This window comes from Mesoplodon mirus, assembly GCF_964341445.2.
Source record: "Mesoplodon mirus genome assembly, chromosome: 15".
NCBI classification, from domain to species: domain Eukaryota; kingdom Metazoa; phylum Chordata; class Mammalia; order Artiodactyla; family Ziphiidae; genus Mesoplodon; species Mesoplodon mirus.
In genome coordinates, this window is record NC_138991.1 from 27094673 (window position 1) to 27238851 (window position 144179).

Here is a 144179-nt window from a genome sequence, read left to right on the forward strand (position 1 = left end):
TAAAAATGATAGTACCTACCTCACAGGGCTGTTACATCGATTACATAAATATTTCTAAAATACATAGCATAATGCTAGACACATGTGAAATACAAATGAAATAATGTACTGGAGCTCTCAGCAGGGCTGGCCTTCTCCCTTCCCCTACATTAGACCCCTCCCACCTACCATAGTCAAGGGAGACTGAGGCCACACAGAGGGACACCTAACAAATCAGGGGCAGAATATGGGGGCTTTGGAGCAGTTTCCCAAGAATCCACTCCCACTCCAGGGTGAGGCTGGCACTAGGCCCACCCAGGGCCCTGCCCACCCCCACCTCTCCGGCGTGCAGACCCAATCCGTGCCCGGCCTGGTGCCATTTTTCCATGGGACTCTGGCTGTGGCGGTTCACATCTGGAGTCTAGACTCGGAGGCTCTGCGGGCCGGGCCTACCGCCCGGGCTGGGCCACCACTGCCCGCTGTTTGCTCAGCTGAAGCTGGTTAATTGGAATTAGAGTGGCCTCTGCGGTGCCGGCTGGCCGGCGGGCCCTGGCCGGCCGCTGCCGAGGTCTGTGGAACATCTGGCCGGGCCAGGACGGTCATTAGGTGGCAGGCGCCCGGCGCCACTGCCACCTCAGCCTCCGCCGGGGGCCGGCGGTGACTCAATGAGGCCTTTGTGGGCTCCGGGCTGCAGAACCAACCGTGCTGTGTGCCTGGGCTGCCTGCCCCATCTTCCGCCCTCAGAGTGGCCTTGTTCCAGGACCACACGGCCTCCCCTCTGGAGGCGGCTGGAGGTGGCAGAGATACGAGAAGTCCCTGAAAGGGACCCCCTGGACTGGGAGAAGCTTTTGAGATTTCCTACCCCTCCTTTCCAGAAGGCCCAGAGAAGTTGGTAGGGACTCAGGCCCAGGGGTCTGCAGAGGAGTTGCAAAGTCCTTAGGAACTCTGGAATTTGATTCAGATTGCTCAAGGTCAAATCCATGTCTATGATTAAGTAATCTGCCTCAACTCTCTCACTTGTGCAATGGGGCTTATACTAGCACCCACAGCCTGAGAGTACGAGAATTAAGTGAAATCCTGTATTGAGGTGCTCGGTACACGTAACAGCTCCCCTTCTCTGCTCCTACCTGTGCTTTAGCTCCAAACTGTCTGGAAGCCCCTGTCATTTTCAGCCTTTAAACCTGAAGCTCAGGCAAGAGAGATCTCTGGGTGGGGTGTTGAAGGTCTGAGTCTCGGGCCAGTGGCCACCCTCCCCCACATCAGTTTCTCCACCCAGTGACCCCACCCCAGGCAGACAGATGAGGGCTGTGCCCACCCCTGGCTTGGTCCACTGGGGGTTCTCCTACAGGACAGAGCTGCTGTCTTCAGCAAACCTTGGAGAAACCCTAGCTATGGGATCTCCAGCTCTCGGGCCTGGATGGCCTCTCGGAAGCACTGGGCCCAGTCCTTCCACCCCCGCCCCCCAGCTTCTCCAGGGGCCCTGGGGGCAGCTCCTAGAATCAGGATCTTTCTGGCCTTATAGTAGTCATTTTGGGAAGAATCTCAGGAATGGGCAGAATGGGAGCAGTGGGGCCTTCATCTCTAGGGCAACCTAGAGTCCAAGTGCTCTCCAGCTGAAGCCATGGGGACATCAGGATCACAGATGACTTCTGCCAGCCTGGGAATAAAATCCAAACTCTTTCCTGGGGCTCACGTGGCCCTGCCCATTTCCTTGGCTTTGCAGATAATGATCCCCTTGCTGAGTCAGGCCAGCCTTCTGGTACCATGGCCTCCTCCCTGCAAACCTTTCTGCCAGTAGGTAATGCATCCAGCACCTGTCCAACACCCTCACTGCCCCCAAGTATTGGGAGCACCATGGCAGGAAAACTGGATGGCAGGGGAGAGGGCTCAAGGGCCCCCTCTTCTGGCCAGAGGGTATCCTGGGGGTGCTGAGCTGGCATACTGGCCAGGCACTGGGTGGGCATACAGGAAGGAGGGGCCCAGAGGTCAGGGCCTCAACACAGGTTGCGACGGTCCACAGTCCCCTTCCTTACAGGAAAGTCCCTGGGTGGGAAGGTGAGACCTAGTATACCCACTGTAAGATAGGGTAAGAACCTTCCAGAAGCACAGTGGACTGCCCGGGCAATGGGATGAGTTTTTAATGCGAGGCAAAGTCAGTCCACAATACAAAAGTCTAAAAATCAGACCCACTTTTCCCACCTGGCACCTGGGGGGGTGGGGGCAGTTGGGGGCTTCCTTTGCGGGCAGGGATGGGGAGGTGCACAGCGAGGCCAGAGACGGGGGAGAGGGAACCAGGCCCCGGAGGCCCCGCTGGAGGGAGCCTGCTGCCCCTGCCCCTCTCCCGGAGCCGCCGGTCCCCTTCAGCAGGACTGCGGTCGTGCGGGCCCGTGTGCGGGGGACCACCCCACCCATGTGTCTGGCCCTCAGAGAGGGTCAGGCACCAGCCGCATCATTTCTCCTTCTTCTCCAGCCCCTTCGATGTCGAGGCCTCTGTTCCCTCTTTGGATTCTGTCACTGCTGCTGGATCCTTAGGATTTGACTCCTCATAACTGACCAAAAGAACAAAACAACAACGGCGACACACTTAGAGGAGGGAAGAGCAGAATCTTTGTGCCCCACCTCCCACCATCGCGGGGAAACCCCTGGGCGCACACATCCTCGGCCCAGCACCTTCCAGGACTTGGCCCGGCCCCGCTGTGTGCCCTCCTCAGACAGGCTGCCTGCTCCGCTTTCTCTGTGCCTGGTGGTGCCAAGAGGTGGCAAGGGCAGCGGCAAACGGGAGAGGTTGGACTTGGGCTTGTGAAGACCAATTTTAAGCTTCTTGAACCTTCCACTGGAGAGAATGGGGGGAGAAAAGGGGCAGCCAGGATGAGGCTACGGGAGATGCGCTGCCTCCCAGGGCACACGGCAGGAGTCAAAAAGCTCAGCCCCAGGGGTGCGGGCAGGCAGGGGGCTGCTCTACTGGCAAGTGGCAGGGTGCCACTCTCCCAGGCGGACACCCTGCTTAACTCTTACTATGGGCTCCACTTATTGAGCAAGTGAGCTCATGCCAAGGACAATACTCACATTTCCTTACCAGATCAACCACACAAGGCAGGCATGTGCCCACTTACAGATGAACAGAGAGGTTTCCGAGAGAGGAAAGTGACTTGCCCAAGGCTATACGTATACGGTATACGGAGAGTGGTAACAGTGTCTACTGCTGTATGACAAGGGCTGCTGACACCCACTCTCACATGAGTCCCACCGTACTGGTGAGGACACCAGGGTTCTGAGGCCCTGCTCCCCCACCCTGTGGCTGGGCACCGTGACTGCCTGGTGGTGGTGGAGGAGCTGCCTCTTGCCACCTGTCCCTGGCAAACCTCCCTGCCCTGTACACTGGAGCTGGGGTGTCTGCCCTACCTTGGGCCCCAGGGCAGTGGGGGGAAGTGGGCAGGTGGGCACCCGCTGGGCATTACATGGCGCTGGGATTCTGCGGGCGCCGGCGGCGAGGGCCAGCTAGCTTCTGCTGCATGGAGTCCGCCAGGCTGGCTGGGGAGCCCGAGACTGTGGGGAAGTGGGTGAGCCTCGGGGTATGAGGCAGGATTTCCGCTGAGGACTCGTAGCTGTGTGAGAGACAGACAGAGAGACAGAAAAAAGAGATGGAGAGGAAGAGACTAAGGGAGGACAGGGAGCAGGAGCAGGACTGGGTCTTACGTTTACCTATCTCTGCACTTTCAGGCTCTGTGGAAAGAAGCCAGTGTTACTTGGAGAACAAAGGAAAAAAGATGCACCTACATAGGGGGACACTCTGCAAAAGAACTAGGATGCCCTAGATGTATACGTGCTGCTGCGAAAACATCTCTCAGATACACCCTTGTGTGAAAAATCAAGACGCAGAATGCTCCAAGAATGCCATCATCTGCACAAGAATGTGTACACACATACGTGCTTTTAGGTGCAGAGATGTCTCTGAATGTCCAGGGACAGAGCTGGCCTCTGGGGGTGGCTGAGGTCTGAGGGGTTGTCCCTCTCATGCTATGGAATTTTTTTTTTTCATGATGTGGAATTTTGACCGATGTGCATGTGTTACCTATTTAAAAAGTAAATGAATTAAAAAAAAAGGAGAGTGCCAATAAAAAGAAAAGTAAAACCAAAGATAAGGTGGAGAATTAGGGAGAGAGATGGGCAGAAAGAGAAGAGAGAGACCATTTGCTTTATCACCTCAATCTAAGAACCTCCTGGGGAGTGGGGGACAGAAAGGTGGGGCGCCCATGTGGGTGAACATTTAGAGAAACAAAGCACCAAGTGGTTAAAGGCAGGCACTCTCTGTCCTGGCTGGGGAGGTGACCCCAAGTGGGGGCTGGGAGCCGAGGGTGAGGGTAGGGACTGAGCTCAGGGCTCAGGTCCCACCCCTGCCCCCAGAGCTCCCCCAGATCTGCCCCCAAGTTTACCACCAGCCTTGCCTCAGAGTCCACAGGGCTTTGCCAGGCCAGGAGCCACGAGCAGGCAGGTTGGGAGCCTGGGGCTCCTAGGAAGGGCAGAGGCAGGTACGGGGGAGGGGTGAGTCACAGGTTCCCCTGCAGGCAGCCAGGTGCACAGAAGGCTCTGGCAGCTGCTCGAGGGACAACCGGGAGGCCAGGCAGGTGGAGCTGGGTGGAAGGCCCCTGAGTGGGCAGCTTCAGTTGCAGCTGGCAGCTATTTCTGGGTCCCTGGCGGGCGGGATCAGTGCTGCTGGGGAGCAGACACCTGTCGGAGTCATGCAAGCCTCGGGGTCAGGGTGGGGCTGATCATCGGTGTGGCACGCGTGCGGACGGCCATGGGGAAGGGGTATATGTGCGACTGAGAGAGAGAAAGCAGCTAGCTGTGGGTTACGGCCACAGAGGTGACTGGATGGGGATTGACACTTGACTTCTAACAGCGCATTTCCATCACACTAGGGTCCCCTCTATTACTCATGTGTAGAAACTGAGGCCGGAGGAGGGGAAGGACATGCCTGAAGTCACATGGCAGCAGAGTCAGGAATGGGAACGCAGGGCTCCCAACAGTGGGGCAGTCTGGGGGGGAATCTACACCAGCCAGTTCCTTCTCAAGACTCAGCTGGCATCTGGGTGTGGGGGCTGCCTCGAGAGCCCCAAGGCCTTGCCCTCCCCTGGCTCCTGGCCCCCAGGAGGGTTCCACTGGTGCCCACGGGCCTGGTACCCACGTGCTGGTGGAAAGGGCAAGGGGTAAGGCCGGTGGTGGGAACAGTGCTCCCCTGGAGACATGTACCAACCGCCCTGGCAGGCTCCACTAGCTGCCTGCAGCTGCACCTGTGCCATGCAGACTTCTGCCCCCTGCCGCCTCTTACCTGAACATCTCTGTCACTTCTCCCTTGGCCAGTGCCACCAGGACAGGAAAGCCGATACAGGCGGGGACCAGGTACAGGAGTGCAGGCTGAGAGAGAACACAGGCTGGTGAGGCAATGATGGGCAGGGCACATGCTCAGGGCTGTGCCCATCACCCAACCCTCTCCCGGGTGTGACTGAGGGACACTGACTGCCCAGGTTCACAGAGCAAGTCAGTGGCTGGGCCCAAACCCAGGGCTCCTGACTCCAGACCAGGGCTGTTCTTCTCTGGGAGGGAACACAAGAAACCCAAAGAAACTCGAGTATGCAGGGCTTTAAGGGCGCCCATTAGTCTGGACGGCAGCATCCCAACTGCCCAGGACATCAGGTTCAAACTTGCAACCTCCTGAGTTGGTCCTATTCCCAGAGACCCTGCTTGTCTAGGTCTGGGGCTGGAAGTCTGCACTTTTAGCAATGCTCCAGGAGATGCTGTTAGAATGACAATGATTACGACATAGCTGCTATGGATGGAGTACTTTCTGTGGCCTGGATTGAGGTCACCCAACTGGTCATTGGCTCCACCGGGATTCATGCCCAGGTGGTCTGGGCCCACAGCCTGTGAGGAAACTCCTGGTGAAGCTGGGTCTGGAGGACGGGACAATGACACTAAGAGGTCCTGCTCCCAGAGTACCTACTGGGTGCACCGAGCTCAGCCTCTGGGGAGCGCTTCAGTCCATCTCCACACCCGCTGTGACCATCCTCCTTGTGTACGGAAGGAAGGCTGATGCTTCCGGAGGAGAGGGGGTAGCCCAGGCCTTGGAGGCCTAAATGGCAAACTGGAGGTTGAACTTGGGCACCCCCCAGACTCCAAAGCCATTCTTCTCCTTGCAGCATCTGAAAGCTGGACCTCATGCTACTGATCAACCCTCCGTGGCCCCCAATGCTCCCAGCAGCCTGAAGTCCCCATGAGATGTGACCCCTGCTTCCTTCTCCAACCTCCCCTGCCCTGCCCTACTCTGGCCACACTGGTCTCACTGTGGTCCTCCTTGTCACCTGAAGCTACAGGACCTCTGCATGTACCGTTTCTGGGATGTTCTTCCCACCTGTGCCTAGGTTCCTCCTCCATCAGACCTCGGCTCAGCTGTCACTTCCGTGGGGCAGCCTGTGCTTGCGTGGGGTCAGGCCCTCTTGCTGCACGCTCTCAGCTCCCCCACTCCCCCCGCAATTCTTCACAACATTCTCTGGCAACTTGGACTGAAACATTCCTGTGCCATTATAGGCTGGCGTTTCTCTCCTGTTACGCTGTCAACTCCATGAGGGCAGGCCCCACAGCTGTCTTGTTCACTGCTGTAATCCTGGTACTCAGAAGAGGGCCTGGTAAATACGAAGCCAATGGCTTCCTCACAGATGCTCACAAAATTAAGGGGGTGTCCTGGAGATAACTAGGGTGAGGGTGAAGGAGACATCACTCCAAAGGCAAAGCCAGCACCTGACTAGAGAACAGGGCTCCACAGTCTCCTGAGGCTGACCATCAGACCATTTCCTGGCTCCTGCCATGGGTGAGCTGTGAACTACCCCACTTCCTATATATTATCCTTGAAACTAGTAACACCCTATTCATTTGGATCTGAGTTTTACAGATGATGCTATTGAGGTTCAGAAGGAAATGACTTGCCTGAGGTCACACAGGGTGTTAAGTGGCTGAGTTGGGATTTGAACTTGGGCAGCTGAGCTTCTTCTCCTGCATCAGGTATTTGCTATGAGATAGGCTTTGGGCCAAGAATGATAGAAATCACAACAACAAGACTTGTGAGAGGCAGCCAAAGCAGTACTCCGGGGAAAATTTGTAACCCTAAGTATATTTACTAGAAAGACTGGAAATAAACAATCTCAGTTTTCAAATCAGGAAGCCAGAAAAAGAATAAAATAAACACCCCCAAAGTAGGAAGAAAGTAATAAAGGCAAAGCAAAAATTAATGAAGTAAAAATAAAACAAATATAAACTGATTAAAATTTAATTTCTGAAAAGTAGATCACTTTTATAGATGAAGAGACTGAAGATCAGAGGAGAAAAAAGGATCTGCTCTAAATCACACAGTTGGTCAGGATACAGACCCCACTTCCTCTGTCTCTAAGTCCAGTATATTTTCTTCACCAAGGCCAGGCTGGGCAAAACAGAAGGCTTCCCAGGAGGAGGGTGCGTAGAAGTCTGGCCCCACCATAGCCTGCCGCACTTAAGAGCTGGCAGCAACTGAGGGGCTCCTTTGGGAAGAACTGAGTTTGCTTAGTATCACAGGGATACAAACCTATTCTTTTTTTTCCTCTCAAGGCACCAGGGAACCTCTCCAAAGAAAGTCAGTGCTAAGGAGAGGATGGGATGTACAGCTTGGGGCAGTGTGGGGGTCAGGACTCCTGCCTCTCCATCTTGCCTTGGCTTTGCTGTGTGACCACAGATAAACCACGTTCCTTTCTGGGCTTCCCTCTCCGTCCGTATGATGAGGACACCTGATCATCATTAAAGGCCTTTCTAGGAGGCTGCTAGTCCTGGCTTGGAGTGTTGTTTTTTTTTTTTTTTTTTTTTTTGCGATACATGGGCCTCTCACCGTTGTGGCCTCTCCCGTTACGGAGCACAGGCTCCGGACACGCAGGCTCAGCGGCCATGGCTCACGGGCCCAGCCGCTCCGCAGCATGTGGGATCTTCCCGGACCGGGGCACGAACCTGTGTCCCCTGCATCGGCAAGCGGACTCTCAACCACTGCGCCACCAGGGAAGCCCTGGAGTGCATTTTTGATAGAAGCCAAATGGGAACACAGAGGCAGAGGTGACCCCTACCTAGGGAACTGCTCGCACTGGGACTGCCTATGTCTTGGAGAGGGAGAAGGAGCTCAAAGAACAGGTTTCCCTTGTGTCCCAATCCCCATCCCAAAAAAGATTTTCAGAGAGATGCCCGTGTGGATGACTGGGGAGAACAGTTGGGCTGCTGCTGGGGAGTAGCAGAGGCCTGAGACCAGGAGTCTAGGGCTCTAGCCAGGTCTCAGCTTGACTTGCTGTGTCACCCAGGGAAGGCTCCTTTTCTCTCTCCCACAGAGAGGACCACCTCTCCCACCTCTGCCCTGAGCCTGTGTGAGAGCTCCCAATGGAGCCTTCTCTGAGTCTAGCCCAGGCAGAAGGCAAGCCTGCCACCTGGTGGCCCTCTGTGGAATAGCTCTGGGCTTGGACTCTCACGGGACTGACAGCTGGAGAACAGACCTCCAAGGAGGCCCAAGCACTCTCTGCGCCCTCCTTGCCAAGTGCAAGTCCCTCTCAGCTTGCGGAGCTTCCAAGGCCATTTGGGGCAGAAGTGAATGAGAGGTGCTTCCCCACTGGTTCTTGGTTTCTCTACAGGCCAGGGGACCTTGGACCTTCTGTAAAGCATCAGTATCAATTTCACAAACACTGTAGATATGAAAATATTGTAAGGACTAAATGAGTTAATGAGCGAGAGGGTTTAGCACAGTGCCTGGCACAGAGTAACTGGCCAGCAGCTCTTGTGATTAACTTAAATGTGGCTCCCCTGTGGCCGGTGCCCTGGGGAAGCGGGAAGGGAGGAGGAGGAGGAGGGGAGGGTGGAGGGGGTACAGTAATACTAACTGGGCCAGGCATGGTTCTGAGCACTTTACTTATATTAACTCATTTCACCCTCAGACGACCCCAAGGTGGCTACTATTATTTATCCTCATTTTCTGTTTTCACGAATCAATGAGGAATCCTGACTATAACTTCAGCAACTTGCCCAGAGTCCTGCAGAAGCAGACGGTGGAGCCTGGATTCACACCAGGGCTCCCTTAGCCTCCACTCCACACTGCCTCTCCCATGGCCGGGGGTTCAGAGCCTGGGCTTGGTCTTCACGTGACACAGGTTTGAATCCTGGCTCCACCACACACCTGCCACGTAGCACCTGAACTCCAGTTCCCTCATCTGTTCACAGGATCCTCCTGAAGTACTGAGCAGAGCCTGACCCATGGGGAGTCCTCTTATTTCCAGAAGAAAGCAACCTTGCCTGCCGGCTTTCCCCTCGCCAGCTCTTCTCCAGGCCACACTGACAGCTTTCAGCCCCAGCCCAGCCTGGTTCACTCTGTGGCAGCTCAGTACCCATCTAGGTGGGAGAAGGGGGCAGAGCCTGGCCTGCTTGGGGAGTGATGGAAGGGGGGCCCTGACATCCTATCACTTACCTGGTGGGTGGACAATGGGCTGAGACGCCCAACACCCACCTGATCCCGTTCTTCTGTCTGCTCCCACTACCGAGGCTGAGAAGCCATGGCCACATTACAGCTGGGGCCCAGGGACACTGATCTGTCCCAGGAGATGTGGGCAAAGATCTGCTGAGAGGACTCGGAGAAAGGTGTCGCCTTCCTGATGAAGGTGACAGGCAGGCTGGCGTCCTTCCTCCTTCTCCTCGCCACCAGTGTGCGTGTGCTGCCTGAAGTAGGGCAGTCACCTTGCAACGACCACAGGTGGAAAGGCCAAGAGAATCACAGACACGCTTGCTCTACACCACTGGACTGCTTGCATGTGGGACAAGTAAGTGCCCATCACTTGCAGTGAAAGCACTCCCGATACACCGAGGAGTCATGCTCACCTGGGCGTGTTTGAAGATGTGCATGATGAAGATGGTCAGGCCCAGGCCGAAGATGTAGGCTGCAAAGCTGGTGTAGAAGTAGGTGTGGGTGTTCTTCTTCAAGCTTCAGTGATGGTGTGGGGAGAGAGGAGGGTGAGATTGAGGCACTGCAGAGCAACAGTGAGGAGGAGGGGAGCTGGGGAAGACCCTGGAGGCTGTGTGGGGTGGCTGAGAGCTCTGGGCCGGGGGCTTGGAGGTGGGCATGCACTCTGATTCTGCCCCAGCTAAGTGTCTCTGGACCAGTCACTTTCCTTCTTTCAGCCTCAGTTTACTCATCTGCAAAATGGGAAAACCATGAGCCATCTCCCTAGTGGTTGTTGAGTATCAAATGCTATAACCTAGAACAGTGGCTAGGAAGCTCAGGCCAGCATAAAAATCACCTGGACAGCACGTTAAAAAAATAGAGCTGTATGGGAGTTCTCTGGTGGTCTAGCGGGTAGGATTCTGGGCTTTCAATGCCGTGGCCGGGTTCAATCCCTGGTCGGGGAACTGAGATTCCGCAAGCCACGCAGCACGGCCAAAAAAACAAAACAAAAACAAAACAAAAGAAACACCCAGAGTTCTAGGTCCAATTCCCAGGGAGTCAGATCTAATAGGTCTGGGGATCTGCATTTTTTAAAAAAATTTTGTAATAACTTTATTTATTTTTGGCTTTTTTTTTTTTTTTTTGGTATGTGGGCCTCTCACTGTTGTGGCCTCTCCTGTTGTGGAGCACAGGCTCTGGACGCGCAGGCTCAGCGACCGTGGCTCATGGGCCCAGCCGCTCCGTGGCATGTGGGATCCTCCCGGACCGGGGCACGAACCCGTGTCCCCTGCATCGGCAGGTGGACTCTCAACCACTGCGCCACCAGGGAAGCCCGGCTTTTTTTTTTTAATTGAAGTATAGTTGATTTATACTATCATGTTACTTTCAGGTGGAAAGCACAGTGATTCAGATATATATATACAAATATATATATATATTCTTCAGATTCTCTTCCCTTACAGGTTATTACAAAATATTAAGTATAGTTCCCTGTGCTATACAGTTAGGTCCTTGTTGGTTTGGGGATCTGCATTTTGAATCTGATACAGGTGGATCATGCTTTGAGGAACACTGATACAGAAACTGTACAGCTAAGTTCTTTTAAGCGCAGTGGAGCGAATAGTTCAGCAACCCGCTGTGAATACTGAATGGATGTTGATTACATGGATAGGACGCCACTGGCTTTCTGGGCGATTCACCCAAGATCAGCTTCAGAAGAGCTGACCCGTGCAACCTGGCACTGCCATCACCTGATGCCCTTTCACAGTGCCAGCTCAGGACCTGTGCCTGTGTCCAGCAACATCTGTGGAATGAATGAGTGCTTCTGATGCCCTTCCCTCCTTACCCTGGCGGCTTCTGAGCCTGGAGCTGCAAGTACACTGAGACCTGTCCTGTTGTGCAGCCTGGAGGGTAACTGATTCCCTGTGGGAATGTCACGCAGATTCTGGAACCATCTTGGAAGGACCTGCTTATCCTGCAAGTCCAGGCCCGGAAGGAGATCCTTCCTCCGAGGGTGCTGCCAGCTGAATCTGTATCTCTAGCAAATGGCCGGGAGGCTCTCGTGGGTTGCTCTTTGTACTACCTCTGAACATCTAGGGGCACAGCAGCTGGCACAGATGTGCTTCTACTTACAGACTGGCCAGGTCCCTTCCAAAGGCTCCACAGTGGCACTACCCAAATAACCCAGATCTACGTCAGTGAGGAAAAGTTAAAGTTTCACATGCAACTTGGATTTCCATGACACTGGCACTGAGTTTCTCACTACCACTTTCAACACTATTACTGTTTTGGCAACTACTGGGCACAAGGAGATTAAGAAAAGTTCATAAACCACCTCAAAATTAAGCGCACACACAGCAAGCCCTCCACTGGGAAGACTGAGCACCACTTACTGGTGGCAGGCCCAGCTGACCAGGTGCATTAACTCGGTGTGACCTTTTCTGAGTTTTAAGGGGTGGCTCAACTTGGCCCCCTTCCCTCGCCCTTGTGCTCACTTTCTACAATGGACTGAAAATGTCTGAGCAAGGAGAGGGTGCGGAACAGCCAGTGCAGCTGGGACACGGTGACCTGACCCCGGGCTGATAAAAAGCGATAATGATGACGACGGTGCCTGCAGCTGGACTTCCCTGGGAGCCGCTGGGGTCAGCCTGTGCTCAGCACTCCCTCCACATCTTCTCGGTCAGCCCCAGGCAGGAGCTCCTGTTTACTACTAACTTAAGGATGAGAAACCTTCCCTCAGAAAGGTCAGTTCACTTGCCAAGATCACACGGTGAGAAAGCTCTATGGGTACCACCAGGACCCTCTGGGTTTAAATCTCACTCTGTGATTCATACCTCCCCCAACCTCTCCAGGCTCTTTGAACACTTAGAACCTCAAGATGCAAAATGCAGATAAAATCGGAATTGCCCTGGCTGCTGTGGGGGTGGAAGGTGTGGTCCCGAGTTACCTCCTTTGGGCTCCTGGAAGCTGCAGAACCCCAGAGAACCTCCCTGCCCAGGGGAGGCCCCTCACTTGTGGAACCTGAGCATTAGGGTGCCTAAGCGGCTTACCTGATGTCAAAACGCAGCAGCAAGGCGATGAAGATTCCTGCAGGGAGAAAGCCAGGTTAGACAGTGGTAGAGGAGGAGCAGGGTAGTCAGCTAATATGCAACTGGGTGCCCACTTGTTCTCAGCCACGGAGCAATCATCAGGGGCCAAGGGTGTGGCTGACACTGCTAACTGCCAGCAGAACTCCCGTTTCTCCACCTTCAGGCCACCTGGAACAATGAGACGGTGCCAGGATTTTGCTTTGGTCTGGGACCACGTTGACCTGGCACCTCATAGCACCACAGTGTGGCACACTGGGCCCACCCTCCCAAACATTTACAGGGTGCCTAAGCACTAGGCACTGTACGCAATACAGGGGGAAGCAAAACCACTGCTCTCAGAGCCCAGCCGAGGGGGCAGGGCATGCTGATCGAATATTAACAAAAATCAATGTAAGTAATCGGAAAAGAAGTAGTAAAGCTGTCATTGTTTGCAGATGACATGATACTATACATAGAGAATTCTAAAGATGCTACCAGAAAACTACTAACCAATGAATTTGGTAAAGTAGCAGGATACAAAATTGATGCACAGAAATCTCTTGCATTCCTATACACTAATGATGAAAAATCTGAAAGAGAAATTAAGGAAACACTCCCATTTACCACTGCAACAAAAAGAATAAAATACCTAGTAATAAACCTACCTAAGGAGACAAAAGACCTGTATGCAGAAAACTATAAGACACCGAGGAAAGAAATTAAAGATGATACAAAAAGATGGAGAGATATACAATGTTCTTGGATTGGAAGAAGCAACATTGTGAAAATGACTATACTACCCAAAGCAATCTACAGAGTCAATGCAATCCCTAACAAACTACCAATGGCATTTTTCGCAGAACTAGAACAAAAAATTTCACAATTTGTATGGAAACACAAAAGACCCCGAATAGCCAAAGCAATCTTGAGAAAGAAAAATGGAGCTGGAGGAATCAGGCTCCCGGACTTCAGACTATACTACAAAGCTACAGTAATCAAGACAGTATGGTACTGGCACAAAAACAGAAATATAGATCAATGGAACAGGATAGAAAGCCCAGAGATAAACCCATGCCCATATGGTCACCTTACCTTTGATAAAGGAGGCAAGAATATACAATGGAGAAAAGACAGCCTCTTCCGTAAGTGGTGCTGGGAAAACTGGACAGCTACATGTAAAAGAATGAAATCAGAACACTCCCGAACACCATACACAAAAATAAACTCAAAATGGATTAAAGACCTACACGTAAGACCAGACACTACAAAACCCTTAGAGGAAAACATAGGCAGAACACTCTATGATATAAATCACAGCAAGATCCTTTTTGACCCACCTCCTAGAGAAATGGAAATAAAAACAAAAATAAACAAATGGGACCTAATGAAACTTCAAAGCTTTTGCACAGCAAAGGAAAACATAAACAAGATGAAAAGACAACTCTCAGAATGGCAGAAAATATTTGCAAACCAAGCAACTGACAAAGGATTAATCTCCAAAATTTACAAGCAGCTCATGCAGCTCAATATCAAAAAAAACAAACAACCCAGTCCAAAAATGGCCAGAAGACCTAAATAGACATCTCTCCAAAGAAGATATACAGATTGCCAACAAACACATGAAAGGATGATCAACATCACTAATCATCAGAGAAATGCAAATCAAAACTACAATGAGGCATCACCTCACACCAGTCAGAATGGCCATCATCAAAAAAATCTAGAAACAATAAATGCTGGAGAGGGTGTGGAGAAAAGGGAACCCTCTTGCACTGTTGGTGGGAATGTAAATTGATACAGCCACTATGGAGAACAGTATGGAGGTTCCTTAAAAAACTAAAAACAGAACTACCATACGACCCAGCAATCCCACTACTGGGCATATACCCTAAGAAAACCAAAATTCAAAAAGAGTCATGTACCACAATGTTCGCAGCTCTATTTACAATAGCCAGGACATGGAAGCAACCTAAATGTCCATCAACAGATGAATGGATAAAGAAGATGTGGCACATATATATGATGGAATATTACTCAGCCATAAAAAGAAACGAAATTGAGTTATTTATAGTGAGGTGGATGGACCTAGAGTCTGTCATATAGAGTGAAGTAAGTCAGAAAGAGAAAAACAAATACCGTATGCTAACACATATATATGGAATCTAGGGGGAAAAAAAGGCTCTGAAGAACGCAGGGGCAGGACAAGAATAAAGATGCAGATGTAGAGAATGGACTTGAGGACACGGGGAGGGGGAAGGGTAAGCTGGGACAAAGTGAGAGAGTGGCATGGACATATATACACTACCAAATGTAAAACAGATAGCTAGTGGGAAGCAGCCATATAGCACAGGGAGATCAGCTCGGTGCTTTGTGATCACCTAGAGGTATGGGATAGGGAGGGTGGGAGGGAGATGCAAGAGGGAGGAGATATGGGGATATATGTATATGTATAGCTGATTCACTTCGTTATACAACAGAAACTAACACACCATTGTAAAGCAATTATACTCCAATAAAGATGTTAAAAAAAAATCAATGTAAGACTGTGCCTGTGAAAGGGTGCTTCCTCTGTCATGGGAAGGTCTATCAGGGGATGAGACTCAGGCTGGGGGGAGGTGGGGAGGAAGGAGGGCTTCTTTGAGGAAGTGACACTTGCCAGGGAAAGGGAACAGCATGTGCAAAGAGGAAAGAGGGCTCAGGAGGTGTGGCAGGGCTCTAGGAGCCAGTAAGGCTGCAGCCCAGAGCAGGAGATGCTGGGGATGGACCAGCCATGCAGGGCCCCATGGGTACGAGGAGTGGGAGTAATGGGACACACTGGAAGAATTCTAAGTGGGAGGATAACCTAAAAAGATTTTGAGAAAGACCCTCATGGCAGTTGCTTGGCTGGAGGGAGAAGGAGTAGGAGCAAGCAGACCACCGGGAGGTCCTGCAGGAGCTGAGACAAGGACAGTGAACTCTGTCCACCCACTGCACTATTTGCACTTCAAAACCAAGCCCAGTCACGCTGGAAACTTGAGTCCCTGAGACACAGCCAGCCAGTCCAGCCTCTGCATGTTGCACACAGGTCCATCTGGGTGTCTGTCTCCCTGACTTATCTTTGGGCTCAGACAGAGCAGGGCTGAACCTCATTCAGTTGAGAGCAGGTTCTCAGGAGCCAAAACATTCCGTGCTCATCAGAAGCGCTGACTGGCAACATGTGATTAACTTCAAAGAGGAAAATGAATTAGTCCTCACTGAAGACTGCGAGTAGGGAGCTGGTGGGTGGTGCGAACAGACAAATGCTGCCGTTCTGGAAACAAAACTGGGAACCCAGTGGCCCCTGGCAGCTGAATTCTACAACTGTTCTTCAACTAATGCACGGGCCAGAGCTCCCAAGAGCTTTTACTCATAATAATGCATCTGATCCTCAGAGCAACACCCCACAACCCATTCTTCCTTCAAGGTCATCCCCGAGGCTCTGTGAGGGTACAGTAACTCACACTGATTGTGACTGCTGAAAAGACTCAGATACACAGGAATATGAGGATATGCAGAGATGTCCCATGCAGGCCTCAAGCCCAGAACCGCCCAACAAGGACAGTGGGGAAGTCTGCGGGTGCCTGTGACAGACCACCCCGCTGCAGGGCGAGACGAATGCTTTATGGGACTCGGTTTCTTCAGTCGGATGGAGCTGCTTCCCTCCTCCCAGAACCACCAGGTATGGGAACACCTGGCTTCAAGACCATGGCCCCACGGCCTTAGGCAAGTCTCTTTGAACCTCAGTTTCCTCATCAGTAACATGGAAATACCCTCTACCTCATCGGGCTGCTAGAAGTAGCAAAGATAACGTATTAAAAAACACCCAGCATAGTGCTTGGCCAACAACAGGTGCTTGACAAATGATAGTTCTGGGACTATCTTATTATTGTCATTACTGTCATAGAAGCAGCTCTGGTAACGTTTTTTGCAGTCAGATAGACCTGGTCTGAGTCTTGGCCCTTTTGCTTCTTAGTGTGTGAATTTACCTTAAGTCCCTTCATTTCTGAGCCTCAGTTTCCTCATTGGTACGAGAGAGAAAGCCTTTGCGTCATCATCATACGTATCACAAAAGGAAGGTGTCGCAACGCAAGTGTCTGTACCATCCCTGCTCACTAGCAGAACTGTTATTATGTCCTACGCTGGAAAATAAACTGGCTTTTAACTCGTTCCAAACTTTCTTCTTTCAAGCAAGCACCAGGGGTGCTTCTAACCCTCTGACTCGGAGCCTCTGGGACTAGGGGAGTAAGAATGTTCTTTGGATGTTCTGTGCCCGTCACCAGGCCTGGATCTCGCAGACACACAGAATCCAAGCCTCAGCCATTTCAGCTGCCCTCAGAGAGGCAGCTCAGCTTTGCCCCCAGGTAGTTCGGGCTGCAGGCCGCCAGGGATGTATGTCCAGGCTCAGACCTTCACACGGGGCACCTGTCTCTGTATCCACAGGTACGCTGACTAGCACCCACACATAGATGATGGGTTCAAAGGCCAGCTCGTGCAGTCGAGCAGGTGCGTGCCACCGGTCCCTCTGCTAAGACTGCAGACAAAGGAGCCCACAGCCATGGTGCCCCGTGTCCACACATGGCGCATGTTCTCCCTGGAGCCCTCCCAGTACTGGGGAGAGGAGGACCAAGGGGACTGTGGCAGTTCTAGCACATTTGTGTTACCTGAAAACACTGGGAAGGGGTGTGTACACGTGCAAGTGTGTGAGGGGATCAGATTCCTTTAACACTGCCACAGAATGTGCTTTTGTAGAGTGTATTTCGGTCTGTCATATACATTTACCTCTGTAGTTCTTGAGTAATGTCTGCTCACCCAGTCAGAAGCTCCGTGAGAGGCAGTCTTGCTCAGCACTGTCCCTCCAGCGTGCAGCCCATGGCCTGGCCCAGGACCGGCACTCCACAATGTATGCCGAGGTGGACCCCTTCACCAGACCCCCGGGCAGGGGGCGGAGGGATCTCCCAGCCTAATCCTTTCTCCTTCCCTCTCCTGGTGGGTAAGGCTGTGTTTCACAGGACTCCTCCTTCTCCAGGGAAGCCCCCTCCACCCTTTGCACTGTGGCCCCCACCTCAGCCTGGTCACCTGGAATGACGATGTCTCCGAGTCCCAGCATGGCAAAATTGTCCGCTTCCAGGCCCTTCTCCAGCAGATCCTGGGGAAACACCACTGCAGGGGGAGGCAGGGATGCGAGGAGGTGGTGAGAGCCCAGCGCACTCTGACTCCTACCCCTCCACCTCTGGTGTATGGAACTTACACACTTGCATTTCTGGGTGGGGGGATGGGAGTGGGGAGCTGAGAGGATGTCGAAGGGCTGAAGGGCAATGTCTCCATCTGGAATCACAGCTGGTTGGAGCAGGGAAGAATCTAGGATCATCTAGGCTAAAGGTTTAATGCCTTTATTCAGCTGTAACTCACATGTCATACAACTTCAGTGCCCTTTTATAGCTAGAACTCTGGTTAAATGGGATTGACCCTAAAGCCTAGTATATAAAAGATGAAACAGCCCACACGGTGCTGGCATCTAACAGGCTTTGTATCTCACTGCAGCTGGGGTGTGGACAGACCCTTGTTCTGAAGCAGGGAGAGCTTGGGCTACAGGCTGTTTCTGTATCTGCTGAGGGTGAAGAGGTCACATACCTATAAATTCCTTGCTTAGAGCCCCTTACTCAGAAATCCTGCTGGCCAGCTTGTTTGGATAAATACAGATTGAGAGAAATGCCTCCCTGTCTGTCCAGTTATGGCAAGAGGCAGTTGTAGCTGGATTTCATCCATAGCAGCCTGGAGCAGAGAGCAGTTACCTGTGGGCTTCAGGGTCAGACTGTGTGGGTCTGAATCCTGGCTCTGCTGTGGGACTGCACAGTTTACTTAACTGCTCTGGGTCTTGGTTGTCTCACCTATAAAATGGGTATAACAGCTGAACTGACCCCATAGGGCTGTGGTGAGGATTAGGTGATTTGCACACATTGTTAACTGCTACGTCATGCTTTCTTTACTAACCCAGTCCTGCTTTTGTGTGGGGCCGCCCTCCCAGGGGATGAATCAAGTGTGGCATTCAAGGCTAAGACAATCAGGACAATCTGGTCCCCAAATTCCTGACTTCCCTTGCAGCTAGGAGTGGTCATGTGACCCAGCTCTGGCCAATGGTACGTAAGCAGAGGTAAGCTGGGGGTTCTGGGCAAGCTTGTGCCTCCCTCATGAATTGTACAGAGGCCCTTCCCTGCCTGCTTCTTCCTGCCTTGAATGCACAATCACAGTGACTTACAGCTCTCCTCGTTTGATCCTCCCAAACCTGGTACCATTCAATTCTGAGTGGCAGATGTGGAAAGCAGGGCCCAGGGAGGTGAAGTCTCTTCCCTCAGGCCACGTAGCCAGCGAATGTCACATCTGGGATGCAAGCCCAGGCCTCCTGACTTCCGCATCTGTCCGCTTAACCACTCTGCTAGGCTGCCTCTGACCTCTACTCCTAGCAGGGGCAGGCAACGGACTTTCTCCTCAAGCCAGAAAACCAAATTTCAAGCACCAGAAACCAGAGATGCATGTCATTTCCCTGTTCAGAGTCTTCCAATGGCTCATCCACTGCCTACTGGGCAGTGTCCAGGCTCCTTGACACGCCATCCTTGGCTTCCCCCTATCTGGCCTCTTTTCTGCTGCTCCCCTAAACTCAGCCACATTCCCTCCCCGATTCTCTGCTCCCTCCATGCGTTTTCCTAATTGTAGCCTTTGGCTGAAGCTGTACTCTCTCTTTCAAATGCCCCTACTGCCCCTGCATGCTTGGTAAACACATATTTATCCTTCGTGACCCAGGAAAGCTTTCCTGACACCTTGGCTGGGTTCATCCATCACAGCACGTAGGGCACAGCTGCTCTTCTTTCTGGCTTGCCCAGCATCTGTTCTGTTGCTCTGAAGAACTGCCTTCACCTTACACCCTTGGTTCTGGGAGGCTGCTGATTCAAATACTCTGCCCTCAGGCACTGGAGAGGGCAGTGACCCTGGCCTTTCCACCACTCCCAGCTGGAATGCCTAGCTTACGGGCCAGGCCAGGCTCCATGGGTTCATCCAAGCCAAAGCTGGGAGAAACTTGTTTTCCTCTAGGGTCGCTGAGCTGCGACTGCAGCAGCTAGGAACGAGTGGCCACCAACCTCTCCCCAGCTCACAGAGAGGACCTGTGTGCATCAGGGGAGAGTCAGACCGTGAGGAGGACAGCCATTTCCTGACTCCTGGGGCTGACTCCACCCCATCTGCCTGCTGCCCAAGCAGCACTCCTCGTGGAGCTGTGAGGTCTTCCTGACAGGATCCCCCTGCTTCCTTCCATCACGTCTTACTGATTCCGTTCCTCCTCTTTGGGTCTTGTGATGCCAGGAGGTGATTCTTGATTAGTCTAAGGCTTAAACTCCAAGCTCATCATGATTTTCCCATCCCCCTTGATGATGAATGACAGAATTGGGCCTGTGACCCAATTCTGGCCAGTGAAATATGAGAGAGGCTACAGGGGGGATTTGGGGAAAAACATCCCTCTCTGATGAAAGAGAGACATAAAGTTCCCCCTTTCTGCCCGTGAACATGTTGAGAATGGTGGGGTGGAGGGCTGAGGTGACCTTGGCTCTTGGCAACGCCACTGAGGGTCAGAAATCCAACTCTAGATGCTCTGCCACTGGGCTTGCTGCAGTGTGAAAGAACAACATTTCCACTTTTTTTTTTTTTTGCCACGCAGCATGGCATGCAGGATCTTAGTTCCCTGACCAGGGATTGAACCCGCTCCCCCTGCAGTGGAAGCGCAGAGTCTTAACCATTGGACCGCCAAGGAAGTCTCCACATTCTTTACAGATGCTTGTAGGTGGGCTTTCTAATATTTATAACAATGGATACACTGAAGAACAAAATCAGGGCAGTGTGAGAGGCATGGGGCAGACAGCACCTGATATTTATGTACCAAAGGGATCCAGGGAGAGGGCTCCAGGTCTTGGCGTGGGGGATATCCTCATCTGGAGGCCCCTGCCTATCCTGCACAGGCTGCATCAGACACCCATCTCTGCGCTCGCCCCCATTCCAGCTCGTCCCACAGAGCCATGCACTGTGACCAGACGGCTGGAGGCCAGGGTCTGGGATGGCTGTGCAGGAACGTAGTGGACGAATCAAAGGGGAGAAGGAAACCAGGCTGGAGACACAGGGGAGCTTGGAGGAGGAAGAGCTAAGGGAGGGTACGGACCAAAACAGGGACCACGAGGGGATGGGCCACCAGGGTGGGGGCAGACGGGCTCCCCGTGGTGGGGTGGTCACTTACATTTTATTGGTGCCTCAAAGGACTTGGCCACTGTCACCATCACATTGGTGCCAAATACCTAGAAGGAGGAGAGAGGAGTCTGGAGGGAGGTGAGGGCTGGGTGGGAAGGAATGGCTGTGCTTGGGCTTCTCAATGTGCTGCTGCCTGGGACGGGCGGGAAAGGGGCAGGGAGCCAGGAAGGGCTCCAGAGCAGATGTGAAGTTGAGATGAGGTGGCCACCGACACTGGCCATGTGGACACTTCACGGGGCTCCTTGTTCTAGGTAGCAACGAGGGGCAATTCCAAGGAGTTGGTAAAGGGCCTCTGATGGCCCTGGCCAGGCATCCTATGTTAGTTCAGGAGTCTGCCCCTCCCAAGAGAGAAAGTCCTCCAGCACCACGTACTTAAGGGGAGAAGAGGCTGCCTGAGGCCACGGAAAGGGTGCCTGAGTCAGGCTGCCCTCGATCCCTCAGCGGGGCCCCTCAGAGTGAGTGTGGCAGGTCTCTTAGCCCAGGGCTGGCATGCGGCCTACGTCCTCACAGTCGGTGCCTTGCTCACCAGCCTCCACTCATCTGCTTTAACCACACCTGCCTCAACGTCTCTGAGCCTCAGCTCGCTTGCTGGAGAGACACAGGATAAGCAATACCCCTGCTGGGGCCACCACGAGGAAGAGAGGGCGGCTGGAAGGCACTGGGCATAGGGTGTGCTCTCAGCAAGTGAGGACTCTGTTCTCTCATCCACTCCACAGCTGAGGGCACTGGGCCCAGAAAGGACCTGCTCTGGGGTCTTACTTCCAGGTCAGGGCAGCTTCCCTCCATCAGACGACCGCAGCTTGGGCCGGAGACGGGGGAGGAGGAGGCGAGGGGGCCCGGTAGCCAGACATCCTTTGCGTCCCTGCCCAACTCACCCAGAAGACATCGTAGACGAAGAGCCCGCCCAGCAGGATGCAGCCGGTGCTGACGTTGTTCAGGTGCAGGAGCTCTACCCCGTTAAGGGAGAAGGCCAGGCCGAAGAGGTTGTTGGCGACCCAGTGCTGGGGAAAGATGAGAGTGAGACCAGCTCTCCTGCCCCCAACCTGCCCCTCAGGCGCTTCCCCCAACACTGCCCCGGGCCCTGGCTACTTACCTTCCTCAGCAGGTACCAGACACCAACGATGCTGCTCAGGGCCAGGCACACCAGGTCCTTGGTGTCAAACTCATAGTTGATGATCTCTGGGCAGAGAGGCCGGGTAAGTCCACTCCCCGGGGCGGGGCTGCCCCTCCCACCTGTCAGCCCCTGGACGGAGGAGGGCATGGCTGTGGGCTCTGTCAGAGATCCACAGGTTGGGGGTGCTCACTGGAGCCCCCCCACCCAGCCCCTCCAATTTCCTAGAGGAGGGAATGGAGGCCCAGAGAGCACCCAGGCCCGACACAGGGTCAGTGGGAGGTGGCTTGTGGTTCTGGATGCACGGGCTCTGCGCTTGTAGCTGGGCGGCCTCGGGGGAGGCAGTTCCCTCTCTGAGCTTCCATTTCCTCATCTGTAAAAAGGGGATCACAGCACCTCCCTGATAGGACTGCTGTGGGGAGCAAGTGAGACGGCCCTTACACAGCGCTCAGCATGGAGCCTGCACACAGTGGGTGCTCAATCAATGCTGACTGCACTGAGCCCAAGGCTTTCGCAAGGTCCCAGTTCATTCAGGAATCTTTCTACTGTGCCACCAAAGGAGTCAAGAAGCTTGCTGGCAGCGCTGTGTCAACAGCACAGGAGGAGGAAGGTTAAGAGAGGGAGGCCTGGAGATGCAGCAGGCGGGAGGCCCCCAGGCTGCTCTGGTGGGGAGCCTGTGGCAGACGCCCTGATGTTAGACCCCTTCTCCACTACCTCCAAGTGTCCTACTAAGGAAGCCCAGAGAGACGGTGGAGCTTGCCCAGGGTCACAGAGCACAGCATTTCTCTTGATTCCAGGCTGCAGCAGTACTGGTTGGCCCCAGTTGTTGTTCACTCCTTTGTGCTAACAATACCCTGATGATTTTCACCTGGACACAAGGCCAGCTAGCTCTCGGCCACATTTTCTAGCTTCCCTTTAGCTAAATGGGCCCGTGATACAGTTGTCTCTCCTTCCTTCGGGAGGGCCCGTGGAGCAATGGTGCGCTATTCTGGACCCGCGGGCCCCTGAGTGCGGCAGAGCACAAGACAGGTGAAAAAACTCAACAGTCACTGGCTGGGCACAGATGCCTAGAAATGCACAAAGGAATCCTGCTCTCCAGGGACAAGGCAGAACATGCTAGGCACATTCACAAGTGCGACATTCACAAGCTCAGACTTTGACACAAGAGAGAAATACCTTCCATCTGGCCAAGCCGCTGATAATCCTGTCACAGCAGCAGAACCCACAACCTAACTAACCCACGTGACCCAGGCTTTCCCCAGTTCCCTGCGGTTTTCATTTTTTCGAAAGCCACGGAATTCCCCTTTCAGATCTTAGGTGGGGAATAATCACACTGAAAACTGACATGATAAAAATAGCCACGAGAGCCAACTGTTTACTGTTTACTGTGTGCCAGGCGGCGTGCTGAATGCTGTCTCCTCATCACTTACTTACAGTCCTAACAACATGCCTATAAGGGAGGTACCAGATTATGATGTTCATTTTACAGATGAAAAAAAACAAAAACAAAAAAACCCCAACCAAACCACTCAAGGCTCAGAGAGGTAACGGTGTGCACCCAGCGGCAGAGGTGGGATGTGATCCCAGAGCCCACCTTTTCCATCACTCGCTGTACCGGGGAGTCCCAGTATTGGAGAGACAAAGGCGGGGGTGGGGGGAGACACCCAAAGCAGGGGCAAGTGGGCAGCACTCACCTTCCTTGTTCTCCCCAGAGCCCTGGGTGAAGAGCAGCTGGTACTGTCGATTTGGGAAGTTGGCTGGAAAAAACTTATTCATGAAGGGGCTGGAAGGAAAGACAAAGCAGGTTGGCAAACAGAGCCCCCATGGGCAACAGTCACTGAGGCCCTCCCCAGGCATCTGTTTACAAGCTGTTATCTCCCAACAGCCTCACAGCTGCCCTGAGAGGTAGGTGTTATTGTGCCCATTGTACAGATGTGGAAACAGAGGCCCTCAGAGGGCAAGTGACTGCCCAGGTCACATAGGAAGTCAGTATCTGAGCTGAGACCTGAACGTAGGCCTCTGGACTCCTAGTGCTTCCGTACTGCCTCCTAGTTATCACCCAAGAAACACAAAGCAGCGGCAGACTTTCACATAAAACACAGTTTTTAGGACAGCAATGGATTCCAAAGTCTAGTTTATGTACCATCTGTATCAGAGTCCCTTGTCAAGAATGCATATTCTGGCTCAAGCCTGAGTAGGGCAAGTCCTCATTCTTGAAGGAGACCCACTGAGTCTAGGCAGATGGCAGAGCTGAAATGAGGTGCCAACCAGTAGCCTGGGGTGAGATCTGACTCCTTAGAGGGTGAGCATGCCTGGGCCCCATACTGCTTAGGAGGCTGGAAGGCTAGCAGCAGAGAGGGGCTCATTAACCTCAGATGGTCCTAGATAAACCACTTTCTCCTTGCCGGCTCCACCCCCCAGCCAGAGGCAGCTGACCTGGCCTGGTCCAGAGTAAAGCAGAGGATGCGCCAACCATGGCCAGGCCCACAGAGGGAAAGAAGATCTGCAGCCCTCTCTCCTGGGCTGGAGGTAGAGAGGTAGATGGGTGAGGAGGCATGAATTGTTTTTGTTTTTTTTTTTTTTTTTTTTTTTTTTTTTTTTTTTTTTTTTTTTTTCTTTTTTTCTTTTTGCGGTATGCGGGCCTCTCACTGTTGTGGCCTCTCCCGTTGCGGAGCACAGGCTCCGGATGCGCAGGCCCAGCGGCCGTGGCTCACGGGCCCAGCTGCTCTGCGGCATATGGGATCCTCCCAGACCGGGGCACGAACCCGTATCCCCTGCATCGGCAGGCGGACTCTCAACCACTGCGCCACCAGGGAGGCCCTGTTTTTGTTTTTTTTTAAATAAATGTATTTATTTTTGGCTGTGTTGGGTCTTCGTCGCTGCGTGTGGGCTTTTTCTTTAGTTGCGACAAGTGGGGGCTACTCTTTGTTGCAGTGCGTGGGCTTCTCATTGTGGTGCCTTCTCTTGTTGCGGAGCACAGGCTCTAGGCGTGCAGGCTTCAGTAGTTGTGGCAAATAGGCTCAGTAGTTGTGGCTCACAGGCTCTGGAGCGCAGGCTCAGTAGTTGTGGCACACGTGCTTAGTTGCTCCGCGGCATGTGGGATCTTCCAGGACTAGGGCTCAAACCCGTGTCCCCTGCATTGGCAGGTGGACTCTTAACCACTGCGCCACCAGGGAAGTCCCATGAATTCTGCTTTTGACTCTAGGAACGGAAAGATAAACCCCTTGTCCCAATTCCTCAGAAGTCTCTGTTTATTCCCAAAGCCATTCAAATGTGTTCAATGTGGCAAATCAAAGCTGCAGCATTCCTTTGCATTTTGAGGCTATTAGAGACTTTCCATTAAAATGTCCATCCAGGGCTTCACTGGTGGCGCAGTGGTTGAGAGTCCGCCTGCCGATGCAGGGGACACGGGTTCGTGCCCCTGTCCGGGAAGATCCCACATGCCACGGAGCGGCTGGGCCTGTGAGCCATGGCCACTGAGCCTGTGCGTCTGGAGCCTGTGCTCCGCAACGGGAGAGGCCACAACAGTGAGAGGCCTGCGTACCGCAAAAAAAAAAAAAAAAAAAAAAAAAAAGTCCATCCAATCACTCTTTCAAAGGTAGCCTGTTAAACTATTTTAAAGTTTTTTAAACCCCATAAAAATCTAGCACACTCCTCTCTCTCTAGCAGTTAGCAGACCCAGAGCCAGCCGGCGTTGACTATTAAGTACACTATTCTGGGGATTTGTTTTAACTATTTCCTTTAATTTTCAGTTTCCCAGAACACTTAGCTATGCTGACATGAGGCATTTCCTTCTAGGTGATCCCGTAAATATTATATAAACTATGCCAACACAGATAAAGCATAAACAGTATAATGTGAATTACTGTTACCTGCACCTCTTACTTCAATAATAAGCATGGTGTCAGCTTTGTAATCCAAATAAAAGGAATTAAATATGGGGAAAAAAAAGAATGCATACTCCTGGACTCCCTTCCAGACCTATTAAGTCAGATGACCTGATGGACACCCCACTCCACGACCTGTTAGGCCTGGGATTTTTACAAACTCATCCGGACTTGATCAGCTAGATGAATCACAGCCCCTTGGGTGGGAGCAACCTCACATTCACTCCTTCTGTGAGGCCTCTGTTGCTCACGATGGGCTTGGCCTCATCTCTGGAAGCATTCTCTCTGATTACTCAGCATGGTCCACTTCCTGGCCAGGCAGGGAGCAGAGACTTTCTTTTCTGGATCACCTTCAGAGCAGGAACAGAAAACCAAGGGCTTCTGCTCAGCCTGGTGCAGCAGCATCGTGGAGTGGACACAAGCTTGGGGGGCCCAGCCCCGAAACGTGTTCTGCCACGTGAGGCCCTGGGCGAGCCACTTTAGTGGCTCAGTCTCCTTGGTTATATGTGGGGATAATACCACCTGACTCAAAGGGTTGCTGTGAAGGTAGGAGAGAAGGTGGGGAGAAGTTTAGCCCAGCACTGGATCCTCAACAGGGGTCATAAGAACTGTGAGTGTCCATCATCGCTGGCACTTGTCCAGAGCCTGAGCTCGAAAGCATTTGGCAGCACCAGATCAGACCGACAACAACTGATGGGGTAGGCAAATCCAGAATGGTGCTCCCAGCTGTAGGAAAATGGACCCAGGCCGAGTGGTACCGAGGGCACAGTGGTAAAGGCAGGGAAAAGGGAGCTGTCCAAGACCCTGGGGCTTGGAGGAAGAAAATATGGATTAAGAACCATCTCTGGGCCTCAGTTTCCCCACTTGTCCAACAGCCAATCCCTCCCAGTCTGCAGGGCTGTGGTGTGAATGATGAGAGGGCTTCGTGATTATGTCGAGACATGGTCAACACAAGGATGCAATTGGGAGTGGGTTTCTACAAATGGGCTCTGGGCAGGTGGGAGGCAGCTGCTGGGATGGATGAGGCTGGAAGCTACTTTCAGCTCAGTTTGCTGAATCACTTTTAGGGAGTCTGAAGCCAGAGGGTGTGTGCAGAGGCAGAGAGAAGGCCTGAGGCGCTAAGCCCTTCACTCCAGCCTGGCATCTGCCTTAGGAGCTCAACCAGCAGAATGTAGTGGTTAAGAGTATGGACTCTGGAGCCAGGCTTCCTGGGTTCAACGCCTGGCCCTGCCACTGAGCTGTGTGACCTTGGCGAAGTTACTTAACTGTTCTGTGCAACTGTTTCCTCATTTGGAACACTATAACAATATCTTTCTCATAGGGATATTAAGAGGATTATATGAATGCTTGGCACCCTGTAAGCTTCACTGCAGCTTCAACTCCAAGTAGGAAGTCTCTAGACTGATGTCTTTGTTATCTCGAGAAAAGAGGGGCTGCTGGGTAACAAATGGTAAGAGTCAAGCAACCTGGCCGGTGTGAGCCTGCCTTGAGGGCAGGAGTCCTGACTTATCGCCTTCACTACACTCATGCCAGGCTTGGGGCCTGGGAGGCAGCTAGTAAATGCTTGCGGAACACCTCTGAATGCGGGCTTTTGTAGCAGGCAGAGACTCCTTCCGGCCCTCGATGGCTCATGCCAAGCCTAAAGGTCACTGCTTCCTGCTGGGAAATCACATCCTGGTGCCCTTCTCCCCTGGGGGTGAAGGCAAGGGTCAGTGAAACAGGTGATGTGGCCTCGCCTCCCTGGGGTGGCAGATTTTGGTCTTATGAACCTTTTCGTCTAAAGGTCATCGGGATGGGATATAAACTCAAGAGGTGATAAAAATAAGCTGTGGTTCCCTTGGAAGGAAGGATATTGGCATGGGCTTGAGTCTTGGTGACCGTACAAGGTGAAGGCAGGCTGTGAGCCCTTGCCTTTCTCCAAAACCTCAAGCTGTGCTATCTTTCCAGGGAGGCTTGAGGCGGCCAGGGGAAGTGGAAGGAATCCCATGAGCATCTCTGCCTGGGCTACCCAGCTCCGGGCTCAGCTTCTACAGCCTCTCAGCAGGCCTCTCCTCCGCCAGTCCTCGGGAGACCACAGGCCCACCAGAGAGGGTGCACAGGCCCCTGTCTTTAAGTTCTCTCTCCCCTTCACTTTTGCCAGACCGGAAAGAATACCTGGCCGTGGAGTTAGACAGACGTGGGCTCAAAACTTCACTCTGCTCCTAGCAGCTACAAAGCTCTCTGAGCCTCAGTTTTCCTGTCTTGAATCTTTAGACCTTGTTTGGATCCTGAGGCAGGTCTGACTGAGTTTGTGGATACATATAAACAATTCATCAAAATTCTAACAACACTGTAGACTTCTTTGAGAAAATATTTAAGAAAATTCAATTTGATTGAAGAAAAGTAAATTTAATTCTTAGATCAACTACCTAAATAGCATGATTAAACTATGCCCTTCCCCTTTTCTAGTAAAATTATTTTCATCTGATTCAGTTCTTTTCCATGTACATTTTCCAGTAATGATTTCTTTCATCCCAGCTTTTAGCCCGTATCAATTTTTTTCAGAGGATAGCTCGGACCCTGAATGGTGAATACCCTTTATGCCCATGGCCACCCATTATTTTCATAAGGTCTAATCTTCCCAGGTCAAACTGTGTGCTCTAAATCTTATCAAGAAAATGATTCTTCTGTTAATTTTTAGTCACTAACAAATTTTACCATGTGCAGTTTTAGTTGCTTTGGTTCTATTTTCTTTGATAATTTCTAACAGTAAAAATTATGAATTGGTTAAAAGACAGACAACTGTTTCTTGGTTAATCCATGGGAAATTTGGGATAATGTTCCTTAGTTACTATTCTAAAAGGGAAAAAAAGGTCTCTGGTGTCAAAATGACACAGGCTCAAAATACCCTGCTCATATTGATTGTAGGATTGTTGAGATAAAGTGAAATAATCAACTCCTCAGCACATGGCCGAACAAAATATACTGGGTTCTTGCACTCTGAGGTGGTGGCTGGGCTGTGGAGAGGACTGGGGTCTCAAGGCTCTTGTAGATGCTGGGGGGTGGGGGGAGATGGGCTAGAATTGGGGGGATCCAAACCAGCATGGGAAGTGACTGCTCCCACACCAGTCCCCCAGGAAAGGAGAGGTCTGTCCTTTGAGGAAGGGTGACTGGGTCTGCCACTATCTTGCCGGGTCCCGGTCAGTCAGGCTCTCTGGGTTTCCACCCTAAAAGGCTGGCGGGGCTGGAGGGAGGAGGGGGTGCTAGAACAAGGCCTTGTGGGTGAAGGTAGGCATAGCTGGAGACAACACTGAACTCAGTCCCAGCTGTGTGAATTCGGGCCAGCCGCTCACTCTCAGTGCGCTTGGCACTTGCTCTGGGCAGGTCACAGACGTGCTCACTTGATCCTTCCCACGCCCCTACGAGGAGGTACTCGCAGCATCTCCATTTTATAGGTGAAGAAACTGATGCTAGGAGAGCCTGAGTAACTTGCACAAATAACAGAGCCTTGGTTTTAGGGCCATGTGCCTTTTGAGCCTATGCTCCTGACTTCCAGGGTCCTGCTTAGAGGAACGAGGCCAAACTCCCCCTGGCTCTCCACGCTTCCGTGAGGATCCTGTTCTCTCTCTCTGACTGTTCTGGGAAGATTCCGCCTGCACTGTCAATGTGCACAGACCTTCCAGCTCCTGGCCTGGCATCTCCCTCCTACGCCCTCTTCCGGGTTTCCTACCCTTCGGAGTTGAGTCCAAGTTGTGTTCCTGCCTTCTGGAAACGTTTCCTGGTCTGCGGACCACCTCTGTGGTTCTCAGCCTGAGGCTGTACCTCCTCAAGAGACCAGATGGAGATAGACTGGGATGCTTTTGTAGTCACAGTGAGGGGGTGTGCTGGGGGCACAACTCCCATTTGGTAAGCAGCCCCACCTGAGGACCAGTGGCTTAGACCCTTCCTCCCCACTGAACTGACACAACATGTGGCAACCTGAGCAGGGTGGCAGTGAAAAGAGGATGGGCTCTGGGGCCACAGAAACTTAGGTTTGAATCTTGGCTCTGCTGCTTATCAGCTGTGTTGTCCTAGCAAATTTCTTAACCTCTCTGAGCTTCAGTTTCTGAATGTAACAGATAATAATAATAATAATAATAATAATAATAACAGCGGCTAACACTTATTGAACACACAGAGTGCCAGATACTGTGCTAAAAGCTTTCCACATGACCCATAAGGAAGGTACTATCAGTTTTCTTCATGTTCAGGTGAGGAAATTGAGCCCAGAGAGATTAAGTAAACTGCCCGAAGTCACAGGGCTATTAAGTGGCAGAGTCTGGATTCAAAGTCAGATAGTGAAATTCCAGAGCCTGTGCTCCTAGCTTCTCCCGATACTGCCCCGCTCTCTTATGAGCTGAGACCACGTGTGAGAGGCCAGCTTAGTGCGTGTGCAGCAACTATGACACCTCGCAGGTGGCAATGGCATCACTCTTCTCAGTACTGTGACAACTACCGTGACATTACTGTTCACAAATAACTTTCCCAACAACCGTGGTGGGAAATACCCACTGGATATCCTTACCATTCCTTGTAAAGAAACTGTGGCCCAGAGAGGTTATGGTTCTTGTTCTAGGTCACCCACGGTATAACACAGGGGAAAGATTCCCTTGGATTTTACAGCCAGGATTCAAACCTGGCTCTGAATGACGCCAGAGGTCATGTTCTCATCCGAGACCCTGTACTTGCTCTTGAGAAAGCTGCTTCAAATGTCGCAGAGATGCCTTCTGACCTGATGGTGTGGGACAGGGCCAGGATTCCCAGCACGAAGAAATACATGGACAGCAAGAGGTTGATGTACTCCTGGGAGAATATCTGAGGCAGAAATACAAAGAGAAACAGGAAGTCAGGGTTGCCAGTGGCTATGAGGAAACCAGAGTCCACGCTTCTCTTCTGGAGTTGGAGAATGGTGTCAGAAAGACTCTCAAATGGTACTGGGGGCCTTCTAGTTTCTATGGCAACGGGAAAAAGGGAAAGAACTTCAAGCCCTCAGATGCACCTCCCAAAGGAGTCTGTAGGTTTGCGCTTGGTGGCTCCATTATTTGCAGACAGGCAATATTGTGTGCGTGTCGAGGGTCCTGCATGGGGGAGGGAAGTCTGAAGTTCAGAGTCCCAAGAGAGCCGTCTGAACCTCAGAATGCACTCTTCCAAGCTTCCTTCTCTCTGCTCAAAAATCTAGGGAGCCCCCTAACAGCGGCCACCCAGTTATGAATCATCTGCAGCCTGTTCCATTCTCCAGGCTCTTCTGGACGACCCCTCCCACACTGATTCTGAAGCTCTGATGGCAGGCCCTCACAGCTGCTTCTTGGTCCTGTTATTGTTAGGTGAACACAAGGAATGTTGTCTCTCACAGGGCTAAAGCCAGTGGTCACATGTTGTTAATTCTGGACTTCAGGCAGGCTGTGCCATATGGCTCCATGGTTGCTGCACTGTCATTTTTTTCATAAATTTATTTTTATTTATTTTTGGCTGTGTTGGGTCTTTGTTGCTGAGTGTGGGCTTCCTCTAGTTGTGGCGAGTGGGGGCTACTCTTCATTGCGTTGTGGCGCGTGGGCTTCTCACTGTGGTGGCTTCTCTTGTTGCGGAGCACGGGCTCTAGGCATGCGGGCTTCAGTAGTTGTGGCACACAGGCTCAGCAGTTGTGGCGCACGGGCTTAGCTGCTCCGTGGCATGTGGGATCTTCCTGGACCAGGGCTCAAACCTGTGTCCCCTGCATTGGCAGGCAGATTATTAACCACTGCTCCACCAGCGAAGCCCTGCATCATCTTCTAATTTGTTATTGTGAGGCTTTCTAACTGGGAGGGAATAATGTGCTGTGGTGTGGGGTCTGGGGCCACTGGTCACTCTCAAGTAGGCACCTGCTTAAACCTCTGTCTGAGCCCCTCGATCCGCTGCTTAATGCCTCTCAGCAGCTTCCCTCTGCTCCCACGAGCTCAAGGCCCACATCCTCCCCTTGGCCCCCCATGCTCTCACGGTGACCACCACAGGCCTCCTCAGCCGCTCCTTCTCGTCCTCCGTGCTGTGGCCACACTGGCCTTGTTGTGCCACATTCCCACCCACGGGCAGCCCATGTACATGCCTCTCTGCTGCCCAGGACGCTCTCCTCTCCTCACCCAGGCTTCCAAGCAGTTTTCCTTGACATGACCTCCGTTAATTCAGCTCATGTTTACTGACTGTCTGCTACGTGCAGTGCGTCGTGCTCAACACTGGAATAGGCAGAGAAGTCCCTGCTCTCATGGAGTTCATGTGCCAGTGAGGGAGAATCTCAAGAGATGCAATACACTGTCCGGTGGAGACGGGCGCTAAGAAGAAAAGCAAAGCAGGGCAAGGAGGCCGGGGGTGGGGGTAGGGCATCAGCCAGGTGGCCTCGGAAAGCCTCCGACACTGACTTCATTCAGGAGGAGAGCCCTTAACGAAGTAAGGAGCGGCTGTGAGGGTACCTGGGGGAAGAGCCTTTGAGGTGGAGGGAAGGGTGAGTGCAAAGGTCCAGAGGTGGGCAGGCGTTCATGTGTGCAGGGGATGGTGAGGGCCTGTGGCCAGGAGCCAAGGTAGGAACTGAGTGTCAGGAGACGAGGCGGGGAAGGTAGGAGGGAGATGGACCGTGAAAAAGGCTTTAGCTTCGTCTGGGTAAGACAGGCCGATACTGCAGGGCTGAGGGCAAGGCTGTGATCTGATCTGACGGCCTGAGAGGATCCTTCTGCTGCTGTGTGGAAGGCAGACTCCACAGGGCAAAAGTCAAGGCCGACAGCCCAGCGAGCGAGCTGCATCCAGTAGGATGGTGCCCTGGGCTGGGGGGCAGGAGGGATGTGATGAGCCGGGGTCGGATCCCCGATCAGCTCTGGACTAGCAAAGTGGGTTGTGCCGAGGGCTGCGCGCTGAGAGGAGGGAGGAACCCTCCTAGGGTTTTCGGCCGAGCAGTGAGGTGGGTGAGGTGTTGCTGTCTGAGACGGGGGTGTAGGCAGGAGCAGATTCTTCTGTGCCCTTCTGGTGTTACAGACCCCGCGTTCATACCACTTTCTAGGACTGTCACTTCGCATTTATCTGTGTGACTGCTTGACTGGTGTCTGTTTCCACCATTTAACAAGAAGCTCCTTGAGGGCAGGGGTGGGCCAGCTGTTTTTCTCACTGCAGTGTCCCCAGCACCCAGCACAGGATCTGGTGTGTGTTTGTAGAATGACCGAATGGACGAGCACATCAGTGGCTACAGTGTGAATGCTCCTACCCACACAGGCGTGTGGACCGTGTTTACCCGTGAAGCCATGGTGCCCTCTCACACAGTGTTCTTTCAACATGGGCCCTGGGGAGAAATTTCACTCTGGCCACACCTTTGAGCTTCTGGTCGGCTTGACTGTGTGGACTATGAATTGTGCACCAAGTCTCACTTTCTTTGTGCTTTGGCTGCTAGAAAATCAGAGTCACGCCTGTGTCAGAGGCACTTCTGGCAAGAGTACAAGTCTTTAGACTTTAGAGCATGGGGTCTGGGTATGGTCCTCACCCAAAGCTTCACTGTCTTTTCCTATTTTATTTTTTCTCCTTTACCCCAGTTTCTTCCTTTATTATTTTTCTTATGCTGTTGGATTTAATTTTTATAAGCTGCCTCAAAGCAATCAGGTTTAAATGAGGTGGGATAAGGTAAATTTTATGATTTTGAGAAATGCAACAAACTCCAGTGCCCCAACCAGTAAAGGAGGAGGAAAGGGGCACAGTGAGAGCCACTGTTAAGCAAACCACAACCAGCGGTCCGTCTGGAGTCTGGAAGGGATGTGGTGGCTGTGCTATCCAGGCAGCTGCCTTTCAGACATCTCAACAAGGACACTCTGGTGACTTGGGAGAAGGTATGCTGTGTCCTCTGGCACAAGGCAGGCTGGGGCTTACCTGCCTGGAGAGGAGGACAGGCTGAGCAACAGGCGTCCGGGGCCTTAAATAAAAATGTTCACACCCTCTGCTGCCAGAAAGTCCTTTCTGGGGAATCTAGCCTAAGAAGAGAATCCTAAATACTAAAAATGTTAGATGGTCCTGAGGCAAAGGCCTGGGTGTATATACCTAGCACTTAGCACAGCAGAGACTTGAGAAGTATCTGCCAAAAGCCAAGTCGGAGGCAATGAGCTAGATGTGTACAGAGCCACAGAGAGATCTCAAGAGCATAGGGCAGAGGAAAAGGAACACAGTTCTACTTACGGAAACTAGACTCTCACTGAATACACACAGATACATTAACACCATATATTTTATAAAAAGACACACATCCAAGGACACAAATCAAACGCATTAGGGCAGGTGCCTCTGGTGAAGGGAAATGAAGGTGGCAAATGTGATGGGCATCAGGGTGAAGGTGGTGAAGGAAACAAGGAGGGGGGCCTGGCATGAGCCGATGCCAGTGTGCTGTGAACCAAAGCACATGATAAATTCACCTCTCCTCCCGGGGTCCGGGAAAAAAAAAAAAATCAGTGAATACCTAACGTTATTTGATGCACTCTTACTTATAAGAGTAAAAATCAGAACGATATTTTCTGTTTAAGGTGAGGGGGATGCTGTAAGTCAGTCGTGGTGTATCTGCTTGTGGGGATATTCTGAAATCATTAAGAGCAGTTCTGATCCAATAACGAGGGAGTGATGGAACAGGAAGCAGGCATTAAAAATTATGTTTCTGACTCACTCACAGACTGGTAAAAATAAAGAATTCTGATGCGAGTCAGTCTAGGTGGGAGTACAGTGAAGCCAGCACACTTGTAACTGTTGGAGGGAATGTACATTGGTACAATCAGAGGGACTTGGCACCGACTATTCCAGATGCCGTTTGATCTGGTAATGCTACTGCAGATATACTTGCCAAGAGACTTACACGAGGACGCTCATGGCAGCAGTGCTGGGGCATCCCACCACTGAATGCCCCTCAGGGGCACATCCACGAAACGCAACCACAAGCAGCTGTTACAAACAATGAGGTAGCTCTGACTGTGTTGATATCAAAATATCTCCCTGGTAAGAACCATATGTTCGATACATATATTTGTTTTAAAATTTTTACATAAATGTAGATCTATGCATAATAGAACGAGTCACAAGAAACTATGTTGGGGAGAGGATTATGGCTCATTTGCACCTTCCCTTAGATTGAAAAAAATCTTCTTAAACGATGTACATGTATTTCTAAAATGTGAATTAAAAGTTATCCTTGAGGAGGGATTTCCCTGGTGGTCCAGTGGTTAGGACTCTGAGCTTCCACTGCAAGGGGCATAGGTTCGATCCCTGGTCGGGGAACTCAGATCCCATGTGCCGAGCAGCATGGCCGGGGGAAAAAAAAAAAAAGTTATCCTTGAGGAATTTTCAGTGACCAGGAAAAAAGCGCTTGTAATGTATTATTTTAAAAAATTAGTTATAAAATGATTATAATTAGGTTAAAAATATGATTATGAAAAGCCTGAAAGGAGATATGCCAAAACATTAATAGTGATTACCTCTGTGTATTTTTCCCTCTCTTTAAGTTTTCTGCATATATTACTTTTATAATCAGAAAACAGTACGTTATATTAAAAAAAAAAGTTTGAGAGTTTGCAGTAACATGAGAAAATGCTCATGATGTAATTAATGTGAAGTGAGAAAAGCAGTTACAGGACTGAATACACCACATGTTCACAGCTATGGAGGAACCATGCACAGGGAAAAGCAGAGGAAGGACACACCTCCAAAGGGACTCTGTGACTGTCTCTGGCAGGGGGGTTTTGGATGGCTGCTGTTTTCCCCTTTTTACTTTTCTGTGTTTTCCAGGTTTTCAACACTGAGCCTGTGTAACTTTTATTGGGAAAATAAACCTCGATAAATTAAAAAAAAAAAAAGCAATTAGTATGGTAGAGGTGTCTGAGACATAGCTATACCCCACCCCAATATGAAGAGTACAATGAAACCAAACTGGTATCAGGAAAACAAAAGAGAAAGCTCCTTGAAGAAGGGAAATAAAGACTGGTGGTGGGAAGGGTCCCCCTACATCACAGTGGGGTCTCTGGGTAGTGGGTCTAAGGGTAAATTGTTATTTTTCCTGCTCTTTATTTTCTATAAATGAACATGCATGTCTCCTGTGATGGGAAAAATAAAAGAAAATCAAATAAAGTTATTCAAACCAAATGCTACAACAGGTGACAAAGGACTTACTTTGAAAAAGAGGTAGAGCCCCAAGAGCGTGCAGCTGGCGATGATGGGGAACCGGGCAGCGTCCCGGCTGGTGATGGTCTCGGGCATGTCCGAGGCATTCTAGACGAGAGAAGAAAGGCCCTGCTGAGTGCGGGGAGTGCTTCTGGCCTCTGAGGGCTGGATGCTGGCGGGAATTTGGTGCCCCAACAGCTCGTCCATCTCCTTCCCCTCCTGCCATCACTGAGGTGCCTCAGGGGTCCCCACGTTCTCCTGACTCAGGGCTTTGCAAGTGCTGTTCCCTCTGCCCGGGCTGCGGACCACCCAACTTGGGGCAGGACGCTCTGATCCCATCGTCTTGCTATTGAGGAGACCTGGACTCCAACAGGGACAGTCCTGGGAGGACCCAGGGCACATGCGGCAGAGGCAGTGGGTACGTAATAACTGAAAGAGAAAACCCTGGATACTGGTGACAAGAGAGCAGTTCTGGGCCTCGTGAGGACTACCTCCAGTTTTCTTATGGATTAGCTGAGATGTAAATGTGATCAGTCTTTTATCTAGTAGGCAGTGAATATTATGAGTGGAAATAAACCAACAACACACAAAACTTAACAATGGCTAAAACCGAGTATGGGAAGACGCCAACTGCAAGGAGAAGCAAATCTGGACAAAACTCAAACTCAAGAAGTGTGACTGCGAAAACTGAATCTGGTCAGAGTAAAAGCCACCTTTAAATTCACAATGGCAGATGCAATAGCTGGCAAGAATGGAATCTAGGTAAAGAGCTGACGGAGGATAAATATTTACATGAAGAACAACTGAAGGCAATCAAAAATCACTTCAGTATTATCAAAATGGAAAAAAATTGGAAATAGAGTAACAGTGCAACATAGAAAATTAAGTCAGCTCCATAGAATTCATGACAGAAGACTTTCGAATGAAAATCCATCATAGTAGTATAATTCTGGTTTAAATTTATATTAAAAATGTTTTTTAGTCAAGTGGGAAGGCCCTTAACCAATCCCCAACATATGCATGGCTGAGGTGGCACAGGGCTGAAGGGAGACCCGCCCTTGTGGAGGGACCAGGTAGCCCTGTGTGAGTCACTCTCTGGCAGCTTTGCTGGGAGTGGGGTGGCGGTGGGTGAGCAACAGTGACATGGAGAGGCAGGGTCATCTTCCTTCCCTCTTCTCTCCCAGCCCTTGGTTTCTGCTTTTGGCAGCACTGTGCTGTGGGGTCTGGGCAAATTCATCGCCCTCTCCGTGTACCTCCATAAAATCATTATATTTCCTGTGTAGCAGCAGGGTGGGCACAAAAATAAATGAGCTCCTGACCATAAAGAGTTCACAGGCAGGTAGGCCAAGACCTTGACATGTAAACAGAATATCACCACAGTGTGACATGTGACAGAACAGAGACACGCATACCGTGGTGGTACATGGCATGAGTGCCCAGTGGTGAAGGGAGGGCTCTGATGTCAGCAGGCCCAGCTGCACTCCCAGCTCTGCTGCTTTCCAGGTTTGGGACCTTGGGGAAGTCATCTTCCCTCTCAGAGCCTCGATTTCCTCAGCTGTAAAGTGGGGTGCCAGGACTTGATGATTTTTTTTTCCCCCACAGCACTGGAAGTACTTGTGTTGTGCCTTGAGCTTCCCACAAGTTGTATAAACTATTTGTATTATTCTTATGTATAAGGGAATCATGAGAAAGCAGACAGGACACTACTTTCGCAAGGAAGCAGGGGAGTGTCAGAGGTGGTTAGAGCAGATATCACTTAAGCAAGGCCTTGAAGGCCAAGCACAGGGTCTGGTATGTAGTAGAAGCCAGATAAACGCTGACTAAGTTGAGGAGTTTGCTTTGTGTACGAGGAAGGGAAGCGCTTACCAGGCAGAGGGACCTGTAGATGCAAGCAGGGCACATGGTATGAAAATATTCACGGACTCTGGCTTCACCTACAAACCAGTGTTACCACTCATTTCCACATAGTCATTTCAGTTCAGCCCAGGATCCTGGGCGGGAAGAGGCTTAATATTATTTGATGACAAACCAGGCTGGACAGATGCTCCATCACACAGAGGAATCTGGTCTCCTCTGTGGGTGACTATTGGAAATATCCCACGTGCAATGTTGAGTCAGAACGGGAGACTTGAAATCTGACCAATGATGACAGTAACACGGATAACACTTCCTGAGAGCTTTCTAGGTGCCAAGCATTGTTCTAGGTGCTTTACATGATTTCATCCTCACAGTAACCCCAGGAAGCAGGTACTTTTAATAGCTCCACTTTACAGATGAAGAAACTGAGGCTCAGAGAGGTGACGTAACTTACTTTAAGGTCACACAGCTAACGAGTGGCAGAGCCAGGATTCACACTGAGGCAGTCTGGTTCCAGAGCCCAAACTCTTGGCTATTACCCCCTAGACGTCCTCTACCTTTTCTATCTGGAAATTTCTGCTGGCAAGTTGTGACAAGATGCTCAGGGAGCCTGCGACCTTTCTGAGGAACAGAATCCTGAAGGCAACAGAATCTCTGTAGTTGGAAAAATACAAAAAGTTGTCAGGATTCTCCACTGATTCAATTTGGATTTTTAAACTAGACGTTCTTGTGCAAATGCAATGGCTCCTGAAATGCAAAACATACTTGGGGGCGGTGGGGGGGGGGTTGGGAACTGACACAAAGAGCAGAAATAAATTCAGCTTCCAGTGACATTCTGCATGCTCAGTTATCACGGCGGAAGCAAAAGCAGCGAGGGAAGATGGCTCGCTCAAGTCGTTGGCTCAGCTGGAGCTCTGGGAGTTCTGCTTCCAGGCCATGCCCTAGAAAGGACCTGGAATGCGTGGGCCATTCTGTTACCCCAGGGTCTCCTCTCCTCACTGCCACGTGCACTCACTCACCTGAGCATCTCCTGAACTAGCCCCCACCCCAGCCCTTTGCCCCTACTGTAGTCTCCACTAGCACCACCTCACCAGCCCCCTTCCCGCCTGTCACCTCCCCTATCAGGAGCTCTTTCTGAAGGACCTGATCGCATTCCACAACAGCTCAGAAACCTCTGGAAAATGGGCTACCAAGCAGCCATCAAACAAGAACTGAGGTCACTGCAGGTGGGAGTATAAACTGGTACAACCTCTATGGTGGATAATTTGATAAAATCCATCTAAATCAAACATGCACAGAGCCTTTGACCCAGCAAATCGATTTCAAGGAATTTATCCTACAAATACACAGAAAACTGTAAAGTAACAAATATATAAGATTAATTTCAGCATGGTTTGCGATAGCAGAAGATTGACACACCTAACTGACCAGTGGAGGACTTCAAATGAGGGGCCCTCACACTTGGGCTCGCATCAGAATCGCCAGGAGGGCTTGTGAACAGATTTGCGTTTCTAACAAGTTCCCAGGTGATACTGATGCTGCTGGTCCTGGGATTACATTTTGAGAATCATGGCTGGGGGGTGCAGGTGGACACCACACAGCTGTTAAAGAACACAACTGTGCCATGTGTACTGACATATTAGATCTCCAACATATAAGTGGTGAAAACAGCAAGGTGTAAAAAAAGAGGGTATCTATAACAAAATGTAACAGCTATGTATCAAAAAATGGGGGGAAAGCATATGCTTATTTATTTGTAAAGGCACAGAGGTTCTCGATGGATAGCCAAGAAACAGGTAACAGGGGCTCCCTGTGGGGAGGGAAACTGGGCAGCTGGGGTGGGAGGGAGATTTCACTTTGTCCCCCTGTACCTTTGGAATTCTACACCTTGGGCGTGCGTGACCTACCCTCCCCGCCATAAAACAACAAGGTACATCTGCATGTACTGACACAGGAAAATGACCAAGACTGTTAAGGAAAAAAAAAAAATCAAGTTTCAGAGCAATTATGTACCACAAAATCCCACTTTTATAAAAATAAATTTACATATGTATATACACATAGGCATATACATGTTTGTATATATACAGAAAAAGGTCTGGAAGATGGCACACCAAACAGCTAACAGGGTTACTTCCACAGAAGTGGTACTGGGGGGCTTTTCCTTTATACTTCTGCGTTGCTTGAATTTTTACAAATGCAAACATGTAGTAACTACGAAGATTAACGGGTGCGTTGCCCTCGGGATTCTGTACCTCATAAGGGCCGCAGGATCCCAGAGCATCTTCCTGTTACATCACCTGAGTACCTGTACTGGGCTCACATCAAACTGCTCACTGCCTCCTGGAAAACACCCGTGGGCCCACGCCTCCCTCTCCTCCTGTCCTGCCTGCTGAGCCCTCATCCACCTTTGCCAAAGGTCACTGCTGCCACCTCTAGCAGTTGGCTGGTCACACAGCTGTTTCTCCTTGGTGACTGCGCTCTGTGAGGGGAGGGCTTGACCTTCTTTGTCTTGGCACCCCTGGTACCCAGCCCAGAGCAGGAACCCAGTCCAGCTGGCTGAGGGGCTCCTCTGAGTTACAGGCCAAAGGCCTTTGAAGCAATGAGTAGTAGCTGTTGCTGGGATTTGCTCCCTTCTGGGAACAGGGGTCTCTGACAGGAACGGGCACTGCTCTCAGATGGCTCTGCCCGTGGCTACTTCTTCCCAACACAGTCCTGGACTTCTCCTCCCATAATTTCACAACTCACCCTGCCTGTCATGGACAATTTGCCCCCAGGGAGAATTCTGTCCTCACATGCCCTCTCAGCTGGCTGTGGGGGGGTCTAACACTAGTGGGAAATCAAAACTCCTGGGCCCCCAAGCTAACTTTTCTCTCCTTGCCAAATGATTAGAGAAACAACTCAGGGTAGGAAAAGGGAGTCGTTTGGCCTGTCCTCTCCCTAGGCCAAAATGCCACTTGTATTGGTCTTCAGAGGCACCTGCATCAAGGAGAGAGCCCCGGACTAGGACCAGGGACACCTGGTTCTGCCCCTAATTGGCAGAGAAGTCATTTCTTTGACTCTCAGTTTCTCTGTACAATGGTGTTAATAAAACTGGCTCTGCCTGTCTCACTCAGTTGCTGGGAGAATCAGAGGGCGAAGGCTTGTAAACTTTAGAATACCCTGGTTACTGGTGGTGGGAGGCTACTAAGGGTCAGGCTGTTTGCAATTCCATGCACAGTCTTCCAGCCCCCCTGTCTTGCTGGAGATGCTGGGAAGAGGTATTTAGATGCTTCAGTAGATCTAAAGCTCTCTTCTATCCCTACCCTCTGCTCCAGCCACTCCAGACCTTCCACCAGCCCCTCAACTGCCTCGTACAGCTGCGTTCCTGGTTTCCTCTGCCTGGAATATCTTCTGGGGGAAATACGACCTCCGCATCAAGGCTCCAGCCCACCTCCAGCACAAAGCCGTCCTGCCCTGCCCCAGGTGTGCTCAGTCTTTCTCCCTAAAGCCTGCAACACTGCCCGTACTACAATCACAGATCCAGTTATTCCTCTCTCATCCAGACACCTAAAGTCCTTGGTGACAGGGCTCTGACCCACTCATCTTTGCAGCAGCCGTCTGCCCTGGACAACAGTGGAGGTTCAGGAAATTCTGTTGTCTGGAAGGTGTTTTCTGAAGAGGTTGCTAATCCATGTGTAGACGGTGCCCAGGAGAACTACTCAGTACAGGGAGCCCCTCACATCCAGTGCCCAGCTCACTCCTTGCGGCCCTTCCCCTTCTTTGTCCTGATCTATTTCAGAACATCCCCCTGTACCAAGGGTTTGCCCGAAAGGCAAAGGTGGGGAGGATGAAAGCCACCAGAACTCTGCTTAGAAGAGGCAATAGTAAGGAAAATGGGGCCACCTAAGCCCTGCGTGACCAATCCCCTTGGCATCTGACCACAGAGGGAACCAGCCTCAAGTTCTCTGATCTTGAGAAAGGGAGGTGGCAGGCCTCGGCCACTGCTCAAGTTGGGTAATGTTTTGAGAACCTGGGCTTGAGCAGTTTCAAAAGTGGCAGCTCCTCTATGGGTCTGCCCTCTTTGGGCACGACGGCTTCCGCTAAGGTTCAACTTCAGGTCTGGGTGGGGGAGGAGCAGCAGGGAGCTGCAGATCAGGAGGTGGTGGAGGATGATGGGAGAGGCTGCCAGGAAGTGAGAAGTCACTGGTGCAACGGGCTAAAGAGGGCTTAATATAGGGAAGAAGGGTAACAGAGAGGAAGTCAAAAGGTGGAAGGCCCTGGGGTCCTCTTAGGTATCCAACGGGACAGATGTTGAAGGACAGGGATGAACTCTGGCCCAGATTCACAAGAGAGGCCTACAGCAGCTCAGTTACTCAGCAGGTCAGCCCAGTTTGGTGGAAAGACTGTCTTAAGGGGCATGAGAAGAGCTACTTTGAGGTAGGATCTGGGGTGGGAACAGGGTTAGGGTTAGGGGTTAGGAATAGGGTCTGGGCTCAGGCTTGGACAGGTCCAAGCTTGGGTGTAGTCAGGGAGAGGAAACCAGCAAACCAAGGGTCTATGGCTGGTTAAAAAGAGAGGCACCAAAGTGCCAGGTCCTGAGGAGTTGGCTGACTGGAATTGGTTCCAGAAAGTAATGCAAAAAACTAGGAGCTGAGCTGGGGTTTCCAGGAGCTAATATTCCTGTGTTAGTTTTTTTTTTTTTTTTTTTTAGGTGGGGCAAAGGCTTGATCTGGGGGTTCTAGGAAAGCACTCTACGGGTCACAGATTCCAGCTGGACAGGTGTCAGAGTCTAGGGATGAGCCTGGGTGCCAGAATTTGCCCTGGGTTAGGGTGAGGAATGACAAGAGGCTGTACCGTTCAGGAGGTGTCAGAACCAGTGCCCCATCAGATGATGGATGTTGACCCAGAGCCTGGGATGGGGTGACTGTCCCAGATGGGATGAACAGCCAGAGCAGAGGGTGAGGCTGGTCTGGCTGGGTCCAGCAGGCTCAAAACAATTAGTACCCGAATCACAGTGTCAGGGTCGGCCAAGTGCTTCCAGCATGGTGCACAGAGGGAGGGATGTGTCAGGGTCCGAACGGGGGTGGAAACCGCTCCCTATTTGAGAAAGGTGTCAGTACCTGGTTCGCGGATCGGTGCCCAGATCCTGGGGCACCTAAGGTCAGCCCCGGGATGTGGGCCCGGGTTGGGGATGCGGTGGTGAGCAATGCTGGGAAGGGTCAGTGTCCGGGCAGAGGAGGTGTCTGTCCCGTCCAGGGCGGGCGGGGGAAGGGTCCGTGCCAGCCGTGTCAGGGTGGGAGGTGGACAGCGCCCGGCTTTGCCGCTGACCCTACCTTGCCGCGGGCGCAGCGCACGGAGCGCAGGGCGCCGAAGAAGATGGGCAGCAGCGCCATGAGCAGGAGGCTGCCATAGGCCAGCGCGATGCCCTCGGGCGTGGAAGGCGGCCGCGTCGTGCCGTTGGTTGGGCCGCCTGCCTCGACACTGCCGTTATGCGGGTCGCTGAGGGCGGAGTCCATGGCAAGGCTGCACTCGGGGTCCGACTCCAGCTCCGGCAGTTGCAGCAGAGACGCAGAAAGGAAGACGTGCACTGTGGGGAAAGCCACGTTCCCCTAAAGCAACAGGAAGTGACGTGCTTCCCTCGCCGGCCTGCGCCGCGCACGCGTGCGCGTTCACGTCTCCCCGCCCGCGCGCCCTCTAGCGGTGGCGGAGGGACAGGCGGCCGGTTGCTAAGCAACTTGCTGGTAGCAGGGAGAGGAACACTGGACCACTGCGGTGGGTATCCATCCCTAGGGAGACCTGAGGACCCCATTCCCCAGTCCCAGTCAACCTCCTTAACTCCAGGATGTCCCACTCCCCGCAGATACTAATAACTAAAAATTTGTTTACTCATGCAGGCATTCATCCAATATTTAATCATTCCCTCACTCCTTAAGTATTTGAGTATCCCATCATATCCAGGCACTGTCCTAGGCTCTGGGGACACAGAAGGGAACAATATAGGCAAAAGTCCGTCCCTGCCCTCATGAAGCTTGCACTTTTAGTGTGGTGGTGGGGTTGTTGGGAGGATAATAAAGAAAATGAATAAAATAAATAAATCAAAGTCTATAGGATGTTAGTGTGTAGTTATATGTTACTAGCATGTTTTTTTTTTAAAATTTATTTATTTTAGGCTGCATTGGGTATTCGTTGCTGTGTGCGGGCTTTCTCTAGTTGTGGCGAGCGAGGGCTATTCTTTGTTGAGGTGTGTCGGCTCTCTCATTGCGGTGGCTTCTCTTGTTGCGTAGCATGGGCTTGGGCTTCAGTAGTCGTGGCACGCCGGCTCAGTAGTTGTGGCTCATGGGCTCTAGAGTGCAGGCTCAGTAGTTGTGGTGCATGGGCTTAGTTGCTCTGCGGCATGTGTGACCTTCCCGGACCAGGGCTCGAACCCGTGTCCCTTGAATGGGCAGGCAGATTCTTAACCACTGCACCACCACGGAAGCCCTACATAGGAGATTAAGTAATTTAGAGGGAGATTAGTAATTTAAGTAAATTAAATTAAATTAAGTAATTTAAGGGAGATTAGTCATTTAGAGAGACCTCCCTCTCTAGGAACCTAGTGAACTTTTGTATATGGCTTGGGCCAGGATGGTTCCAGCCAGTTCCAGAGGACAAAAGTCAGGTGGCTTGCTCTGCAGATGGCCATCTCTGTGGGGTTCCCAGTGTATGTGTGTCCAGGAGTGAGGAGAGGGTGTGGGTAGGAGTGACCTGAACTTGGGTGCAGGCCCAAGCTGTCTGGGGCTCCTGGCTCTGCTACTGACGCTCTAGTTAAGAGCTGGAGAAAGTATGTAGCAGACAAATTGATGAAAGCTGTACCCTGCAGGCACCTAGCACTGGAGAAACCCTGCGCCAAGCAGTGGGAAAAAAGCATGCTCTCCGGGAACCCAGGAAGTGAGCCAACCTCGAACCAGGAAGGGAAGGTCCATTCTCCTCCAGTGTTCCTCTAGTACACTCTACTGAAAAGGCTTAAGGTATGTCAGCTGGCAAGGAAGAAATATTTACGAAGTCTGGCTCCATTATCACAGAGCTGGCAAAAAGAGTGGTCTTAGCGCAGCGAGGCAATAAGTTGATAAGTGACACTGATAGTGTAAAATCACATGGCCTGGTCCAAGCTGGACAGGTGGTGAGGTGGGGTTGGAGTATAGGGTTCACAGTGAGAGGAGACAAAGGCAAGGAGTCAGACTATAAAAGTTTGCATAATGGAGTTTGCCTAGTTCATGCCAGGCACTGTACTGGTAACTTTATAGGTGTTTTCTTTGATCTCAATAACACTGGTAAGATATGATGAGTCCCATTTTGCAGATGAGGAAACAGGCTCACAGAGGTAAACTAGCCAGCCAGGTCATACAGTCCAGCAGAGGAAGAGGAGAGATTTGAACTCGGGTCTGTAGGGCTCCGAAGCCTCTGCTCTTTATAATCTTCTAGCTACAAAGAGGGCTAAGGAGTTTGGACCAGAGTGACTTAGTTCTGGGCAGATGGTGTACAGTTTCAGGCTCTGTTTTTCAATAAGCTGGACATGACCTGAGTGGATGGGTGAAGGCAGTGTGCCTGATGAATTCATCCATCAATAATTCAGGCCACAGGATTTGCCCAGCAGCTGGGCCTCATGGCTCCGAGCCTCTTCATCTGAGAGCATACAATTGGAAATCAGAGACACTCCTGCTTCATGCAAGGCTGAGCACTTGATTTAGTTTGGTCTGGGGCAGATCTGGCCATCTCCCTTTACACTCATGGGAGACTGTGAATATGACCCAGGGAACTGAGGGGTCGACTCAAGTTCAGAAAGCTCCTGTCAAGACTTCTGGAGGGTTGGATTTCTGGCTTGGAGCCAGCCTGTCTTAGTATTCTCTGGAGACGGGGATAAGACAATCTTGTGCGTGGGGGGGTGGTGCCCCGAGGCTTCATCTGCCAAGCCTCCTGTATGGTGTTACTTTCCCAGAGGAGATCTGAACTGAGGTCAATAATGGAGCCTGTTTAGAGCCTGGGATAGTTAAATTACCAAACACTTGTTCCAGAGAAAGATGCAGACTTACTCCCACCCCATTTCTCTTATTACTGTGTTCAGTCACTGTGAATGGATTTCAGTTTTTCCAATTTTTTTCTCATATATGTGCACACACATATACACACACACTTACACACACTATTACATGCTTAAATAATTCTGAAAATAGTAAGCAAGGATCATTAGTGGATGCTAACCCTTGGGAGAAAGGTTTTTGAGGGACAGGATAGCCACACAACTTACCCCACAGATTACTAGTTATTTATAAAAGGAAACACTTCCCTTTAAAGTGGAGTGACCTGGTGGACACTCCCTTAACCAAGCGATCAAATTTAGCATCACCGAATGGGATGGGACAAAATGACTAGACGTGATGCAATGCGGGGGACACATCACCTGCGTAGTCTTCTTGCCAAACATGTTTAACCTGCATCTACTCATGAGGAAGCATCAGGAAAAATAAGAAAAAGCCAGACTGTAGCATATTCAGAACAACTAGCCTGAACCCTTCAAAAATGTTGGTGCCATGAAAGAGAGAAAAAAAAAATCCATGTTGTAGATGAAAGGAGAATGAAGGGAGGGGGAAAAGCAAATGTAATCTATCATCCTTGATTGGATCCTGGATCACAACATTTTAAAAAAGGCTCTAAAAAGGGCTTCCCTGGTGGCGCAGTGGTTGAGAGTTTGCCTGCCAGCTCAGGGGACACAGGTTCGAGCCCTGGTCCGGGAAGATCCCACACGCCACGGAGCAACTAAGCCTGTGTGCCACAAATACTGAGCCTGTGCTCTAGAGCCCATGAGCCACAACTAATGAGCCCACGTGCCACAACTATTGAAGCTCACGTGCCTGGAGCCCGTGCTCCGCAACATGAGAAGCCACTGCAATGAGAAACCCGCGCACCACAAGGAAGAGTAGCCCCTGTTTGTCGCAACTAGAGAAAGCCCGTGCACAGCAACAAAGACCCAATGTGTCCAAAAATAAATAAATAAAATAAATAAATTAAAAAAAAATGTTAAAAAAAAAGCACATATCACACTGATAAACCCTAATGGAAAAGAATATGAAAAAGAATGTAGGGCTTCCCTGGTGGCGCAGTGGTTGGGAGTCCGCCTGCCGATGCAGGGGACACGGGCTCGTGCCCCGGTCTGGGAAGATCCCGCATGCTGCGGAGCGGCTGGGCCCGTGAGCCATGGCCGCTGAGCCTGCGCGTCCGGAGCCTGTGCTCTGCGGCGGGAGAGGCCGCAACAGTGAGAGGCCCGTGTACCGCAAAAAAAAAAAAAAAAAAGAAAAAGAAAAAAAAGAAAAAGAATGTATACATATATAACTGAATCATGTTGCTGTAAGTAGAAATAAACACAACATTGTAATCAACTATACTACAATAAAATAAATTTTAATAGTACATATTACATAGCAACATTCTAAATCTAACAAGGATATTTACATATTAAAGAATACATATTGAGCGCATTAGAATGGTTACCTATAAAGGGATGGGAATGAGGATGGGAACTGGTAATTAAAACAAACAAAAAATGTGTACATAAGTAAAGTAAAATAGGGGCCTTGAGGAAAAGAGTGATGATGGTCTACTATGAAGGAATGAGTGTGATGAACCCATCCCTCTGCTCCTGACATTCAAAAAGGAAATAAAAGATCTTTGAAGACTAAAGAAAAAGTTGTCACTTACAGTTCCCTTTCTTCCTCGCTGGGTTGGGGACAGAGGCTGGGTTTGCCAAGGGAAAGGCAGTGCCTCTCTGATGGCGAGTCAGGGCGCCATGGTTGGTGGAACCAGGAAGGCCAGCCGGACGCATTTTAGGCAAAAGCGGGAATGTATAGGCTCCAAGGAAGAGGTGAAAAACTAACCCCTGGACAGGACAGGCAGGGACAGAGCTGGACTTCAGTTACCCCCCAAAAACCAAGATGTCTATATTGCCGGGATCCTTTCTCTGCATTGTGTCTTTATTTTCTTCCACAGCAAACCTGTGCGCTACAATGGCAGCCCCCATGAGCTGAGTTAACATGGTGTGATTTGCCTCAGGAACCCGGAGACTCCCTTGTGGTCAGGGTGTCCAGTTCTACCAACACAAGTCCTCTGTTGGGGGTGAAGCATCCATTACATGGTCTGAGTCTGGGCTCAGCAGGGATTTCAGTAATCTCAGGCCATGCCATAGGATGTTGGAATGATGGAATGTTAGTCGTAGAATGTTAGCACCACGCTGTACCCAGGTGAAAATGTTATTGTCTTGGTATTTTTCCTGGGGAGGGAACTGTGTATGTGTATAGTATGGGAAGATAACCTTGACAATCCGCTTGAGGGGAATGTGAGACCCCAAGAGTCCTCGCTGGCAGGTGCCAAATAAACAGAGATGGCAAATGTGCTTTGCATTAGAAATGATAAGGAATTTATGAGAGGGAGAGAATGAGACAGACAGAAATGAAGGGGAGGATGGAGGCAGGAGAGGGGCCAGTGAGATGGTGAGGCTGGGACACCACGTGGAGAGAGGGGGAAATTCCCAGTGGTGGGCGGGCAAGTGCGTTTGTAAGGCTCGGATGTGAGCACCTCTGTTCTCCTGAATCTTCATACGATTTTCCACGCCTGCAGAGTGCCCAGGGTGGATGGGGCCGTGTGTATATCAGGGATTTCCCTATTTGGTTCAACATTGAATAGTATGAGGAGCTATACACTGAGGAGAAAGGATTTTGGAGTCAGAGTATACCATGAGCACTCTGCCTGCTGAGTGGGAAATGGATTGGCCAAGACAAGAGTGACAGTGAACAAATCGGCCAAAGAAGAGATAGTGGTGGCTTTGGCTAGGGTGTGTCTGGTGGAGATGGAGAAAAGTGGACGTGATTAAATATATTTAGGGCATTTCTGATTTAGGATTTTATTCAGAAAATAGAGTCAAAGGGACTCCCTGATGGGGAGTGAGGGAGAAGGAGGAACTGAGTCCTGGGTTTCTGAATTGAGCTACCGGATGATAGAGATTCTATTAACTGAGAGGGGGAAGATGGGTGCTGGCGAGGTATCCTCTTTTTTTTTTTTTTTTTTTGCGGTACGCGGGCCTCTCACTGCCGTGGCCCCTCCCATTGCGGAGCACAGGCTCCGGACGCGCAGGCTCAGCGGCTATGGCTCACGGGCCCAGCCGCTCCGCGGCATGTGGGATCCTCCCAGACCGGGGCACGAACCCGTGTCCCCTGCATCGGCAGGCGGACTCTCAACCACTGCGCCACCAGGGAAGCCCGAGGTATCCTCTTTTAATTGAGAATTGTGCAGCTTTGGGAAGCAGCTGCTCCCCTTGCTCTAGTGCCCTCTTCTGCCAGCAGAGGGCAGCTGAGGCCAGTTAACAGATTCAGCCCAGGTGAAATGGGGGTGTCCAAGATGGGCCTGGGGGACACTGGCTACGGGAAGGCCACTACCTGGCTGATGTAAAAGCAGCGGGTTTGCTTTGAGGCTTAAATCCAGCCTCTGATTTTGAGGCCAAGCCAGACAGAAATTTGGGGCTGTCCACGTCCAAGGCTGCTGGCCAATCCAGGCCACATCGTCTCTCCCAGGCTATTTTAACAGTTTCCTAATTTGTCTCCTGAAGTCAACTCTATATCATACCTCTTTGCTTGAAACCCTTCAATATCTCCCAATGGCCCTTAAAATAATCTCATGCTCCTCACCGTGGCCTTTGAGGCCCTGCATGTACTGCCCCTGCCTACATATCCATCTCATCCATTACCACTCTCCTCTTTTTCATTAAGCTCTTTTCTGCCTCAGGCCCTTTGCATAGGCTGTCCCCCCCCACCCCCTCCATCTTCTCTCTTCCTGATTGTTTGTTAAGCTAGCTCCTTATCATGGGTGACACCTTATACATTACCTTCCCCACAACATTTCCTATTCTTTCTCAGCTACTTAAAAACAAAAAAAAATCCTCATAACACATAGCACTTCAATGTGCAATGTGCTATCTACCAGGATAATTTGATATGTTAATTTTTTTCCCCTCCCCTTTCTGTATCTCTTGGCTAGAAGAGGTTTGGTCATGGGGTTCACAGCAGAAACTGCCTCTGACTCTTTCCTTTCAGGCTTCATTTTCTATGTGTTTAAACATCATAGAGCAGACATTGCAAGCTGCGTTTCCTAGGCCCTATCCTGTTCATAGACGTGTTCTGTATGCCCTTCACCAAGGTTTAACAACTGCCTTCACTCAGTTGCCAAAGTTAAAAAACAGCAATTTCAAAATAAAAATTTGGATATTTGGCTTTTCTTGAATATTTAGAAGATCTGGCAGTCTCAGCCCTGAATTTTCATGAGATGAGCACTGATATTTACTGAGTACCTACTAACGTCGGGCACTGTTCAATGTGCTTTCTCACAGGAAGCTGTTGTACAGGAGGTACGAGTATTATTCCTTATCGTGGTTAAGGAAATGGGCACAGAGTGGTTAAGTGACTGGCCTAAGAACTCACAGACGGTAAACAGCAGCATCAGAATTTGAACCCAGGCAGCATAGCTCTAGAATGTGGGCTCCTAACCACTGGGCGACACTGCCTTATGGCTGTTTGGTGAGCTGAGCTGTGCTGCCTCCTTTAAGTGGGACCTGTGCTCTCCGGTCACCAAGTCTCACACTTTTTTTTTTGGTTACCAGTTTGTCTCCTGGAGACTCAGAGTTTGCAAACCTTTGGTGTAGAGAGAGTGCTCATTTCTTCTGAGGTCAAGGACAGGGGAGAGGAAGGAGCTCTTGGAGGCTGTGAACTGAAGGAAGGTCAGTGGAGTCTGGGATCAGGGGATCCTCCCCCTTCTTGGCCAGACTGTGGGCATGAATGGACAGGGTATAGGGAGGCTGGACCCAGTCCATTGATCCCAGCCTCCAGCAAGACTCCCAGGTCCCTCCTTGGCTTAGAAGCCGGGGCTGCTGGACTCAGGTGTCCTTGAGGGCTTGGGCACTGTGGTTAGAAGCCTCACATGGTCCAGCGCTACTGAGAGCCCCCTGGCTTCCCTCTTTGTCCCCTGGCAGGAGTAGCCTCCAGTAAGGATGAAGACTGAATTTCCCTCCAGTCCAGAAGGATAGAGGAGTAGTAGAACTTAACTTGGTTTTTGAGAAGTGAATATTCCTTGCCCACCTGAGTTTGGGGGTTAAGATTTACATCTGACTGCAACAATTTGTAATTATTTTTATTTTTTCTGTTTTTATGAAGTTTTCTTTTTCGGTTTGTCTCCTCCATTAGACTATGAGCCCCTTGAGGGCAGAATAATGTACAGTGTTTACCAGTGTTCACACTGTACATCTACTGTCTAGAGGGTTCCAAGCACATAGTAGATACTCAATAATCATCATAATTATAGCACACATTTATGGAGTACTTATTCCTATGCACTGTGCTTAACATTTACATGTATGTATTAACTGACTCATTTGAGCCTCACACCAGCCCTTCTGTGGGCAGGCATCTTCACACAAGAGGAATCTGAAGTGCAGAGAGGCCAAATAATTTGCACAAGGTCACACAGCTCAGGTTGTGTCTAACAGATACTCAGTGAATGAATGGATGAATGGTTCCCTGGTATACACCTTGCTCTCTTTGCCTCCAGGCTGTCCCTCATCCTACATAGTTGTATCCCACAGTATTGGAATTATGTGGGTCAGACCCAGGCAGGGGACTGTCTCAGAGCATTCAGTGAGTCCCTGAGGTCCATGGGGCAATGTCCTCACACCTGGGACTGGTGTGACTGATCCTTTTCAATCACCTCTGGCCTCTCCTTGTAGCCTCTTCCCTTCATTCCCAGCCTTACACCCTACACTTCAACACACAAACTACTCATAGGTTCCTAGATTCTTTTCGGCCTCCCTGCTTTTGCTCAAGCTCTTCCCTATGTGGGGACCATCCTTCCAAACCTGAGATTCCATTATTCTAGAAGAAGATAACAGGAAGGTAAGCAAATTCTTTAAACCACACTACCCCTTTTGTGGTGATACTACGACGCCAAATTTCATCTGGTCCCCAGCAGCCTTAGGATGGTCGTGGTAATGGAGGCGATTATAGAACACTATGCTCATCCCCATCTCTCTGGAAGGATACAAGTCCCAGAGAAAAGAAGGGACTTGAATAAAGCAAAACAGGGGTCAGACTCAGAGCGGGGAGGGCTAGAATCCAGGCCATTGGCCTCCCAGCCCAGAGATCTCTCCACAATGAGGCAGCTCTGTCTGGCATCACACAGGGCCTGACTGCCCCAAAAGAGCTCCTCAATTCTGAGCTAACAGTGCCTGAAATTCCAACATAGGAGATCATTTCCTTTGGGGGGGGGCAGAGGGTGTTGAAGGCTTTTCAGTCTTCAGGGAGCCCCAGCTAATGATGAAAACCCCTGTGATGGGTCCTACACTAAGCTCATGTCAGCCTGTTCCCAGGAAGATGAGTGGCTGACAGGCAGCCAAGGGTGAGATGCCGTGGGAAGGAGATCCTGACCGAGGGTGGAAGGAATATGGGAAGCACTAAGGCAGGCAAAAAAACAGGGGCAGGGGTGGGGGTGTCAGCCACAGAAAGGGCGGGGCAGCTGTGAGCCTTGGGCTGGGGACTCAGGAAACCTGGCTTCATCACCAACTTGCTGTGTGATGTTGGTCAAGTTTCCTTCCTACTCGGAGCTCTGATCTGGGTCAGTGCTATGGAACAAACTTGCTTCTGGGTTTATCTTAAGGCTCTTGGTGTCAGAAAGTTGGGGCCCTGGATGGTGGTTGCCCTGACAACTATCTCTGTGGCGATAGTGACCAAGGAGACTGTTGCCAAGACTATAATTACCAGGTACAAGAGTCAAGTGATTGGTTATCTGTTCTGTCTTAGGATAGGTTCCTCCCTGTCACCTTCTTCCATCACCTGCTAAAGTTTAGTGTTTGTGGGGCCAGACGACTTGACACCCAGGGAGTTGTCAGGAGTCTGGGACCTGTGTTCTATTGTCCTCGCTTATGCTGACAGGCTGTGTGACCTTGGGCAAGTCTCTGCTTCTCTCTGGGCCTTAGTTTCCTCATCTGGAAAATGAAGAGTTTGCACAAGGCCCTTTCATCTCTAAATTTTTATCAATTTGTTTAAACAAGGGACAAAGTTATAAGCGAAAGGGTTGTTTCTAGGAATGATATGAAAAGTGTTAGCAACTGTTATGACTGTCACTCACCAATATATCCACGCAGTCCTGGACAGCCCTGCTATGGCAGGTATTACCCCTTCAGTGGTTGTAAGTGGGGAGGTCTGCGTGGTCCCAGAGGAAGCTCTGGAGTGGCCATTACTTGGGGGATACTTGGGGGACATTTGGGACAGGGGTTCTTAACAACTAGTAGGAATGTATCTAAATATTTTGACAACTGGTACAGCCATACTTTGCATCCTGGCTGAACACCAGCCTCGGTCGAATCTAGAATGGTGGAATTGCAGGCACTGTGAGTAGCAAAGGGAGATTTTCCAGGCAGAGGGGCTGCATGGTTGAAGCCAATGGCTGTCAAGCCCAGCCCTGGTCAAGATCTCCAAGAGTAAGACCAGTCCTTCTTCCTGGCCACTGCACCTCCCTGAGTCAGCTGTGCACAGTCCCCAGAGAGTCGGGTTTGCCAGTGTCTCAGTTCTAGGATGGCTGATGCCCAGACAAGCGGGCAGGGCACAGCAGGAACTGGCAGAGGGAGAGAGCCCAAAGAGGAAGTGGGGAGCTCGGGGACGCCTGCCCCTCCTCTCCCAGGAGACGAGGCCCTGGGCAGATGCCAGATCTTTGGCCTCCCGGGTCTACTCCCCCTCCCCCTGCATTCCCCTCTTTGCATCTCCCAGCAGGACGTTGCAAACAGCCTCTCCGGATGGGGATGGACGCGGCTGCCGCCTCCTCCCTGCACACTTTCCATTCCCAGCCCTGAGCCTCAGCCAGGGTTCCTCAGGAAAATTGGCTGAAAGAGACATTTTCCATGCTCTTGACTCCTCTGCTGGGTGGCTGTCCCTGCCTCCACTCTCTTGTCTCTTCTGCAGCTGGTCACCCAGACCTGGAAGGAGGGGAAATATTTGGTCAACTGGTGGCTGCTCGCTCACCATTTAATTTTATATGTTATTTTGTCTCCCTGGGCTTCAGTTTCCTAATCTGTGAAATGAGCTAGCTACGCTGGGAAGCAGGCTTGGGAGTCAGACATTGTTGCTTTAATCCTTAGCTCTGCAGGTTACTAACTGAGTGACTTTGGACAAAATACTTAGCCTCTTGGAGCCTCAGTTTTCCTCATCTGTAAGATGGTGTTGTCTCTTACTGTTGTGAAGATTAATGAAACAGCTCTGGTATCTGGAAGAAAGAACACCCTTCTACTCCAGGCAGATAATGAAGAGTGGAGTAACCTAAGCTAAAAATTTAATCTGGTCCTTGGAAGCTGTAATTTCAAAGTTTCACTGGGATTTTGGGCAGCGAATAGGCACACTCATTGAGAGAAATATTGCTCAACTTCAGAAGAATCAGAGAAATGCAAAGTCAACAATGAGACATCTTTTTTCCCCCCAACCTTCCCTCATCCTGTCCCTGAGAGAATGTCAAATGAGGAAAGACTGGTCTTTTGGGTTCCTAGACCCAATTCCAACGTGTGTGTGTATGTATGTGTGTGTGTGTGTGTGTGTGCGCTTCCCCATACCAACAAGCAATTCTTGGATACCCTGCTGGTGTCAATCCTGATGCCATCTACCTGGAGATAGCATCAGATCTCCTAGGTACAGGGCTCAGTCCCACAAGACAGCCCTCCACTACAGATGCCGGGTTGTTAGCTGTACTTCTGGCTGACTGGCTATAAATCAGAGGTTCCCATGACCCCTTTCTTGGGTTTGATTAATTTGGTAGAACGGCTCACAGAACCCAGGAAAACCTTTTACTCACTAGATGACTGATTTATTCCAAAGGATATTAAAAGGACACGAATCAACAGCCAGATGAAGAGGTGCATAGGGTGAGGTCCTGAACAAAGGACTTCTGTCCTCGTGGATCTTGGGGCCCAGCACGGGGACACATGGACGTGGTCTGGTTCCCCAACTTGGAAACTCTCTGAACTCCCTTCTTTGGGGCTTTCACCTGGGCATGTTTGATGAACTCATTGGCCATTGGTGATTGATTCAAACTCCAGCCCCTCTCCCCTCCTAGGATATCACATGGTGGGACTGAAAGTTCCACCCCTCTATTCAGGATTGGTTCCCCTGGCAACCAGCCCCAATCCTTAGGTGCTTTCCAAAAGCCACCTTTATGAACATCAACACAGTTGTGGCAGAAAGGGGCTTGTTATGAATAACAAGCCACCCATTTCACCTTTATACCTCTGAAGCTAGTTTTCTGGAACTGAGGTCAAGAGACCCAATATTATAACAAAACACGCTCCCATTGCTCTTATCATTTATATCAAGGGTGTTGGGAGCTATGAGGCAAGAACTGTGGATGAAGATCAAATACACATGAGGAATATATTTTGGTTGTCTGAACGACCAAATATATATGTTTCCTATAAATTACAATATAGGGGCTTCCCTAGTGGCACAGTGGTTGAGAAGCTACCTGCCAATGCAGGGGACACGGGTTCAAGCCCTGGTCTGGGAAGATCCCACATGCCATGGAGCAACTGGGCCCGTGAGCCACAACTACTGAGCCTGTGCGTCTGGAGCCTGTGCTCCGCAACAAGAGAGGCCACGACAGTGAGAGGCCCGTGCACCGCGATGAAGAGTGGCCCCTGCTCGCCGCAACTAGAGGAAGCCCTCGCACAGAAAGGAAGACCCAACACAGCCATAAATAAATAAATAAAGCAAAACTATCAACAAGTAAAAATAAATAAACACTATAAAAAATAAATAAATTACAATATAGCAACTAGTAACATCTAATGTGGGGAACTGGGCACTGTTGATATGAATATAAACAAAAAGAGTCCCTTTGGAGGGCAAGTTGGCAGTCTGTCAAAATGTAAAATGTACATGCCCTTTGACTGAGTGAATGTGAATTCAGTAATTTCTCCTCTAAGTGCAAGAATATTCACTGCCTCAAACAAACAAACAAACAAAAAACAAAAAAACAAAACCAGATAAACCCCAAAGGGACTTCCTGGTGGTCCAGTGGTTAAGACTCCACGCTCCCAATTCACGGGGCCAGGTTTGATCCCTGGTCAGGGAACTAGATCCCACATGCCGCAACTAAGAGTTCGCATGCTGCAACTAAAAGATCCCGCACGCCGCAATGAAGACCAGGCACAGCCAAATAAATAAATATTAAAAAAAAAAAAGAATGTTCACTGCCACACTGTTTGTAAAACAGTTACACTAACCTAAATTCACTCACCTTTGATTGGTAAAATATGTAATCCATATTGTGGAATATTTTGCAGCAGTGAAAAGAACAAGTTAAAGAAAAAATGTACAGACTGAAAGGAGAAAAAGACATATCACAATTATAATTGAAGATTTCAACACTCCTTTCTCACAAATTGATAAAACAAGTAGACATAAAATCACTAAGTATATGGAAGACTTGAACAACATTTTCTTTTTCTTTTTTTGCAACAAAATGAATTTTTATAAGAACTTTTAGGCTACAGCATTATTTCAATATCTCATTGATTTTTTAAAAAAAATTTATTGGAGTATAATTGCTTTAAAATGGTGTGTTAGTTTCTGCTTTATAACAAAGTGAATCAGCTATACGTATACATATATCCCCATATCTCCTCCCTCTTGCGTCTCCCTCCCATCCTCCCTATCCCACCCCTCTAGGTGGTCACAAAGCACTGAGTTGGTCTCCCTGTGCTATGCGGCTGCTTCCCACTAGCTACCTATTTTACATTTGGTAGTATATATATATATGTCCATACCACTTTCTCACTTCGTCCCAGCTTAACCTTCCCCCTCCCTGTGTCCTCAAGTCTATTCTCTATGTCTGCATCTTTATTCCTGTCCTGCCCCTAAGTTCTTCAGAGCCTTTTTTTTTTTTTTAGATTCCATATATATGTGTTAGTATACTGTATATGTTTTTCTCTTTCTGACTTACTTCACTCTGTATGACAGACTCTAGGTCCATCCACCTCAATACAAATAGCTCAATTTCATTTCTTTTTGTGGCTGAGTAATATTGCATTGTATATATGTGCCACATCTCCTTTATCCATTCATCTGTTGATGGACACTTAGGTTGCTTCCATGTCCTGGCTGTTGTAAATAGAGCTGCAATAAACATTGTGGTACATGACTCTTTTTGAATTATGGTTTTCTCAGGGTATATGCCCAGTAATGGGATTGCTGGGTCGTATGGTAGTTCTATTTTTAGTTTTTTAAGGAACCTCCATACTGTTCTCCATAGTGGCTGTACCAATTTACATTCCCACCAACAGTGCAAGAGGATTCCCTTTTCTCCATACCTTCTCCAGTATTTATTGTTTGTAGATATTTTGATGATGGCCATTCTGACTACAAACTTCATTGTAGTTTTGATTTGCATTTCTCTAATGATTAGTGATGTTGAGCATCCTTTCATGTGTTTGTTGGCAATCTGTATATCTTCTTTGGAGAAATGTCTATTTAGGTCTTCTGCCCATTTTTGGATTGGGTTGTTTGTTTTTTTGATATTGAGCTGTATGAGCTGCTTGTAAATTTTGGAGATTAATCCTTTGTCAGTTGCTTCATTTGCAAATATTTTCTACCATTCTGAGGGTTGTCTTTTCATCTTGTTTATGTTTTCCTTTGCTGTGCAAAAACTTTGACATTTCATTAGGTTCCATTTGTTTATTTTTGTTTTTATTTCCATTTCTCTAGGAGGTGGGTCAAAGAGGATCTTGCTGTGATTTATGTCATAGAGCGTTCTGCCTATGTTTTCCTCTAACAGCATTTTCAATCACCTAGGCCTAATTGACATTTTTAGAAGACTACACCAAACAATGGCAGAATGCAGATTATTTTCAAGTATACATGGAACATGGATTATGATAGACCCTATATACAAAACGACTCTCAAATTTGCAATTGGATTAAATTAGAAATCAATAACAAAAAGTACCTACAGGAACCCCTCAAATATTTGGAAATTAAACAATATATTTCTGAATAAACTATGGGAAGAAGAAATCACAGGGGAAATTGGAAAATATTTTAAACTGAATGATAATGAAAATACAACATACCAAAATTTGTGGGATGCATCTCGAGCAGTGCTTGGAGGAAAATTTATAGCTTGATATAAATTATATAGCTTTTTTTTCTAATACAGCTTTATATGCTTGTATTATAAAAGAAGAAAGGTCTCAAATAATTGATCTAAGTTTCTAACTTAAGAAGCTAGAAAAAGAGGAACAAATAATAAGGTAGGTTTCTGTGTACTGGCATGGATAGAAAGCCAGGAGAAATTAAGTGAAAAAAGCAAATTATACATAATACGTACAGTATCGAGGCAACAATTTCTTGCTGCCCCTTGCTGTTCTTCTACCTTTCCTTCAAACATAGAACCCCTGATTTTGAGCTAGCACATGGCTATTCAGAATAAAGTATTCTGGACTCCTTTGCAATTAAGGGTGGTGATGTGACTAAGCTCTACCAATGAGATGTAAGCAGAGGTGATATGTACATCTTCTGAGAGGCTTTGCTTTTTTATGAGCTCCTAACTACTTCCTGCTGGCTGAAATATGGATGTGACTACTGCAACTTGGGCAGCACAGTGGATTGAAGATGGTGGAACCACAAGATAGAAAGAGCCAGGGTCCCTGCACTGTGGAATGCCATGCCTGCCTTGGACTGCCCACTTCTGGACTTCTTCTGCATGAGGGAGACAAATACTTCTATTTTGTTTCCATCACTGCTAGTTTGGATTTCATCCCTTGCAACTTTTCAGTCTTTTGTAGCTTTCATCCCTGTGCAACTGAACACATATAACTCTGACACCATTTATGTGAAAAAAAGCAAAGAAACCTATATATGTGTACCAGATGGATGATTTTGACTTTGGCACAGAAACCCCAAGGTAATTTGCTTCAACACTGAAGACATATTATCTTACATAACAAGTCCAGAGGTGGGGCAGCTTCAGGGTTGGCTAATTCGGTGGCTCGACTTCATCACCAAGGACTCAGGGACTTCCCATCTTTCAGGTTTGCCATCTTCTGACTAGATCCCGTCATAATTGCCAGATGGCGGCTACAGTTCCAGGCAACTCGTTCATATATTTCAATTACCAGAAGATAAGGGACTCCCTTTCTGCTGCAGCTCTTTTTGTTTGTTTGTTTGCTTGTTTTTCATCTCTTTTTCAAAAGCAAAGAAACTTTTTTCTAGAGCCCTCCAGCCAACCTTCCCTCACATTTCATTGGTCATAGCTGGTTTGTAAGTCCGTCTTTATTTTATTTATTTATTTATTTGACTGCACTGTGGGGCTTGTGGGATATTAGTTCCCATATCAGGGATTGAACCTGGGCCCTTGGCAGTGAGACCATAGACTCTTAACCACTGGACCACCAGGGAATTCCCAGGATTTATTCTTGATCCCATGAAAATGAGAACAGAGCAAAATTGTGACTCTGACAGTAGGGAAGGAAACAAAGGTGGCCAAATGTCTGCTACAATATATATCTAAGTGTGCTGAAAAATCGGGAAGGATACACTCCAAACTGCTAATGGTGAGTACTTCTGGGGAGAGGAGTGGGATGGGGGGGGAAATGAAAGGAGTTCTGTGGAAAATACTAAAATTGCTATCCAACAACACTTACCCACTTCTCTGTTGCTCAGAAAAGCTCACAAAAGAGCGGCAAGGGGACGAATCATTATTGGCCCAAGCCAAGTGTGGCGATCTCATTCCTTTTTGCCTGATAGTTGCTTTCTCAGCCTCCCTTGCAGCTAGAGGTGGCCATGAGACTCAGTCTGGCCAGTGAGCTATGAAAGGAAACTGCTGGGAGAATAATTTCCTCCTCGATAAAAAGAAAACCTCTTTCTGACCTTTCCCCTCCCATTCTTGCTTGTAATACTGGTGTGAGGATGTGATGCTTGGAGTTGTTGTAGCCATGTTGCAACCATGAAGGAAATGCCTAGAGAATTATGGAGATGCAGACCCAGTGTCCTGACATTTTAAGGCTGATGAATCAACCTTAGAATTGCCTACTTCTGGACATTCTGTTAGAAAATATCCTTATAAGGGTTTCTATCATGTGTAGTTGAGGGCAGCTTAACAGATAAATGCATTTTTACTTTTACCATATGTTTTCTGTTTTTCTGATTTATCCTTATAATTAAAATGTATTATTTATGTAATTCAAAGTTCAATTTAAAAAATGTACCACTTGGCATTGGGCACCTTTGGAATCCCAATAGGCCTGAAGAGGCACTCTTGGAAAGGAGATTGGGAGGAGCTGAACAAAAAGAACAAACCGTTCTTTATAATTAAGTCCTAACTACATGGTATGAGGGGTGACCCTGCAGACTGGGAAATGGCTGAGAATACATTTCTCTCTCACTATTTGGGTTTAGACCAGAGGTTACAAACTGTCAGCCTCTGGTCAGAACCTGGCTGGGGGACATGTTTTGCTTCTCCTGTCCAGGGCTTAAAAAAATTGGAATTAGCAATAGTTATTTAGGAATTGGGATACTTCACATAAATATCTGGCTTGCTGCTTTTCCTAGAAAAAATGAAATATGTGAAAAATATTTTTCATTTCAAAAAATGAAAAAATGAAATATCTTAGAAAAAATGAAATATCCTAACAGGAGTAATAGGCAGCTTAGTTCTGTCATTCCTTTTAGGTAGGACAGGACTTTCAGTTTGCCACAGACCTTGATGCTCCCTAATTTTTTTTTTTTTTTTTCAGTACGCGGGCCTCTCACTGCTCTGGCCTCTCCTGTTGTGGAGCACAGGCTCCGGACACGCAGGCTCAGTGGCCATGGCTCACGGGCCCAGCCGCTCCGTGGCACGTGGGATCTTCCTGGACCGGGGTGTGAACCCGTGTCCCCTGCATCGGCAGGCGGACTCTCAACCACTGCGCCACCAGGGAAGCCCAGGTCCCTAATGTTTGTCACCCAGTCTACGTCATTGATTTATATTACCTGATTCTGTGAGCATTTGCATTTGTGATCCCTGGCTTAGGTTTTGGATTCAAAGTGCATGTGTGCATACGTGCACGCATGTATGTAAGATTCACAGACAACTGACTGGAAAGGCATGCAAACTTATTCACACAGGTGGGCAGACCTTGAAGAGGACTGAGTGTGGAGTGGTCACACTTACTCTGGACTCTTCTGTAAGCCTAGAAGAGCTAAGAACACCCTTGACTGCCCTGCTGGGGCACCTGGAGTCTTAATCCAGCCCCGATAACTCAGACTTCTGAAGATTGCTGCTAGGGGCGGGGGATAATTCTGAGGCAAGACCTATATCTGTCGGTAAGGAGTAGGGTTTTCTGAAAGGTGGATGGAGATTTGCCCAGTGCAGGCTTGAAGAAACTGGTGCTCCTGGAGAGAGGCATGGGTTTGAGGAAGGGAGGCAAGGTCAGACTCTGGGGACAGTGTCCCAGTGCCCCCGACATCCCACTAGGAAGGAACCCCTTTACCTTAGGGCCTTCTCTCTGTACTCATTAGAACAAGACTGAGTTTGTGTGTTGGGGGAGAGTTAAGACCCAGCCACAGCCTTCCTTCAGCCTCCACCTTATCCTGCCATGGGTTGGCTGCCCCAGATGTCCACATCTTAGTCTCTGGAACCTGTGAATATGGTTTTTTTTTAAATATTTATTTTCTTATTTATTTTGTCTGTGCCAGGTCTTGGGTGCAGCACATGGACTACTTAGTCGTGGCATTCAAACTCTTAGTTGCAGCATGCGTGCGGGATCTAGTTCCCCGACCAGGGATCGAACCTGGGTCCCCTGCGTTGGGAGCACGGAGTCTTACCCACTGGGCCACCAGGGAAGTCCTGGAACCTGTGAGTATGTTATGTTACACGGCAAAGGAGAATTAAGGTCACAGATGGAATTTCAGGCTGCTAATCTGCTGACTGTGAAACAGGAAGGTTACGCTGGATTGTCTGGATGGGCTCAATGTAATCACAAAGGTGGAAGAGTGAGGCAGCAGAGAGAGAACCAGAGAGATGGCAGCATGAGATGGGCTTGGCTCGACATTGTTGGCTTTGAAGATGGAGCGAGCGGTCAGGAGCCAAGGAAAGCGGCTGGCTTCTAGCAGCTGAGAAAGGCAAGGAAACAAAAGCTTCTCTAGAGCCTCTAGAAGGGAATGCAGCACTGCAGACACCTTGGTTTTAGCCCAGTGGGATCTAAGTTGGACTTCTATTTGACAGAACTATAAGATAATAAATTTGCTGTTTTAAGCCGTTAAGTTTGTGGTAATTTGTTATGGCAGCAATAGGAAACAAAAGCACCAGGACACCTAGAGAGTCCACGTTGTAGGTGAGACTCCACTTTACTGCTGGAATCAACCTCCAGACGTGAATAATTTCAGCTCCAGACATGTGAGATGATTCCAGTCACTCCAGTCTTTGTGAGTTTCCCAGCCGAGGTCCCAGAGAAGAGCAGTACCCACTTCGCCTTGCCCAAATTCCTGACTCACAAAATCTATGAGTATAATAAAATGATTGTTTTTATGCCACTAAGCTTTGGGTGGTTTGTTATGCGGCGCAGAAACTGGAACAGCGATCCATCTTAGCCTTGAACTTGAATCAGATGGAACTGGGAAAACAACACACACTGTTGAACCCAGAGCTCCCATCCCATCGTTAGTATTATTTTTAACTAAACCCTGAACTGAACAGAAGGAAACAGTGCCGAAATTGAAACTGAACTTGTATATTTTTTCAAGCTGTTGAACTAGAATATTCAAATATTCTTGAGACGGTCGCATAAAGAATTCTACCCTAACCCCTTCACTCCGTATATTTTGATTTGCCTAAGGTCACATGGTCATAGCAGAGCTTAGAGATTCTTAATCTTTAAAAACATTTTGTTTTACAAAGCAGCCAGCTGTGACTCTCTCTACCCTCCTTACCTTCCTTCAGAGCACATACCCTTATCAAAGTTTGCTGAATAAAGGAAGGACTGAGCTGTGCCTGGGAGATGTGAATTTCTCACCATCCAAGGACAAGGGAGTTCCAGCCTGAACCTGATTCCTTGGGGGTCCCCAAGTGGAAGCTTCGTGCCCTTGGCTGAGAAATTGGAACCTTCCGTCAGGGCCAGTGATCCTCAATATTTGAGTAGCCAGGCTGGGGTGTGTTGGGATCCAGGTGGCCTTCATCTCGTCTGGATCAGGACAGCACAGTTTGTGGCCTTCCCCCAAAGTAAAAGGAGGGGGGAGACTCTGAGGAGACTTGGGGCCCTGGGGAAACATTCCTCTTTCCAGAGCTTTATCACTTTTTCCATAACAGTGCCCTCCCTTCAAGGTGGAAAGTCGCAGCTGGCGGCTGAGGATACTCTCAATGTGCTTTTGTTCTCCACCCTGCCCCCAGCCCAGGCAGCAGGGTGCTAAGCAGACACCAGCCTGCGCCGGACTTGCTGTACCGTCGGACAGTGCGATATAGTTGAGCCTTTCACACCACGGGACTAGACTTCCCTGGTTCGAACCCTGGCTATTTGCTAACTGTGCAACCTTGGCAGGGTATCTGCTATAGTTTCTCCATCTGAAAACTGGCATGGTGATATGAGCAGTTCTGAGGATTTAATATGTGAAAAGCACTTAACACAGTACCTGATACATGGTAAGAGTGATGGAACTGTTTGCTGTTGTTGTTACATGACCTTGGGAGATTCTCCTTCTCTGGGCCTCAGTTTCCCCAACTGTACAGTGAAGATGGCAGTTCCTACCTGCCTCTTGACAGCTGATCTGGGTGTGAATCCTGACTACGTTTTCTTGCTGTGTGGCCTTGGACAAATTTCTTGTGTTCTCTTAGCCTCAATGTGCTCATCTATTATCTGTTAAATGGTACCTATTAAGTAGATGGTGATGAAGAAATGAGAAAATGTGTACCAAGCATGGAGCATGGGGCTTACCACATAGAAAGAGCTAAAACAAAGTTAGCTTTTTGCTTTTTTTTTGGTTTGTTTTTATGTCTGAGAAAGAACTTTCTAAACTATAATAGGCCATGTCCCTGGGAGGAATATTGTGGTTTTCTTACATGCTTTCCCAGCCATGCCTTATTTACAGACTCCTAGAATCAGAGAGATCAGGTTTGGAAGGGGCCTTTTACAGATTGGTTAACTAATCCATTCCACAAATATTTAGTGATCCCCTACTATGAGCCAGGTACTGATGCAGGTGTTGAGGAGAGAGCAGCACCAGGGTTCTGCCCTTGCGGACCTCTCATTCCTGTGGGGGAGGCAGACAGCAAACGTGTGAGTACATGAGTATATGCTACAAGTTCAGATTCAATCCCTTTATAGTACAGATGGGAAAGCTGAGACCCAAGAAGGGAAGAGAGTTTCCTAAAGTCCTCCAGTGTCTTAATAGGGCAAAAACTCCCAAGCGAGTCTTCACGGTCTCAAAATATCTTACCCTAAACAAACTCTGGTTTCCCTAATGCTTTAAGATATGATAGCAGGAACCAGCATTTCCTGAATCTTCCTAGACACAGGAACTGTTATAAGTACTTGACACATCTTAAGTCATTTAATCCTCACATCAATCCTGAGGGAGGGAATTGTCATGAATCCCATTTTATAGATGGGGAAACTAAGGCACAGAGAGATGGAGGGGAGCAGGGGTTGAATACTGACCCCCTGGTTTAGGGCCCATGCCCTCCACCACTGTGCTGTCTTGCTGTGCTGGCTGCATACTCACCCCTGCATCTAGTCTGCACTATTTCTTTCTTTCTTCCCTCCCCTGCCTTCCCCCAATCCTGGTCTCAATGATTTCTTCCACAATCTGAGTAGCTTTGGGTACTCCCTTTCTGGCCCTCAATTTCCCCATCTGTGAATTAAGAGGATTATTTTCATGACCACCCTGATTTTTAGCACCTTATCAGTTTGTAATTATTTTAATCATATACGTGTTTTCTAGTCTGTTTTCCCCACCAGACTGTGAGCTCCAGGGAGCAACACACTACTCCTTTTTCACCACTATCTCCCTAGAACCTGGCACTGTGCCCTGCACTTAGTAGGCCCTCAGTTAATATTTGCGGATGAAGAAAGGAAGGAATCACGTTGATTGTGCCCAGGTTTTTCCAAACCAGCTCCTGCGCTCTCTCCCTGGCCCTCTTCCGTTCTCAGCCTGTGGGGCCTCCTCCCTCCCTCCCTCTCACCTCCCAGGGCCGGCTTGGGCCCTCCATCCGGCCTGCATTTTTCTGGGTTTGATATCATTTTTTCCACTCTCCCGGGCTGCTGCCGGCTGCCTCTGCCAACTTTCCACAACTATAGCCCCTCCCCCATGACCACAGGCCTCCAGAGACAGCTTAGGGTGGGGGAAGACCCTCCTCTTTTTCCCTTCCCTGGGCTGGAGTTGGGATAGGAAAGTAAGTGCCATCAGTGCCCTGCTGGCAAGATTGGGGGGTCACAGCTGGAGGATGGCTCGCCTGCTTGTGCTTTGGTGTTCCTGGCAGCAGGGACACGGCCGACGTGGGGGGCTGAGGCATCTGGGCAGGCAGCTGGCTGGGGGCAGGGGTGTCAGGCATCAGGGACACAATGGTCCAAACTGTTTGCATCATGTTCTCCTCTCAAAGTAGTGACACCACTTCCCCTTATGCTGGAAACTCCTGACCTGACCCCGAGGCCCATCCCCAGCCATGATGCCTCACTACCACCTACTTCCCACACAGACATAGGAGGAGGCTGGGCCCTGAGGTCTGGTCCTTACCCTTACTGGCTGGGCGACTCTGGGGTGCTCACTTCCCCTCTCTGGGCTTCAATTTCCACAGCTAGAAAACGGAATGAGTTGGACTAAATCGGGGGTCCATCCTGGGGATTAATGGATTGAGTTTCATGGAGTCCACCCGCCCCCTTTAAATTGTGTGCAAAATTGTGTTTGAAAGTCTATTTCCCTGGGAGTCTATAGTTTTTTGTCACATTCTCCAAGAGAACTGTGGATAAGCTGGCCACAGACTCTAGTCTCACAAGCCTGGGCTGGAATCCTGGCAACTTCACTTATAGCTGCTGTGTGATCTGGAGCATAAGCCTTCACTGTTCTATGCCTCTGTTTTCTAACTAGTTAAACATGGGTCGTGAAGATTAATAGTTGTGACAGCTTAGTACCCAGTCAGCTCCCAACAAACACCAGCTATTATATTGCTAGGATGAGGGTGAAGATTTTTTTTTTCCAGAGAATATTTTGTGAATTTACAATCTAAAAAAACGAGTTAATGAGAGAATAGGAGGTCATCACACTGAACTGTGGTTGCTTGTGCTCCACTGTGTCTCCCTCAAAGTCGTGGGGCAGGGGCTGTGCCCAGTGGTTCAGAGAAGGGCCTGAATGCATAATTGGTCCAGTGATTTTATTGACTAACCCTGACACCCAGGTCAGCAGGCCAACCCAGTCTGCAGCCCGTGTAGATGGAAAAGTGGGAGGTGGAGATGCCTGGAAGAGCCCAAAAGAAGAGATCTGGGCACTCAGACAGGACATCCTTCTGGTCTGGTTTATTGTGGGGGAATTTCTGAGGGTTGGCCAGAGCCCAAGGACAAGGAAGACTTTTTACAAAAAGACACGCACCGCATGAAACCCCCAATTTAGGCTTTGGCCCCATGGTCTGTCCATCACTTGCCCAGGGCAGAGAGGTCCGTGAAGATGCGGCTGGGGAGATGCTCTGTACGTTGGGGGAGTGGGCGGCCAAGGCCCACGATGCAGACTGCAAGCCACAGAGACTCTGCCTCTCTGTGGCCCTGGTGGAGGCTAGAATGCATCCCAGTGCCCCCCACCCAGAGAGTGGGCGGGTGGCCTCAGAGCACGGCCAGGTTGTGGCAGGACTTGGAGCGGGCCTTGAGTGCCCGGCGGCGGGCGCTGCGGGCAGTTAAGCGTGCCAGGAAGTGTCGAGCCCGCTGGCCGAGGCTTGCCCGTCGTCTGGGGGCCGGCGGCTCTCGGCCTGCGCAGTTCCTGCGGCGCAAGCGCAGTTGGCGCACTACACCTTCGAAGAGCTCCGCCACGTTGTGCTGCAGCGTGGCTGACGTCTCGATGAACTTGCAGTCGAACACCACAGCGCAGGCGCGGCCCTCTGAGCGGGTGGGGTCAGTGAGCCAGGGCGGAGCCACAACCGGAAAAAGGAGATAAAGGTAGCAGGAGGTGTGTTCAGTCTCAACCGGAAGCATGATTTTTCCTTTCCCAATACCTCGTGCTGCGTGCCAGGGGACTCAAGAGATAAATCTGGCTTTGAGGAGTTAGTTCACAGGTTAGTGATTGATACTGATAGCAGGATGAGGCTGGGAAGACCGGGAGGTCCCACGGAAGGGTCTTGACTGCCAGGGAAGGGGTCTAATCTGTGCATCAGAATTGTCTGGGGGAGCTTGTTAAAATGCAGGTTGCTGAGCCCACCCGCAGATATTCTAATTTGGTAGGTGAGGCCTGGGAACCAGCGATTCAACAAAATCTCCTGGGGATCATGTTGCAGAATTTTGGGACGTCTGCTCATAAAGCATATGGTCTTCCATCTCCAGGATGCCACTGGGCTGGATGCAGGGGCCTGGGTTCTAGTCCTCAGTGGCTGGTGACCCTGTAGAACTGGCCTCCCCACTCTGGGTCTCAGTTTCCATATTTTTTAGATTTCGCCCTGTGAGTAGGGCCATTTTTAGATCTTTATGGGTCCCACCTGATACATCAATTGTATCAAAATATTCCCCCTCCCACTTTAAATACAATTTAAGTATAACTTTAAACATTTTGGTTTGCAGTTGCTGGCTGACACAATATTATGTTTTGTACACAAAGCTCTGTGAAATTTGAATTTATAATTTTCTCACTGTATTTTGGAGTCAATAATTGTCTTTTTCAGGTCTCAGATGTAAGCCCTTGAAAGGCTTACAGGCACTGGGCCTATCATGCCTGGTGAATAAAGTGTCTCAGACTAAGGGCATTGGGGCACATAGGGGAATTTTTAGGCAAAGAAGTGACAAGGTCAGCTCTGGTTCAGGAAAACTCTGGCAGCTGGTGAGGAGAACCGATTGAGTGGGGGTAGAGAAGTACCGGGGTTGGCCCAGGCTAAAGTGGAGATGCCAGGATGGGGCAGAGGCTCTGGGCATGGGGACAGGAAGGGACTGTGGGGTTAAGGGAGGTGGACCCGACAAGGTTTGGGGACTGGTCTGAGGGAATGAGAGAGGAGGCAAGCCAAGAATGGTTTCAGGCTTTCAGGCTTAGGCAAGTAGATGCAGGATGGAGGTGGCCGGGGTGGGGGTGGTGGGGCACAAGTCACTGAGATGAGGAGCACTGGAGGAGACGCAGTGACAACAGAGCTAAGAGAAAGATGGAGGAGGAGGGTGGAGTGGAGGGCTCACCTTCCACGGAGACTTCCCGGCAGCGTGCCAGGTCCGCCTTGTTGCCCACCAGGATGATGGGCACGTGGTCCGCCTGATATGTGCGCCGCAGCTGAATGCGGAGCTCAGAGGCACTCTCGAAGCTGCCCCGGTCTGCGATGGAGTACACGATAACGTAGGCGCTGCCCACCTGCAGGCATGACTCCTGGCTCCAGCTTTCATCCTGTAGGGGAGGGAACCCAGGCCCATCCTCAGACGGTACCTAGGCCCTGGCTGAGAAAGGAGGGGCTGGGATGGTCTAACGGGTGGGATGGGGCTGAGGTTAATACTTTGGACAAATTGGGGGACAAATTCTGCCATAATTTCCTGTGTCACCTTGGGAAACCACCGATCTTCTCTGAGCCGCAGTTTCTCTGCTTGAAAAATTGGGCTAGTGACACTACCTCACTCCATTCTCTCATTCACTGGTTCCTTCTGTAGGCCGGGCACTGGCAACAAAAGATTTATTGGGCTCTGCTAAGGAGAGTTCTGGCTTTGCCTTTTCAGCTCTTTTGTCTGGTTTGAGGAGGGTTTGGCCTTGCTAGACAGTCCTTTTGGCTTTTTGCAGTCCAGAGTTAAGAAAAAAAAAGGAAGGGAGAGAAGTGGGGACAGGAGGCTGTCTTCCAGGGGAGGTTTGTTTCTGGATAGTCTTGAAGAGAGAGTTGAAGGAGCAACTGTGGCGTGTAAGTGAAGGGAGTGGGAGAGGCAAGGGGCATTTTAAGAAGTGGAGTCCTTTCAAGATGTTTGACAAGGAAAGGAAAGAACTGGAGTAATTTTGATATTGTTTTGGATGATGCTCTTTTGTCAGGGACAGCACTCCGAGACTGAACCACCTAGGTAACAGCTTTCTAAGTGTTTCTAAGTGTTTAAGGAGACACAGTTCCTGCCCTCCAAAAGCTCATGATTAGGAAGGGATGCTATGAAAATGGAGAGATATAATGCAGTGTGATAAGTACCATTAAGAGAGGCATATGCAGGGATGTCCCTGGCAGTCCAGTGGTTAAGAATCGTGCTTCCAATGCAGGGGGTGCGGGTTCAATCCCTGGTCAGGGAACTAAGATCCCTGCCATGCTGTGCAGCTCGGCCAAAAAAAAGAGAGCCGTGTGCAAGTGGCTGGAGGACCCATGGGGCTTGGGGCGGGGGTAGACCAGAAGAACTCAACTGGGCAGAGTGTGGGAGGGCTTCACAGTGGACTGGTGAGTGGGGTTAGAAAGGATGAGCAGGCTGAGTAGGAGGGAAGAGAGTGGGCAGGAGTGGGAAATGCCGAGCGTGGTGGAAGTATTGTTTGTGAGGGGAAAAGAAGCCAGAAAAGTTTTCTGATAACCAAATAAGGTAGATAAGTAGGAAAGCATCGGATCCATGGTCAACATCATTGTCAAAAGGGGTAAGTTCTGAACAGCTGTACTGATCCTTCCCCGGGGCCAAATAACCCTGAACTGAGTCAGACAGATGTGGGTTCTTATTCTGGGTTCTTAGTTTTGACTATGGACAGGTTCCTTCCTCCCTCAGAGTCTGTTTTCTCATTTGTAGAATGAGAGGGTGGGTCTTGACCATTCATTCATTCATTGCACAAATATTTACGGAAGATTTGCTATGTGTTAGCATCACAAAAGCTGGTTGGTACATGGATTGGTGGGTAAGAACCCCTTGGGGGTGTGATTAAAAATGTAGATTCCAGGACCCCACTTTTATAGGTTCTATTTCATTAGGTCTGGGGTGAGACTTGAGAATCTGATTTCTAATACTCTTCAGGTGACCCCGATGGTCAGCGAGGCTGGGGTACTACTGGATGAACCAAAGGCCCTCCCAGTTCTGTCAGATTTTGCCTCTCTGACATCAACATGGACCCTCTCTGCATGGACCCTCTTTGGGAGCTGCCTTCACAAACATGGCCACGGAAACTGTAGGGAAATCAAGGGCCAGAGAAGAGAACACTTTCTCAAGGCCACACAGCCAGCTGGGCACAGAATTCCAATTCCTGCCTTCTAGTCTGTCTCCCAAATGGGACTCCCAGTCTGATCACTCTTCTTAATTCACTAGACTCTGTCCCATAGGATTCTCAACTGCATCCAAAAAGTAGACCCTCCTTCACCAGTCTGTGAGCTCCAAGAGGCCAGGAGGCATGTCTGCCTTAGTCACTGATGGGTCTTCAGTGTCCTGGCGCATTATAAATATCCAGCCAGTGTTTCTTTTTTCTTCCTTCCTTTCTTTTTTTAAAAATAAAGCTTGGGTGTGAGCTGGCCACTGGATCCCCAAGGCCTTCCACTGGCCCTAGGATGTGGGACCCTCAAGGCTGCCGCCCTGAGGCTGGCCCTGAGGCTCGCTGTGTGTGATGGGCCTGCAGGGACCTGACGTCGGACCCCCGGGCAGGCCTTGCATATCTGGGTTTGGTCATGGTGCCCTCCCTTCACCCTGGCTGAGGTGGGGACCAGCCAGCCAGTGTTTCTTTTCTTTTCTTTTTTTTTTTTTTTGCGGTACGCGGGCCTCTCACTGTTGTGGCCTCTCCCATTGCGGAGCACAGGCTCCAGATGCGCAGGCCTAGTGGCCGTGGCTCAGGGGCCCAGCCGCTCCGCGGCATGTGGGATCTTCCCGGACCAGGGCACGAACCCACGTCACCTGCATCGGCAGGCAGACTCTCAACCACTGCGCCACCAGGGAAGCCCCAGCCAGTGTTTCTTAATAAACGAGTGAAGCAGTGGAACCTCAGATGGAGGTTCAGAAGGTGATGCTCCCAGTGGGGATGGTCCTAGTGCATAAGAGTATAAGCTTTGGGCTATTATAAATCTGGGTTTGAATCCCACTTGCTATCTGAGAACTTGGGACACATAACCTCTCTGAGCTTTGATTTCCTCATTGGTAGAACGGGAATCAGAAATACACTCATTTTTTTGTCTTGACTGAATGTCAAAATATATGTCTAGTGTTTAGCACAGGGGCTGACACTTAGGAAGAAGGTGCTCCATAAATGTCAGCTGCTCTTAGGAGAACCATCATCATTATTATGATGCTCATTTGGACCTGGGTTTCCTTTTATGCTAGTTAAAAGGAATTGGTCTCGTAGCTCCTTCATCCCTAAATTTGGGCCTATCTCTGGAGCTGTCAGCCATTCTTGTCAATCACCCAACATTGCCCTCCTAAGCCCCACCCTGTGGGCAGGGCCTCCCTGAGTGTTAGGGGAGGGGCCTACCCCTTAGAGAGATGGGATCCCAGGTGATTTTTAGATCCTTCTCTTTGCTTAGTTGTATTTCTTCAAAGTTCTACAATGAGCATGTGTTACCTGTATAGCAAGAAAAAAGACTCACCAAGATAAACAAAGGTAAGAAAACTCAAGCAAGATAAGAAAAGCATAATGGGGACATGTCCCTGCCCAGTGCTCTCTTCCTCCTTTGGAATGGGCTAGGGAAGGATATCTTTGGTTTCCTCTTTTTACTAGCTACGAAGTCATGATCGATAAGAATTATCATTATTTACAATTCTTCACTCACGTTCAGCATTTTTTCATGCTCCAAACTGTGCTTATCTCTGTGAAACTGCATAAGAAGTTTGAAAAAACCAGCTGGTAAGGAAGGCAGGAATGATTCACCCATTTATTAGGTGAGAAAACTGAAGCTCAGAGTGGGTAAGTCAATTGCACAAAGCCAACTGGTAAGACAAAGGAAGACGGGGTTCAACCTCAGGCTAAATCTGGTGTTCCTTTTTCTGTACAATGTGGGTGGGTGGAATGGGATAAGGGTGCTCATGAGGGGAAGATTTGCAGGGGGAGAAGCACACCCTGGGATGGCTGTGAGGAGAGGATGAATGGAGTGAGAAAAGGGGGTCAGGGTCATGAGGTTCTCCTGGCTTTGGTTGGAAAGGCTGCTTAGGAGCTGTGGGTTTGGGGAGGTGCTGAGGATGGGCCCTGCCCTGTCCCTGCTCTGTAGTGTCCTAGGAGGGGACAGGAATCTGGTACTAACCTCAGCACCCCTCCCCCCAAATCCTGCTTGTTGTGCCATACCAGTTTCTCAGCCTCCCAGGTGTCCATGACCAGCAGTGTGGTATCCTCTCCATCCACCGTGAGGGTCCTCTCGTACACATCTTCTGCGGCTGAGGAAAGACACGGATTTCAGGGAGGAGGTGCAGGCCTGGGGAGGATGCAGGCCTCCCTAACCCCTCTTTCTGCCCCCTCCACTTCTCCTTGAAGTGCTCACCATATTTGTTAGATGTCTGTCTCTCCTGATAGGCCAAGAAACGGCATGAGGAGCCCATGTCTCACCAGCTGCCAGCACAGTACCTGGCACACAGTAGGTGCTGAGAAAGGTTTTGTTGGTTTGGTTGAATGAATGAGTGTGGGGCGGTGGGGTTAAAGTTGGGCTGGGAGTTCTCCCAGTCGTGCTGTGTCCCTGGCTTAGTGTATGCTTCAGGCAGGTCCCATTACCCTCTCTGGAACCCTGTCTCCCTATCTGTCATACATACTGGTGTACATAGGTACATATGGGCTCACACTCTGAGCAGTCAGGGCTGGAGAAAGGGCGTGGTCAGAGTGTCCCCACCTCCTCTCTGCCTTTAACCTCCCCTCTCCCCCCACTCACCCTAGGTCCTCTCTGCCAGTCCTGCAGGGACTCATCTTCATTGCCTCTGTCCGGTCCCTGATCCTCATCATTCTGGGACCCCAGGCCCTGTCAGCTCACTGCCACCTCTTGGGAATAAAGGAACCCAGGGCCCAACTCAAGAGTCTGGGAGCCTCCATTTTGGGTAGGATCTTAGTTTGGCTGCAGGTCATGGTGGGCATGGATGGTTGTCTGTGGGACAGGGTCTGAGAGTTGGGAAGGAAGTTCACCATTTCTTTATACTTGGGACTTGTGGAACTCAGAATTGCTTCCCTTATGACATGAAAATGAATCACACACCTCTCATCCATGAGAAATTAGCACAATTCTCATCCACTATTCAAGGAATTTCCCTCCTGTAGATCTTTGTGCAGGCTGTGCCCTGCACAACTCCAGGGGGTGATCATTCACTTCATAGTCTTTGTGAAAGATGCCCCTCAGAGTTGAGCAGTGCATGAGTTGTACAACTGTTCTTGGCAGCGTTATGTCCCAGATAACAGGGATTTCACTCCATCGACCGGATCCCTTCCCAGCCCACAGGGTCCCTACCTCCCAGCTGTTCATGGAGATCCCGCTCTTGCTTTCCTGCAAAGAGGCTGGCCAGGCTGGTCTTCCCTACACCAGGATCTCCAAGCAGTACCACACGGTAGAGGGCCTCCCAGGAGCCTTCAGAGTCGCTGGATTCAGAGGACCAACCACTGGGGGCAGATGAAGGTTGCCGGGTGGGGGTGTTGAGGGAGGCTGATTGGCCCAGTCGGGGATGCTGGGACTGTGTAGAAGGTGCTGTGCCCAGGAGGCCAGGCTGGCGGCCCCGGGTGGACAGGGGCAGTGGAGTACTGGCTCGGCGACGCAGGGGGGTCTTTGCCTCTTGCTGAGTATTTAGTGTCATCCTTGGGAAGGGGGGTTTCCTTCTTTCCTTCGGCAAGAAGGGGCAGTGGGTGGTGAGCCAGGTGCTTTGAGCCCCTTCTCCTGTAGAGTCCTGATGAGCTGCTGCGACGGCTTCCTCCAGAGGCGTCCTTCCAGTCCTTCTAGCAGTCCTTCCTTCCTTTGAGTTCAAATGGGAGGAGGAGGCGCCTCAGATCCTCCCTGTGGGGGCTTTCTGGCTTCAGGCCCAGAGAGAACCTGGGTCAGGCTGGGAGGGGTGAGTGCGTGTGAACACACACATGCATGCACACCCAGAGGCCATTTCCTATGCCTTGAGGATAACCCACTCCCCCGTGACACACAGATAGGCAGAGGGGCAGCAGCCAGGTAGGATGTCCACACAAGCGTGCACACCGAGCTGCCCCACCCATTCAGAACAGGAGACCCACGTTCACGAAAGACACCTGAATTGCCCCCTCCTCTTCTTCCCCACAGGTCTCTTCCCCACGGTTCGGTTCGGGGTTGGGAAGTACGGAGGAGGGTTGAGAGCCCCGGGGGGATTCACTTCCGCTGCCCGATCCCACGAGAGCTGAGGAAGAGGCAGGACGGGCAGCTTGGTCCTGCTAAAGGCTAGGGGGTCTGGGGGTTCCCTCCCGCTGAAACCTGAGAGCCCCGGTGCCATGGGAACAGCGTGTCCGGCCCGCCCCCTCCGTGAAAAATTCAGAAGCGGCTGGCACTACGGCTTCCAGCTGCTGTGGGGGCGCGGGGGCTTCGAGGCAGCCGGACCCCAGGTTTGGTGACAGGAAGGGGTCCCGGTGGAGAGCGGGATGGAGAGGAGACCTACAGGGCCCAGGAGGGCATGCCATTCCCGGAGTCCGAGCTTCCCCGGCCCGGGGGTCCTGGGTGTGAGTCCCCAGATCCCTGGAGGGTTCCCTGTCTCAGGGAACAGCCCTCCGAGCCCGAGATCCGGGGGCCCTCACTCCGGGACGCGTGTTCGAGGCCCCCCTCTTCCCTGCCTGTGCCGCAGAACCCCCACCCCCCATCCCCCCGCCCCATACGGGCGCCTGGCGAACTCCGTACCAACTTGACTAAGTTGGTGGCGGGCTGCGCGGGCCTTTACCTCGGTGTGGGGAGGGGTCCAGGGTCCCCGGCCGCCGCAGCTGCCGGGTGTTCCAGGCTGTACCACTGCCTCGCAGCATAGCCCCTCAGGCCGGTCCCGCCCCGCCGCCCGGGCCGGGGGAGGAGCCGCGACCCCGCCCCGTCCAGCCCCGCCCCATTAGGGCAGCCCCGGGGTCTCCGCCCCAGGGCCTTGGCCGCTGAATGACTTTTCGCAGAGCTCAGCTGACCCGCCGCTTCAAGTCCTTGGCCAGGGGTGGGGGGCGAGAGAGGGGAAGGATACGGGTTCTGAATTCCTGAGCCTGGATCCCCTCTGCATCTGCATCTATCCACTCCAGCAATGGGGCACACCAACTTTAGCCTTCACAAAAACCGCTTGGGGAACTTGTTAACTTCAGATTCCAGGTCCCACCCTGCAAGAGAGGCAGATTCAGCAGTCCTGGCAGAGAGGGTCGGGAATCTGCATTTTAAACAAGTGTCTAAGTGAGCCTGACGCAGAGTTCATAGACCCCACTTTGAGAAACTCTGCTTCGGATTGAGAATTAATTTTGGGAAGTGGCTTGAGGGGCGGAGGGAGCCCAGGAAGTCTGCACTGAAGGGTTCTGAGTGTCTTGTTTTGGCAGCGGTCATTCATTCATTCACCAGATTCTAGGGTAAGCGCCCCTTATGCAGCTAGGGCTGTCCTGTGCCTGGAAGAATGGCTGTCCCCTACTTGGTGAACATTTACTGGACTCGTGCTGTGCCTGGCATGGTTTGAGCACTTTGCCTGGATTATTAGCTCATTTAATCCTGATACCACACTAAGAGGATGAGCAAACTGCGGCTTACCTGGGCCTGGCACTCAGGTCTCTGCGTATTGTCCCTTTTTATCACGGTCTGTGCTTCCCCTGCCACCGCCCCCCCCCCAAGTCTTCCCAGGCCTGTAGGAGGAGAAAAGGGACACTGTGAACTTGGTACAGAAGAGAAGTTGGCTGTAGGGAACTTGTGATTTTGGCCATCCATGGGTCTTTGAGCAAGGTGCTTCCTTTTAGGTCATGATGGACTGGGTCAGGCATGTATGTGGGCCCCACGGTGACACTACAGCCTGTACCTGTGGGTGGAGCTCATTGTCATGGCTGAGGGGGTCCAAGTGTCCAGCTCAGAGCAACTCCCACAGCAGCCTGGTAGACTAGCTCAGCCCCTGCAGGGCTTTGGGCAGATGTTAAACCCCCTCACGCCTGGCTTCCTTCTGTGGCTTGGCCCTCTAAGCTTTCCTTTGCCACCTACAAGATGGGCTGTGAGTGGCGCAGCACTATATGGGAGTGAGACAACTCAACTGCTGTATGGCCTTAGGCAAGTCACCTCCCTTCTTTGGGTTTCAGTTTCTCTATTCAAAACTGAAATCTGAACAGGTTATATCCTTGCTACAAAACTTACAGTTGTCTACAATACAAAAGCCTGAACTTGGCATTCAAGAACCATTGTGCTCTGGCTCTAGTTCTCTACAAGGTCATTTCCAATCTCTCCCAACAAACTCCTTGCTCTAACCAATACCCTACTCTTTCAGGCACATTCTGTTCCTTCTGCCTGCATACCCTCCCCGCTACTCATCTTTCAAGATGCAACTCAGATGCCTGTGTACCAGACACTGTTCTAAGCTCTGTACCCATATTGTCTCAGTAGCCTCAAACTTTAGTGGTGCATTAGAATCACCTGGAGGGCTTGTTAAACCATAGCTTGCTGGGATCCACCCCCAGAATTTTTTTTTTTTGCGGTACGCGGGCCTCTCACTGTTGTGGCCTCTCCCGTTGCTGAGCACAGGCTCCGGACGCGCAGGCTCAGTGGCCATGGCTCATGGGCCTAGCAGCTCCGCGGCATGTGGGATCTTCCCGGACCGGGGCACGAACCGGTGTCCCCCGCATCGGCAGGCGGACTCTCAACCACTGCGCCACCAGGGAAGCCCCACCCCCAGAACTTTTGATTCAGTGGGTTTGGATTGAGCTTGAGAATTTGCATTTCTAACAAGCCCCAGGTATTGCTGCTGCTTGCTCGGCTGGGTACCACACTTTGAGAACCATTGTATTATTTCCTGTAATCCTCTAAATGAGCTAGGTATCCATTACTTTCTGTGAGGTTTGCATTATTACTCTTCTCATTTTCTGAGTAGGTCTAAATACAGTTCGCCCTTGAACAACACAGTTTTGAAGTGTGCAGGTCCAGTTAAGTATTTTTTTCAGTAGTAAATACTGCAGTACTACATGGTTGAATCTGCAGATGCAGAACCTCGGATATGAAGAACTGCAGATACAGAGGGCCAACGATAAGTTATAGGTGGATTGTTGACTGCCGTTGGGGGTTGGCGCCCCTAACCCCTGTGTTGTTCAAGGGTCAACTGTACATGCTTGTTTGAACGCGTCAGTGAGTTCTGGTCCCGTGTCTTCGGCATGGGAAGGGAACCTCCTCCATGTATTTAGTCTTGCAAGGGAGGCTTGTCATCATTTCCTAGATGACAACCTGGAGCTCAGAGAGGCTAAGTGACTTGTCCAAGGTATCATAGTGATTAGAGGGAGATGCTGGCATTGAACCAGGTCTCTCTGAAACCAAGGCTTTCCCCACCCTCTCAGGTGGGGAAGAGGTACAGTTTCTGACCCCAAGCATTGCTTCGGGACATTCTGTCCCCAGCTTCAGAGCTCAGCAACCTCCAGATGGTATGGCTGATCAGTTCCCCACGTAGCTGGCTGAGATCCACCATATCCTTGGAGCCACAGGGCCTCAGACTCCCACTTAGGTCTCCTGCTGCCCACACTCCTGCCTTGATCTGCAGCCCAATAAAGCCTGGGCCATAGGCAGCAGGACATGGTGTGCTTGGTTCCTCTTCTCTTGTGTTCTCCCCAGTGGCCCCCTGCCCCCCTCTAGAGCCCTGTGGCCATGACACAGCTGCTTCTGCTTTTTGTGGCTCTCCTAGTCCTGGTTCACGTGCCGCCAGGTAACATCACCTGTGTATGTGTGTGTGTGTATGTGTGTGTGTGTGTGCGTGTGTATATGTGTATGTGTAGAAATGAAGGCTAGGTTCTCAGCTTCTGGGGGACAGAGGAGGCCTAGACCAGCATTTAAGTTCTGGCCTCACGACTGACTTGCTGGGCAGCTTAGAGTGAGTTGCTGAATCAGCCCATACCTCTGGTTCCTCATTTTTAAAATGGGATTCACTCAACAAATATTCATTATAAAGATATTTACTGTGTTCCAGGCACTATTACAATGTCTGGGAATCAAGCAGTGAAAGCAAACAAGGTTCTTGCTTTCATGGAGCTGATATTTTAGTCAGTAGAGACAGAAAATAACCAAGTAAACATATAATATGTTAGACATAAGTATTGGTACTACGAAGAATAAAAGCGAGACAAGAGGTTAGTGTGTCAGCTGCATGTGGGGAGTGACGGAAGAGCTGATGGGGACGGTTGAAAACGACCTCTGATACTTTTTTTTTTTTTTTTTTTTTTGCGGTACGCGGGCCTCTCACTGTTGTGGCCTCTCCCATTGCAGAGCACAGGCTCCGGACGCGCAGGCTCAGCGGCCATGGCTCACGGGCCCAGCCGCTCCGCGGCACGTGGGATCTTCCCGGACCAGGGCACGAACCCATGTCCCCTGCATCAGCAGGCGGACTCCCAACCACTGTGCCACCAGGGAAGCCCTGTGATAATTTTTTTTTAAAAGCTTTTATTTTGGAACATTTCAAATGTACATGAAAGTAGAGAGAATAATATAACAAACAAGGCAAGTTAAAAAAACTTTTTATTATGGAAAAAGTAAACATGCAAAAATGGAGAATAATGTAATGATGAGTTTTTAAAAGAACCCTTCTTATTTTAGAAAATTTCAAACATAAATCAAAAAATAGTATAAAACCCCCCGTGTATCCATCACCCATGTATCCATCACCTAACTTCAACAATTATTAACTTTAACCAATGCTGTTTTGTTATTCACCTGCTCCCTCTTCCTCGGTGAATTATTTTGAAGTAAATTTCAGATCTCTTATTTTACGTGAGGTGAGTTTGAGCAGAGATCTGATTACAGTGAGAATACGAAAGAGATCATTGCAGGCAGAGGAAGTAGAAGCAGCAAGGACCAGGGGGCAGGAGGTGATAGATGTGCCTGAGGAGCAGTGAGGAGGCCGGAGGGGGGAGCACGTGGAGAGAAGTGGATAGAGGTGAAGTCCAAGATATGAGGAGGGGACAACAGATCAGGGAGGAGAAAATCATAACTTCTGTATCTCAGTGTTGTTGGAAGGTTGAAATGCGATGGTGTGTTAAGAGTAGTTGTTATAGGAACTGCCCTCACCTGGGAGTCAAGGTCTTGGGTTCTGGTTCCAGACCCATCACTTACTGGTTAGAAGAAGTTGGGCAAATCCCTTCCCTTCTTTATCTGAAACATGAGAGGGGCTGGCTTAGAATGAGCCCTGGGTGCTCCAACTCTCTAAGCTGTCATTCTGATAAGCTTGCTTTCCATTTATTGAGTATGTACTATGTGCCTGGCACTGTGCTAAAGTGATTAAATCCCCTATAACTGCCCTCTGAAAGAGAGTTGTACAGAAAATGAATCTGAGGCCAAGGCCACTCAGCTGGGAAATGGCAGAGCTGGGATTTGGATGCAGGGGGTCTGAGCTGGGTTCCCACCACACCGTTAACCATTGCACTATGTGCCCCCTTTGGAGCATGGATTCTTTGCCTCATAGAGATTCTGATGCCAGCTCTGTATCATTGTAAGATTCTCTACCTTGGCAGGATGAGGATGGGCTGAATAACACTTCTGGGTAGGCCCAAGGTATCATGTGAGGATTCCTTGGGATCTCTTTTAATCCAGGGCGAGGCAGGGAAGCTTTTTCCCTCCACCTCCCACTCAGTCCCAGTTCTTCCGAGTTGCTGGGTCATATATCTAGAAATATCACTGTGACAGGCCTAAGCGGTCCTCCTCTCTCCTCACTTCCCACACCTGCTCTAATTGCATCATAGCACCCTGGGCACTTACCGCAACTCTACTTATTGTATTTATTTGCTTGGGTTTTAACCCCCTTCCCTGTCAGGTGGAAGCTCCTTGAGGGCATGGACCATGGCCACCTTGTTCACTGTGATACTCCCAGTGCCCCATGTTTGCTGAATGAATAAATGAAGGAGCTGCCCCACACCATGCTGTGACCAAAGACCCTTAGAGGGGATATTGACCCAAAGCCTCACCTTTTTCATGGCCCATGGTTGGAAATTTCTTCACTAAATCCTAACGTTAAACAGGTCCCTATGTGTGCAGTGCAGTTTGAATAATGGTTACAAGCCTGGACTCTGGAGCCAGATGGCTTGGATTTGAAGTCTGGCTCTGCTTCTTTAATGGCTGTGTGACCCTGGGCAAATCTGTTAATCTTTCCGTGCCTTGGTTTCCTTAACCCATATACTGGGATTATAATAAGACAAACTATAATCGAATGCTGTTTTTATGAAAAGTAGGGTGTACTTGGGGTGTGGGTTAACCTGGATGAGAAATTCATCTCTGATTTGTAACCAGTGGTTTAAATTATGATGTGTGGGTTAACCTCGACTAAGATCTGTGGTCTAAATTATAACTGATTGTGTTATCTATGACTAGTGGTCTAGCCTGTTACCTCTAGTCTAACCCTTGACCTGTGGTCATAGCTCTTGTTTTGTGGCCTAACGTATGACCTGAGGGCTGCTCTACGACCAGAGTCTATCCAACAAATGACTACAGAGCTAATTGGTAGCTTGTAGTCTAACTTGTGGTCAGTGACCTTGTGACCACTCTGGAAAAATTACTCAACTTCCATAAGCCTTCCCAGTCTCCTCATCCGTAAAATGGGGATAGTGATAATATCAGGAGATTGGGGGTTTATAGAAGGAATGCAAAAAGAAAGAGTTAATAAGAGTTAATAGTAATGATAAGTTAATAATGGTAATAATTAGTAATAATAGAGTTAATAATAAGCCTCCGGTGTTCAGAATGAGATGGTACATTCGGCTTGAAAGGCAGGGCCTGTTGAGAGTGAAAGGATTTTTCTATGTTCATTTATCCTCTATGTTAGTATTTCAAGAGTCTGTCGAGGTAGAAAAGACCATGAGGATTTTATGAAAGTGAAGTTTTCACATATGCAGGGAGGGGTGACAGAGGAAAAGTCTGTTTCTCCCAGGACCAAGGAACGGGGAACAGCAAGGCAGGGAGAAAACATGAGCAGAGTCCGGGAAGTAGGTAGACAGACATGCATTCTAATTACCCTGTATCAAGATTGTGTTTGGCTGAAAAAAATAGGAAACTCAACTTGTAGGGGCTTATGTTTCTTATATCAAAAGAAATCTGGAGGTAGGCAGCAACCATGTCAGGGCAAACATCTGGGATCCTCTTGGGTAACAAATGGCTACCAAAACTTCAGGCGTAACATCCTTGTTTAAAGCAGGAAGTGGGGGAGGGTTGGCATGGGCTAGTTTCTCACTTGCACCAGGAAAGCAAAAAACTTTCCCTGGAATCCCCCTCAGCAGACTTCTGCTTACTTCTCATGGGCCAGAACTGTGTCACATGGCTACCCCTGATGTAAGGGAGGCTGGGAAAGAAATTATCCAGCTGTTTTAGCCTCTATAGTAAACTTGAGCTTGGGAGAAAGGGAGTTGGAGAAGACCCTCGGTGTTGGCCCACCTTCTCTCTGGGACTGAGCCCGGAAAGGGGCAGGCACGTTGCATAAGTTGAGGGGAAGGCCAAGGGCAGAAGGGCTCTTGTCCACTGCCCTTTGAGAGTTTTTGGAGAAGGTCAGCGTAGCCTTGGAATAGGAGAATGGACCTTGCACGGCCAGGCTAAGAGAGGAGTGGTGAATTTCAAAGTACTTAACCTCAGAAGGGATGCTGAGCCTGAGTCTGGAGCACAGTCTTGGAGGCTGCCTGCTGGGCGAGGTGTTAACTCTTTAGTTTCTGATATGAGAGGGATCTGGGGATCCCTAGGTCAGACAGAAGCAGCTGGAGTAGAGGAAGAGACACCCAAGGGCTTGGGGCAGCACCTTTTACCAACCAGGAGGGAAGCACTGCATTATTTAATAACAAAGCATACCACCAGAATATCAGTCCTGCCTTTGTACCTTCCTTAGTTTCTGGGTGGCCTAGACATTGAACTGATTGCCAGTGGGCCTGTTTTAGGACCCAATGTGCTGGCGAGGTGGGCTTGATGTTTAGAGCCTAGAAAGAGGATAAGAGCCCCAGACAAGGCCACAGAATCACAGAGAGCTGACGTGACGTGACGTGTCAGTCTCCTGTCCCACTAGGCCTCAGTGAGTCTGAGGGATGCCAGACCAGTTCACCAGCGACGTGACCTTAGCTGGAAACAGTGGGTGTTCTCAGTGACAGACTCAAACTACCCAGACTCCAGCAGATGCCAGCCAGCACTGGACCTTCTCACCTCCTCATTCCCCAGCCACTGTAATTGGGAGGAGCTGGGAGAGGAGAGGAGGAATCCAAAACCCTGAGCAATTTTACCGAATAGATTAAGTCCCTCAGAACTCAGGAAACCTCAAGAGACTAGTTAAGTTGTTGAATTAAGCTGGATTGAACTAAATTTAGTTCTGTACTCAGACCCCTTCCCCCTCAGTTGTTTTACAAAGAATAAAGAAGCTGTGTTTTCTTTGTATACTCCCAGATGTAGTGCAAGGGAATTTGTGACCTTCATGCGGTGGAGCTGGTAATGATTTCTAGGAGGGAGGAGTCAGACAGACTCAAGTTCATACTCCGACATGTATAGGCCACAGGCCGTGTGATTGGGGCGAGTCACTTCCCCTGTCTGATGCCAGGATCCTGCTCTTCGAAATGGGCGTAATGAAAACTCTTTGCAGGGTAGCTGTGGGGTCAGATGGGAGCATCTTTATAAGTGCTCAGCAAGTGAAAGCTGCTGCAATCGCTATCACTTCTGTGGCGCAAGAGGCACGCCACTGGCCTTCTCCATGGAATTTCAGACCTACGGAAAATCTGCAATAGTGCAAAGAATTCCTGTAGACCTTTCACCCAGTTTTTCCAAATATGAATATTTTACCACTATAACCTTTTCATTTCCTCCTCCATATATATATATATATATACATATACACACATACATATATAATTATATGTGAATATAGTTTCATATATATATGAATACATATATATACATATGCACACATACATATGTAATTATACATGAATATAGTTTCATATATATATATGGCAGATATGATACCCTTTTATACCTAAATAGTTCAGTGGATTTTCCCTAAAAACCAAAGGCATTTTCTTGTATAACCACAGTACAATTATAAAAATCAGAACATTAACATTGACAAATTTCTATTGTCTAATCTTTAGATTAGCTGCAGAAAATCCCTGGATCACATATTCCATACAGTTGTCATGTTTCTTTGATCTCTTTTAATCTGGAATAGTTCTTTAGTCTTTCATGACATTGATGGTTTTGAGGTGTCCAGGCCAGTTGCTTTGTGAAATGTCCCTCAGTTTGAGTTTGTCTGATGTTTCCTCATGATTGGCTCTAGCTTTGGCATTTTTGGTGGGAATTCTACAGAAGTGATGCCGAGTTTCTCTCAGTCACGTCAGAGGCAGCCATTGTCCTTCTGAAGGTTGAAACAAGACAAAACAGATGAGATAGTTTTCTGAAGCTTACACATTTGCAGGGCTATTTCCCACCCAGTATCCTAAGAGACCCTCATCTAAGCCTATGGCCAACCTTCTAAATCCTAAGAATACACCTAAGAAGCCAAGGGAAACAAGGCAGTTCTAGGGTGGAAGACTCCTCAAGATAATTTACAGATGAGGCTCCCAAGCCCAGAGAGGGAAAGTAACTTGTCTAAGGCCACAGAGCTCCCAAGGCACAGAGCTAGGACTTGGACTTAAAGCTTTGGACCTCAAGTCAAGACCAGTTCTGACACAAAAGACCCTGAATAGCCAAAGCAATCTTGAGAAAGAAAAACGGAGCTGGAGGAATCAGGCTCTCCTGACTTCAACCTATACTACAAAGCTATAGTAATCAAGACAGTATGGTACTGGCACAAAAACAGAAATATAGATCAATGGAACAGGATAGAAAGCCCAGAGATAAACCCACGCACATATGGTCACCTTATCTTTGATAAAGGAGGCAAGAATATACAATGGAGAAAAGACAGCCTCTTCAATAAGTGGTGCTGAGAAAACTGGACAGCCATGTATAAAAGAATGAAATTAGAACACTTCCTAATACCATATACAAAAATAAACTCAAAATGGATTAAAGACCTAAATGTAAGGCCAGGCACTATAAAACTCTTAGAGGAAAACATAGGCAGAACACTCTATGACATAAATCACAGCAAGATCCTCTTTGACCCACCTCCTAGAGAAATGGAAATAAAAACAAAAATAAACAAATGGGACCTAATGAAACTTCAAAGCTTTTGCACAGCAAAGGAAAACATAAACAAGATGAAAAGACAACCCTCAGAATGGTAGAAAATATTTGCAAATGAAGCAACTGACAAAGGATTAATCTCCAAAATTTACAAGCAGCTCATGCAGCTCAATATCAAAAAAACAAATAACCCAATCCAAAAATGGCCGGAAGACCTAAATAGACATTTCTCCAAAGAAGATATACAGATTGCCAACAAACACATGAAAGGATGCTCAACATCATTAATCATTAGAGAAATGCAAATCAAAACTACAATGAGGGGCTTCCCTGGTGGCGCAGTGGTTGAGATTCCGCCTGCTGATGCAGGGGACATGGGTTCGTGCCCTGGTCCGGGAAGATCCCACATGCTGCAGAGCAGCTGGGCCTGTGAGCCATGGCCGCTGAGCCTGCGCGTCCAGAGCCTGTGCTCCACAACGGGAGAGGCCACAACAGTGAGAAGCCCGTGTACCGCAAAAAAAAAAAAAAAAAAAAAAAAAAAAAACTACAATGAGATATCATCTCACACCAGTCAGAATGGCCATCATCAAAAAATCTACAAACGATAAATGCTGGAGAGGGTGTGGTGAAAAGTGAACCCTCTTGCACTGTTGGTGGGAATGTAAATTGATACAGCCACTATGGAGAACAGTATGGAGGTTCCTTAAAAAACTAAAAATAGAACAACCCTACGATCCAGCAATCCCACTACTGGGCATATACCCTGAGAAAACCACAATTCAAAAAGAGTCATGTACCACAATGTTCATTACAGCTCTATTTACAATAGCCAGGACATGGAAGCAACCTAAGTGTCCATCGACAGATGAATGGATAAAGAAGATGTGGCACATATATACAATGGAATATTACTCAGCCATAAAAAGAAACGAAATTGAGTTATTTCTAGTGAGGTGGATGGGCCTAGAATCTGTCATACAAAGTGAAGTAAATCAGAAAGAGAAAAACAAATACCGTATGCTAACACATATATATATGGAATCTAAAAAAAAAAAAAGGCTCTGAAGAACTTAGGGGCAGGACAGGAATAAAGATGCAGACGTAGAGAATGGACTTGAGGACACGGGGAGGGGGAAGGGTAAGCTGGGACGAAGTGAGAGAGTGTCATGGACATATATACACTACCAAATGTAAAATAGATAGCTAGTGGGAAGCAGCCGTATAGCACAGGGAGATCAGCTCGGTGCTTTGTGACCACCTAGAGGGGTGGGATAGGGAGGGTGGGAGGGAGGGAGATGCAAGAGGGAAGAGATATGGGGATATATATATATATATATATATATATATATATGTATAGCTGATTCACTTTGTTATAAAGCAGAAACTAACACACCATTGTAAAGCAATTATACTCCAATAAAGATGTTAAAGAAAAAAGACTAGTTCTGAAGTAGAGCAAGAGCCACCCATTGGTAGGACGGGCCAGAGTGAAGGGGAAGCTTTGAGAAGAAGGGAGCTCCATGGCACTGGAGATGTGCAAGGTGAGCCAAGTGGATGGGGGACGCTAGAGAGGAATTTTTGCTCTGTATAGGTGCTTAGAAGTACTACTCAGAGCATAGACATTCCCCAGAGAATCACTGAATGGCTGAGCTAATGATAATAATAGATCAGTTAGCCTTTAGTAAGTACCAACAGCTTTACATACATCATCTCACTTAATTCTCACAGTCGTAGGATATTATTATCCCCTCTTTTTCTATAAGGCAACTGAAGCTCTTAGTTAAGCAAGTTGCCCAGGTTGTACACCCAGTAAATGGTGGAGCTGGCACTCCATCCTCGTCCTCTGGACTTGATTTTGTCTTCCATGCTCATCCTTTTTGTACTTTTTTTTTTTTTTTTTTTTTTTTTTTTTTTTGCGGTACGCGGGCCTCTCACTGCTGTGACCTCTCCCATTGCAGAGCACAGGCTCCGGACGCGCAGGCTCAGCGGCCATGGCTCACGGTCCCAGCCGCTCCGCGGCATGTGGGATCCTCCCAGACCGGGGCAAGAACCCGTGTCCCCTGCATCGGCAGGTGGACTCTCAACCACTACGCCACCAGGGAAGCCCTTTTTGTACTTTTAAAATAACATTCTCCTTCTAATTGTAAAAGTAATACATGTTCAATGGAGAAAACTTAGAAAACAGAGAAGCACAAATAAGAAGGCAAAAGTCGTCAGTATTTTTGCTATACATAAATACCCACAAATAAAAAAATACATAAAATGTGATTTACAAATAAAATGGAATCAAGCTGTACATTTTTTTGGCTTAGTTTTTTTTTTTAGTTGCCAGTGTATCATGAACATTTTCCATATGTGCTTAGTCTTCCAAAACAAGATTTTTAGTGCTAAAATGCCTCCTGAAAATTTTTAAAATTTTCCAATTTTTATAACTTGAGTAATATGCTTAGAACACATTATGGGAAAATTAAACATAGATGAGCTTCAAAATATTCACCACTTTTTCATAATCCCTGTTAGCTTTTGTTACACATTTTGTCAGAATGGGTATATACATTTTTATATAACTTTAAAAATGTTGAGGGCTTCCCTGGTGGTGCAGTGGTTGAGAGTCTGCCTGCTGATGCAGGGGACATGGGTTCGTGTCCCGGTCTGGGAAGATCCCACATGCCGCGGAGCGGCTGGGCGCGTGAGCCATGGCCGCTGAGCCTGCGTGTCCGGAGCCTGTGCTCCGCAACGGGAGAGGCCACAACAGTGAGAGGCCCACACACCGCAAAAAAAAAAAAAAAAGTTATATGTATATTTTAAACAGTTACAATATATGTTTGTGTATATATAGTGTTCATATATAAAATATGTAATATTCATACATATATGTATTTTCACATGCTTCAGAGTTTCTTCAATTAGAATAGAGGTTAGAGGAGTTTCTCATCCTGCTGATCAGCTGGATCCCTTTGGGCTTACAAGAAAGGAAAAGAACAAAGTTACAATGATCGATACCGTTGGAGGTTCAGGGTGGGTTTTTGTGACTCCCACCCCCTTCCCCACCTGGGTTCTTGATGGCAGAGTGTTGAGTAGAATTTTTTATTGTGCCAGTGCTACATTTAAGTCTGAGAGCCAGGCGACTATCACATATGGTCCAAATTACTCTTGAAAATGGTTCAGGAAGTTGCCTTTCTGGAGACTGACATAGACAGCTTTCCTCCATCAATGGAGCACATTGTGTTTCTCTGGTGATAACAGCAAAGGAAGTAATAGTTTATGTTTAGGGGCCATTTTTATGAAAGATAAATATCTCTGTGCAGTGGAATCACACAATGAAGTGTGATGTCTTCATTGACAGGTACCTTCTTTGTGTAGGGATTGAGACAATTCCATTCTCCCACTCATGCAGCCACTGGCTCAAGGAGGGATTCTCCTGGTTTATTTGGACTGCTATTGTTCATATTTGCAAAACATTTATCTGACAAAGGACTCATTTCCAGAATATTAAAGAATGCCTACAAATCTGTAAGAAAAAGGCAATCTAATAATGGAGTGGCCAATATTTAAGCAGACATTTTATAAAAGAAGATACACAAATGGCCAATAAGCCCATGAAAAGATATTCAAAATCAGTAGGCATCAGGGAAATGAAAATTAAATTCACAATGGGATGCCATTACATACCACCAGAATGATTAATATAAAAAAGACTGACCATAGAGAGTGTCGGTGAGGATATGGAGCAACTGGAATGCTAATATATTGCTGATGAGAATGTAACATGGACAACCACTTTGGAAGAATAGTTTCAGAGTTACTGACAAGAATAGAAATATGTATATACAAAGACTTCCCTAATGTTTGTAGTGGTTATATTTATAATATCCCATAACTGGAAATAACCCAAATGGATTGTTTTTATTTATAATATCTCATAACTGGAAACAACACATGAATAGATAAATTGAGTTACATCCATATGGTATGATAACAGTAAACAACAATAACAATACACTGAAACAAGCAACATGAATTAATCTCAAAAAACATTATGTTAAGCAAAAGAAGCCAGATACGAAGGTGTACATACTGAATGATTCCATTTATGTGAATATTTGAAAATCTCCCAAGTGCCTATCAACAAATGATGGGATTAGGAAGATATGATATATATCAATGGATTATTACTCAGCCATGAAAAAGAACGAAATACTGCCATTTGCAGCAACATGGGTGGACCTAGAGAATATCATGCTTAGCGAAATAAGTCAGACAGAGGAAAACAAATATTATATGATATCACTTACATGTGGAATCTAAAAATTAATACAAATGGATGTACGTACTAAACAGAAACAGACTCACAGACATAGAAAACAAACTTGTGATTACCCAAGGGGAGAGGGAAGGGGGGAGGAACAAATTAGGGGTATAGGATTAACAGATACAAACTACCATATTTAAAATAGATAAGCAACAAGGATTTACTGTATAGCACATGGAATTATACCCATTATCTTGTAACAACCTATAACAGAATTTAATCTGCAAAAATACTGAATCACTATGCTGTACACATGAAACTAACACAATATTGTAATGAATTATACTTCAATTAAAAAAGAATCCTGCTCGAAGGGTCAGGTAGACAAAGGAAAAAAAAAAAGGTAAAATTAATTTTATTTAAAAAGTAAGAAAATATCAGTAAGTTGAATAAAAAAGCAAAAAACCCCCTTGTCTCTTTCTCTCTCTCTGAGCACGTATAGTTGAATTTGGGTAAGTTATCTTGTTTATGATGCAGCTCCATTTGTCTCAAAAGAATAGACGATCCTGGGAGAGAGGACTCTGTTAACGGCTGGATTCTCAAAGGGGAGATACTGCCCTCTAGGGGTTACTTTGGGAATTTTCCGGGGGCATTTTTTGATCATCCAAATTAATGGAACCCCTACTGGAATTTGTAGATTGGAGACCGGGGAAGCCAAACGGAGGGGGAAGGGTAAGCTGTGACAAAGTGAGAGAGTGGCATGGACATATATACACTACCAAACGTAAGGTAGATAGCTAGTGGGAAGCAGCCACAGAGCACAGGGAGATCAGCTCGGTGCTTTGTGACCGCCTGGAGGGGTGGGATAGGGAGGGTGGGAGGGAGGGAGTCGCAAGAGGGAAGAGATATGGGAACATATGTATATGTATAACTGATTCACTTTGTTATAAAGCAGAAACTAACCATTGTAAAGCAATTATACTCCAATAAAGATGTTAAAAAAAACAAAAACAAATACAAACGGCATGCAACATGCGTGACTGTCCTGGAAAATGAAGTATTGATCCATTTCCTCCCCAAAATTCAAATGTCCTGTTAGATATTTATGTAGGTGAGAGCCCATTTGTAATTCTCTGAGCCCAGAATCTAAGGCTGTTTTGCAAGTATTTTTTGCACATTGAATTTTCCTGGAATGAAATTATGGTGTAAATCAAGGAATAATTATATTTTGTTTTGGTTAGAACTTTACCGTTTTGGAAAGCTGTTCACCGTTTTGGAAAGTCAGGACACAGATAGCAAGCACTTTAGGTTGTATTTGAATTTGCACACGTAACACACCCGTTGGGGCCTGCATTTGTAGCTGTTGCACTCACGCTATGCACAAGATCTGACTACTTCATTACATTTTTAAGTGTATGTACACAATGAAATACATATTATTATAAAATAGGTTCTTTTCTCTCCTTTGATATTATAGTTTATTTTTCTTGAAATTTTGTGAGTAGATAGGTTACAATATTTATGAATTTTATTTTTTGGGACAGAAAATACTTATTATAAACAGGAGCACTGGGTTGAATAGGAGTGAATGTCAAGCTCTTATTTAGTGGGATTTCATGAGGGAGATGAAGAGAGGGGCCATCCCCTTCCTCAGAATTGCATCAAGAATCCCATGTTTTGGGCTTCCCTGGTGGCGCAGTGGTTGAGAGTCCGCCTGCTAATGCAGGGGACACGGGTTCGTGCCCCGGTTCAGGAAGATCCCACATGCCGCGGAGCGGCTGGGCCCGTGAGCCATGGCTGCTGAGCCTGCGCATCCGGAGCCTGTGCTCCGCAACGGGAGAGGCCACAACAGTGAGAGGCCCGCGTACGGCAAAAAAAAAAAAAAATTTTTTTTAATAAATAAATAAATAATAAAAGAGAATCCCATGTTTCATTTCTCTCTAAGCATAGGGACTCACTCTTTCATGGGGAGAGGAGCAGACATACGTATTCCTTCCTATAGAAGTCATTGCAAGGATACAGGGAAATGTGAAGATACGGGACACTGTGCATGTGCCATCCATTTATACTCTTCTCTGCTCACAGCCTTGGCTGAAGTGACAGTCACATGTATAACACAAGGTCCCCTTCCCCTTACTCCAGACACAGTTGATTGGACATGAGATGTGCAAGCCAAGCTAATCCCATAGGCGGGCCAGTGACCTATGAGATAGGTTGGTACAAAATTACAAGAATTTTAATTGGGAAATACAGAGAATAAAGCAGTTTATAAATGGAGTTGAAGCTGAAAAGATGCCTTGGGAAAAGTCAAGACTGAAGAGTAGGGTGGGTAGTGGGAGGAGGGATGGGGTAAAGCAAAATATGAGGAAGCAGAAACTGTGAGTAAATACAAGTGATTGGAGGGAAGGCAGACAATTCTCTACTTTAAAACATAAATTTGTTCCTGAACTTGTCTTTTAAATCTAAATATCAAAGTATTGTGTGATCTACCACACTGCCTGCCTCTCAGATTTCATCTTGTATCTCTCTTCCCTTGTACACCTTTAGCCACACAGCCATTCTTTCAGTTTCTGGAACAAGCCACCCTTCCCTCAATGGCCTGAGCACATGCTGCCCTACCTGAAATACTCTTCTGCAAATCCCCTCCCAACTCTTTGCAAGCACGATTTCTCATCCTACAGATCACAGGTGAAATGCCACCTCCTCAGAGAGGGTTACACTCGTTACTCATGGAGATCCACCTCCCTCACGACCTCCCTCCCTTATTCTCAGTCACTATACTCTTCATAGCCTTTACCACCATATGTAATTTGAATTTATTTCTTGTCTCATGTCTTTTTCTCCCACAGGTTGTAGACTCCATGATGGCAAAGACCATGTTTGTCTTATTTACCAACATGGTGCCTGGCAAATAGTAGGTGATCAATAAATATTTGCTATATGACTGAATGAACAAATGAGTATATGTTTTATGGAGATTATGGTTCAGTAGATCTAAGACATGGTTAAAAAAACCCTTAGTTTCCCAACGTTTTAGATGCAATTTTCAATGATATATTTCAGCATTATGTACATGTTCATTAATTTTGCTTCACTTTTTCCTAATTTGAACCCACAGTCCAATGAACATCTGGTTGAGGCTAAGGAGCCCCTGAGTTTGGCATGCCTAATGATTTCCATTGTCTCAGTTGTATTAAGCTTATGATTCCAATCTTTCATATCACTAGCATCAGCACTCTATTTTTTCTGTTTTCCATTAATTCAACCAATATTTATCGAATACCTACTATGTGCCAGCCATTATTCTAGCTACTGAGGATTCAGCAGTGGACAAAACAGACAAATTTCTGCTCTTAGAGGGAAAATCCCATACTGATTTGCCTCATTAGAGAATCATGGCTTCTCTCTTAAATTCACAGACCAAGAGGCCCTTGACTGAAGTGGAGACTGGTCCCTTAGAGGAAGGAAGGACTCTGTAACAATGCTAGAAGTATATACTGAAAATCTTCCTTCAGGCTAAAGCACCTGTGGCCATTTACCAGGGTGATTTTATACTTGGGAAAGGCAATGCTGTTTCTGAGTTGACACTAATAACTAGGGACCCAAAATGCCACGTGTCAAAATTGGAGGATGTATGGAGGTCAGATGATACATACATTTTTGGACCAAGAGTATCTCACAATTGAACCATTGAATCCCCCTGAACCCTTCGGTGAGTCCACTCCATTTCTGAATGTATAATTAGAATAGACATATTTTGTAGTTGGCAGAAGTTCACACTGGCTCCCTGACCCATGGGGTGAGGGCTACTATTGTAGAAACGGACAAGTGGAAGCCACTGAAACTTTCCCTACATACTATAGTAGAGAACCAACAGCAATATTGTTTCCCCGGGGAATTGCAGAGATTAGAGCCACCATCAAACACTTGAAGATGGAAGGGTATTGATTCTTATCACATTCACATTTTATTTTTCCCATTTGCCCTGTGCAGAAGGTAGATGGAGCTCAGAAAATGACTGTGAAACATATCTGTATATCTATCTATATCTAGATATCTAGATCTATCTATCTATCTATCTATCTATCATCTACCTGTCTATCATCTATCTATCTAAACAAAAAATCATTTATTTGCAACATAGCCCAGTCCTCATCACTTCAATACAGCATAGGAGTAGAAAAGAGTCACATTGCAAGGATGATAGTTAACTAATTCAGATGGCAACTCTGCAGAGACAGAAGTGGTAAATACCTGGACTTCACTCTCTCCTCCAAAAATCTTGCTGAGATCACCCCACTCCTTAAACCAAACGGGAGGCTAGAGGCAGGAGATCCTATTGATGCACTCATTCCAGGGGGTCAGACAGCTGGGTGGAGAAAGGTGGGGAATGGAACTGGAAGAACTGGAGGGCAGAGGGAAGGGTCTCCCAGCCTTAGGAGTTGTGGCCCCTTCCTGTAGTTACTAACACCTGGATAACTTCAACTTCATTTTTGGCTTCAAGTGTTCCAACAAATGTGTGACCAGTTTCCTGTATTAAATCCCTTTTTTGGAAATACCTACTCTGTTTTTTTTTGTTTTCCTGACTGTACCCTATCTTTAGGTAAAATAAAATATTTATTTTAATGCTCAGGTCTTTGACAGATAACCGTAACGTATATTCATTGTATCTTTATCACATTCTCATGGGGTGCAATAAACACAATAAAGAAAAAAATATGGTAGATACTGACACATACTGTGGAGAAATTCAAGCCCAAAAGAAGCAAGGGAGAGCAGTTTTTGAAGAAAAATTTTAAATAAGGTATTTAGGAGAAGGCTGCAGTGAGAAGGTGATATTTGAACAGAGAACCAAAAGATGTTAGAAAGAGTCATTCAGAGGATTGGGGATGAGAGTGCCAGTGAGAGGGAAGAGCAGCTTCAAAGGCTGTGAGTTGGTGAAATGGAGCAGGACGCTATGGTCCTTGCCCGCCATGTCCTCAGCCTGCCTTTTTTTTTTTTTTGCGGTACGCGGGCCTCTCACTGCTGTGGCTTCTCCCGTTGCGGAGCACAGGCTCTGGACGCGCAGGCTCAGCGGCCATGGCTCACGGGCCCAGCCGCTCCGCGGCATGTGGGATCTTCCCGGACCGGGGTACGAACCTGTGTCCCCTGCATCGCCAGGCGGACTCTCAACCACTGAGCCACCAGGGAAACCCTCAGCCTGCCTTTTGTCTGCGGAAAAACTTTAGCCAAAGGATAAGCTTAATCAGAGAAGTGAGAAAATGCAGAAACAAAGGAAAACAGTCCAACAAGACTAAATAATAATAGTTTCATCATTAAGCATAGTCAAGGACCTTTAGTTCCTCCTCAAGGGCTATAGATAATATTCTGAGCCATATCCTGTGAGCTATTTTGAAAATACTGAAAACCCCCAGTTGCCAGCATCCAAAATAAAATAAACTTTCCTTTCCGCCAAGCTTACTCTTTATTAGCTTTATTGGCTTTTGAGCGGGGAGCAGCCAGACCCCACTTATGGTTACATTTGGACGATGCCTGGTTCGTCTGAGGAATAGCAAAGAGGCCAGGATGGCTTGAGTGGAGTGAACCAGTGGAAGAGTGATCGAAGATGAGGTCAGAGAAATAATGGAGTCCAGACTGCGGGGGTGCCTTGTAGGCTATTGTAAGGGCTCTGGCTATACTCTGTGTGAGATGAGAAATCACAGGAGGGTTTTGAGGAGAGGAGAGCCAGAGTCACTCTGGTTACTCTACTGAGAATAGACTGAAAGCAGATAAAGGCAGAAGGAGGGAAATCAGTTGGAGGCCAATGTAACAATTCGGGTCAGAAATGATGGTGGTTTGGACCAGGGTAGTAGCAATGGAAGTGGTGAGAAATGGTTGAAGACTGGATGTGCGGTAAACTGCTATAATGTGACCAGTGGGGTTCCACAAATGTCAGCAGGTAAAATATGGGTCTCATCATTGAAATGAGGAGTGTCTGTGCAGCTAGCAGGCTGGAGTTCTCGTCCTGTGTGTGAGGTCCAAATTTGTCTTTGTGATAGCTGGCATATCAAGCCATCATGAGGCGGTGTGGCTTCAGTTTAAATACTGATGGTGAGGATCCTGAGTGAGGGCAGCGGGGGAGTGGGGGGAGTGGAAGGGAAGGACTGGGTGAGCCTTCCAGGTTATCAACAGTGATTCCAGGAGTCTTCCAGTTAGGTGGTGCCCAATTACCAAATGGGCAATAGTTTTCAGGGAAGATTGGGCTGAAGGAACACTGAAGATTTGGGGATGATCTGTTGCCTGAAGTGGGTTGTCTGCCATTTGTATCTATATTTGCAAAATAATTTTTAACTTGGGAAGTCCTCCAAGATCTAGCCCTTGTCCACCTCTTTGGTTTCATCACATACAATTCAGTTACTCCATCTCTTTTTAAAAATATCTATTTTCCTTCAGCCTTTTTTTCTCCTAAAAAGCATTGTTTATTTCTTTATTTACTTTATTGAGGTACAATTGACATATAATAAACTGTACTAATTTAAAGTGTGCAATTTGATGTTTTATCATACATGTGCACCCATATGAAACTATCACCAAAATCAAGATAATGGACATATCCATCATCCCCAGAAGTTTCCTTGTGCATCTTTGTAATCCCTTTTTTTTTTTTTTTTTTTTTGCGGTACGCGGGCCTCTCACTGTTGTGGCCTCTCCCATTGCAGAGCACAGGCTCCGGATGCACAGGCTCAGTGGCCATGGCTCATGGGCCTAGCCACTCCGCGGCATGTGGGATCTTCCCGGACCAGGGCATGAACCCGTGTCCCCTGCATTGGCAGGCGGATTCTCAACCACTACGCCACCAGGGAAGCCCTGTAATCCCTTCTTAATACCACTCCCTGTTTCTCCTCCTCTTGCTCTGTTCTAGTACTGATGTACACTTACTATATATTAACAGCTTCTAGAGTTTTTTTACAAATGGAATAATACAATATATATTCATTTTTGTCTGTTTTCTTTCACTTGCCATAATTATTTGGAGAATCATCCATAATCATTCATGTTTTTCAGAGTTTCAATAGTTATTTGCTTTTATTGCTGAGTGGTATTCCACTATATGGATACACCACAATTTGTTTATCCATTCACTTGTCAATGGACGTTTGGAAGTTTTCCAGTTTTTGGCTACCACAAATAAAGCTGCTGTGAACATTTACTTATAAGTCCTCGTGTAGACATGTTTTCATTTCTTCTAGGTAAATACCTAGGTGTGGAGTGGTTGGATCCTGTGATGCATTAAACTTTTTAAGAAACTGCCCAATTGTTTCCAAAGGGGGTGTATTACCGTTTACACTCCCACCAGCTGTGTACAATTGCTTCAGCTGCCAACCCTTGTTCCTCATCAGCAATCATTATGGTCAATCGTTTTAGACACTCTGATATGTGTGTAGCAGTATTTTATTGTGATTTTAATGTGTATTTCTCTAATATCTATCCATTTTCTTGTGCTTATTTGTTACATATGTAACTTTTTTGGTGAAGTGTCAGTTCAAATCTTTTGCTCATTTTGCTATCACGTTGTTTTGTTTCTTTTTATTGAGTTTTGAGAGTTCTTTATGTATTCTGAAAAAATATTTTATAGGATATGTAATTTTCAAATATTTTATTTTCTAGGATTTTTAGCTGATTTAGTTTTTGCATTTTTTTCTGTTCATAACTTTTATCTCCTTTTTAAAAAGCTTGATTTTATTATATACTGAGAAAGCAAAATAATATTTTTAAAATATATAAAAGTATAAAAAGCAATAAGACAACAAACATCTCTATAACTACCATTCAGATAAAAAAGTAGATATTAGCATTACCTTTTGCAATTCCTATATTCTTAGAGTAACCATTATCCTATATTTGTGCTTTATTGATATTTTTGTCATCTATGTCTATGTCCCTAACAAAATATTTGTTTATATGTGCACAATTTTGAACAGATTATGGAAAAAATTTTGTTAGTTTTTTGACTGGAATTTCAATGAATCTAGGAAACAATTAGTGTAGAATTGACACCTTTAAGATACTGAGTTATCTAAGTTGTGAAATGTTATGTCTCTATTAATTTAGGCTTTTTATAGTGTCTTTAAATAAGGGCTTCTAATTTTCTCCATTAAATTCCTGAACATGTTTTGTTTGAAATATTCACAGTTATCAGGAAGTACTTTTTCTTTTGGTTGTTAACAGTTTGATTATGCTATGCTATTTTGATTTTGTGTCTATCCTGCTTGGAGTTCCCTAAGTTTCTTGAGTCTGTGGATTATTGTCTTTCCACAATTTTGGAAAAATTTCAGCTATTATCTTTAAAAAATATTTCTTCCCCATTCTCTCTTTCTTTTTGTTCTGAGACTCCAACTCACATATGTTAGACCATTTGATATGGTCCCATAAGTTTCTCATGTTCTGTTCTAGTCTGCATTTCTTTTTTCTCTCTGTGCTTTGACTATATTTCCTATTGATCTGTCTTTGAGTTACTGATTCTTTCTTCTACTATGCTCAGTCTGCTGTTAAGCGTAACCAATAAATCCTTAATTTTAGATTTTGTATTTTTCAGTTTAGAATGCCCAGTTTATTCTTAGAGATTCCATTTGTGATAGACTGATACACCAATGGTCATGCCTGCAGTATTCATGTCCCTGTGCAGTTTTTTTTCCATATTGACGCTGGGTCACATGACTTACTTTGGCCAATAGGACTTAAGAAAACATAATAACAGAAGTTTGATAAATGATTCATATTGGGGCTTACCCTCTTAGACCTAGCCATCATGTTAGAAGCCAAGGTTAACTTCCTTGAAATGAGGAGGCCATATGGAGAGAGATGTAGTTACATCAGTGACCCCAGATGAGAATATCAGAAGAACCACTTAATTAACACACATAATTCTGAGAAATAATGAATAGTTGTTATTTTAATCCACTGAGTTTTAGAGTGCTTTGTAATGCACTGATAGAAAACTGATACACTATTTTTCTGTGTATTGGTTTAAATTATCCTTTCAGTCAATCTTTTCTTCTAATTTCCTTGAAATATTTATAATAGTTATTTAAAGGTTGTCTGTTGCTTCTACAACTAAAGATATAAAGAAGGAAACACAATGAGATGGGTAGGAGGGGTGGAGTCATGGTAGAGTCAAGACCCATACCCCCTGGGGTGGGCGATCCACCAATAGGAGGGTAATTACAATTGCAAGGTTCTCCCCAAGGAGCAAGGGATCTGAGTCCCATATCAGGTTCCCCAGCCCAGCAGTCCTGCATCAGGAACATTAGCCCCCAGAATGTTTGGCTTTGAAGGCCAGTGGGGCTTACTTTTGGGACAGCCAGAGTACTGTGGGAAATAGAGACTCCAATCTTAAAGTGTACACACCAGATCTCACACACTCTGGGACCTGTGGCAGAAGCAGTAATTTGAAAGGAGCCTGGGTCAGACCTACCTGCTGATCTTAGCCTCCTGGAGCTCACCCTGGGATACAGACACTGGTGGCAGCCATTTTTGTGAGTTAATCCTAGCATGTGGACACTGGTGCTGGCAAGTGTCATTTTGGAATCCTCCTTCTAGCTCATTAGTTCTGGGAGACCTGGTTCCTCCCACTAGCCTTTTGGCACTAGTACTGGGACATGTCAGGTCACGCAACTAGCTGGGCAGGGACACAGCCCCACCCCAGCAGGCCTAACTGCCCTAAGGCTCCCTGAGCCCACAGCTGCCTTGGGACATGGCTCTGTCCACCAGAGGGCCGTGGACCCAACCCTGCACACCAGTGCACTAGCACTAACCCTAGGACCTCAAGAGCCCTGCAGCCAGAGACCCTAGGGTCCTGCTCCACTCACCAGTGGGTGGGCACTAACCCTAGGACCCCAGCCCTGGGACTCCCAGATCCTGTAGACAACAAGTCCTGCTCCACTCACCAGTGGGTGGGCACTAACCCTAGGACCCCAGCCCTGGGACTCCCAGATCCTGTAGACAGCAAAATGTTTTTAGTTTTTGTTGTGTTTCCACATAGGTAAAAGGAAAATTTTGGAATTTCAAAGCAGTGATTTATTAGGTGATAACGAGGTTCCAGAGATTAATAATATAGCTAAAGATAGCTAATAAGAGTACCATAGAATTACTGAGAACAACCTGAGTTAATCTCTGAAAATGAACACATTTATACCTTAAGGTTCTATCTTTAAAAATTCTAAAAATGTAAGGATCCATAAGCACACATTTCATTAGCTGCCAGAATGATGATATTATTGTGTGTCGTGTAGATTCCAGAAAATGTCACACTTGTGAGAAAGTGAGATAAAATGCAAATAATGTCTTATTATTATAATGAAAATAGTTTTGACATAACAGATCATCTGTAAGAGGATTTCCTGAGAACCGCTGGATAGACTAACAGGCAAACACAGGGATCAGCCAGAAGTGTTTATTGACAGAGTTTGAGAATCCACTGTGGTCAGACTCAGCATAGCTTCACCTGCCTTTTGATGACTTTAGGTTTCAAGGAACTTTCCATGGAAGGTTTTTTAGCTGGTACTTGGGCTTCACACAGCACATTTTATTATTTGTGCCATAAATATAGACCCTTTCCTTCTTGAAACATTTCTGGTGGCATTTGCCATGAAGATTCTAGCATTTAAGGGTGCTACCTGAAAAGAAAGAAGAACAGAGACAGTGTCAGTCCTAAGAAGAGGTAGATTCTGGATTTGAAATGTCTGTAAAAGGATTAAAACAGATGTGATAGAGGGTGCTCAGTTTCCTTTGACTCTGACCCTGGTCCTCTCTTTTTTTCCCTTCTTCTCCCTTTTGAAAAATTGTGGTAAAATACAAATAACATAAAGTTTATCAGTTTAACTACTTTAAAGTGTACAGTCCAGGGGCATTAATTACACTCACAATGTTGTGCAATCATCATCACCGTCTAGTTCCAGAACTTTTTAATCATCCCAAACAGAAACCCTGCACCCGTTAAGCATTTTCATTTCTCCTCTACTCATCCCTGAGCAACCACCAATGTGCCCTCCTCGCTATAGACTCGCCAAATCTAGATATTTTATGCCAATGGAATCGTATAATGTGCAGCATTTTGCACCTTCTTTATACTTAGCATATTTTTTCAGCATTCATCTGTATTGTTTTATTAAATTAAAAGAATTTGAAGTATAGTTGATTTACAATATTGTGTTAGTTTCAGGTGTACAGCACAGTGCTATAATATATATTCTTAGGGCTTCCCTGGTGGCGCAGTGGTTGAGAGTCCGCCTGCCGATGCTGGGGACACGGGTTCGTGCTCTGGTCCGGGAAGATCCCACATGCTGCAGAGCGGCTGGGCCCATGAGCCATGGCTGCTGAGCCTGCGCATCCGGAGCCTCTCAACAGTGAGAGGTCCGCGTACCGTAAAAAAAAAAAAAAAAAAAAAAAAAAAAAATATATATATATATATATATATATATATATATATATATTCTTTTCCCTTATAGGTTATTACAAAATATTGAGTATAGTTCCCTGTACTATACAGTAGGTCCTTGTTGGTTATCTATTTTATATATAGTAGAGTATATATGTTATTTCCAACCTCCTAATTTATCTCTCCCCCACTCCCCTTTCCCCTTTGGTAACCATAAGTTTGTTTTGGAAGTCTGTGAGTCTGTTTCTGTTTTGTAAATAAGTTCATTTGTATCATATTTTAGATTCCATGTATAAGTGATATTATATGATATTTGTCTTTCACTATACAGCTTCACTTAGTATGATAATCTCCAGGTCAATCCATGTTGCTGCAAATGGAATTATTTCATTCTTTTTTATGGCTTAGTAGTATTTCATTGTGTATGTATGTATATATATATATATATATATATATATATATATATATATATATACACACACACACTATACATATATATACATTTGGCTAAAATTCCATCAATTTCTTCATATCCTTATTTTTGTTTTGTCTTTGCCAAAGCCTATCATCAAGAAGGTGGCTGTACTTATGTTTGTTCAAATTGTGGTAAAATACACATGACATAAAATTTATGTTAACTATCTTAAAGTGCACCATTCTGTGGTATTAAATATGTTCATACTGTTGTGCAACCATCACCACCATCCATTCCCATAACTCTTTTCATCTTGTAAAACTGAAACTCTATTCCCATTAAGCAATAACTCCCCATTCTCCCCTCCTCCTAGCCCCTGGCAACAACCATCCATATTGTTTTTGATACCTTTCCTGCCCCAGAATCTTGACTAACCGACAAACTCAAGACTTGCAAAAACAGCTCTCAAAAGAACTGCTCTGACAGTTTTGGGGATGGGATTGCACCAATGGCCTCAACCAAGAGGCACAAAAATCTGGAACAGTTTCTAATTACTCCAAACACAAGTTTTGCAGCAGTTAAAGATGAAATCTGCTACTTGACCCAAACAAGAACATGCACCCCTCTCTTCTCTTTATTCTATAAAAACTCCAAGCCTGCCCTGACTTGGGTCTTCAGCTGCTCCCTGATGTCCATCAGCTGAATAAAGTCTGTAACCTCTATTTGTGTCAGTGAAACTACTTTCTTTAGGCAGTTTGGTGCTGTGACTATTCTTTATTTCATTAATTTTTTGTTTATTATTTCCTTCTTTCTGTTGTAGGTTTAGACCAAATTTATTTTGTGATTAGGAACAAGTTTTCTTTGAGATTATTTTTTGACCAGTATGGGGGAGACTAGGGAAAATTCGTGTTTTAGAGAAAAACTTGGCTCAAATAGGGAAATTTTGCTCCCCAGGGGATGTTTGTCAGTGAAATGTCTGGAGATGTTTTTAGTTGTCACAACTGGTGTGGGGTGCTACTGGCAATTAGTGAGGCCAAAGATTCTGCTAAATATCTTACAATGCACAGGACAGCCACAGTAAAGAACTGTCTAGCCCAAAATGCCAACAGTGCCAACGTGTCAATAATTGCCAATAGTGTCAGAAGTCCCTGGTCTAGACAGATCACAGACTTCAGAGTTATCTGATTCTGATTGTGTGGGAGTTTTACATCTCTATGAGCTCTTGATTAATGATTGTAATGCAAAAATAATTATTTCCTATATATTCAAGAAAATTCTGTTCCACAGGGGTTCAATTGACTCCCTCCCTTCCCCTGCCCCATGGGGGAAAAAAGAACAAGTTTCTGTCTTGTAAATTCATTTCAAGAATCCCTTGCTCCATTAATACCTTTATGCTTTTAAAAATTTTTCTAAAAAATATTTTATTAGAGTATAGTTGAGTTACAATGTTGTGTTAGTTTCAGGTGTACAGTAAAGTGATTCAGTTATACCTATACATATATTCATTCTTTTTCAGATTATTTTCTCATATAGGTTATCATAGAATACTCAGTAGAGTTCCCTGTGCTATACAGTAGGTCCTTGTTGGTTATCTATCATACATAGTAGTGTGTGTATACCTTTATGCTTTAAATCAGTTACAAAATCTGCCTTGTTCTCTCATTATGAATTAAATAAAATCTTTAACATGTGTTCATTTTTATATCTGTATGAGAATCATTAGTTTACTTTAAAAAATTATCTTTTACAACTTCTCTGGAACCTTGAGCAAACTGCCATCACAAGCACCAGATCCTGAAAAAATAAACTGAGAGAAATCTGGGGTTTTACTTCAGTCAGATGGATTACGGAGACACTAAGATGGCTATGGGGTATTTCTCAACTGCTTGAAATGAAGCTTGATAAAAAATTTGACCCATCACAGTCTTTAAGTTTCTTTAAAACTTAAAAGCTATTCTAAGACAATATTGGTATGGAAGTTTTAATTTGATAGTGGGGATTGCTCCAGGAACTGTCCCACCTATTGAAACCCCCAAAGTCTGGATTTGAAAGCTGGCTCCACCACATGTAAACTGGGAGATCTTGAGCAAGTTACTTCCCTTCACAGAGCTTCATTTTTCTCTTTTGAAAACAAAAGACATAATAACACCTATTTTAGAGAGTTGTATGTAGTAAATAAGATAATATAAAATCCACTAGCATTAAAAATTTCAGAAGTGCAGTGACAGATATAATTAGGAATTAAAGAAAATTCTTTTCAGAAAAAAAGTCTAACCTGAAAGGGAAACAAAAGCAAATAATCTCAACGGATAATATTTTAAGAGAAATAGAAGAGAAAAAAGAGAAAAAATGTAAAAATTAAAAAAAAGAAATGGGATTTCTTCTTCAGGCTGAGATGGAGTGACAGGAGCCATATTGATTTTCCTGCTTTAAACAACAAGATAATTGGACAAAATGTATATGAAACAATGATTTTCAAACATGATCCCGGAGAGAAGGGAAACAAACTCTGCTTCATTTACATTTTATCTAAAACTCTGCTATTCTCCTTAATCCTATAGTAACCCTATTTGTTCCTTCATTTGGTGAGATGTTCCACAGTTCCTTTGGTGTGTATTTTCCTTTGCTTCAGTAAGTTAATAAGCTTAACTTTGTCAGACTGCAGATGTGTCCCTCGTGGTGTTTATAAGATGGACTTTATCACAAGGAAACATCAAAGACTAACAGGGATATTTAAAATAAGGTTTAGGCTTCCACTGGCTGAGTTTCAGTAAGAATAAAGACTGCAGTGGGGACTTCCCTGGGGGCGTAGAGGTTAAGAATCTGCCTGCCAGTGCAGGGGACACAATTCGATCCCTGGTCCAGGAAGACAAATAAGCCCGTGCGCCACAACTACTGAGCCTGCATGCCACAACTACTGAAGCCCACATACCTAGAGCCCGTGCTCCATAACAAGAGAAGCCACCGCAATGAGAAGTCCACGAACCACAACAGAGTGGCCCCCGCTCGCCGCAACTAGAAAAAGCCCGCGTGCAGCAACGAAGACCCAAAGCAGCCAAAAATAAAATAAAATAAATAAATTTATGAAAAAGAAGACTGCAATGAATGAAAAGTCATCAAATATATTTAAATCTATGAGTTTATGATGATATTAAAAACTTTTTTGTCACATTTGGTGGATGATAGGAAAAGAAATCATTATCTTGCAGATTCATATGTAAAGAAAAATCACCAAGCATTTATTGTCTTTCTTATATGAACTGTACTGCTGAGTAACCAAATAGTAGATGATGAGGAGTGTCTTTGTTATATTAGTATTCCAGCTAACTAGTGAAAATCACATAATAGAATATCACCATTTTGCAATAGGCAAAGAATTAATGCATCTCAGCTTTGAGCATTAATTTGTCACTAAAAGAGAGATAACAAACATATTATTTGCCTTCTGATGAAAAAGGCAAATACCATCCCCCATCGTTTTGCCAAAAAGCGTAGAACTTGAGCCTGATCAAACCTCTGGATCCAGTCACCAATTTGCAGGAAATACAGAGGTCCGAGGAACATGTTGAATTCACTTTGAATATGCAATTAGCAAAATCTGTACTGTGGGAAACTATGGGTCAAATGACCCAGCAGATAAATTATAGAGGCAAGAAAGGGATGAAGATATAACCAGTAAATTGAAAAACTAAAAATCTTAAGAAATGTTAGATTTTAAAAGTGGGCATGGCAGAAATAGGGTTTCTAGGGATGCAGCCCTAGCAATGAAACTATAAAGATGTGCAAATAGTTGATCGCTATAAAAGTCAGGATAGTACTTAATTTGGGGAGAGAGACAGTTGTGATGGGGCATAGGTGGAGGGTTTTTTTTTTTTTTTTTTTTTTTTTTTTTTTTGCGGTATGCGGGCCTCTCACTGTTGTGGCCTCTCCCGTTGCGGAGCACAGGCTCCTGACGCGCAGGCCCAGCGGCCATGGCTCACGGGCCCAGCCACTCCACGGCATGTGGGATCCTCCCAGACCGGGGCACGAACCCGCATCCCCTGCATCGGCAGGCGGACTCTCAACCACTGCGCCACCAGGGAGGCCCGGTGGAGGGGTTTTTGAGGTGACTGTCAATGTTCTGTTTATTGACCTGGATGGTGTTACAAGGGTGTGTGCTCTATAACAGTTCATTAAGCTGCACATTTGTTTTATGTGGTTTTCAGTATCTGTAATTGTGTTTTATTTTACAAAAAAGGTAAGAAAAAAATACCTACCATTTAACAATGAAATCTCAATTTTTTTTTAAAATTATTTATTTATGGCTGTGTTGGGTCTTCGTTTCTGTGCGAGGGCTTTCTCCAGTTATGGCAAGCGGGGGCCACTCTTCATCGCAGTGCGCAGGCCTCTCACTATCGCAGCCTCTCCCGTTGCGGAGCACAGGCTCCAGATGCGCAGGCTCAGCAGTTGTGGCTCACGGGCCCAGCCGCTCCGCGGCATGTGGTATCCTCCCAGACCAGGGCTCGAACATGTGTCCCCTGCATTGGCAGGCAGACTCTCAACCACTGCGCCACCAGGGAAGCCCCGAAATCTCAATTTTTAATTCAAGAGTGTCAAGATGAATTGTTGTTGAGAGTGAGAGGAAAGATGGTCTCATACATTTCGTTTCGGCCTCTCTGGAGGCTACTTAGCACATTTTCAGATTGTGCAGTCTTGACCAGCAATTTCCTTTCTAGATGTCTGCCCTAGGGAAATACATGTGTAGACTGAGAAGCCTATACACTGGAGATATAATTAGGAACAAGTTAGAGACAGATACCTGCCCTCAGAGAACTTCCAGTCTAGTTGGGGAAGGGAGATGAGGAACAACTATTCAAGAAATAGCTGCGCAGATATTTGATTGACTAGAGTTAGGCTGAAAATTATAAAGGAAGAACTCTGGGTGCTATGAGGAGGTATAATGGAAAGAGGTGTGACATATCACACCTAAATCTAACATCTGCTGGGCTCTTGGGCTTTATATATATGTCCCGAATTCCACAATGAACTAAAAATTTTGAAAATATTAAAGTTATACTTACTTCATCCCCCTTTAATCATGAGGCCCTTTGGTTGCTGAAAAGCAAAAATGGGCAGAGTTTCTGGGCTTCAGGGTAATAGTAAACAACAGTTAGGATGACAAAGTCATTGCTCAGCTTAAATGAGATGAGTTGCTTTAGTTTATAGCAAGATAATACTTTTAAGAACCGAAATTTATCTAGAAAGGTCAGGGATTTCCAAATTTCAAAGAGCTCCTTTATATATTAGCTGAGCCTGGTGGATTCAGGTAATACCACCTCACCATAAGCCACAGGAGGCAAAGGCTTGAGGGTCCGGCCAAAGAAACTTCCATTTAATATCCTTTACCATCACCACACCCAATAGGAAGTAGAGGGAAATACTCTCCCTAGGGGAAACTGGGGTGCTTAAATCCACTTCCTGCAGCAGCAGCAGGAGGAGGCCTTAGAGCTCCACCAGAGCCCACACCTTGCCTCTGCCAGCCAGGATGATGGTGGATCCACCAGCAAGCTAGAGACAGAGACCTTCCTCCCCTCCCCCACTAAGGCCCGCTGGTCGACCTGAACACCTAGGAAGTAGAGATAAGTAATGTGAGAAGGGCAGGGGCAAGAGAATCTCTTGCTACAAACACCCAGATTGGTCTGGAGAAACTGCCAGAGAAGAGGGCATTTACTTTTTGCCCTCAGACCGTAGCCCAGGAAAATTGCTAACAGCATCGCCACAGCACATTATGGTGCCACCTGGAGGGGGATTTAGAAATGGCTGAGGGAAGTGGCTGAGCTTCTCCCTCTCCTTTCCTGTGGCATAAAATAGATCCAGAAGGTCCCCAAGTTCCCTTGTGTCTCTAGTGAAGATAGGAAAACCAGTGATGAGCTGCGAGCCTGAGAGACCTGTCAGGAGTAGATCCCTATGCAGAAGGCAGTGGGAGGGGCTGTGTGTGAACAGCCGAAACCTAGGAATCAGATGGAAGATTTGGCTGAGATGAAGGGCTGAGTCAGTGGGGCTCTCGACAGGACCAAGAGGTTTCATCAGTCACGGGATCACACACAATGAGGGACATCGTCCTAGAAGTCAGTGAAGGTCCAGCGCTGAGCCCTACCTCCTCACGCTCCTGCCCCAGGATCTTTGCACTTCACGTTCCCTCCAGCTTGAATGTTCTTCTCCACAAATCCACATGGATCACCCCTTATTCTCCCTCAGGTCACAGTGACCCATTCCATGAGCACCCCTTTAAAACAGCAAATCCACATTCCCCTGGTATTTGCTATCCCCTTTCCCACCTAGTCTGCTCATTATACTCACCACCTGACATTTTGTATGTTTCAGTTACTTTTTTATTTTTATTTATTTATTTTTTTTTTGCGGTACACGGGCCTCTCACTGCTGTGGCCTCTCCCGTTGCGGAGCACAGGCTCCGGATGCGCAGGCTCAGCGACCATGGCTCACGGGCCCAGCCGGTCTGCGGCATGTGGGATCTTCCCGGACCGGGGCACGAACCCGCATCCCCCACATCGAGAGGCGGACTCTCAACCACTGCGCCACCAGGGAAGCCCATGTTTCAGTTATTTAAAAATTTTTTTCTGTTTCTCTCAGTAGAATGTAAACTCCGAGAGGCTGAAGACTTTGCTTACCTTGTTTTGTTCTGATATGTTCACTGTGCTACCTCCTGCACCTATCAGAGTGCCTAGAACATGAAATCCATTCAATCATGTTTACTGAATGAACCAATAAATTAAATCATGACATATCAAGTTACCTTCTCCTAAACCCAGGGGCTATCCTGGGAAGGGGCAGGGGAGCAGAAGGAGAAATGCTCAAAGACTGAATATTTATTCAAAAGAGACTGAATTAACTTGAAACGGTTTTAAACCAGGACAGATGAATATTTATTTAACTGCTGAGTTTAGGCACAGTCCCTAAGTGCCCTCCACCACCCCTCCCCCTAAACTGTCCCATCAGCTGGATGGAAGTTCCTGGGAAAATTTAGATGAGTTATATAAAATGAAGAAGTTACACTGGTTTTTGCATACCAAAATTTCAGTGTGTTCAATGTTGTTCCCTCAAACTGATATTACTATACGCACGCCTTTGTTGCAGCAGATTGAGAAATGAGGAAATTGCAATTCTGAGCCGCTGAGCTGCTTGCTGGAGGTCACAGAGTTAGAAAATGGTTGAGCAGTTTCTAACCTGGGTTCTAAGGCTTTCCTGTCTATCCCCAGCTGAGTGGTGTTTCAGGCATTTGCCACAGGCAGATACAAGGGCTGAGGTGAGGAAATACACACCTTCCGACCCTGTGGACAGGTGAGCTGAAAGCCTTGGCTGGGCAGAAATTTCTGCCAGGTGAGCAAGAAGGGCCAGGCAGGCATGCTAGAGTTGGTGGAATGGGCAATTCTGACCACGGCCCTCCTCTGCTTCAGCCTTCCCATGGCTCCCCCACCTGGCATTCAAGGCTCATCAAGACCCGGACCTTGAGTGCTTCCTCAGCCTTACCCCTTGCCACACCCTTACCCCACCCCTCCATTCTGTGCCAGCTCCCTGAAGGCACGGTGCTCTCTCCCACATCCGGACTTTTGCATTAGAGGATTTCTACCCAGGACACCCTTCCTACTTCCACCTCTTCTCCTTCCCCTTCTAATTTCTAACCACTTTTCAGGACTCAAGAGTATCCCTCCGGGAGGACTCTCTTGGCCCTCAGCCTGGGCTGGTCCCTCCCATGTGCACCCCAGGACCCTAGATCCCCTCTATCACAGCTCATGGCACTCTGGGCTGTAAATGCTATTTCATCCCCCTCGCCCGTGGGATTCCGTGACCAGGTCTCACTCTCCACACTCTCCACACCCTCCCGCTCCCCTGAAGAGGTCCAGGTTACCTGGAGTGAGCTGGGACAAGAGCAGCAGTGCGGCCAGAGTCAGCAAAAGGAGCTTCATGGCTGGAAGTGGCCAAGTGAAGCTGCAAGTCCAATGCGATGGCAAAGCTAACGGGGGAGAGCTCTGGCCTCTCTGGCTCCCGTTCCCTTGGTCCAAGCGGAACAGATGTCACCCGCACGTGCCCTCAGCCGCCCGTGGGTACAGCCCCCGCGCCCCCTGAGCCCCACAGAGTGCAGCCACACGCCCTGAAGTGGCACGCTTTCTTTTCTTCATGTAGGTCAAGCAACGAGGTCCGACCTCCAACCAAGGGACCACAAGGGGGCGCCACGCACACGGAGTCCGGAAGGTCCGGAAAAACTTCGCCGAGAAGATGGCACTGAACCGCGCTTGGAGGAATAAATACCAAAACGCCAGGCAGATGAGCCTAAATGGTGTTCCAGGCAAAGGAAAGTCTGTACAAAGGCTTCTGTTGGTGTTGAATATGAGAAATATGATGTAACTGGGGCTAAAACCGGCAGGAGAATGGTAGTAAGAGATGAAGCTCCCCTGACCAGCCTGGCTGTGCCGTCTCAGAAGTACTAGCAGCCACAACCCCCTGTCATCTGAGGGCTACCCATGGGGTCAGGCCTTCTGGGTGCCAGGCTGTGCCCCTTCCTCGAAGGTCCAAGAACCAGCTATTGGGGGGGTCCCTCCTCTGAACTCTTAGATTTTGAAAATCCGTTCTCTTCCCTCAATTCCTGCAGCCTGAGGGTGCTAGCTGCATTCTGTGGTTACTAATATCTGTTTCCTCAGGGTCCTCTTTTTGCTGCTTCTGCCTTCCGACAACAGTGTAACCAATTCCCTATATTAAATATCCTATGTGGCTTCCGTTTCCTGATTGGACCCTATTTGATACAGAGGTCAAGGGTATAAAAGGGCTTACAAGACAAAATAACATTGAAAACCATTTCTGTAAGGGCAGAAAACAGATTGAGGAGGTTGAAGACTGAAAGGTAAGTGAAAGAGACAAGTGTAAACAACTCTTTCTAAAAGCTTTACAATGAAGAGGAGACAGTAGCTAGGAAGGGACTCTGTGTCCAAGGCCTAGAAATCCATGTCTGTTGTTCACTTCCGTTAAGGAGGCTCATTTTTTCAAACATAATTAAGGCTCAGTCAGGGAAGCAGCAGAACTGCTATCAGCATTACAGAACAAGGACTTTATTATAAGGATGAGATTCTATTCAATTGTGGGAGGAGCTGGGAAAGTAAAGATCTTTCTGGGTGGTAGTGGGGTCACTGAAGGAGCTGGTGGAGAAGTCCGTGAAAGGTTGTTTGCTCTTCAAAACTACTGCCTGTTTGAGTTCATAGAGAAGTGTTTAGTGGAGGGTCTGGGCCCTGGTTGCTTGGTCAACAGGGCTGACAGTTGGGAAGGAGAGCAGACACGCAGCAGAGAACAGCAAGGATAGACTGAAACCCACAGACATCCCTCCCCACCTCTAACCAATGACAGCCTTCAGAGCTCAAGGATGCGGCTTCATGTCCACCACCCCAATCTCTTGCAAAAAAAAAAAAAGAAAAAAGAAAAAGAAAAGAGTTTGTGGCTTAACTCAATTCCATACAGGGAAAGGAATTGTAATTTCATCCTAGCTTGGGCTCTCTGAGTACCCGTCAGGCTGTGCTACAAAAACATCACCAAATGCATATGTTCAAACTCATTGAATTGTATACATTCAATATATGCAGTTTTTTGTCTACTCAACAAAGCTGTAAAAAAATTGCAAAATGCAATTTTCTATTCTGGTGGCTAGGGAATGGGGCAGAAATGTATCTGTTGGATTCTTTCCTCCCTGAGAGAAGAGACTCTACTGTCTAAAATGTCTGGATACGGGACTTTCCTGGTGGTCCAGTGGGTAAGACTCCGTGATCCCAGTGTAGGGGCCCCAGGTTTGATCCCTGGTCGGAGAACTAGATCCCACATGCTGCAGCTAAGAGTTGGCGTGCTGCAACCATGAGCCCGCATACCACAACTAAAAGATGCCACATGCCTCAACGAAGACCCGGTGCAGCCAAAGTAAATAAATAAATAAAATAAACATTTGAAAAAATGCCTGGATATACATAAGATTTTGGTGTGGAGGGTGGGGCAGGCAGAGCTGAAAATATACAGTCCTGACTCTGTGACTAACTTTCTGTGTCATCTTGGGAGAATCACTTTTTTTTCTGGGCCTCAGTCTCTTCAGTCAGGTATTTGGGGCAGATTTGCAGTAGGGAATCATCATGTATACTTCTCTAGATCCTGAAATGATATAAAAAGTAAGAGAATGCAGGAATCTATGTTTTAAACACCCAAACAGGGTAAGGTAATTGGGTTGGCACCTGAGGGTAGTCTGGGTTGCCTTCATCACTCTCCAAGTCTCTGAAACAGTTAGGTCAGAGGTCTTTTCCCTTGATCCCAGCTCCCAAATACACTGTGTGGCTCTTGCAAAAACCACAGTCTGCCTCTGGGCCTGCTTCTTGTATAGTCAATGTACTACTTTAGCTCTGGTTTTGAAGCCTTTGTCAGCCTCCTGAGGACCCCAAAATAGGTGTAACCACAATGAGCATCTTAGTCACAGAGGACAAGGGAGGAGGGGAAGGCTCTACCACGTGTGTTTCCCTAGGCACACCTCCGACATCACAACCTGTCCTCGGTGAGTCAGGAGGACCAACTTCCCAATCTGACCAGGAATCGAAGAAAAACAAATTCAAATGACAGTGAGGTATCATTTCTCCAAATTGGCAAGAATTCTATTTTATTAATAATTCCAGAATTTTCTATGATATAAGGAAAGAGTAATATCTTGATCATGAAAATGCACACTGGTGCAACTTTTTTGGGAGCGTGTTTGCCAATACCAAAATCCTTAAAATATGCATGCCCTGCAATCCAGAAACTTCACTTGCCAGACTGTGTAGTGGCCATCTGCATGCTCAGCAGTGATTTCCCTTTCTTTTAGTGACAGCCCCTTGATTTTCCTTTAGGGAACCACCTCTCCTTCACTCTCATATTCAGGCAGGGCTTCTAACCTTGCTTTTGGACATTCCATTCTCCACTGATCAGAATCATCATTTAAAAATATAAATTAGGGCTTTCCTGGTGGCGCAGTGGTTGAGAGTCTGCCTGCTGATGCAGGGGACACGGGTTCGTGCCCCGGTCCGGGAGCATCCCGCATGCCGAGGAGCGGCTGGGCCCGTGAGCCATGGCTGCTGAGCCTGCGCGTCCAGAGCCTGTGCTCCGCAACGGGAGAGGCCACAACAGTGAGGGGCCCGCGTACCGCAAAAAAAAAAAAAAAAAAAAAAAAAATATATATATATATATATATATTAGATAATGTTGGTTTATCTGATGACTATCCTTTGTAATTTAGGATAAAATTCAAATTCTTCTCACTGGCTTACCTGATCCAGCTGCTGTGCACCTCTCTGGCTTTACCTCATACAAATTCCCACTCCCTTCCTACTCTTCAGCCATGCTGGCCTTTATTCTTTCCACTGAACACACTAAACCTGTTTGTGCTTGCTGTTCCCTTCAGCTGAAATATTCTTCCTGATTTGTGATTGGCTCCTTTGTTCCACTCATGTCACTCTATTTTGAATTTATCGAGCCCCTACTGTATACTAGTCCAGGATCATGAACCTAAGTCCGATAGACTTAGGTTGAGTCCCTGACCTTCAAATTGTAAGCTTTCTGATATTGTATAAATAACTTAACCTCTATGGGCTTAAGGTTTTCACAGATAAAAAGAGATCTTAATGTTATCTAGCTCACTGAATTGTTAAAAAGATTAAGTAAAACGATTAAGTACATGAAGTTCTTAGGACGATACTTGAAAAAGAGTAACTTCTCACTAATTGTTAATGATCATTATACTATCACATATCATAATCACTTAATTAATCCCAAAATGTAGAGAAAACAGCATCTAATAACAATGCCTGGGTCTTCATCTGGAAAGACTCGAAGCTTTTCCACTCATGTCTGGCACCTGAAGGCTAGGCTCACCTGGGAATGTCAACCAAAGCATCTATGTGATCATTCCATATGATTGGGCTTCACTGAAGTCCTACATGGGACCTCAGGGGTCCAAGAGTAAGTGCTCCAGCAAACTGGCAGTAGGTTTTATGGCCTTTTATAACTGAGTCTTGGAAGCATCACTTTTGCAGAACTATATATATGTCCAGATTCAAGGAGATGGAAATTTCTTCTCTTGATGGGAGGCATTTCAAAAAACTTTCAATTATATTTTAAAAGCAACTTATGCACATTAGACTTTCAAGTGGAGATGTCAAGTTAGAAACATTATGAGTCAAAAGAGATTGGAGAAGAGCTTAAGGCTATCAGGACAACTTTTGGAGTTTTCAGGTTATGGTTGGGGAAACTGAACCTCAGGCTGTTGAGGTGATTTACCCAATGCCAGTTACATAACTAACATGAGGAGGTGATGGGATTACATACTAGCCTGAATATAGGCTTGCAAATAACTCCCTGCCTCCTGGACAATCATGAATATTAATACAAATGCATATTGTATTTATTTGAATCTCTCTAATAGAAAACTGGGGGTAGACAGCATTACAATGGGGTCCTATTTTCTGGGATTGTTATAGAAACTGTTAAGCAGGAAAATTAATCCCCAGGCCTAATTCTCACTCCATTGTTTCTCTCTTTTTTATATTTAGTTTAAATTTTCATCAAAGTCATACATCCACATGATTTTAAAAGTTCAATTTATTTAAACTAAAAACAAAACCAAAAACATTCATCCATGTGATTTTGAGTCAACTAAGAAATTATAATAAAATATAGAAGTCACACATTTCTCTTTCTCCATTTCTTGCTCTCCAAAGAAAACCACTTTCACATCTTTTGTTTGTTTATTTGGATTCTATTTCCATATCTATAAGTAATATGCTTACCTGTATTGCTACTTATTATTTCTTTTTTCAGTTTCAGGTATTATCCATTGAATTCCTGCTATGAAAGATGAGAATTTCGCTGTCTTTCATCTCTTTTGAATACTTTCAGAATCATTAGTTATTTATTTCATCAATTTTATCTTCCTGGCAGCCTCTCTCCCTGGGCACTTGGACCTGCTCTATTCTGAATGGATTGATTCTATATCTGGTGACCTGCTGCCATCCTGGACCTCCATTTACATCATCCTGGGGTTCCCTTTGAGAACCCATGGATGAATGCCCTGCTTTTTGGATTCAAGGTCTTTCTTGTTATACTCCTTTATTTTGGCAGAGCATCTCCTGGTAGCTTCCTGAAAATGTCTGACTTCATGTACTAACCTCACACTTGATTAGTAGTTTGGTTGCTCATTTCATATTGGAAGTGTTTTTCTCTCTGAATTTTGAAGGCATTGCTCCACTCTCTTTCTGCTGAGTACTCAATGGGCCCTGTCAATCTGGAAACTCATGAACTTGAATTCTAGGACATTTTTTCCCTTGACTTATTTCTTTGATGATTTCCCACCCTTTGTTTTCCTGTTCCCTGTTCTGGAATTGTTATTTTTCAAATGTATGATTCCCTGATTCTCTAATTTTCTTATACTTTTCTCCATTGCTTTTTTCTCTGTTATTTTATTCTTATCTCTAGACATTTCTTTGTATGTTGATTCTCTAAAGTTTTTTTCTCGTTCCTTCTTTTTTTTTTTTTTTTTTTTTTTTTTTTTTTTGCTGTATGCGGACCTCTCACTGTTGTGGCCTTTCCCATTGTGGAGCACAGGCTCCGGACTCACAGGCTCAGCAGCCATGGCTCACGGGCCTAGCCGCTCCGTGGCATGTGGGATCTTCCTGGACCAGGGCACGAACCCGTGTCCCCTGCATCGGCAGATGGACTCTCAAACACTGCGCCACCAGGGAAGCCCGGAAAGATATCTTTTGTTCATGGATCAGAAGAATAAATATCATTACAGTGTTCATAAAGCCATCTGTAGAGTCAATGCAGTCTCTATCAAGATTCCAATGACTTGGAATGTTGAGATTGACATATGTACACTACTAAGTATAAAATAGATAACTAATGAGAACCTACTGCATAGCAGAGGGAACTCAACTCAATGCTTTGTGGTGACCTAAATGGGAAGGAAATCTAAAAAAGAGTGGTTATATGTATAAGTATAACTGATTCACTTTGCTGCACAGCAGAAACTAATACAACATTGTAAAGCAACTGTATTCCAATAAAAATTAATTTTAAAAAGATTCCAATGACATTTTTTTTGCAGAAATAGAAAAAACAATCTTAAAATTCATATGGAATCACAAAAGACCCGGAATATCCAGGGCAATCTTATTTTAGGATATGTGCTATTGAAGTGAGCACACCTAGAGCTATCCTGAGAAAGAACAACAAAGCTGGAGACATCACACTTTCTGATTTCAAATTATATTACAAAGCTATAGTAATCAAACCAGAATGGTACTAGTATAAAAACAGACAGATAGACCAATGGAAAACATTGAGACTCCAGAAATAAACCCACACATACATGGGTAAATGATATTTGACAAGGGAGCCAAGAATACTCAATGGAAAAAAGATAGTCTTTGACGTGAAAACTGGATACACAAATGCAAAAGAATGAAACTGGACCACTATCTTTCACCACTCACAAAAATTAACTCAAAGTGTATTAAAGACTTAACTGTAAGACCTGAACCCATGAAACTCCTAGGAAAAAAATCTAAGGATAAATCTCCTTTATATTGGTCCTGGCATTAATTTTTTTAGATATGGCACCAAAGGCACAAGCAACAAAAGCAAAAAGAAACAAGTGGGACTACATCAGACTAAAAAGCCCCTGCACAGAGGAAGAAATGCTCAACAAAATGAAAAGGCAATCTATGGAATGGGAGAGAAGACTGAAGAAAATAATGTGTATCTTAATATTAGCAACAATGTCATAAAGAAAATAAAAACTCTGTTTCTTCTCTGTATAACTCACACCACTTTGCTTCTGGGCACCAAATATGTGGATTTTTTCCCTATACTGACCAATTCCCCAACACCAGCTGGTATCTTACAATTCAGTTCACTTCTGACACTATCTACATGGAGTTGTCATCAGATTCCACAAGTTAAGAGCTCAGGCCCATAAGACTAGCCCTACTTCAGACAACAATTGTAAATTCCAGGTTGTCACCAACCAGCTATAAATTGGGTTCCCATGACCTCCTCCTGTTTGATGATTTGCTAGAATGGCTCACATAACTCAAGGAAACACCTATTTACATTTACCAGTTTATTATATAATAAAGTATACAATAAATGATACAGATGAACAACCAGATGGAAGAGTTACATAGGTAAGGTCTGGAAGGATACCTAGTGCAGGAGCTTCTGACCCCATGGAGTTGGGTGTGCTACACTCCTGGCATGAGGATATGTTCACCAACGTGGAAGCTCCCTGAACCCTGTACTTTAGGGATTTTTGTGGAGGCTTCATCATGTAGGCATGATCAGTTATTAACTCAATTTCCAGCCCTTCTCCCCTCCCTGGAGGATGGGCTGAAAGTTCCAAGCTTTGCATCATGGCTAGGTCTTTCTTGTGACCAGCCTTCATAGTGAAGCTATCCAGGAACCCACCAAGATTTGCCTCATTAGAATAAAAGATGTTCCTATCATCCAGGAAATTCAAAGGGATTTAGAAACTCTGTGTCAGGAACTGAGGTCAATAACAAAATATGCTCTTAGCATCCTTATGGTTTAGGAAATTACAAAGTTTTTAGGAGCTCTGGTCAGGAGCTGGGGATGAAGATATATATATATATATATATATATATATATATATATATATATATATATATATATATATATATTTTAACTGTATCACAAATATATATATATATATATATCACAAATGCTAACATTTCTTAAGTAATTTCTATGTAACAGACACTCTGCTAAGTACTTTACCTGTATTACTTTGGTCAAAGAAAAAAACCAGATTTGAATGATACTTAAAAGCAGCAAAAGCAGATTTTATTTAGGGTTATTGCAGTAGGGGAAAAAGAGACTTCAGTACAGGACTAGACTAAATTCCGAATATAGCATGGGCAAGTGGGACTTTATAGCTAAGGAACAGGGTGAGGGTCAGTGGATGGAAAATTACTAAAAGGAAATGTCTTAGTTGTTCAGGCTGCTGAAACAAAAATTTCATAAGCTTGGGTGTCTTAAAAAACAGCTAACATTTATTTCTCACAGTGCTGGAGGCTATGAAGTCCAAGATCATGGTGCTGGCGTATTTGGTATTTGGTGAAGGCCTGCTTCCTCATAGATGGTTGTCTTTTCTCTATAACCTCACATGGCAGAAGGGCAAGGGAGCTCTTCTCTAAGAGCACGAATCCCATTATGGGAGCCCCATGATCATGACATAGTCACCTCCCAAAGGCCCCACCTCCTAACACCATCACATTGGGCATTTGAACTTCAACATACGAATTTTGGCAGGGATAAAAACATTCAGACCATAGCAGAAAACATCAGGGGTAAGGGGGGATTCTGGCTAAACTGACTTAGCAGGATTCTTAGTAAAGGCAGGCCAGGGTGATCAGACATCACCTGGTGGGATGGTGGAGGATGAGGAAACTGACTAGATATTGAGGGTGATCAGATATGGAGGATGGAGGGATTCTAGTTAAACTAACTTAGTAGAATTCTTACTAAAACTGGACAGTGCGGAGACAAACAGAGAAATCCAAAATTTGAGACCTAGTTGAATTCCTTAAGAATTCAAGGGAGCCTGAGTAGAGTTTTGTTGAGGAAAGAATCTCCGTTACTTTGTGTAACTGATACAATCATTTTTTGCAATACATATTTTATTATCAACATTATTATCAACAGTAGTGGATGCTGTTGATGGCTTCCTTGATCAGAGTCCATTGTGGGCCAGTGAATCCATCACCAGCTGCTGTGGGTGTTGCTGCTAGGGTCACACCTGCCCTCTTCTCAGGAGAATTACCCTTGACCAAATGGAATGGAGCTGACTTGCACAGAAGATCACACCACCCTACCCTCAGGAGCAGTGCGTAACCAAGACTGACTAAGACAGGGATGCACAAGGATGGCCTCCTTGCCTAAGGTAAGACCAACTCTGTGGTACAGTTTATACTGCAGGGTTCCCTGTGGGATCACCTGAGGCCTCATCTTTCCTTAGCACCTTCCCCTGCTCTGTCCTGTTCCCTCACTCCCCTTGTCTTGAGAATACTCCCTTAAGAAATCATATGCACCACAATCCCTGTTTTAGACTCTACCCATCCTGCCCTTTGTTGATTGTCCCCATATTCTGTTGTACTGTAATATGTTTTTTGATTTGGACTCAGCACAAGCTGCTTTGTATTGTTTTTAGTCATGTGGCCAGTCTGCCTGACCACTGTGAGGATATATTTGAAGGTCATTAAAGCTATTCATCAAATATTTCTGGCTTTCAGCATTCTAGGCTCAGGGTAGGATTCACTTCTTGGCCCTCTTGTGGTTGTATGGGGCAATGTCACTCTTGTAGGCAGGGAGTTATGAACTACGCATTACTTCCAAGGTCAGGGCCTATAAGGGCCAGTGCAAGGCCCTCCAGAACTCTCTTTCCCTCTGCCATGGTGATCAGCAGCACTTGAGTGGCTATTCAATCAGTTTGGGTTTCAGAGTGAGAAGATATGGAGAAGTGTCACTAGCAAACCTGCAAAGGATATGCAGCATGAGTGAAAATTAAACCTTTGTTCTTATAAGCCACCAAGATTCTTTTTTTGGTTACTGCATCATAACCTAGTTTATCCTAATATAGTGGATATTAGGGGACACTAACCTATACAGCTCTGTATTTCTGGTGCTCAATAGAGGACCCTAATACCTAGTATATGCTTAATCGAGATTCAATTTATTTGGCAAACATTTCTTGAATGTTTTCGAAAGGATATGAAGTTCATTTAAAAATGTTTGCTTTCCTTTTCCTAAAAAAGCTGTAAGCATTTTTTTTTTTTTTTTTTTTTTGCGGTACGCGGGTCTCTCACTGCTGTGGCCTCTCCCGCCACGGAGCACAGGCTCCGGACGCACAGGCTCAGCGGCCATGGCTCACGGGCCCAGCCGTTCCACGGCATGTGGGATCTTCCCAGACCGGGGCACGAACCCGTGTCCCCTGCATCAGCAGGCGGACTCTCAACCACTGCGCCACCAAGGAAGCCCTCTGTAAGCATTTTAAGGACAGGAACCCTCTTAGACAGTTCTTCTTCCATCACCTCCCCAGCACCTTAGTCCTTAGTCCACAAGAAACTCAAAATGGCCTGGGTAGTTTCGGATGGGGTGAAGTTAAAGAAGGACATTCCAGGAGGGATGAAAATATGACCTGACATGGAGAGATCAGTGTATGGTTCCTGGGAAAGAAGACAGTGAAATGAAGTATTGAGGGAAAGAGCAACTTCTACAAAAGTTTAGGCAACAGTAAAGATAAGAAACCAGGGAAGACATCCTGGGAGGAACAAGGAGAGCTGGAACAGAGATAAGCTTGGAAACACTCTCTGATAAAAATGTTGGGAAACTTCCTTATCATCTGGCATAAATTGGGGATTCAACCAATATTAGTTTAACAATTATCTGACTTAATGACTTATATGTTTGGCTTAAAATAGACAGCAGAAATGGCCTCACAAGAAAATTCCCTCTTTCAGGCATAGCTTCACAAAGGAATAGTATAAGTGTCTGGTATTCAATAACCATGGAATGATATTAAAAATACATATTGAGATTATAAGACACTTAGCAGGGATGGGTGACAGTCACACTGTCCATCACTGTGATGCGTTGGTCAATGCTTCCATTATTGCTGAGCAGATCGAAAGGCATGCTTTTGTGAGTCAGCTGACATCTTCTCTGAATATCTGGAGTTCTTGAGGATATCATGTCTTGCCCTAAAAGAAAAATTATTGCATATTGATGAGATCAATGATACAAAAGTATTTAGTATTTTTAACAAAATGTATTTATTTTATCTATTTATTATTGGCTACGTTGGGTTGTCATTGCTGTGCGTGGGCTTTCTCTAGTTGTGGCGATCAGGGGCTACTCTTCGTTGCAGTGCATGGGCTTCTCACTGCAGTGGTTTCTCTTGTTGCAGACCATGGGCTCTAGGCGTGCGGGCTTCAGCAGTTGTGGCACGCGGGCTCAGTAGTTGTGGCTCACGGGCTTAGTTGCTCCGCAGCATGTGGGATCTTCCTGGGCCAGGGCTCGAATCTGCATCCACTGCATTGGCAGGTGGATTCTTAACCACTGCACCACCAGGGAAGTGCTGTATTTAGTATTTTTAAAACAAACATTGTGGCAGGGTGACATATTAAGAATTTAATGTAGTAATCATCTGATAATTTCTTTTTCCATTTTACTTGAAGCATTAGCAAAAGAGTAAAAAGGTAATTTTTTCTGCCCAGTTATTGGAAGGAAAACCAGGATACTTTGTGTTCTCCATTTTTCACTGGAGAATTGAAAATGTGTGTGTGTGTGTGTGTGTGTGTGTGTGTGTGTGAGTTTGTGTCCTGAAGCCAACTCTTTCTCTCCCCCTACCCTCATCTTTGTTAGGGAAGCCTACGTGAAAGGAGAGCAGTTAGCTTGGATTGTCTCAGAAATGGGATGACGATTTTTTGCTTCAGGTTCAAGAGAGGAGGAATAGCCTGTCATTTGGGGATGTTGAATCTCCACGACTGGGACAAGAGATGGGGTTTGGTTTCAAGGGTGTGTGATAAAGCACCCCAATGTGACAGGTACTCAGATGGGGTTTCCGGCATGGAAGGCAACCACTGTGGACACAGTCATGATGGCTGTGGTCCTGGGAGAAGCAGTAAAGGCCTGCATGGTTGGACTTGTGGTCGCTGGAGAAAGCCATGGTGAGGAGAAATTCTCCAGCTGCCCAGAACTGCCCAATGAATAGTCGACAGAGTTCATCAGCAGTATCCTGAACGTGAGGAACAAGAGAAATGAATATCATCATCATAGAATAAGGATTGGGTCCTTCCTCATTTCCCAGAACCATGAGAAACAAGTAGAGAAAGTCAGGAAACCCCAATAACAACTGACCCTGGACATCTCACCAACTTTGCAAGTGGTATCTTGGTGCTAAATTTAAAAAAAAAGAAATACAGCATTTCCTGAGGCTTGAATGTGGTGGGGCATTCATAACTCATATGGGACTATTAATATTTTAATGAATTTTACTAACATCTATTTCTTTTATGGAATATTGCTCGAAACAAGACACAGTTGGGGATACTGTAGTGTAGGGGTTTCTCTAGCATCCAGACACTCTCTAATAGCCCCACCACACTTGCACGTGGACTTGGCCCTTGTATCACCTTTCTCTGAGCCACAGACCCTCACCTGGATGCTTTTCCTTCCTTGCTGGAGAAGTGAGGAGATGACGTGAATGCATGGGAGTGAGAGATGTCTGTAAAAGACTGTGATTTTATGGTTCCCTTTTCTTTTACCTTCTTGTCATGTTTTTAACCTCACAGGTTGGTGGGAGGAGTAAACAAGATCAGGTAAAAGTACCTGCTCTGGGAACTTGGTAATTAGTACTTCCCTCCTCCTCTTCACTGTGGGATTCAGGCTGTAGGAAGTGTGTAGACCCTTCAAGAACTTCAAAATGCAACTTGTAAAGATTTCAGGAGTGGGTGGTGTCAGTCTCAGAGCACTGGCCAGGCTGGGCTGTACCCATGTGGGAGGCATCACAAAGGCCAAGGTTACAGTCTGTTCTGGTCTTGGCGGGTCCCAGGTCCCACACGATAACCAGCAGCCAAGTTGGCTCTCTGACCAAAGCCTGTCTCTTTCCCTGTCTCCTGCTTTCTTTTCCCACAGTGGCTTCTGCTTGCTGGCCACCTTGACAACCCCTGTTCCCTGCTTCCCCTTCAGCCATTTCCCTTAGCCTTGGCCCAGATCTCCTAGCTTAGCAGACAAATCACCATGCAACTGTCACGTTCCAGAGCATAGAATGTAGGGGAACAAAGGGCCTGAGCTGCACAGAGCTCTAGGCCATGGCATTTGAAGATCTGAGAACAAACACACAAGCACATATGTATTCAGCAGTACACAGACACATACCCACACACCAATTACACATCTACACACAAACTGCAGGCAAGTATAAACATACTTAAACATATACATTCAAGTACTCACATACACAAAATACTTAACAAATAACACAGGCACAAAATAAACATAAAATACACAAAATTTGAGCATACACAGCTATGCTCAGATTTATATGCATACAGATAAGTACATATAAACAAAATGCAATACAAACATAAACCCAGACACCTAAACATAAATGTGCTATAGCTATGAAACCATCTTTTTCAATTTCTCCTTATCTCAGTCAAGGCCATTTCTCTGAATCATTGCAGTGTTTCTTGGGTAATCTGTGTATACAAGGATTCATAAGGGAGCTTATGAAATATTGCAAAGAGCTGTAATCAGGAAGGGCCTGAATCTCTGGGTTGGAAACTTCTGGTTTATTACAATAATCACAGCAGCTACCGCAGTCACTAAATGTCAGGTGGTGTTCTAAGTGTATTCACTCATTTGATCCTCATTAACAAACTTATGAAATAAGTACTATTTTTTTTTTTTTTTTTTTTTTGGCGGTACGCGGGCCTCTCACTGCCCTGGTCCGGGAGGATCCCACAAGCCGCGGAGCGGCTGGGCCCATGAGCCATGGCCGCTGAGCCTGCGCGTCCGGAGCCTGTGCTCCGCAACGGGAGAGGCCACAACAGTGAGAGGCCCGCGTACCGCAAAAAATAAAATAATAGTAATAAAAAAAAATACATCTACATGTGGAACAACTCCTACAGAACACCTACTGAACGCTGGCAGAAGACCTCAGACTTACCCCACATACCTGGGTAAGGCAAAAGAAAAATGAAAAAACAGAGACAAAAGAATAGGGATGAGAGCTACACCTCTGGGAGGGAGCTGTGAAGGAGGAAAAGTTTCCACACACTAGGAAGCCCCTTCACTGGAGGAAACAGGGGGTGGGCGGGGAGGGGAAGCTTCGGAGCCACGGAGGAGAGCGCAGCAACAGGGGTGCAGAGGGCAAAGCGGAGAGATGCTTGCACAGAGGATCAGTGCCGACCAGCATCACCAGCCTGAGAGGCTTGTTTGCTCACCTGCCGGGGCGAGTGGGGGCTGGGAGCTGAGGATCAGGCTTCGGAGTTCAGATCCCAGGGAGAGGACTTCGTGAACACAGCCTGAAGGGGGCTAGTGCACCAAAGCTAACTGGGAGGGAGTCCGGGAAAAAGTCTGGAACTGCCTAAGAGTCAAGAGACCATTGATTCGGGGTGGGCGAGGAGAGGGGATTCAGAACATCACCTAAACAAGCTTCAGAACACCACCTAAATGAGCTTCAAAGATGGACAGGGGCCATGGCTATCCTTGTGGATACCAGAGACTGGCATGAAATGCTAAGGTTGCTGCTTCAGCCACCAAAAAGCTTGTGTGCAAACACAGGTCACTATCCATAAACCTCCCAGGAGCCTGTGCAGCCCACCACTGCCAGGGTCCCATGATCAAGAGACGACTTCCCCAGGAGAACACACTGCATGCTACAGGCTGTTGCAATATCACATCAGCCTCTGCCACAGCAGGCTCTCTCCATGTTCTGTACCCCTCCCTCCCCCCAGCCTAGTGAGCCAGAACCCCCTACTCAGCCGCTCCTTTAACCCCCTCCTGTCTGGGCAAAAACAGACGCCAGAGGGTGACCTAGATGCAGAGGCAGGGCCAAATCCAAAGCTGAACCCAGGAGCTGTGCGAACAAAGGAAAGAAAGGGAAGTTTCTCCATGCAGGTTCAGGAGCAGCAGATTAAATCTCCACAATCAACTTGCTGTACCTTGCATCTGTGGAATACCTGAATAGACAACTAATAATCCCAAAATTGAAGCGGTGGACTTTGGGAGCAACTGTAGACTTGGGGTTTGCTGTATACGACTGACCAGTTTCTGATTTTTATGTTTATCTTAGTATAGTTTTTAGCACTTGTTATCATTGGTGGATTTGTTTATTGGTATGGTTGCTCTCTTTTTTTTATTACTTAAAAAATTTTTTATTTTAATAATTAAAAATTTTTTTCATTTTAATAACTTTATTTTACTGTATTTCTTTCTTTCTTTCTCTTCTCACTTTTCTTCTGAGCCATGTGGCTGACAGGGTCTTAGTGCTCCGGCTGGGTGTCAGGCCTGAGCCTCTGAGGTGGGAGAGCCGAGTTCAGGACATTGGTCCACCAGAGACAATCTGGTCCCATGTAATATCAATTGGAGAAAACTCTCCCAGAGATCTCTGTCTCAACGTTAAGACCCAGCTTCACTAAACATCCAGCAAGCTCCAGTGCTAGACACCACATGTCAAATAACTAGCAAGACAGGAATACAACCCCACCCATTAGCAGAGGGGCTGCCTAAAATCATAATAAGTTCACAGACACCCCAAAGCACACCACCAGATGTGGTCCTGCCTACCAGAAAGACAAGATCTAGCCTCATCCATCAGAACACAGGCACAAGTCCTCTCCACCAGGAAGCCTACAAAACCCACTGAACCAACCTTACCAACTGGGGGCAGACACCAAAAACAATGGGAACTACAAACCTGCAGACGGCAAAAAGGAGAGCCAAAAACACAGTAAGTGAAGCAAAATGAGGAAACAGAGAAATACACAGCAGATGAAGGAGGAAAGAAAAAACCCACCAGACCAAACAAATGAAGAGGAAATAGGGAATTTTGTAGCAATACAATTCTACCTCAAGAAACAAGAAAAATCTCAAATAAACAACTTAATCTTACACCTAAAGCAATTAGAGAAAGAGAAAAAACAACAACAAAGTTAGCAAAGGAAAAGAAATCATAAAGATCAGATAAGAAATAAATGAAAAAGAAGTGAAGAAAACAATAGCAAAGATCAATAAATCTAAAAGCTGGTTCTTTGAGAAGATAAACAAAATTGAAAAACCATTAGCCAGACTCATCAAGAAAAAAAGGGAGAGGACTCAAATCAATAGAATTAGAAATGAAAAATGAGAAGTAACAACTGACACTGCAGGAATACAAAGGTCCATGAGAGATTACTACAAGCAACTATATGCCAATAAAATGGACAACCTGGAAGAAATGGACAAATTCTTAGAAAAGCACAACCTTCCGAGACTGAATCAGGAAGATATACATAATATAAACGGACAAATCACTAGCACTGGAATTGAAACTGTGATTAAAAATCTTCCAACAAACAAAATCCCAGGACCAGATGGCTTCATAGGCGAATTCTATCAAATACGTAGAGAAGAGCTAACACCTATCCTTCTCAAACTCTTCCAAAATATAGCAGAGGGAGGAACACTCCCAAACTCATTCTATGAGGCCACCATCACCCTGATACCAAAACAGGGCAAACATGTCACAAAAAGAAAACTACAGGCCAATATCTCTGATGAACATAGATGCAAAAATCCTCATCAAAATACTAGTAAACAGAACCCAACGGCACATTAAAAGGATCATACACCATGATCCAGTGGGGTTTATCCCAGGGATGCAAAGATTCTTCAATATATGCAAATTGATCAATGTGATACACCATATTAACAAATTGAAGGAGAAAAAACATATGATCATCTCAGTAGATCTAGAAAAAGCTTTCAACAAAATTCAACACCGATTTATGATAAAAACCCAACAGAAAGTAGGCACAGAGGGAACTTACCTCAACATAATAAAGGCCATATATGACAAATCCACATCCAACATCGTTCTCAATGGTGAAAAACTGAAACCATTTCCTCTAAGATCAGGAACAAGATAAGGTTGTCCACTCGCACCACTATTATTCAACATAGTTTTAGAAGTTTTAGCCTCAGCAATCAGAGAAGAAAAAGAAATAAAAGGAATCCAAATCAGAAAAGAAGAAGTAAAGCTGTCACTGTTTGCAGATGACATAATACTATACATAGAGAATCCTAAAGATGCTACCAGAAAACTACTAGAGCTAATCAATGAATTTGGTAAAGTAGCAGGATACAAAATTAATGCACAGAAATCTCTGGCATTCCTGTACACTAATGATGAAAAATCTGAAAATGAAATCAAGAAAACACTCCCATTTACCACTGCAACAAAAAGAATAAAATATCTAGGAATAAACCTACCTAAGGAGACAAAAGACCTGTATGCAGAAAATTATAAGACACTGATGAAAGAAATTAAAGATGATACAAATAGATGGAGAGATATACCATGCTCCTGGATTGGAAGAATCAATATTGTGAAAATGACTCTGCTACCCAAAGCAATCTACAGATTCAATGCAATCCCTATCAAACTACCACTGGCATTTTTCACAGAACTAGAACAAAAAATTGCAAAATTTGTTTGGAAAAACAAAAGACCCCGAATAGCCAAAGCAATCTTGAGAACGAAAAACGGAGCTGGAGGAATCAGGCTCCCTGACTTCAGACTATACTACAAAGCTACAGTAATCAAGACAGTGTGGTACTGGCACAAAAACAGAAAGATAGATCAATGGAACAGGATAGAAAGCCCAGAGATAAACCCACGCACATATGGTCAACTTATCTTTGATAAAGGAGGCAGGAATGTACAGTGGAGAAAGGACAGCCTCTTCAATAAGTGGTGCTGGGAAAACTGGACAGGGACATGTAAAAGTATGAGATTAGATCATTCCCTAACACCATACACAAAAATAAGCTCAAAATGGATTAAAGACCTAAATATAAGGCCAGAAACTATCAAACTCTTAGAGGAAAACATAGGCAGAACACTCTATGACATAAATCACAGCAAGATCTTTTTGGACCCACCTCCTAGAGAAATGGAAATAAAAACAAAGATAAACAAATGGGACCTAATGAAACTTCAAAGCTTTTGCACAGCAAAGGAAACCATAAAGAAGACCAAAAGACAACTCTCAGAATGGGAGAAAATATTTGCAAATGAAGCAACTGACAAAGGATTAATCTCCAAAATTTATAAACAGCTCATGCAGCTCAATAGCAAAAAAACAAACAACCCAATCCAAAAATGGGCAGAAGACTTAAATAGGCATTTCTCCAAAGAAGATATACAGACTGCCAACAAACACATGAAAGGATGCTCAACATCATTAATCATTAGAGAAATGCAAATCAAAACTACAATGAGATATCATCTCACACCAGTCAGAATGGCCATCATCAAGAAATCTAGAAACAATAAATGCTGGAGAGGGTGTGGAGAAAAGGGAACACTCTTGCACTGCTGGTGGGAATGTGAGTTGGTACAGCCACTATGGAGAACAGTATGGAGGTTCCTTAGAAAACTAAAAATAGAACTACCATATGATCCAGCAATCCCACTACTAGGCATATACCCTGAGAAAACCATAATTCAAAAAGAGACATGTACCAAATGTTCATTGCAGCTCTATTCACAATAGCCTGGAGCTGGAAACAACCTAAGTGTCCATCATCGGATGAATGGATAAAGAAGATATGGCACATATATACAATGGAATATTACTCAGCCATAAAAAGAAATGAAACTGAGCTATTTGTAATGAGGTGGATAGACCTAGAGTCTGTCCTACAGAGTGAAGTAAGTCAGAAAGAGAAAGACAAATACTGTATGCTAACACATATATATGGAATTTTAAAAAAAATGTCATGAAGAACCTAGGGGTAAAACGGGAATAAAGACACAGACCTACTTGAGAATGGACTTGAGGATATGGGGAGGGGGAAGGGTAAGCCGTGACAAAACGAAAGAGAGGCATGGACATATATACACTACCAAATGTAAGGTAGATAGATAGTGGGAAGCAGCCACAGAGCACAGGGAGATCAGCTTGGTGCTTTGTGACCTCCTGGAGCTGTGGGATGGGGAGGGTGGGAGGGAGGGAGATGCATGAGGGAAGGGATGTGGGAACAGATGTATATGTATGACTGATTCACTTTGTTATAAAGCAGAAACTAATAAAAAATAAAAAAAAGAAAAAAAGAAAAAAAAGAAAACACTTCCATTTACCATTGCAACAAAAAGAATAAAATATCTAGGAATAAACCTGCCTAAGGAGACAAAAGACCTGTATGCAGAATATTATAAGACACTGATGAAAGAAATTAACAATGATACAAATAGATGGAGAGATATATGATATCCTTGGATTGGTAGAATCAACATTGTGAAAATGACTCTACTACCCAAAGCAATCTACAGATTCAATGCAATCCCTATCAAACTACAACTGGCATTTTACACAGAACTAGAACAAAAAATTTCACAATTTGTATGGAAACACAAAAGACCTCAAATAGCCAAAGCAATCTTGAGAACAAAAAATGGAGCTGGAGGAATCAGGCTCCCTGGCTTTAGACTATACTACAAAGCTACAGTAATCAAGACAGTATGGTAGTGGCACAAAAACAGAAATATAGATCAATGGAACAGGATAGAAAGCTCAGAGATAAACCCACGCATATATGGTCACCTTATCTTTGATAAACGAGGCAAGAATATACAGTGGAGAAAAGACAGCCTCTTCAATAAGTGGTGCTGGGAAAACTGGACAGCTACATGTAAAAGAATGAAATTAGAACACCCCCTAACACATACACAAAAATAAACTCAAAATGAATCAAAGACCTAAATGTGAGTGCGGACACTATAAAATTCTTAGAGGAAAACATAGTTAGAACACTCTTTGACATAAATCACAGCATGATCTTTTTTGACCCACCTCCTAGAGAACTGGAAATAAAAACAAAAATAAACAAATGGGAGCTAATGAAACTTAAAAGCTTTTGCACAGTAAAGGAAACCATAAAAAAGATGAAAAGACAACCCTCCGAATGGGAGAAGATATTTGCAAATGAATCAATGGACAAAGGATTAATCTCCAAAATTTACAAGCAGCTCATGCAGTTCAATATCAAAACAAACAAAGAAACAACCCAATCAAAAACTGGGTGGAAGACCTAAATAGACATTTCTCCAAAGAAGACATACAGATGGTCAAGAGACACATGAAAAGATGCTCAACATCACTAATTATTAGAGAAATGCAGATCAAAACTACAATGAGGTATCACCTCACACCGGTCAGGATGGCCATCATCAAAATATCTGCAAACAATAAATGCTGGAGAGGGTGTGGAGAAAAGGGAACCTTCTTGCACTGTTGGTGGGAATGTAAATTGATACAGCCACTATGGAGAACAGTATGGAGGTTCCTTAAAAAGCTAAAAATAGAACTACCATATGACCCAGCAATCCCATTACTGGGCATATACCTTGAGAAAACCATAATTCAAAAAGTGTCATGTACCCCAATGTTCATTGCAGCACTATTTACAATAGGCAGGACATGGAAGAAACCTAAATGTCCATCGATAGATGAATTGGTAAAGAAGATGTGGCACATATATAAAATGTAATATTACTCAGCCATAAAAGGAAACAAAATTGAGTTATTTGTAGTGAGGTGGATGGACCTGGAGACTGCCATACAGAGTGAAGTAAGTCAGAAAGAGAAAAATAAATACAGTATGCTAACACATATATATATATATGGAATTTTTTTAAAAAAGGTTCTGAAGAACCTAGGGGCAGGACAGGAATAAAGACACAGACGTAGAGAATGGACTTGAGGACATGGGGAGTGAGAAGGGTAAGCTGGGACAAAGTGAGAGAGTGGCATGGACTTATATATATTCCCAAATGTAAGATAGATAGTTAGTGGAAAGCAGCTGCATAGCACAGGGAGATCAGCTCAGTGCTTTGTGACCACCTAGATAGGTAGGATAGGGAGCATGGGAGGGAGACGTAAGAGGGAGGACGTATGGGGATATATGTATATGTATAGCTGATTCACTTTGTTATAAAGCAGAAAGTAACACACCATTGTAAAGAAATTATACTCCAATAAATATGTTAGAAAACAAACAAACATGAATTATTGCTATAGTAATGAAAAACAATGAATGTTATTTTTGATTAAAAATACTAAAGCAAAAAAAAATTAAAATAGATTTACCATATGACCCAGCAACCCCACTACTGGGCATATACCCAGAGAGAACCATAATTCAAACATACACATTCACCCCAGTGTTCATTGCAGCACTATGTACAACAGCCATGTCATGGAAGCAACTTAAATGCCCACTGACAGACAAATGGATAAAGAAGACGTGGTACAGATACCGCTATATTCAATGGAGTATTACTCAGCCATAAAAAGGAACAAAACTGGGCCATTTATAGAGACGTGGGTGGACCTAGTGACTATCATACAGAGTGAAGTAAGAGGAAAGAGGAAAATAAATATCATAAATTAACTTATATATGTGGAGTCTTAAAAAATGGTACAGATGAACCTGTTTGCTAGGCAGAAATAGAGACACAGACGTAGAGAACAAACATATGAACACCAAGGTGGGAAAGGTGGGGGTGGGATGAATTGGGAGATTGAGATTGACATATATACGCTAATATGTATAAAATAGATAACTAATGAGAACCTGCTGTATAGCACAGGGAACTCCACTTCACTGTACAGTAGAAATAAACACAACATTGTAAAACAACAATACCCCAATAAAAGAAAAAGAACAACTTTGAATCCTCACAAGACCCCTGAAAAGTAGATACTGTTCCAACTTTAGAGATGAGAAAACTGAGGCTCAGGTAGGTGTGTAACTCGCCCAAAATTAAGTCACTTCTAAGTGGTAGACTTGAAAGTCAAAGTCACATCTGTTTAATTTCATCTGTGCTCTTCCTCCCTGTACTTTCCCTTTTCTTCTGTTCTCTGTCTTGTCCTTTATAACCATGTGGTCCTGAACAAGTGTCTTCTGTCTGAGCTTTTGATTAAAAATTAGCAGTTCACATAGGAATAATAAACATTTATTAAAAATAATTTTAAAAAAGAAAGCAAAAGCTATCATGCTGCATGATGGTGAAACCTATAATCATGGAAATGGAATATACAGGAATTTTTTAAAAAACATAATGATCAGAGTATTGGAAAAACAATCATCAGTCCGAACCAGGTAATGTTTGAAGCCTAACTTTTTTGAATTTTTTGGATTTTGGGGGTGTGTTTTTTCAAACACAATTTTAAATTGAGATATAAAATATTTCATCATAAATTTATATAATAAGATGATGTGATTACTGGTGTGTTATAAAAATTGACACGTAAAAAATTACAATTTAAATTTTCAATTCAATCTGAATGCATAGAATTTGTTATTGACAGTAATCCATTTAATACATATGCAAAGAATCATTTCCTTAACAATTAGTAATATTACATCATTTTTTCTCCTTAAACTTTTATTCCAACTGTTTGTTTTTATTCCAACATACCCATAAAATTAGACCTTATGTAATATATTTTAGTCTTTGAAAGTCTACTGTTGATAATTCTATCATATTTCTCTGCAAAAATGTGTATATATATTGTAATTTTTATTGTGAAATCAATGTAAATATAAGGTTCTAAATATTTAACAGCATATTCAAGACTGAGTCATTATTGCACTATTCAGAACAAAATTGATTAAAACCACATAAATGTATTATAAAATGTGAAAAATATTTATTAATGAAGAATAACTTTTTGTTGTACTACAAATGCATCCTCTTAGTAAATACATATTGCTTTCTCTCAATTAACTTATGTGTAGGTAGATAAATATTATTTTTTACTGATGAGATGAGAGTCAGTACCAAATTTCTTCCCAGTTTTTATTTTTAAAAATGTAATCACTGAGACATCTTATTCACATGAAAAGGTAAATGTGAAAGTTTAAAGATTAGGTGGCAGGTAGAGAAATGATAGATACATGGGGAGAGAGAGAGAGAGAACACAGTTCTTTTAAGTCCTTACAGTTAGTATGCCCAAAATCCCACAGTAAGCTATCACTAAATTTTATTTACAAAGATCTATCACCCACCAGGTGATTTGCCCTGCTGTTATTGCTATGGTAAATGAAAAATGGAAAGTCACTTGAATTTCTAAAGGATTTGTTATCCAAAGTCTATGATTACTTACTTTCTGAATACCAGCACCAATCTTTCAATTATCAACTGGTTTGACACATGGACGTTTTTCCACTCTGAGCAATCCATGATTGGCAGGAAAAGAAGAGGTGAGAGGTAAGTTTTCTTTCAAAGTTAAAGATCAAAAATTTTTAAAGTGGAGATAGAAGAGCCTGTTAAGTGATATGGAAGCAACATAAATGTCCATCGATAGATGAATGGATAAAGATGTGGTACATATATACAATGGAATATTACTCAGCCATAAAAAAGAACAAAATGGAGTCATCTCTAGAGATGTGGATGGACGTAGAGACTGTCATACAGAGTAATGTAAGTCAGAAGGAGAAAAACAAATATCATATATTAATGCTTATATGTGGAATCTAGACAAATGGTGCAGATGAATTTATTTGCAAATCAGTAACAGAGACACAGATGTAGAAAACAAACATATGAACACCAACAGGGAAAAGGGGGTGGTTGGGATGAATTGGGAGATTGGGATTGACATGCATACACTACTATGTATAAAACAGAGAACTAAAGAGAACCTGCTACATAGCACACGGAACTAGTCTCGATGCTCTGTGGTGATCTAAATGGGAAGGAAATCCAAAAAAGGGGGGATATATGTATACATATAGCTGATTCACTTCGGTTTACAGCAGAACCTAACACAACACTGTAAAGCAACTATAACCGAATTAAAAAAAAAAAAGAATGCTCTGAGTATCACAAGATATTAAAAAATTGAGGGTCAAAAAATATTTCCCTTAAATTATCAACATGCATATCTTGGGGAAAAATGTTGTAACCAGTATTCCAGTTTGAAGATTACTACTTTATATTGTCAGATCTTCTCATATTGATTGAGATGATTTCATGAACAAGTGCAAAAATTTTTATTGAGCATCCACCATGTGCAATGCACTGGTCTAGCAGCTTGGGACGGCAGCCATGAACAGGACCACAGTGTAAGGACTCTGTGTACATTATAGTAGTGATGACAGGCTATATGAAGCAAATGATAAAATAATTCAGAAGGAGAGCAAAGAAATCTACAAAATAATTTCAAAGAATTTAAGTGATCGGAAGAAAATAATGCAGAGTAGTTTGAGGAGTGGTCTTGTGGCCAAGGATTATTTCTAAGGAGGTGACATTTAAGGCAAAGGTATACAAGAAGAGTACTCTAGGCTGAGGCAGACTGGTGGCCTAGGGATGTCTTTATGGTGAAAGAATGCCTCTGTGAAGAGTTGGCATATGACCTGTGTCACGAGGTGTCAGCCATACAAAGAAATGGAGAGGAGCAATTTAGGCCAAGGTACACTAGAAAGAAGTCAATCACCTTGTCCAGGTTTGCTAAAGATTTTCTTGGTTTTGGCACTCTAATTCCCATGTTCTGGGAAGACCCTCAGTCCCAGGCAAAGTAGGATAGTTTGTCAGCCAACAAGAGGCCCAAGATCTATTGGAATATGAGGTCTACTTAAAGGTCAGTGGCCTGATGGCCAATATCAAATCTACAGCCAGGGTCACTGGCAGCTTGACCCTAAGAAAATAAAAAGAATTAGAGAATAAACCTTCTTGATTCTGAGACATTTAGGCATCTGGGACTGTGACTCTCAGTAGCACACCAGCCTTAGCTCAGCACATTAACAATTAGTCAACCTTAGAGTGAGTAACTACTTCTCTGTGATATCAGAGAGTAAAGTCGCTGATCCATCAGTTGCTGTGCAAACAGCACTCACATGCACAGAGGCAGACAAAGTATAGACCTCCTACACACAACTAGTATTTGTGGACAAAATGAACATCTGGAGAGGCACGCAGTGAGACCACCATAGTTGGAAGTTTTGAGTAGACCTTTGAGTGGAAAGAGCATTGGAAAGATAAGTAGAATTTGTGATGTAGCTCTTAATTTAATATGATGTACTCTTAAGGCAAGTCCCATGTGCACCTCTGTCTAGTTAAATCAGTGTTTGTGGTGAATGAGGTAGTTTCTAACTAAAACTGGGTTTGTTTCGGGTTGAAGTATTAAACAAAATTTGACCTCATGATACAAACAGGGATTTAAAGTCAGCACTTACAATAAATGTCAGTGAGGACAGAGGGACAGGAAAGGGAGGACTTGTCTGGAACTTTTTTTTTTTTTTTAAGTGAATCAGTTATACATATACATCTGTTCCCATATCCCGTCCCTCTTGGGTCTCCCTCCCTCCCACCCTCCCTATCCCACCCCTCCAGTCAGTCACAAAGCACCGAGCTGATCTCCCTGTGCTATGCGGCTGCTTCCCACTAGCTATCTACCTTACGCTTGGTAGTGTATATATGTCCATGCCTCTCTCTCGCTTTGTCACAGCTTACCCTTCCCCCTCCCCATATCCTCAAGTCCATTCTCAAGTAGGGTTCTTCATATATGATAGTAGTGTTTCAGGTATTACTAAAATCAAAATTTCAGTCTCAACTATACAGGCAACACCAAACTGTCGTATTTATTTATGCGTTTGTTTATTATGGAAAAACACACACACAAATATCACCTGAGGCCAAATATTAGCACATGTATATTAGTATATCAGAGGAAAACAAAGAAAGAATTTAAGCCCAAAATAAAGAATCCCTATATCTTCTATACACTTCTCTTTATACATTTCTAATTGTGAGGTAACTCTCTCGGTTCTTGCCTTGGCAGTAGCATTATGTCCACCTCTATGTCATCCAGTTCTCGATTGAACTGTCCCCGGTGAAATAACATCTGTAGAACTGGCTCCCTGGATATTAGTCCCAATGCTTATATAGATCTGCTGTCTCAGGCTCATGAGAATATGTTGTACCCTCAACGCTCTCAGGAATAGTTGTCAAAGTCTAGGGAGAATCTCTCTCGGAAGCAGTCGTCCCAGTTACTGTGGTTTCTTGAGTTTTAGTTGTTTTAATTTTTACCTCATCATTCAACCCAGATATGGGAGAAAAAGGAAAACCATCTTGAGTACCAAATCCAACAGTTACATCTTCACCGAATGTGGGACGTATTGGCCATTGAATGTATGGATGGTCACTGCTTAGGGGAATGCAGCATGACAGCTTGTTCATACAAAGAAGTTTGTACCTTTCGAGATGTAAACATCGTTTTCTGCAGTGTCCTACATCATTCTTCCAGCATCTTTCAACAAACCAGCCAGCTGCAGGGTTAAACAAGCAGTCAATGTTTAAATTCTAGCCACAGGACAACAAACATTAATTCCAAAGTTTGACAACACTACTATTGCCATCTAAAGTAATATGATAACAAATACCACGAGCCATTTGGAGAGACAAAGAAGAAAACTAAAACTATATATTAAAAACTGTGACATGTGCCATCAAGGAAATTGCTGGTGGTGGGGAGAGGAGAGAGAGAAGGAGAGGGGAGGGGGCAAGAGAAAGACCGGAGAAGAAGGAAAGAGGGGGAGGAGGAGGAAGAAAACGAGACAGAGAGGATAGACATATGTAAAGCTAATAGTTAAGCCACGGCAAGGCAAGAAGGATGAAAGGAGGCTACAGGATACACAGGAGGCAAAGATTATTTCAGGAAAGGACCATCAAATGCTCAGTCCCAGTGTGGAGAAACAGCATAGTGTCTTTAAGGTTTTAAGAGAAGGCTGAAGAGTCTGAAGTACAATGTGCAAAGAACAAAGGAGCACGAGATAAAATGAGCTTGAAGTAACCATGCCATTGCCTAGTCAATTTGGCCATTATTAAGCATTTTTATTTATTTCAAACCATCATGTGAGTTAATTTACTTCATGTTTTAGACAGTTAGCTAGGATTTCACATGGAAATTAGATAAGGGAAAAGGAAGAATAGAATCTGGGAGACACATTAGAAGCTTTGGCCAAGTAAAACATGAGGATGGCTGGAACTAGGGCTGTGAGAGTTGCAAAGAAAAGAACAGATTAAAGACATCGATTGTTTGGCTATAAGGTCAGCGGAGGGTGGAGAAATCCAAGTACATTAGTACATTTCTGAGCTGATATAGGAGAGATTCGTGATACTTGCTATTCATAGAATAGTAAACAGAGGAAAGAACACGATTTGGAAGGAAGAGAAAAAGGTGGTTACAAGTACTTGTTTTGGGGTATATAACACAATATACCTCAGATGTCCAGAGGGCAGTAAGATATAGCTGTAGCAACTCAGTAGACAAGTTTGGACTGTAGATGTAAATTGTGGAATCATTGCTATGGATAGTATTTAAAACTACAGTTATAGATAAAGTACATATAGTGTTGGAATAATATGAGATAAAAGGGGACCATAGTTAAATTCTGGGGAGTGTCAATATTGAGAGCTCAGATAGGAGGAGAAGGCTCAGAAGGAATAGCCAGATACTTAGAGCAAAACAGGAGAATGTGGGCTTCCCTGGTGGTGCAGTGGTTGAGAGTCCTCCTGCCAATGTAGGAGACGAGGGTTCGTGCCCCAATCCGGGAGGATCCCACGTGCTTCAGAGCGGCTGGGCCCGTGGGCCATGGCCGCTGAGTCTGAGCGTCTGGAGCCTGTACTCCGCAATGGGAGAGGCCACAACAGTGAGAGGCCCGCGTACCGCAAAAACAAAAAATAAATAAATAAATAAATAAAAATGTTCTGTGAATAAGATTTTAGAGGATGCTATAAGACAGATCCAAGAAAAACAAGATACCCATAATACAGCCTATACCAAAGGGAGCATAACAAAAACATGGGATTTTAATTTAATTTTGCATATAAAAATAGGGCAGACAAAAAAAAATAGGGCAGACAAATAAAAATGCATCTAACAATACAAACCACATCCACTTCTCCTATGAGTATGGCAGGGATACAAGAAGGATAATAGGGCAAAAGTCAAAGCAAAAAGTAGATCCATCCTGTCAAAATAGAATTCAAGGCTTAATTATCTGTTCTGTTTATTATACCCCACTGTCCCAACTCAGAAGACATTTCACTGGTTGATCTGATACCACCTTAAGCCAAAATAGATTCTTGTATCTAATCTATCAATGGACTTAGGCAGAGTAGAGAACACGTATAAAGACAATGGGCAAGACCCATCTTCATGTTATAGTGCCAAAATGGACCCTCCCTAAAAATGCCTCTGATGATCCACAGTGATGGAAGACTGAAAAAGAGAGGAGCTTGTGAAGTGCTGCCATACAGAAAGGGCTTTTTAAAGCCTTTTTTAAAACTCCTCTGAGAATTAGGTTGATATGGTCATGTATTAGCTTCCATGGTGCTGAAATCAACAAAAAATTCTAAAATTTTATAATCCAGTCCAGTCTTTGTTTGCTATATACTTCTCCAGAATTCTCAAAAGCCACAATTACTAAAAGGAAGGTCCTTCTAGGCTCTTAAGATAGTAACATATCCATTTAAATATTTGTCTCTCTGTCCTCTCAGTGAAACAATATGGTGAGCTGCACATAGAGGGAGGGATAAGGCTCGTTGATTTCTTTATCCAAGATGAGTAAATGTTAGCTCCATGAAAGTTATTTATGACAAATACTTCAAGCAAGGAACATCAATGGATGTCACCACAAAAGCTTCGGTTCTGTTCATTTGGAGAGCATTTCTTATGGTCATGACTTACTGAAATTTTATCTAGTTCCGAAGAGCTTTTTAAATATGTCCTTCTCAATTTATAAGGCTTTAAATTTCACATTATTTCTTTAATTTTTTAATTTCAGCTTTATTGAGGTATAATTGACTTACAAAATTGTAAGGTATTTAAAGTGTGCAACGTGATGATTTGATATATGTATACATTATGAAAAGAATCTCCCCCATCTAATTAATTAATACAGCCATTACCACAAATTGTTTGTGTTTGTTTGTTTTGGTGAGAACACTTAAGTTCTACTCTCTCAGCAAATTTCAATTATAGAATACAGAATTGTCAACTATAGTCACCATATTTTACATTAGAACCCCAGACCTTATTCATCTGAATAGCTAAAAGTTTATAAATTTCACACTATTGAAACAGACTATGAAATGCTTTCAAAGATCCTACGAGTAATATTTGCCTAATTGTGTCAAATGGACACAACTTAGTTCAAATTGCTACTAAAAAATGAGATAAAGCATGCATGTTAAATGAGCTTCAAATGATGTATTGGAATTATCACTAGCTGTCATCATTGCCCATTAGACCTGCCCCAATAACTATTGTGAAAATATTCAAATGTCTTGCCTTCCCCTAATGAATTCTTTTTTGTTAGCCAAACCCTCTGTTTTCATTCCCACACACACAAAGCCAGGACATTCAGATCTGCTTAGACCTAAGAAGCTGCATTAAAAAGAGGAGTAACATGAAATACTATGAAATATTACCTCAAATAGAAAATGGAGGGGTTAACTGCCACCTCTACTAACGTGTTCACTTCATATCTGTATCACCCATGTTGCTACTATAATGCCTGGACATGAAAAATATTCATTTATGTTTGAAGTGTTAAAAAATGAGTGAATACATTAACAAATAAATCCAGGGAAAAGCATAGGACTTTATTATGTAGAGAATCAAGTTCACAAAAGAAGTAGATAAATCTTTTGCCCTTGCCTGTTGGATTACGTTGCACTTTTGGTTTAAAAAGAGTGGAGACCAGTGGAACAAGTGCTTGGTTTATAGTGGAATTGTGCTAAGTGTGACAGTGGGTAAGACAGCATAGTCCAACTTCAAATCAGGCTTCCTTGAAGGTTCAGGTGGCTCTGTGACTTGTTGATATTGTCTCTTTTCATCTTCATTAATACAACATAATTTTCCATTTACACATGCTATTTCATATGTTTCTCCCAGTTTGCATTTCTTCCTGCAGTAACCTGATATGTTACTAAAGCATTTTCTGTGTCGTGCTGCATCTATGCACAGGAAACAGCAATGAACAAGATTAGTTCCTGAGGCAGAGAAGAAGCTATGCGGTTCCCCACAAGCTATGACCTCCTGTGGTCCCAAAGTGAACCTTATGCTAAGAGAAAACTCAGAGCCTCCTCCTTGAAAATCATCCCAAATTAAGACATCCAAAACCCCAGGTTCCTACCCAATATCCAAAGTCAACATCCTGTCAGCCTTACCACAGTCTAGTGTCCCCAGAGAGTACCAACTTGTCACCATGGCACAATTCAAAGCCAAATTAACTTTTAAAAGAACATCACAGGGCTTCCCTGGTGGCGCAGTGGTTGAGAGTCCGCCTGCCGATGCAGGGGACACGGGTTCGTGCCCCGGTCCAGGAAGATCCCACATGCCGCGGAGCGGCTGGGCCCGTGAGCCATGGCCGCTGAGCCTGAGCGTCCGGAGCCTGTGCTCCGCAACGGGAGAGGTCACAACAGTGAGAGGCCCGCGTACCGCAAAAAAAAAAAAAAAAAAAAAAGAACATCACAGATAGAACGTTTAAAGTTAACTGTGTAATTGGGTTTCACACTCACTGACATGGACAGCAGAAAACTCCCTTTGCCAATACCTCAGGGGTCTCAGCATTTATTGCTGTTGAAAACTTCCCTTATTCAGCCTCTATGATTTTTTCACAACCTGACTCTTCCATCTCTTCTCTCTCTCTCTCTCTTTCCCTCTCTCTCTCTCTCTCTCTCTCTCTCTCTCTTTCCATCCTCCGTTTGATCTCAGATAAATATGTTGTCCAGGGATCAAACTCAATTCCATGTATGCCTGTCTTCCCAGACATTCAAAATGTTACCTATTCAGAGCATTGCACTGAGGTCCTAAATCTGCTTTTCCAATTCTTTCTTTACCCTTGTACGCAAACGTGGACAAGCCCACAGAATAAAGATGAAGAAAAAAGACATGGTTCTCCCTATTCTAAATTCCAGAACCAAGGAGCATCTTTGAAGGTTAAAAAGATATATTTTTTAACATCTTTATTGGAGTGTAATTGCTTTACAACGGTGTGTTAGTTTCTGCTTTATAACAAAGTGAATCAGTTATACATATACATATGTTCCCGTATCTCTTCCCTCTTGGGTCTCCCTCCCTCCCACCCTCCCTATCCCACCCCTCTAGGTGGTCACAAAGCACCGAGCTGATCTCCCTGTGCTATGCGGCTGCTTCCCACTAGCTATCTATTTTACATTTGGTAGTGTATATATGTCCATGCCACTCTCTCACTTCGTCCCAGCTTACCCTTCCCCCTCCCCATGTCCTCAAGTCCATTCTCTAGTAGGTCTGTGTCTTTATTCCCGTCTTGCCCCTAGGTTCTTCATGAGCTTTTTTTTTTTTTTTTTTTAGATTCCATATATATGTGTTAGCATGCGGTATTTGTTTTTCTCTTTCTTACTTACTTTACTCTGTATGACAGACTCTAGGTCCATCCACCTCACTACAAACAACTCAATTTCATTTCTTTTTATGGCTGAGTAATATTCCATTGTATATATGTGCTACGTCTTCTTTATCCATTCCTCTGTCAATGGACACTTAGGTTGCTTCCATGTCCTGGCTATTGTAAATAGAGCTGCAATGAACATTAGAGAAATGCAAATCAAAACTACAATGAGATATCATCTCACACCAGTCAGAATGGCCATCATCAAAAAATCTACGAACAATAAATGCTGGAGAGGGTGTGGAGAAAAGGTAACCATCTTGCATTGTTGGTGAGAATGTAAATTGATACAGCCACAATGGAGAACAGTATGGAGCTTCCTTAAAAAACTAAAAATAGAACTGCCATACGACACAGCAATCCCACTACTGGGCATATACCTTAAGAAAACCATAATTCAAAAAGAGTCATGGGGCCTCCCTGGTGGCGCAGTGGTTGAGAGTCCGCCTGCCGATGCAGGGGATACGGGTTCGTGCCCCGGTCTGGGAGGATCCCATATGCCGCGGAGCGGGTGGGCCCGTGAGCCATGGCCGCTGAGCCTGTGCGTCCGGAGCCTGTGCTCCGCAAGGGGAGAGGCCACAACAGTGAGAGGCCCGCGTACAGCCAAAAAAAAAAAAAAAAAAAAAAAAAGAGTCATGTACCACAATGTTCACTGCAGCTCTATTTAGAAAAAGATATTTTTAAGACCACAAAAAGGCAATCTACTTTCCTACCATAGCAAAGAAGAAGGGAACTCTCACTGACAGAGCTCCCACCATGAATTTGGTGCTTCACATTTGTAAGCTCATGCAATCCTCACAGGAAATAAAATCATTATGAAATTGAGTCATTATACTCACCTGACAGATGAAAAACTGATTTTCAAAGGGAATAATTAACTCATTTCGTACAACTAGACAATGATGAGGACATATTTTAACCTCACATCTACATGACTCCAAAGCTTGTACTATTCACATTACTGCTGTAGTGTAGGCTGAAAATGAATTTGGAAAATGGAAAAAGAGATGGTCAGATTCCTGGGTGAAAACTATGTTCAACATTGTAAAGGTAATTCTAGATGATGGACTCCTTCCTGCCTTTGGAGAGGACTTCTGATAGTACAACCCTGATTTCTTACCTCCCTGGATGCTGTCTCCTAAGATACAGACTCAAGTCAGGGTCCGAGGACAGTGAGTACTTTTGATGATACCAGCAAGATATCAATAAATCTTGAAGGTTAAGCTGTGACAAAGCGAGAGAGTGGCATGGACACATATACACTACCAAACGTAAAACAGATAGCTAGTGAGAAGCAGCCACATAGCACAGGGAGATCAGCTTGGTGCTTTGTGACCACTTAGGGGGGTGGGATAGGGAGGATGGGAGGGAGACGCAAGAGGGAAGAGATATGGGGATATATGTATATGTATAGCTGATTCACATTGTTGTAAAGCAGAAACTAACACACCATTGTAAAGCAATTATACTCCAATAAAGATGTAAAATAATAATAATAATAATAATATTAAAAAAAATAAAAATTATCTTGAAGGCCCTTCCCCCATTCCTGTGAATAGTAATATTTCCTAGAATTTCATGGTAAATTTAGACACATTACCTTTGGATACCTCAAACAGCAGAATAATGAGAACCAGAAACAGCTTCATGTTTGCAGACTTCCCAAGACAAACAGGCAGCAGAATTTCTTTGTCCGGTGACCTGTGTCACACAGTCACAGAGTCTCTCAAGATGAGACAGAGTTTTGGCTGCTATCAGGGTTCTGAGCTCTCATTTTAACCCACATGGAAGGACAGGAAATCCAAGTCCACCCCCACTTTCATTTCCAAATATGGAGTTCACCATCACAGAACATTTGATCACATCACACTTACTCCTCCTTCCTCAGGATATGAGCTCCCAGAGAGCAGGAACAATGATTTCTCCACCTGGGCCATCAACCCACTTGGGTCAAGGTTGGTTGGCCATGTGTCCTGGTTTGTGTGGGACTGTCTTAATTTATTCCTACTTTTCCAATATCCGATCCAGCTAATGCCACCTTTCACTCACAAAGGTAATCCATTTGGAAGAATAACTGAATCATTAACTAATCCATGTAAACACATAAGCACATCCAATAATCATTTTTTTAATGTATGAGACTTCCAGAAAATCCTCTAAGAGAAAGATTGCTTTTAGGTTTGGCTAGATAAATGGATGTTATTTCAGAGTTTCCCATAAAGTCTTACCCATCCAGTAAAGCTCAATTCCACAACTAAAATCTTTCAAAAGATCAAATCTCTTTAGCACAGTGTCCAACTTATTATGAACTGGTCCCCACTCACCTCTCCTGGGTTTTTTTAAGGAACCACTTTTTTTTTTTTTTTTTTTTTTGCGGTACGCAGGCCTCTCACTGTTGTGGCCTCTCCCGTTGCGGAGCACAGGCTCCGGACGCGCAGGCTCAGCGGGCGTGGCTCACGGGCCCAGCCGCTCCGCGGCATGTGGGATCTTCCCAGACCGGGGCACGAACCTGTGTCCCCTGCATCGGCAGGCAGGCTCTCAACCACTGAGTCACCAGGGAAGCCCGAACCACTGTTATTTCTGCCAAATTAGTGTGGGAGCTGCTACCCAACTTATTTCCATAACGTGTTTCTTTGCACATTTAAATCCCTCTTTACAAATATTACATCCCCCATCCCATCTACCTAATTGGCCCTGTTGAGCTCCTAATTCTCCTTCAAAACCAAGTTCAATTATCTCCACATCTGTGAAAGTTTCCCTAACCCAACTAAATAGAGCTGCAAACTCCCTTCTTTGTGCCACCACAGTATCTTGTAAATATTTTTGTTGGTGGTCACACCACGTCATGTTCTAATTATTTGCAATAATCTATGAGCCCCTTAAAGGCAGGCCACTGGTCTAATTCAGTTTGGAGATCTTAACACATGGCACAAAACTCACACTATATTCGCAGTATATAATTACATGATGATTTCAAAGTACTAAAAAAATTATTGCTAAATAAAACACCCCCAAGACAGGGACTTCCCTGGTGTGGCAGTGGTTAAAAATCCGCCTGCCAATGCAGGGGACACGGGTTTGATCCCTGGTCCAGGAAGATCCCACATGTCACAGAGCAACTAAGCCCATGTGCCAGAACTACTGAAGTCCACGCACCCTAGAGACTGCTCGCTGCAACTACTGAACCCACGCACTGCAACTACTGAAGCCCACATTCTCTAAGGCTCTCGTGCCACAACTACTGAGGAATGAGAATTGACCAGTGGCCCCTCCAGATTAGCCCCACCAGTATCCCACTTGATCTCAGCTCATTTCTCAGCTCCATAACCTTTTTTTTTTTTTTTTCTGGCCATGCCACACAGCATTTGGGCTCTTAATTCCCCCAACCAGGGGTCAAACCTGCACCCCCTCCATTGGAAGTGTGGAGTCTTAACCCCTGGGCTGCCAGGGAAGTCCTATTCATGACCTCTTAATGTGTGTCTACTAGATGACAAATGCATTTTATATGAATTTCTTACTGTTATCCTTGCAAGAAAACTATAATGTAGGAATTAATACCTCTTTTTTAAATTGTAAAGCCACCATTTAAGGAATTGGTAATGTGTCCAATGTCACACAGCTACTAAGGAATGAGCTAGGATCTACACAGGTCTGCATAAACCTTGAAGTAAAGGTCTTAGCCATTGTGCTAACCTGCCTCTCCAGCTGCCTCCTTTGGGTCAGTCTTTGGAAGATTGAAGACAAAACATCCAAATAAAAGATTTTGTTTTGTCCACAAAATTTATTGGTAATGCACTTGGCTGGGCATCCTCCCCCCACCCACCTCTTTATGTCCTACTCATAACTCAGAGAGTAGCTATATTGAGAGAAAAGTCTGTATTGAGAGAATTCATATTTATGATATCCACAGATGACATTAATATTTCCTGAAAGTAGTATCACCTGCCTACTTCAATAGATTCCTAAGTCTGTTTGCTTGTCTGTTCATCTGTGTCAACTCTTTAATATCAGAGAGGCTTTTTGCAATCTTGGCTAGGCACAAGATGCCCACAATCTCCTCATTTTCGAAGTCCTTTGTGGCTAAGCAGTAGATTTTCCTTTTTAGTAGGCTGGAATAGATGTTGGAATGGAAATGTTGCTTTTTAGTCATGATCAGTTAAAAAAAAAATCACCCATCAACATTTGTTACTGCATCTCCCACTGTGATCCATAGCAGTAAAAATTGTTTTTAATACCTTGCTTATAAATGAACTTTAAATGTGTTTCATTACTTAGAAATATTCTCTGAATTCTACTTAAGATGTTATCTTTCCAAACTGTTGGACAGACTGATCCAGGCAAGAAATAAGATTACTAATTCCCTCTTACAAATACTGGGGGAGTCAAGCAAGATTCTTTTGTTGTTCTTTACTTAGGGATGAGAGGAAGTTGAATTAACATTTCATGCTAGAAAAATTAGATATACAAGTAAACAAAAAGAGAAAACAGAAACCACCCATAATCTCACCTCTCTG

At 46.0% G+C, this 144179-nt stretch overlaps 3 protein-coding genes across 7 annotated transcripts; all 3 read right to left on the reverse strand.

Moving 5' to 3' along the window:
• Positions 1 to 2093: 2093 nt before the first annotated feature.
• On the reverse strand, positions 2094 to 43464 carry HM13 (histocompatibility minor 13). Of its 3 annotated transcripts, XM_082643751.1 has the most exons (14): positions 43167 to 43464; positions 36004 to 36102; positions 30587 to 30669; positions 23644 to 23732; positions 21932 to 22017; positions 21714 to 21839; positions 20828 to 20885; positions 17629 to 17712; positions 12517 to 12553; positions 9904 to 10006; positions 5309 to 5394; positions 3438 to 3584; positions 2650 to 2812; positions 2438 to 2528 (listed from the first exon to the last, which is right to left on the reverse strand). In XM_082643751.1, the coding sequence occupies exons 1-14, from the start codon at positions 43347 to 43349 to the stop codon at positions 2523 to 2525; spliced, it is 1350 nt and encodes a 449-aa protein (XP_082499877.1). In that variant the 5' UTR covers positions 43350 to 43464; the 3' UTR covers positions 2438 to 2522. The 3 variants fall into 3 exon arrangements, with proteins under 3 accessions (XP_082499879.1, XP_082499878.1, XP_082499877.1); XM_082643753.1 differs by lacking the exon at positions 2650 to 2812 and having other exon boundaries at positions 2094 to 2528; positions 43167 to 43440; XM_082643752.1 differs by lacking the exons at positions 2650 to 2812; positions 3438 to 3584 and having other exon boundaries at positions 2094 to 2528; positions 43167 to 43462.
• Positions 43465 to 66257: 22793 nt separating this feature from the next.
• REM1 (RRAD and GEM like GTPase 1) lies at positions 66258 to 74940 on the reverse strand. 3 transcript variants are annotated; one of them, XM_082600352.1, is made up of 5 exons: positions 74852 to 74940; positions 73417 to 73970; positions 72276 to 72364; positions 68264 to 68465; positions 66258 to 66990 (listed from the first exon to the last, which is right to left on the reverse strand). In XM_082600352.1, exons 2-5 carry the CDS (start codon positions 73754 to 73756, stop codon positions 66719 to 66721), a joined length of 903 nt encoding a protein of 300 aa, XP_082456478.1. In that variant the 5' UTR covers positions 73757 to 73970; positions 74852 to 74940; the 3' UTR covers positions 66258 to 66718. The 3 variants fall into 3 exon arrangements, with proteins under 3 accessions (XP_082456478.1, XP_082456480.1, XP_082456479.1); XM_082600354.1 differs by having other exon boundaries at positions 73417 to 73912; positions 74852 to 74931; XM_082600353.1 differs by having other exon boundaries at positions 73417 to 73999; positions 74852 to 74925.
• Positions 74941 to 98998: 24058 nt separating this feature from the next.
• Positions 98999 to 108287, reverse strand: DEFB123 (defensin beta 123; the record flags this gene model as incomplete). Its single annotated transcript, XM_082644500.1, is given in 3 exon segments — positions 98999 to 99127; positions 99131 to 99147; positions 108230 to 108287. Coding segments are annotated over 3 exon segments (204 nt in total).
• Positions 108288 to 144179: the final 35892 nt, after the last annotated feature.

Excerpts from the sequence above, each read along its gene's own strand:
- HM13 (XM_082643751.1), bottom strand. The coding sequence starts at position 43,349 with ATGGACTCCGCCCTCAGCGACCCGCATAACGGCAGTGTCGAGGCAGGC. Across the intron at positions 23,733-30,586 it reads GCCCTGTCCCACACCATCAG|CCCCTTCATGAATAAGTTTT; the intron begins GTCAGAAGGCAT and ends CTTTCCTTCCAG. Across the intron at positions 21,840-21,931 it reads TCTGGTACCTGCTGAGGAAG|CACTGGGTCGCCAACAACCT; the intron begins GTAAGTAGCCAG and ends ATCTTTCCCCAG.
- REM1 (XM_082600352.1), bottom strand. The coding sequence starts at position 73,756 with ATGACACTAAATACTCAGCAAGAGGCAAAGACCCCCCTGCGTCGCCGA. Across the intron at positions 68,466-72,275 it reads CCTGGGAGGCTGAGAAACTG|GATGAAAGCTGGAGCCAGGA; the intron begins GTATGGCACAAC and ends CCTCCCCTACAG. Across the intron at positions 66,991-68,263 it reads CCGGGAAGTCTCCGTGGAAG|AGGGCCGCGCCTGCGCTGTG; the intron begins GTGAGCCCTCCA and ends CCACCCGCTCAG.